The 144179-nt window shown below is 41.1% G+C and overlaps 1 protein-coding gene across 1 annotated transcript; it reads right to left on the reverse strand.

Annotated features, from left to right (window-relative positions):
• Nucleotides 1-49685: 49685 nt before the first annotated feature.
• On the reverse strand, nucleotides 49686-115884 carry Ell2 (elongation factor for RNA polymerase II 2). The gene is made up of 12 exons (XM_059276594.1): nucleotides 115462-115884; nucleotides 97485-97532; nucleotides 77094-77215; nucleotides 73035-73198; nucleotides 66421-66680; nucleotides 58857-58981; nucleotides 58600-58684; nucleotides 56526-57093; nucleotides 54386-54452; nucleotides 50845-51016; nucleotides 50034-50078; nucleotides 49686-49945 (listed from the first exon to the last, which is right to left on the reverse strand). The coding sequence occupies exons 1-12, from the start codon at nucleotides 115606-115608 to the stop codon at nucleotides 49829-49831; spliced, it is 1920 nt and encodes a 639-aa protein (XP_059132577.1). The 5' UTR covers nucleotides 115609-115884; the 3' UTR covers nucleotides 49686-49828.
• Between the last annotated feature and the right edge of the window lie 28295 nt (nucleotides 115885-144179).

Consider the following 144179-nt stretch of genomic DNA (forward strand, 5'->3'; position numbering starts at 1 on the left):
AGCCCTGGGCCTTCACCTGCCACTGAAGCTGCACCTTCACCCATGGCCTCTCCTGGCCTCTCACAGTGCCAAGCCTCAGCTGCCCTCCATGACCCCTTCATGTCTTCAAAATCAGCACTAGCTGGGTGACTCTTACACTACAAAGTTTAGCTGTCAGCACAAAGGACGTCCTCAGCTGCTTCTGGAACACAGCTTGTGTGTGATAACCCCGGGGAAGAACTTCTCAGAAGATTTTGCCTCTGTTTCTGGTCTCAATCACCGCTAATTTCTTAGCTCCAGTGAATCAGCATCAATTGTCCCAGTAACATGAAGGTTTTATGGTGCTGGTCTCTTGTTAATCACAACTGATTTTTCAGCCCCAGCTGACCAGAACCACCACATCATAATTCAAAATAACGAGTGACCCAGATAGAGCCTTTAAACATCCCTCTGAAACTTCACAAGCCAGGCCTCCATTGTCTGTACTACCCTCAAGGTTCTTATATTCCAAGCTCCTAAAGAACATACCACTGAGCTCTTAACACTCCATGACTCTTTTAGTCCAAAGTTCCAAAGTCCTTCCACAATCCTCCCCCAAACAGCATGGTCAGCATCTGTCACAGTAATACTCAACTATCCTGGTATTAACTTGTCTTAGTGTTTTTATATTGCTGTGACAAAACACCATAACCAAAGAAACTTGGGGCTTACTTACACTTCCAAAGCACCATTCATCATTGAAAAAAGTCAGGACAGGAATTCAAACAGGGCAGAAACCTGGAGGCAGGAGCTGAGGCAGAGGCCATGAAGGAGGGGTACTTACTAGCTTGCTCTCCATGGCTTGCTCAGCCTGCTTTCTTACAGAACCCAGGACCACTAGCCCAGGGATAGCACCACCCACCATGAGCTGCCCCCCCCCCCATTAAGCATGAATTAAGAACATGCCTTATAACTGGATCTTATGGTTCCCCACTCCCCTTAGATAACTCTAGCTTATGTCAAGTTGAGGTAAAATCAGCCAGGACACAAGGGGGGAAAAAGGCCAAAACTAAACAGCCCAACCTAAAACATTGGTAGAAACATTAGCATTAGGCAGGCAGGTTATAGAAAAGTGGGGGAATTTCTGCTGTAGGTTTAAGATGCTCACAATATCCTTAGCTTTTGGGTTGCTAGAAGCTAGTGATCTGTTTAGTTAACACATTCCAAAAGGTTTCAGGTGACAGTCAGTGGATGCTAGGTCAGATGCAGGGGTGGGCAGTGAATTGCTATTCAGGGACTAATGATTGCTCAAGATAATTGGGCTGGATCTGCAGCATTCCAATTCTCTATATTCACTGCATTCAAACGTGCCAGCCAGTGGACTCACTAACACAGACATGGCTTTTTTTTCCTGGAAATTTCAGCTCACTTACTCCCTGTGGACACACTGATCTCCCTCCTTCAGCACTTAATATGTTCTCTATCCTTAAGATTCAGTTTGAGGATGCATCCTGGGCTCCAAGGAGAAAGCATGGCCCTGCCCAGCACCATCAGGGACTGAGCGAGACAAGGAGACCCACACACATGCCCGGGACAGTACACCGGGCAGTCGGGCACTATTACAGTGAGAAGATGCATGGTGTGGTAAGGAAGGGAGAGAGAGAGAGAGAGAGAGAGAGAGAGAGAGAGAGAGAGAGAGAGTCAGATCTGAAGAGATGAAAGTGGTGAGGAGCAGGCTGAAGTAGGTGGCTTGATTGCCACCCAGGGCCATGGTGATACATAGGCCTGGGCTGCTGCCAGGGCCCACGTCTGGGTTCATGGCCTTATTGCAGCTGCAGTCTGTGTTGATGTCCACGACTCCTGATACCAACTCCTGCACAGAGTTGGCCCTGCCCCTCACTGGCTGCAATATTTGGGAGAGCAGGTCCTGCACCTCACCTGGGCAGCACAGTAGAGCTGATCGTGTTTGAGGTGGCATGGGTGAGCTGGCCCTGAGGGCATGAGAGTGGGAGAGTGGGTCCTGCCTCCCTAATCTGCCAGGTGGTGGCATGGGTGAGGGAAAGAGGCCCCCTCCCTTTGCCCTGAGGACCTGTGGCACCCTGCCCCAACCCCTCACCAGTGGCAGCACTGGGGGAATGGGCCCTTCGCCTCACCTGGGCAGCAGAGTAGAGGGATGTGTGGGTGTTGGTGAGCTGGCCCCAAGAATGTGAGTGTGGGAGATCTGGCCCTGCCCCTCATCTGATATGTGGTGGTGGTTGTGGGATGTCTGAGGTGTCTCCAAGCCATGCAACATGTGATGGATTTAGTTTTTTGCTAGTCCAAAAAAAAAAAAAAAAAAAAAAGAGGTTTTGGCTACGTGATGCCTGATGGAGGCACAGACCCACCACTTCCTAAGTCGGAAGTGAGCATGGCTCTCAAAGATGGCAGTAAATGTACCTCTGCCATGTTGGGAAGCGAAGGGGGCGGAGTCAGCAGTGTTGGTGCTAGCCACACAGTTTAACAGTTTAAAATCTCTCCTGGCCAAAAAAGGATTAGAGATTCACAATAAGGCAGATTCACATGAAATACAACTTTAAATGGTTTACAGTATGTGTAAAAATATATGTAGGCCTGGAAGAGAGAGGAAAATGAATATAGACAGTTATATAAAGAAATAAATAGTTTTTAAAAATAAAGTCTTTAAAGAGACAATAAGAATAATGTAAAAGTTAAGCCACGTAAGGATGGAAATTACACAAATGTGAGTGTGGGAGATCTGGCCCTGCCCCTCATCTGATATGTGGTGGAGTCTGAATACTGTATATCATTATATTGTTTTGGAGTTTTTTAACTGGAGAGAGACATTTGATTGTAAAGTCTGCTGAGTTAAACCAATATATATATTAAAGGTATCTTGACTTCAAAATTTGGTTCTAAGGATATATTGCTTTGGAAAGGAGGTTCTGCTTTTGTTTCCACAGGAAGCAAGAAGCTGTGGATTTGTTCCAGGTTAAGATGGATTAGATTTGATCAAGTGAGACCTCCTGAACCTTGACTATGGTGATATTTTATTTGTATTAAAATGTTATTTGTATGTTAATAAATAAAGTTGCCCGGGGGTCAGAGCTATTAGCAAGCCATAGGAAAGCAGAGCAGTGGTGGCGTATGCTTGTAATCCCAGCACTTGGTAGGCAGAGCTAGGTAAGTCTCTGTGTGTTCAGGGATACAGCCATTATTGGATACACATGCCTTTAATCTCAATACCAATCATGGAAAACCTGGAGGTCTATACAGACAGGCCTGACGAGGAGGTCATGTGGTTGGGTTTACAACCAATGAGAAGGCAGAACAGAAATTCTATAGAAGGACTTTAACACAGAAAGTAGCTCTGGTTCGGAGAGGTAGGACCACCACAGGAGGAAGGGTAAGGTTTTAGCTCTTAGCTCTGACCTCTTGGCTTTCTTCTTTGCATTGGTTCTGTGTTTCTTATTTAATAAGAAGGTTGGTTACATCTACACTTGACAGATGGTATCTATCAACAAAGGTTACAGCCAGTCTTCCCAGGACTTGACCATTATCTTGAATTTTCTCAGGATCACCATAAGACTACCAGTACCCACAATCAGCAGAAAGTAGCCTAGAGGACTACACCCACATCCCCCCACTAAAAAATAGATTATGGATGTTTGTCTTTGTTGAGGGGTTCGGTTACAAATTGGTTATTGGTTATAAATCTCTTTTTAAAGGAGGAAGAGGGATATAATATAGAAATATAGAATATAGATATGATAAGATAAAAGGGTAGATTATATGAATCTACTTTTAAAGAGCAACAACTTGTTTAAAATGTTTTACATTGCTATGGATTTTAGTTTGTTGATACAAATTTAAAGTTAATTTTGTTACACTGTATGTATATATTTACTCTTGTTTAAGGTATTATGTTTATGCCATTCATTTAAAATCATAATGTATAATTAAGAAATACAGATTAATAATTAGTCATCTATGATAATCAAACGTATAGTCATGTTAGTTAAGTTTTCTAGGTATACATAGACATTTCAATTAGGTAGGTAATCTTCAAACACTTCAAAGACCTACAGAATATGGCATTTAAAATGTTTTAAGAACTTAGACTTTCCTGGACAGTGAGACATGTCTGCTCCTGGCAGCACTAATTACTTTAAAAAGGATGATGGGCATCGAAGAAACTCATTATGGAGTTTGCTTTCTTTGTGGCAAAAGTTAGCCACTGGGCGAAAAAGTGCCCTTGCCTTGACTGCTTGAGAGGATGTTGTCTAAACTGGACATGAAGAACCCATAGGAAGGTGATCATTGAACTTTGCAAGGCTGTGATGGTCCTTCAGGTTCCTGCTTCACAGAGGAGACTGCCAGACATTCTACAGGATACAGGGGAAAAGTGACTGAGAGATTCTAGACCTATAGGCTGAAGATGGATGCCCCAATGTTGCAGAGGAAGTTTGGGTGACTGTCCAGGCAGCCAGATGTCTCTGTCATTTCTAGAATTTTGGAAGTTGTTTACCATTGTAAGCACTTCCTGTTTACTCAGGTAATATTAAATCCTTCTGGGGTCTTTAATGGAGTTGAAGGCTAGACAGTTATAATTATAGCTTTCCTTAGTTATTATAGAAGATAAATTAGATATAAAACTTTAGACTCACAAAATAGTATAGATGATAGATTATTTTCTTTAATTTTGCCAAATACAAATAGACTAGATATTGTAACTGTAATTCTTGCTAGATAACTGTTTTGTTGTATATAATTTTACTACGTTAAAGTTAAAAACCTTCCTTTTTGATTAGACAGAAAAGGGGAAGTGCTGTGGGATGTCTTTCTCTATGCTGTGAATATATGTGGTTCCCATTGGATAATGAGTAAAGTTGTTTTGGACTATGGCAAGAAAGCTTACAGCCAGGTGGGAAATCCAAGCAGAGACAGAGAGGGAAGAAAGGCAGAGTTGGGAGAGTCACGAACCTGCAGCCAAAGGAACAACAAGATATCGGCAGACCAGTAATGCCACAGCCACGTGACAACATACAGATTTGTAGAAATGGTTTAATTTAAGATAAAAAAGCTAGCTAGCAAGAAGCTGAAGCCATATAGTGTGTAATCAATACAAGCCTCTGTGTGATCATTTTATAACCAGCTACGAGAGCTCGGGTGGGAGAGTTTCATCGGACTGTGAGGCTCGGCAGGACAGAGAAACTTCTGGCTGCAGGTGGCAGGAGTGAGGGAGAGATGCCCTCCTCCCTCCCAGCCCTCACCTGCCTATGGAAGGTGGGAGAGCTGTCCCTGCCCCTCACCAGCTGCCGCACTCAGGAGAGTGCCTCCTGTGCCTTGCCTGGGCAGCACAATAGAGCTGGCTCTGATGGTGTAGGTGTGGGAAAGCCAACCGTGAGGGCATGAAAGTAGGAGAACAGGTCCTGCTCTTGCTCATGGCTATAAGGGGTGAACTAGCTGGGGCAGTGCTGGAGAGCTCACCCTGGTGGTGAGGACTGAGGAGAGCTTGTGGGCAGATCAACCCAGCAACTACCCAGGCCCAGAACCAGGGTTATGATTTGGCCCACCCCAACATCCGGTCCATCTATGATCTGCTAGAGCACGTGAAGGGGTCTGACCTGCAGACTCAAAGCTTCGGGATCTCCACGACACAGGGAAACAACAGTATAGCCAAGAGAAGTCCCAGTGTTGATTGTATAGCAGAAACCAAAGGCCTTGAACCAGACAAATGACTCTTTGCAATGAACACATAAAGATATATGGATAAAAGGGTTTACTGCATGACTCATTTTGTCACACTACAGCTACTATGATGAGATTCCTCTTTCTTTTTTTTTTTTTTTAATCTTTTCTCTTAAATTTTATTTTGTTTTATTTTGGGGGTGTGTTGCAAGGGCAGAAAGTGGATACAAAGTGATAGGGAGATGAATAGGATAGAGATGCATGATGTGAAAGCCACAAAGAATAAATAAAAAGAAAGTTAAAAAAAAAAAGATTCAATTTGAGGTGTAGGGCTCAATGGTTAAGAGCACTTGTTGCTCTTGCAGAGGACCTAGGTTTGGTTCCCTGCACCCATTTGGTGGCTAAACACAGTCTGTAATCCCAGGTGATGCCCTCTTCCAGTCTCCTTGGGCACAAGATTTTCACATGGTATATATATGCAGGCAGAATGCCCAAGACATACAAATAATTTCTAAAAAAGGACTCAATTCAAGCCATAGACAGCCTTGAGCAGTCCCCAGTGTGCTTTAGAGATCTCGTCTGTGATGTGAGCTTTTGGGCTAGATTAACTTTGGAAACAAAGCAAAGCAAACAAATGAAACACAAGAAGCAAAGAAATAAACACCCACAAGGAGTAGGATTTTATGTTCATGTCCAAAGAAAGTATCCATAGAACCCCAATAATTAATCAGTCTGGATTGGTTTAGTTGAGGTGGGTATGGTGAGCTAGGAGTCGACTTTGGATGGCTTTCAGGATGACGTCTGAGTACCGTCATGGACTTGTAGAACCTGCAGGAACTGCTTGAGAGCCCCAGACCAGACACTTGAAAGTCAACCATTGTGTTCCTTGGAGTACCTCCAGTAAGCCTTTCTTTTCCCCCTAAGATGTATTTCTTTTATTTTATGTTCATGAATGTTTTACTTGCATATGCATGCCTGGTGTCCAAGAAGATTAGAGAAGGACATCAGATTCTCTGGAATGGAGTTAAGGATGGTTATGAACTACTATGTGGTTGCTGGGAATCGAACCTGTGTCCTCTGCAAGAGCAACACATGCTCTTGACCAATGATCCGTCTTTCTTGGTCCCAGTGAAGCCTTTTAATCATGCTGGCTCTTTCTTTTTCTGCACTGCTTAGCATGCATGGATATATCACACACTCTGGCCTATATCTACACTGTGTGTGTGTGTGTGTGTGTGTGTGTGTGTGTGTGTGTACATGTGTGTACACATACACAAGTGGGCACGATTGATTGAAGCTTAAAACAGTCTGCAGTAGCTGGGCAGTGGTGGCACAGGCCTTTCAACCCAGCATTTGGGAGGCAGAGGCAGGTGGATTTCTGGGTTTGAGGCCAGCCTGGTCTACACAGGACAGCCAGGGCTACACAGAGAAATTCTGTCTTGAAAAACCCAAACCCAAACCAACCAACCAACCAACCAACCAACCAACCAACCAACCAACCAACCAGTCTTGTATTTCTTTGGGAATGTAACTCAGACTTGAAAACAGTCTTCCAGGGAATGGGAAACCAGCTTTGCCACGGGCCAGGAGCATCTACCTCTGCCTTCTGGGAAGTCATCTGGGCTGGCAAACGCTGACTGCTAGTGTGTGGTAAATGAAATCTGGTGGATGCTAAGCAAGGCACAGCAGAACTAGTGCAGAACTAAGACCTCGGATCTCACACCCCTTCCTGACATTCTCTAAGTGTCCATGTAGATCAGGTTCCAGTAGATAGAAGGTTGTGGAAGTTGTCTGCATGAGCTCACCATGGCCTCAACATTTGTTGTTTCGGACCAGCTCCTGCAATGCGGGATTAAGTTACTGTTGAAGAAACCCCCGGTGAGGACAGCCTGGTCTACAAACCCTGGGCTCACTGCCAACTCCCCACTTGTCTTAGTAATTTTCTTATCTCTTTGGGCAGAGCTTTACTTCCCTGATTGAAGTAACTTTTTACTATCATCTTCGCTTGGGGAGCTCTGTGAAAACTTTAGGGGTGGAGAGAAAAACCTACCTTATGCAGTACGTGATTTGTCCAAGGCTGGTCTTGTTCAAGGGTGCTTGCCCTAGCATTTACGGCCAAAATGTTTCTAAGGGTCATGTGGTTGGAGCGCCATCTAGTGGTGGAAAAGAAGAGTGCATGTGCCTGGAGAACGGTCTCTTGGCACTGGAAGGTAAGAACTCAGGTTAACAGCACTCAGGGACTGTCTATCAACAAGAGTGCCACGCAAAGAGCGCCAAACCTGTACTTAATTCTGCTAATTTTTTAAACTAATGATTTCAAAGGCATGTTAACATTAAAAAGAGTTCTCTATGTTGATTCTTTTTCTTTTTTTGGTTTTTCGAGACAGGATTTCTCTGTGTAACAGTCCTGGCTGATCTGGAACTCACTGAGGTCTACCTGCCTCTGCCTCCCGAGTGCTATGATTAAAGGCATGCACCACCACTACCCGGTTCTCTATGTTGATTCTTAAAAACATGCTCTTCCCACACATATAATGTGTGTTGTTGGGGAGGGGGTGCGGTATGCCTCCATGTCCGTGTGGGGAACTCATAGGACTTGAATCTTGCCTTCCCCTACATGGGTTTTTGGCATCAAACTCAGGTCCTCAGCTTGAAACAGATGCCTCTACCAGCTGAGCCTTCTCCTTGGCCTACTGATGTGGGTGGGAATCTATGGCAAGGTTTGGAGGGAGGAAGAGTAAGTGAGAAATGATGCAATTATATTAAATCTCAAAAATAAAAGAAAAATATTAAAATAATATAAACTTAATTCAATAACAAAATATATTCTATTTAGTCTTATAGATTTTTACTCCTTTTTCTTCCTTTTGTGTTATTGTATATTAACTGTACAAAATAATGAACACTACATTATATTTCATACGTGGGTGTTGCTTTGGGTAATAGAATTCCCAGCATTAGTCATTAAATGACTGCTCTGATTCACAAACCTAGGAGAAATAATGTGGCGAATTCAGTGACGATTACTACTGAGAAGTAAATCAGACTGCCAGGATGTCTTTTGATATGTTGAATTTTAATGTTGTAGAAAGTCGTAAAGACATTCCAGTCCAATGCTTAGCATTTCCTTCGCTAACTAATAACTCTTCTATTTATAAGATTTTATTTTTTTGGTGGAGGCAGATGGGTGAGACTGGGAGATATAATATGGAGACATGATGTAAAAGACACAGTAATTAAAAGGAAGTTAAAAAAAGATTTTATTTTGCCACTTATATTAGGATTGTAATTATTTCAGTGCCTATTTAGACTTGGGCAACAGAGGAAACCATGAAGCCATTTACATGTTTGAATTTAACGTAAACATGAGACACAATATACTATGGATATGCTGACTTTTTCAACAAGCATATGAATACATACAGATATATGTACACACACACATACACACACACACACACACACGCACGCACGCACGCACACATGCACACACGCACACATGCACACACACTGCCACAATGGAACTAAGCTGCATTGCGCAATGCAGCCAACATTCTTAGTCACAGATGATCACATACTATGTGTTCCCCTAATACATGGGAGGGTGATGATTATAGACCCTTCTGGTTGCTGCTGTTTTTCTAGGACTGTAGGAAATGTGTGGGTGTTTACCCGTACATGTCTGTGCATGCGGTGTCTTCAAAGGCCAGAAGAGGTGTCAGATCCCCTAGAAGTGGAGTTACACACAGTTGTGAGCTGCCATGTGGGTCCTGTGGAAGAGCAGCCACTGCTCTTAACTGCTGAGCCATCTCTCTGGCCCCAACTTCAGATATTTTGCAAATTATATGTCTGAACTCTTTAAGGAAACAGTTAAAAGGTAGATTGTTTACAGATGTTTATCTGCAAGCCTTGTTTCAAAAGTTCAACACACACACACACACACACACACACACACACACACACACACGTATGCCCAGGTACTAAGCCTTATACTTGCACTCTGAACTCCTAACACAACACAGTGCAGGGTTTTGTTGATGAGGAACTGGCCATTTCTCAGAGGAGGCATTGGGGACATTTCTTTTTTTTTTTTTTTCTTTCTTTTTTTTTTTTTTTTTCGGTTTTGCGAGACAGGGTTTCTCTGTGTAGCTTTGCGCCTTTCCTGGAACTCATTTGGTAGCCCAGGCTGGCCTCGAACTCACAGAGATCCGCCTGGCTCTGCCTCCCGAGTGCTGGGATTAAAGGCGTGTGCCACCACCACCCGGCTTGGGGGCATTTCTTAAAGGTACAGAACAAAACTGTAGTTTCCTAGACCCGTTGTTCTGTGTAACCTGGAGCTCTAGGTCCTGTTCCTGACTACATGACTAAACAATTACTCCTAAAGTGGCAGCAGCCAATCCAGGCTTTCCTTGTGGAGCCAAGCTTTTGCTAACACTCACTTCCGTCCATTGCTTAACCATGTGGCACTTGTTGAAACTGACTATTTAAGAGACTCTCAGTGTATTCTGAGCGAGGCTCCTAGTTCTGCAGAAACTTTAAGCATCACAATAGTGGGGTCACTGAGGTTAGTGAAAAACTCTAGATGTCCTTGCCTTGTGGTTCTGGAGGTAAAGTGAAGGATTCCTGGGATTCATGGTAGGGTCATCTCCAGCCCACAGTCCAGGTTATCATAAATAAGTCCCAACTCTGCTTTACCTGTTAGTCGTTCCTCTTATAATTGTCACTTTATTGGAAGTCAATGACTCATTTATTTAGAAGCTCCTCTTTCTACTAGTTGTCTGACATGGCTGCAGCACATTCTCTCAAAGCCATGCTGAAGGATCTATAGAAGCAAGAAAGAAACATGGATTCTCACAATTGATGGCATAGCACAGGCCTGTTTCTCTTCTCCTTAAGGCTGGAGGTAAATCCTGAAGGGAGAAGGATCGAGTGGTGGCATTACGGGAAGAAACATCAGCCATGATGTCTGGTCATCATCCCCATCTTAAATTTTGTTCCTGGTTCAGAATACCGATGAGTACCAAAGTCTCCCTTAGCTTACAAAGCAAATCCCTCCATCCTGGAGGAGTAAAATTATATTAAAAGAAAAACCACGTGTTACATATAATCCAAAGCCAGAGCAGAGAAGATAAGTGCTGTAGAACAATTGTTTTTTTACACTATAATATGTACTACTCTCATTAGTTAATAAAAACCTGACAGGCTATTAGTTGGGCCGGAAGTTATGTGGAAAAGCCAAACTAAGTATACCAGGAAGAGGAAGGGCAGAGTCAGGAGTCACCAGCCAGATACAGAGGAAGCAAGATGAGAATGTTGTTCCAAGAAAAGGTACCAAGGCATGTGGTTAAACATAGATAAGAATTGTGGGTTAATTTAAGTGTAAGAGCTAGTTAGTAATAAGCCTGAGCTACTGGCCAAGCATTTATAAATAATATTAAGCCTCTGAGTCAATTATTTGGGAAGCACCTGTTGGGTATTTGGGACTCACTGGTGGGACAGAAACTTCCACCTACAGATAAGAGAGAAGAACATGTTAGCAATTTAAGGCATAGGAGACTATAAAAAGCAGTATGTGGAAATATTGATGTCATTAAAACAGAGAATACAATATAGGAGAAAAATGTGATAGAGAACTTAAAGAATGAATCCATGAATTGGAAGACAAGATTAAGGGACTTTTTTTTCCCCTGGGAGAGAGATGTTCTAGAATATTATTTTAAGGTGTGTTACTTTTGTTTATGTTACATTTCTTTAATTCTGTGAAGCTGTGTTACTGTGCCTGTCTAAAACACCTGATAGTTTAATAAAGAACTGAATGGCCAACAGCAAGGCAGGAGAAAGGATAGGTGGGATTGGAAGGCAGAGAGAAGATATAGAAGGAGAAATTTGGGAGGAGGAAGAAGAAGGAAGAAGAGAGAAGGAGGAGGACTCCAGGGGCCAGCCACCCAACTACACAGCCAACCATGGAGTAAGAGTAAGATTTATAGAAGTGAGAGAATGGGAAAAGCCCAGAGGCAAAAGGTAGATGGGATAATTTAAGGAAAGCTGGTGAGAAGCCAAGCTAAGGCTGGGCATTTATAATTAAGAGTAAGCCTCTGTGTGATTTATTTGGGAGCTGGGTGGTGCCCCTCAAAAGAGCAAAAATAAACAGCAATAGAGAAAAGGAAAAGAAAAGATATAAAACACAAGAGAAACTATTTTTGTTGCTACTTCATGATTGTAATTTTGCTACTATTATCAATCATAATGTAAATAACTGTTTTCTGATGGTTTTCAGTAACCCCTGTGAAAAGGGCATTTGACCTTCAAGGGATCATGACCCACAGGTTGGGAACTGCTGTATTAGAGGGACGCAGAGAAGTACTTGGAGCTAGCATATCTGTTTGAAGGGCTTAGCATGGCATTTATGTGAACATCTCATTTTTTAACCCCATAATCCACAGTATGGATTAGTGTTTTACATGTGTAAGTGATAATCTCAAAACAGGATCGATGGTCAGAGTATTAAAGATGTGAAAGTAGGACTGTTTCGGCTAAAGTGGAGATAAGGGCCACTCTACTATCCTGCCTCCTAATTCTCCTGTGAAGACCCCTGCGAAGGCATCATGTAGAGCCTGTATTCCAGCACGTAAAACCCAAGATGTGACCACCTGACTGGGTTCCTAGCTTCAAGCAAAGAAGAAAAGGCTGTACCTAAAAGCATCACATAGCTCCCCACAGCTCTGGAGGTATGGAGGATCAAAATGGCTTTACCGGGGAAGGCTGCATGTCTCGACTGGGTTGGGCTCCTTTCTCTCTCACTTGGCTGCAGGCTCTTCGGCAAGGCTCTCTGGCAGGTTAGCTGGACTTGTTCAGGGTTTTAAGAGACCAAGTTCTTTTTTGTTGTTGTTGTCATTGTATTTTTATTCACATTGTGTGTTTTGGCATTTCTCCAGAGGATCAGAAAGAGACAGATTGGGAGGCTGGGGCACAAGGGCAAGGAGGGTGGGTCCCTAATTCCCCTGTAACCCATTCTGGCCCAACTGCAGGGGAGCAAACATATGGTGTTGGAGGGTCAGGGGAGGCACAATCATCCCTCCCCTGGAAGGATGTATAAAGCCGCACTCATACACACAGATAAGGTCCCTCCCCATTTCAGGGGTTGGGTCATTACAGAGAAGCAAAGCGTGTGGATTCAAGGGACAGGAGAAGGAAGCAACAATGTCCTGTTGTGGATAGGCAGTTGTCCCCTTCCTGTCCCATCCCTACTCTGTGCCCAAAGTCCATTGAGTACCCCTCCTCTTTGTGTGGCCATTCTCCCATGACCTCCAGCTCTTTCCTGCTGCCAGGGACAAAAAGACAAAGGGCACAAAGCAGAAGGCTAAAGTCCACCCCTTAGTCCTTGTCCCTCATGTTGGATTGTCTGTCCCCTGTGTGACGTGGTAAAGGGTAAGAGCAAGTAGAAGTAGATGTGGCCCAGGTCCTTGGTGGCTTTTGGAGGCACACACTTCTGGTTATTGTCGATCCCCCATCTGCCTTCCTTTTTGATGTGACAGTCATAGTGAGTACACATGGTAGAGGCACCCATGTGACTAATGAAGGCTAAGAGCTGATACTTTCCAGGACCATCCTGGACTTTGGGTCTCATAGCACAGACTCAGCTGAGTATCCCTCTGAGATGTCCATGGTGGCTTCTGTATCTAGGTCATCAATGTGACTGAAGATCCAGTCTACAGCCCATTCTAAACTATTGTTCATGTCCCACAGAGCTTTCAGGCCCTGATCTATTGAGAAGCCCGTAGAGACAATGGTGGTCACACAGTCCTCTGGTGGGGGATCGGTGGCTGCACTTGTATAGGCATCCATAGGGAAGTCTATTTCCACCAACTGTGTGATGACTGAGTCATCCAGCATGGGTGCTATTGGTTCAATTGAAGTGATCAGGGCTGGGGCAATGTCAGGCACTCCCTCTCTCTAGGTTTTTTCCATGTGTCCCTCAACTGGTAGATATCTAGTCCTCTGGGATGTCAACGGACACATGCAGTTTCTTGGACACACAGTCTAAGCCAAGAGGTAGACTTCTGGATGACTAGGGAGTCAGAGAAGGTGGCAAACCACGTGAGACACACTCTTTTTAAGACTAAGCTTGGAGCTAAAAGAATTCCACTTCTACCGTACTTTGGTGGTTAAATTGACAGGATCTAGGATCATCTATTAGAGAAACCTCTGGGTATGTCTATGACAGTGTTTGTAGATTGGGGAAATCGGGATGGGATGATTCACTCTAAAGGTGGGCAGTACCAGCCTAGGTGCGGGATTCTGCAATAAGTAAAAAGAAGAAAGTGTGTGGATTGCTGGCACGCATCTCTCTCTGCTTCCCAAGTACAAATGACCAGTTTCTGTTGCCATTCCTTCCCACCATGGTGGACTGCACCTTGAACGGTGTGCCCAAGGAAACCCTTCCTTCCTTAAGTTGCTTTTTTTTTTCAGGTATTTTGCCACCATAACAAGAAAAGTAGTGAGTAGAATACTCAATTGGCCAAAGCTGTCATATACCAGCCCAGGTTCAGAGGAAGAGAAACAGATTCCACTTCCTGGTGGAGGTGTCAAAAGTTTGTAGCTGCCATCAATCCTTGGTAACGACCACCTGTGTGTCAGGAACAGTGTTAGGATCCCTCAATGCAAAACCAAAACATTCGTAATTCCAGCACTTCAGAGGCTGATGCCGGAGGAGGCAGAGTTCCAGGCCACCCTGGCTATAGAATACAGCCACAGCTTATATGAACAAAAGAAGAATAAAAACCAAATAGGACACAACCCTGCCTTGAGGAGTTTACACAGGTTACAAAATGAGCGAAGGGGTCAGAGCAGAAGGAGGGTCAATGTGAAGCAGCACCACATGCTCAACAATCTCAACAGGCTGTAGCTAGAGTTGTCCTGCCTTGCCCACAGTTTGGACAAATCTTTGTCACCCACCAGTCCCACAGCTGCTCAGACCCAACCAAGTAAGCATAGAGACTTATATTGGTTACAAACTGTATGGCCGTGGCAGGCTTCTTGCTAACTGTTCTTACAGCTTAAATTAATCCATTTCCATAAATCTATACCTTGCCACATGGCTCATGGCTTACCGGGATCTTCATATGCGGTTTGTCATGGTGGCAGCTGGCAGTGTCTCCCCCACCCAGCTTCCTGTTCTCTCAATTCTCCTCTCTGTTAGTCCCGCCTATACTTCCTGCCTGGCCACTGGCCAATTAGTGTTTTATTTATTGACCAATCAGAGCAACAGATTTGACATACAGACCATCCCACAGCAACAGGCAGTTCTGAAAACAGGGGGCTGTAAAACCAGGGTCCCACCTCACCCCACCCCAAGTGTCCGCAGTTCTGAAAACGGGGGGCTGTAAATCCAGGGTCCCACCCCACCCCAAGTGTCCGCAGTTCTGAAAATGGGGGGCTATAAATCCAGGGTCCCACCCCACCCCACCCCAACAGTGTCTGCAGTTCTGAAAACGGGGGGCTGTAAATCTAGGGTCCCACCCCACCCTACCCCAACAGTGTCCACAGCTCTGAAAACAGGGAGCTGTAAAACCAGGGTCTCACCCCACCCCACCCCAACAGTGTCCACAGCTCTGAAACCAGGGAGATGTAAATCCAGGGTCCCATCCCACCCCACTCTACCCCAACAGTGTCCACAGCTATGAAACCAGGGAGATGTAAATCCAGGGTTTCATCCAACCCCACCCCACCCCACCAGTGTCCTGTGTCAGTTACTGTGAATTGCCAGGTTTCTTTTAGCCTCATTGCTGATTCTCACACCAGCTTCACTGCAGCAGCCTCCACACACTAGAATCTTCTCCATGCTTCTTATTTGATCACATAATTCCTTGGGGTCAGTCATGTCTCAACACCTGCCCCTATTTACTGATATAAGCCATTTCATAGATGCTTCACGAGAGGCCTTTGGTGGTGGACAGAGAGCACGTCAACCCAACATTAGATGCCCTGAACTGTTCCTCTTGACTCATTTCTTTAGTTAAATTTCTGGTGCCTTTTTTGGGCTATGAGGCAACTATAGGTTTGTAGGCTACAGGAGGATTGAATTGATGTGTTTAAAGCTGCCTTTGTTTTGTTTTTTATCAGAAGATGGAAAGATCTCCCATGTTTATGGATCAGTAGGATTAATACAGTAACAATGGCCATCTTACCAAAAGCAATCTATATATTTAATACAATCTCCATTAAAATCCCAACACAATTCTTTATAGACCTTGAAAGAACAACATTCAACTTTATATGGAAAAACAAAAAACCCAGAACAGCTAAAGCAATCCTGTACAATAAATGAACTTCCAGAGGTATTACCATCCCTGATTTCAAGATCTGTTATAGAGCTATAGTAATAAAAAAACAGCATGGTATTAGCATAAAAACAGACCTAGCAATAGTGATATGCAGCCTCAACTGGCCATCTCCTGTGACCAGGCAAGTCTTCTAGTGGAGGAATTAAGACACCAACCCACCCATATAACCTTTGACCTACAGTCTGTCCTGCCTATGGGATATGGTGAGGTAAGGGTGGCACAGAGACTGTGGGAGTGGTCAACCAATAACTGGTCCAGCCTGATACTCATGCCACAAGAGTGAGCTCACCCCTGACACTGCCTGGAGTACCAGGACTCAGAGGCTGGATGGCTCAGAGACATAGAATAGAAAGAAAAAAGTCAGAGTAATGATACCTAATGATATTCTGTTGTATTCATAGATCAGTGACTATCCCAATTGTCATCAGAGAGGCTTCATCTAGTAACTGATGGAAACAGATGCAGATACCCACAGCCAAACATTAGGCAGAGCTTGGGGAATCCTGCAGAAGAGAGGGAGAAAGCATTGTATGGAGCTGGAAGTTTTCCTGTGTCCTTCCTGGCCCTGCAGTCCCAGAGCCACTTATAAAATAACCACTCAGAGGCTTATATTAATTATCAACTATATGGCCTATGGCATACTTCTTGGTAGCTAGCTCTTCTCTCTTAAATTAACCCATTTCTATTAATCTATGTTTTGCCATGTGGCCATGGCATTACTGGTCTGCTGGCTGCATCTTGTTGCTTCTTGGGCAGTCGGCTCACGTCTCCTCTTACTCTCCTTTCTCCTTTCATTATCTCTCTTGGATTTTCCCACCTGGCTCCATCTTGCCCTGCCATACACCAATGCAGGTTTATTTATCAACCAATCAGAGCAACACATATTCACAGCATACAGAAAGACATCCCATAGCACTTCCCCTTTTCTGTCTAATCAAAAAGAAAAGTTTTAACTTTAACATAGTAAAATTACATATAACAAAACAGTTATCAAGCAAGAATTGCAGTTACAATATCTGGTCTATTTGTATTTGGCAAAATTAAAGAAAATATTCTACCATGTATGCTATTTTTGTAAGTCTAAAGTTTTGTATCTAATTTATCTTTTATCACGACCAAGGAAAGCTATAATTATAACTATCTAGTCTTCAACTCCATCAAAGACCCAGAAGGAACATAATAATATCTAAGTAAACAGGAAGTACATTTTAAACAACTTCCAAAGTTCTAGAAATGACAGAAACATCTGGCTGCCTTCACAGTCACCTAAAGTTTCTCAGCACCGTTGGGGCATCTATTTTCAGCCTACAAGCCTAGAGGCTCTGGCAGACTTTTTAGTGAAGCAGGAAATCTGAACAATTGTCTTGCCTATTGGCAAAGTCACTTCTCCCTGTGTCCTGCAGAATGTCTGGTAGTCTCCTCTGTGAGGCAGGAACCTGAAAGAGCATCTTGCCCTATTTAGGCAAAGTTAGTGGTCACTTTCCCAAGGGTCCTGCTTATCCAGTCCATACAACATATTGTCAAGCAGTCCAGGCAAGAGCAGTTTCTTGCCCAAATGACCAGTTTTGCCAAGAAGATAAACTCCATATAAAGTGTCTTCAATGCCCATCTTCCTCTTTGAAGTAAATCAGTGCTGCCAGGAGCAGACATGTCTCATTGTTCAGAAAAGTCTAAGTTTTTAAAACATTTTAAATGTCATATTCTGTAAGTCTTTGAAGATTACCTACCTAATTGAAATATATCTATGTAAAATATATCTAAAAAACTTAACTAACATGACTACAAGTTTGATTATCATAGATGACTCATTATTAATCTATATTTCTCAACTATACACTACAATTTCAAATGAGCTGCACAAACATAATACACCAAACAGAAGTAGAAATATATACAGTATAACAAAGTCAACTTCAAATTTGCATCAATAAACCAAAATTTTTAGCAATGTAAAACATTTTAAACAAGTTGTTGTTCTTTAAAAGTAGATTTAATAATCTACCCTTTAATCCTATCATATCTGTAATATCCCTTTTTCTTCTTTAGAAAGAAATTACATTTATAATCAACCTCCTTTAAATAAAAATAAACATTTATAAACAATATTTTGGGAATTTGGACATAGCATCTCATACTACTTCCTGCTGGTTGGGATTTTATGGGGATCCTGAGAAAATTAAGAACTATATAGTTAAATCTTGACTGTAGTAGTCTGTGAGGCTGTATCCATCTTTCAGGAGGTCTTGGTTGATCAAACCATATTGGCCTGGAAGCAACCCATAGGTTCTCAACTTCTGTGGAAACAAAAGCAGAACCTCTTTTCCAAAGCAATGTATCCTTAGACATAAATTTTGAAGTCAAGATACCTTTAAAATATACATATTGGTTTAACTGAGTAGCCTTTACAATCAAATGTCTCTCTGCAGTTAAAAATCTCCAAAATAATATAATAATATGTAGTATCCAGATTCTTTGTGTAATTTCTATCTTTACCTGGCTTAACTTTCATATTATTCTTATTGTCTTTAAAGACTTTATATTTTAAAACTACTTATTTCTTTATATAACTATCTATATTCCTTTTCCTCTCTTCCAAGCCTATGTACATTTTTACACACACAGTAAACTGTTTAGAATTTTATTCCATCTGAATCTGTCTTATTGTGAATCTGTAATCGTTTTCTGACCATTGATTTAAACTGCAGTGTGGCTAGGACTGAAGAGGCAGCCTTGGCTGCTGGCTCCACCCACCTCAGCTTCCCATGGCAGAGGTGTGTTTACTACCAGCTCTGGGAGCCAATCTCACTGCTGCTGACTCTGGGAAGCAGTGGGTCTATGACTCCATCCAGCAACGTGTAGCCCAGAAACTTTTTTTTTTGTCTGTACTAGCAAAAGCTAAATCCACTGTGCAGTGCACTGCACAGCTTGGAGACACCTCTGTGTACCACAGCAGGAATCTGCCATACTATAGCTCAAGCCTGCACACCACAGAATCTCTGTATCAGGGCTTGCCTGAGAGACACAACTAGGAAGCTGTTTTTAGCTCCATTTTAGAATATATTTTTTTAAAGCTTTCTTAGGTTTTGGGTGGAAATTCTTGCTACCGCATTGGGTGCCAAAATGTAGTCAGAAGTTCTCCTGTGTCCCACCCAGCCCTTATACTGGAGCTTCTTATAAAATAATCACTTAGAGGCTTATATTAATGACCAATGGTATGGCCTATGGCAGGCTTCTTGCTAGCTAGTTCTTTCATCTTAAATTAACCCATTTCTATTAATCTATGTTTTGCTGTGTGGCCGTGGCATTACCTGTCTGCTGGCTGCATCTTGCTGCTCCTTGGGCAGCCAGCTCCCCTTACTCTCCTTTCTCCTTTTACTATCTCTCTTGGATTACCCCCCCCACTCCATCCTGCCCTGCCATAGGCCAATACAGGTTTATTTATCAACCAATCAGAGCAATACATATTCACAGCATACAGAAAGACATCCCACAGCAATTGTAGGAGCCAGAGGGACCAAGGACATCACAAGAAAACCCACAGAAACAGCTAACTTGAGCTCACAGGGGCTCACAGAGTCTGAATGACAACCAGGGAGCCTGCCTGGGACCGACTAGGCCCTCTTCATAGATGAGACAGTTGTGTAGTTTGGTCTACTCGTGAGACTCCTAACACTGGGAGCAGGGGCTGTCTTTAATGCTTTGGCTGGCTCTTGGGAAAGTGCTTAGTACTACTGCAACTTGATAAGCCATGTTTTGTTGATATCCATGGGAGGCAATGTTAGGAGAGGAGGGAGGGGAAACTTCAGTGGGGATATAAAATAAATAAATAAATTCAATTAATATTAATAAAAAAAGACTGACCGAGTAAGTTCTTGCTGTGTTTAAGAAAGCAGATGATGAAACTTGACTCTGTTGCTGCCTCAGAGATTTGTCACCAAATAGGATTTTAAAACTAATTTTTTACCTGATTGATAAAGTGATACACAAATAAAAGTAGCATATAGAAAAACAGAATAACAAAGAAATGAATAAGAAAATCCCTACAATCAAAAAATTTGGTTACTTTTAGGTAAAAAAGTTTTAAAAACATCTTTGTAGAAAATCTTATATTTATAGTAAAATTGAATGGCTAAGAGTGGGGTATACTAGTTACCTTACAACCCAACATGAAGACACCATCATTGTGGGTAGGAGGCCGGGGATGGAGCCCCAACACTGAATAAACCAGGTGTGGCGGCACACAAAGCCCACTCGAGAGTTTATGTCAAGGTATGATAGTTTCAGCACTTCAGTACTGTGTACAGTAGCACTCACCTGCTTGCGATGGTTTTTGTTGTTTTATTTTTCATGAGCCTAAAAGAAGCCTGCTTTTGTTTCCTTGCCCTCTTTCCTATCTGTTTATAAACACCCACAAACTGGGTAGACCATTGCCCTAATGTTGGACATTCAGATTTTCACTTATCATGCAGGAATTTTTAAAATTAGTTCCTGGAAATAGCTTTCCAGGTTCTTGGTAGCACTGGGGGTTAGTTTGAATGGAAGTGATGTGGGATGGCCTCCTGGAAGCTATCTCCTGGACAAAAGGCTTTTGTCTGAAGGCTGCAGGCCTGTGCTGCCCAGAGAGAGAGCCAGTTTCTTGTTTCTGCATGGCCTTGGCGCCTGGAGGTGGCTAGGGCCAACTCTTCCTTGCTGGCCAGAGCATTCATTCCTCTCTCTCAGCCATCCAGGGACCGTCCCTCCATCCCTCAGTGCCCCATCCCCCACCAAACTCCCACCCCACAAAGCTTTTACAGCAGTGGTTCTCAACCTGTGGTTTGTGACCACCTTGGGGTCACATATTAGATATGCTGCCTATCAGATATTTATATTGTGAGTCATGATAGCAAAATTATGAAGTAGCAATGAAATAATTTTATGGTTGGGGGGTCACCACAACATGAGGAACTGTATTAAAGGGCCAAAGCGTTAGGAAGTTTGAGAACCACTGCTCTAGAGTCTAAAGTTTAGCCCCACACCTGGTGCCTGGCACCTGTTTGTTTTCCTGCTGTTAGGGACTGTTGGCTTCATGGGGAAACCAGACATAGTGTTGGCAGAAGTGAACTGGAGCTGTGAAGAAAGATTTTGACAAAATACATCACTGTGATTACCCAGCAAGTTCAAACTGCATCCTGGAATTTGCAAACGATGCCAGTCTGTCCAGAAGGTTCTACCAGAGGGCAAACGATTACAAGCATAATACCCCTTTGCCACTTCTCATGAACATGGTCCACAGACCGTGTGATGGTAACAACACCTGTGTGTTGTGGACTGATGGGGCAAAGCTGAGTGGCTGCAGAGCCCCAGAGGGCCCGTCTTTCCACAGCAGTGCCTGGTCTACATCGAAGAGACATTCCTGTGCTGTGGGATCATTGCTGCTACTTTAAAGTCAGAAGCCTGGGACTCAAGCTCTCAAGGCTGATGCAGCCTCACGTGGCTCATACAGGACATGCTTTCCTGACTTGCTCTGGCTGCCTAAGGATGAGCCAGGCAGCATTCCAAGTCTGTTCACTGAGGGCAGGTTTGTGAGCGCAGGCCTGCAAGCTACTGTGAGAGGCCTTGTTTGTTTTGCCCTAGAGTCCAGTCTGTCCCCTGACCTCTAACCCAGAACTATTTGTTCCAGCCATTTCTCAGTCTGACACTCTAGTTGAAAACAAAGTGAAGGAAAGCTCTATCTTCGATCACTTGGGGATCAGTGGGAGCCTGTTACCATTATGGTTACTACGGTTCCTACACTGTGGAGAGGGGATGAGTCAGTTAGCCTTGAAGCAAGTAGCAAAATATACTGAAGTACAGAGGCTGGCAGGTCACCAGGAGCAGGAAACTGCAATGAGCAAGAGACCAGAGAGCCGGCCAGAGCCCTTCCTTCCTTCTCGTAGGCTGCGTGTGCTCAGGCAGCTGACTCTCCCTCCCAGTTCCTTCTCTGAACTGGTCACAGTGCACGTCTCAGAACAGTTTCAAGGATTCCAGGGGAGAATCAGAGGAAAGCTCCAAACACCCCAGCCTCCAGCTCAGTTAGTAGCCAGGAGATTATAGCATAGCCCATTTGTGGGCTTGCCTGTAGCAGGAATCTTAGAAGGACTTATTAATAAAATCAAACCTGAGGCCAGTTATTGGGGTGAATGCTGGAAGATCAGAGAACCAGAACAAGCCACAGCCACCTCACCTTGCCAATTCCTCAGCTGATCCTGTTTCCTCAGACTGGAAGCCTCTGTGTCCTCATCCAGAATGAATCTCAGCTAAACTGCTGCTCGAAAGCCTGAAGCTTAACCAGCCAAAAGCTTCTAGTTCCTGGTCTTCATGCCTTATTGCCATCACTCCCTGGGATTAAAGGCTCACTTCTTGGGATTAAAGGCGTGTGTCACCATGCCTGGCTGTTTCCAATGTGGCCTTGAACTCACAGAGATTCAGAGGGATTTCTGCCTCTGGAATACTAGGATTAAAGGTGTGAGTGCCACCATTTTCTGGCCTCTGTATCTAGTGGCTGTTCTGTTCTTTGACCCCAGATGAGTTTATTAGGATGCACAATATTTTGGGGAACACAATACCACCACACTTGCCCGTGTTCACAGAACAGCCCCAGACCTCCACATGGCCAGAACAGCAGAGCCATGAATGCCTAGGCCTTTGCGGCCCCTCTCCAACAAATGTCAAGTCTCACCTTAGAAACCTTCTTAGTAGCGTAACTGTGCCTTGTGATCGTGACGTAAGTGCATCTCTGATCTGCTAGAGGACCTGGCAAAAACCCAAACCTGTTGCTGGCCAGAGTTTTCTGAGACCCATTTCCAGACCCAGAAATAATTGAGGTTTGAGTTCAGACTCCTCAGAGCCTCATCCTTAGTCAGCCTGCTTTTTTTTTTTTTTTTGGCAGGTGGGCGAAGAGTTTGGTAAAGAAAGAAGGAGCCTAGTTAGTTAGCTGCCATCTCAGATGTGGCTCCGCCATGAGTAACTCTCCTAGCAGAGCCAGTATCCGGTACCTCCCCCGAGCGCCTCCCAAGAGAAATTATATGGGATTACTTAAGCATGAGTTTCTGTCAGCTGTAAAATTTCATACAAATCCAGTAATGACAGGTGATGGTCACTTTTCCTACCTTTTGAAAGGTCATGTCCAGTCTTGCACCCTTTACACACACCACACACACACACACACACACACACACACACACACACACACACACACACACACACACACACACACACACACACACACACACATCACAACTGCCACATCACATTCTAGTGTTCCTTGCAGGCCTTGCAGCCAGGCCTGACTGCTAGCAATCTCAAAGCTCACAGAATTCAGAAACTGTTGGTCTATGCATCCAGGCTGCTGCTTATCCCAGAGTGTCCAGGAGATGGCGCTGCACTCGCACGGACGCACTGGACCGCATTGGCTGTCAGGAAGCCAAAGCGTTACTGTGGGTCGGGAAGTGGGTCCGCGCGTGCACCGGAGCAGCCCTCGCGTACGCAAACGATGACACACAGGCTTGATGAGGCCTTTGTCAGAAGCAATGGGATCTGGCGTCACCACCCAATGGAAAACAAAGTGCTTCTGCCTGGTTGGCCAGAGACCATGGTTGCTCACCGCTGATGTCTGGCTTTTACAGGCAGCATGAGTTCATGTGGAATTTCAGAACCTTGCTGTGACTCAGATTTACTTTCTGTAAACTAGGGTCAACATTCCACTTCCCCTCACTTGGGCCATTATTTGAACTTTTAGCTCACCAATTGTTCTGGTGCTTACTGAAGGCTTTTGAGTATTTTGTAAGTAACATTTCTTTCCTTCTCCTTTAAAAAAATTTATTTTGAGATAAGGTCTCAGTCTGTATGACTTGGAACTGGCTATGTAGACCAGCCTGACCTCCAGATCCACCTGCCTCTATCTCCCAGAGTGCTGAGATTAAAGGCGTGCCTCACCACCCCCACATTTTATCCCTCCCCCGACACCCCCAGCAACACTTGGCACAGATCTGTAGTATGAAATTTTTAGCACTCAGCCCTTCAAAAATGGGTTAGTCTCAAATATCACATTGCTCTGCCTTTACCTTGAGGGCAGGGGAGTGACCTCCATAGAATGCCTGATGGTATTAAACCCTATATTAATATACATGTATACCTTATCATGTATGTGGCTGTGTCTTTTGTAGTTTGAGAAGCCATAGAAAAGCTAGTGCAGGCTTTTTCTTCACAGTTTGATGGCTAGAAGATCTGCCGTCCTTACAGTAGATCTTAGCAGCCCCAGCATACATTTATTTCTTTCCTTATTAGTGGAGATTTTTATCCTGTCTTAGACATTTTATAGCTCTTCTTTGGTGTGTCTGAATTGTAGGCGTCATCCTCTTACACTTTGTGGACTGTAATTGAGTAAAGCTGAGTTGGACACAGTCAAGCACCGCAATACAGTAGTCATTCTGACTAATGGGTGGGTAGCATATACAGTGTCTATACAGGGGCTAGATGATTCAGACCAGAGGCTGGACTGTGTGAGACAGGATGAGATTTTATCACAATACTCAATGGTGTGGGTATGTATTTTAAAACTGAAGTGTATGTTTTTAGAATTTTCTATTTAAGACTTTTGGAATATTGTTGACTGTGAGACTAACTGAAACAATAAAAATGAAACACTGAATAAGAGGGAAATGAACATCTACTGTCTACATGTATATGTACTTGTAGAGAAATTCATGTGAATTTCTACAAAATATTCTTGTAGCAGGAAGCCCTAGAGGGGATTGCTCACGAGGACAGTGATGACTGGGCCAGGTGTGCTGCTGACTGGTGTCCATCTGCTCCAAAGAGTCTGGCGGGACTGGATAAATGTGGGAAAGACCCAGGACATGGCTAGACGTAGAGGAGCAGCAAAGCTAGCAGGGCTGGAAATGTTCACGACCCAGAAGAAGGCTGGGGGACAGGAGCACCCCAGGAGACTAGCTTTGGGGCTCTGAGGTGGGGGTTGGGCTCAGGAAGGAGTTGACAGCTTCCCAGGATCCTGTGGTCAGTGCTTCCCTCAGGTGCTTCCCTCTAGAGTTCTCTCTGTTCCTGAAGTTTCTCTACTCATATTTAAGGGGAAATACACCCCCAGCAAGTTCCCCAAATTCCAAGTCTAATTCTGTTTAACTTGTCCCTCAGTTTTCTGCTCATCTTAGAGCCATTTTTTTGGCTTGTGAAACCCCATCTCATTTACCTTCAAACATTCTCGTTACAGAAATCTTTATGTACATTGTCTATGTGGATAACATGCGCTTGTTATACAGGTTTTGGCTCTTTCAGGTTTTCACTTAGGAAAAGGATAATCTTTGGGACAGAATAAAGTGGGAACCTTCTTGCAGTCTCTCTTGGGCCTTCTCTTTTCTCTTCTTGGCCTCATTGGTGTGGGCTCTGCAGGTAACCTGTTTAACTTTGGCTTTAATGGAGGAGTTGGATAAGGGATGAGGGCAGGGGTGAGTGCACATGCTGGACACCTTACAGACACAACAATATGATATCTCATGTGAGCAACTAAACAAATAAACACATAAGCAAAAAAGAGAAAGCAAACACTTTGCAAAAACAAGTCCAATAGATTTCACTTTGTCCAACTAAACTCCTCTTTGCCCCACAGTACACAGGAAAAATAACGCCCACATGTACACTAGTTGCTGGGCATGAATGCAGGGCTGTGAAAAGGTAGGCTCCTCTACCCCTTTCTTTCTCACAAGAGAAACATTGGGGTTGAAGGAAATGAAAGATCTCTGGTTCTCTCTGAGTTTTGTGTTGGTATGTCCTCTGTGTGAGCGGGGACAAATGCAGACTAAAACTAACACTAAGTTATGACTGACCCAGACATGGGGCAGTGGAGAAAACAACCATGATCAGTACATACATACTTCCACATGTATGTCCATGGTTCATCTGTCACTTTTTAAAGTAGTGGTTGTGTCCCCAAAGGACCATCAGAAAACACAGACATTTACGATTCGTAACAGTAGCAAAATTATAGTTATACTTATGAAGTAGGAACAAAAATAATTTTATGATTGGGAGGTCACCATAATATGAGGAACTATAAAGGGTTGCAGCATTAGGAAGGTTGTGAACCACTTTGAAAGAGTTTTTGTTTGAAAAAATTATTTATTTTATTTATGTGTATGTGTCTGTGTGTGGGGATAGCACACATGACTGCAGTTGCTCTCAGAGGCCAGAAGAGGGCTTTGGATCCCTTAAAGACGGAACCATGGTCAGTTGTGAAAGGCCTGATGTGGGTGCTCAGAACTGAATTTAGCCTCGCTGGAAGAGTAGCAAGTGCTCTTAGCCACTGAGCCATCGCTCCAGCCCCATGTGTTGCTTTTTAATCTGACTTTGGTATGGAGGGCAAGGTGGATTTGAGTGACATCAGCAAGCTTGAGGGAATTTCCTGAGCGCTTGTGTGTGTATCAGCTGCTTGACTACGGTCACTTTGAAAAATGACTTCAAATCTCTGCCTCCCAAATCTTTGTGAACTAACAGAGAAAACTAGTTTCGAGGCTGAAAAGTGATTCATTGCCTTTTCTAGAGTCAACAAAGTCAGGTACCACTCATGATCAAGAAGGTCTTGCCAGAAGGGCTGTGACCACATTCCCCAGCTCTCAGGTGAAGGTTACACCCCTGAATGAGTCTGCCCAAAGAATCCCACTCTCCTGCAATACAGCCAAGAGAATGATTAGAAATTGCTCCATGTTCTCAGGCTGATTGGGTTTATGTAATTAGAGGATTGTAGAATGTCAGCCAGACTTTTTATTACGCACGCCCCTTCCCTTCCTGAGGACTGTTTGCATAATGGAGATTTCCTGTCTGCATCTTCAATGTCTAATTCTCTTGGTTGCTCAAGTATTTGTGGCCATGCTTTACTGACTCATGCCCAGATGCCAGTGGTAAAACTGATGACTGCAGAATGAAAAGAAGTCAGCAAGGAAACCCCAGGACTTGTCCCTCAGCCTGCCCCATGGGCTCCTGCTGAATCTTCAGAATAAGTTGCTAACAGTAAACTTTAGAATTGATAGTCCCACTGGCCATTCTTCCTCATGTGGAACAGAAAAAAAGATATGTCACAGGGTACAGCCAATGGAAGTGGTTGTGTCAAACCTTCCTAGAGCCAAGCTTTCAGCTTTGTGCCAGCTGGCTCCCTAAAGCCCTGTCACTGCAGAGGCTTCACAGGAAATAGCTGAGTCACAACTTTGCAGCTTCTCTACAATTATACGTGTTATCACCTCATCTGACACTGAGAGGGGGTGGGCGGGACATGAGACACACAGTAGAAATAAGCTCTTTGGTTCCAGGACAACTGCTTTCATGAGATGAGGGCTGCTTTGAAAAAGTCTGGGGCTGATTTTAAAGACAGGAGAGCCCCTTCCTGTGAGGAAAGGCAAAGAGTGGAGGGTCTCACATACGGCAGTCTCTCATGCCTTCTAGGTGCTGTGCTTTGTGTTGCTCTGGGCAGCTCAGCTCACTCCTGCCCTTCTTTTCTCACAGCTTCTTTGCTGGTCATCTCTGTGCCTTTTATTTTTAATTTTTAGAGACAGGCACTCATGTTGCCCAGGCTTACCTTGAATTCTTTATGTAAACAAGGATGACCTTGAATTTCTGGTCCTCCTGCCTCTACCTCCCAAGTGCTGGGGTTATGCGCTTGCATCACCAGTTTCTTTCTCCTTCAATTCTTGTCCTTCGGAGTATCTTACTTTCCTTCTGAATTGTACACACAGTGTCCTCAGGTCATTCTCTTGGTACATCATGTCTCTGACTGGAGGTTCTTTCAAGTAGAAGCAATGCCTTCAAATGTCTTATGTCCCTCACCTCCCATTTTCCTGCCCATGGGTGATCTGCAGTACAGGGAGTCTCTGATCTGAGAACGCACTCACTTCTTGCTTGTGGCAACCAAATGCTCTTTGAACGAGCTCAGAACAAAACCCCTTCCTCCGAAGCCTATGCCAATGGCCCCTAGAATAGCCAGGACATGCAAACTAATTAAATTTCACATTTGACCTCTACCGAAACATGACTTGCTGGTTCATCTCCTATTAGATGACAAATCCGGATGCTTCTATTGCATGGTTGCTATTTGCCACCTGCTTCCTGGCCAGGTTTCCAGGTAACCTTAATGGTTATGTGCTTCTGGGGAAGGAGGAGTAGAAGATAACTCACCTCTTTGGTAAGTGGCTTTAAAATATAACAGCAGTCACAAGCTATTAAAGAGCAGTCTCTCCCTGTTTGCTCTGTGACAGGAGCCCCTCTATGGCTTCGACAGAAGGCAGGCTGAAAGGGTAGAAGATTGATTTCTTCTTTGTGGGGCCTTCCATCTGGGGTGTGGGAGGGAGACTGCTTGGGGAAGTGGTGACCAAGGTTTATCTCTCCATATGCTCATCAGGCATGTGTGAAGCTAGACAAACTCCCTTTCCATAACTAATTCCCAAGCTGTGGGGTGGACAGTTTATCTTCTTGGGCCCTACAAAGTGTCAAAGACCTTGAGGACAAGGGGTTGAAATGCCTCCAGCCTTTCTGCCCACTCTCATTTTTATTTGAACATTGCCAGGGCAATGGGCCCAGATCATGTGCCTGTTCTGATTCGCTGGAGGCACCAGGTGACTAATCATCCAGGCCTGCTTTGGTGCAAGCGAGGCCAACTGAGACCTGCCTGTCCAATGGGAGGGAATCCTTTTTGTGGAGACATGGGGCTTTCCTTCCTGAGAGCAGTGAGCATGGACCTCATGTTTATAAAATCCAAGGTTCTATGGCATCTTCTTGTGAGTGTAGAGAAAGATGGGTATGTATAAGGTGCCCAGTAGATCTCATTTTTGTGATATATTTCTTTGTCATTAAGTGTTCACATAGTCATTAGCTGCTAATAGCTGATAAATTAATCTCCAATTTCTCTAGCATTTTCTAATCATGTGGCACTGCTTAGGGTGACAATGGTCCCGCCATTTATATACAGTCACCATGTCGCCACCCTGTCAACCCCGCTGCAGGTCTTGCCCATAAGCTCCTCCATCTTTTAGTGTATACTGCTTCTTATAGCTGATGGAGAATTCTGTTACATAGTAACTACTAGGTCTTAAACAAAAATGTCAGTGTTCATCTTATATACTACTTCTATGTAGGACCCAATTAGAATATGTACGTATGGCTTTTAGAAGACACAGAAGTGGGGTCATACAAGGTTTTACAAATGTGAACCATAACTACATATGTATTTGGTGTTCACTGATTCTATGAAAATCAGGATCCCAGGTTGTCCTCAAACTGAAGAAAGAACTTCATTAATTGGCTTTCAGGACTCTCAAAGTACTGACTCATAATTTTATTTTATTTTCTTCTTCTTCTTTTTTTTTTTTTTTTTGGTTTTTCAAGACAGGGTTTCTCTGTGTAGTTTTGGTGCCTGTCCTGGATCTCACTCTGTAGACCAGGCTGGCCTTGAACTCACAGAGATTCTCCTGGCTCTGCCTCCCAAGTGCGGGGATTAAAGGTGTGGGCCACCGCCGCCTGGCCATAATTTTCTTAATTATTTGGAGTCCTGCAAGGGTGGAATGATAGGAACCTAATGGTTTGTGTTGAGGCAGACTGAGGCTTGACAAGGCCCAGGTCTCCAGCAGGATTTAACTCAGTCCTATCGGTGTTAGTTAGTTTCCCCGGGGAACTCAGAGAGCAAAAGCCCACCAGACTCTAGAAGGATCTGAGAGTCCTCACAGATCAAAACTATTAAGGTTCATTTTCTACTTCCCTCCCAATCACAACTCAGAAACAAAGGCTATTCAAAGCCACAGATAAGTATTAAGTTCTTCAGTGGTGGTTACTCGGTTGATAAAATATTTCCAGCTTTGCTCCCATGTGCCGCCATCTTGAGCCTGCTCTTGGCTTGCGAGCTTAGCGTAGTAGGCAAGGCGGCTGCAGAGGTGACACTGGAGAGGATGTGTGCCCACAGCTGGGGACAGCTCAGGCTAGCCCGCTTAGCCAAGGGCCAAAGAGAAAAAAGGGACTGTTACAGCAAAAGCTCCCGTGTGGGTGGATTTCAAAGCATAGAGAAGAGTTCCTTTCAGTCTCTGAGTGCTGGTGCGCAGTTTATGGTTTTACACATTCGTCTTCTGGCTGGATGGCTGCAGGCAAACAGACAGCTCATTAGGAAAATAACCAAAGAGCTAAATATAATAGAGGAAGTAGGCTAGGCAGAACCTGGGCAGACAAGAATGGCTCACAGGAGATCAGAGCCCAAGCCAAACCAGTGTGTGTGTGTCTCTGAGACCAGCTATCCAGGGCTTTGTCAAACCAGGAAGGGAGGAAGTTTCAAAGGACCTTTTGTGGAACACACAGAGCTCTGGCCCCTGAGATTCAAATCAGGATCTGGAAACTTGTGTAGCAACCACCTGCATAATGCTTAGAAACAAGCCAGAGTTTGCCCGCTCTACCCCGCCCACCTCCGCCCCACTGATACTACCTTTCTCTTTACGAGCTCTATGGTTTCCCTATTGCTAGAAAAGATTGTTTAAAATAAAATGAAATCTCCCAATTGCAATAAAAAGTATAAAAGTTATTGGCTTATATACACAAAATGAAACATGGTAGATAATATTTTTTGTTAGGTGTTTTCAACAAACTATATAGAAAATATATTTTTAAACTAAGGCATTTTGTTTCTATTATAGATTATACTATGTGGAAGTAGTAAAAGGAGTGCATTAGAGTACAGAGTAATATATATAATAAATATTTATTCACGGGCTTCTAACAAAATTTCAAACTCTGTCTGTCTGCCTGCCTGTCTGCCTATCATCTCTAACCAAAACAGACACATGAATAGATCAGCAATAAACTTGGTAAAATTTGAAGTAAAACTTAACTTACAGAATCTTATTTATTTTGACCTCCAGTTTCTCTTGGTAGCTCATACCTTCCATGCATAGTATTGTTTTTTCTTTTCTAGAAAACGGACAGTGATGCTTTTGTGTTCTTTCCTATCTTCTGTATTATAAATGGTCTCAGAAAACCCAGGCACTATGTCGATGCTTACAGTTTTGCTCCTGGGTCTCACTGAATTGTCAATCAGTACACAGTTCTTGTTTTGCTCAAGCAACTTAGTTTTATTAGAGCACAGCACCAAGGGCTCTGGGATCTAGACTGGATGCTGTAAGGAGACCATACCAAAGAGTGGATGACCTCACGCCACCCTCGCTCCTGTCCCACTTTCTCTTCTGTGGATGGTCCTTTGGGTTCCCCGAGACTCAGCTTTTGCAGCTGCTTACCTTACAGAGTTGCCATGGACATCTAACAAAGGAATGGCTGTCAAAACACTGCTCAACCCTAAATTATGTGTTATTATTGGTAAAGTTTCTATTTTCTACCAGGACAAAGGACATTGGTAGTCACTCATTTGGTATGTTTTCTTCCTATTCTTGACATTTATTTAACATGCTTCCCCTTTCTATTTTTGTACATGGTTCTCTTAGAATTTTTATAAGTTTAAATGCTTCTGTCATTATTGAGTCAGAGCTGAGTCAGCCATTGAGAACAAGGATCAGCTGAAACTTGGGCCAGAATTGCCTCAAATCCCCTAGGACCAGACTCTATACAGTCAGTGCTTGGTGGAGACAAAGAGTCTTGCTTCATTGTAAAGTGCTAAATGAAACCCCGAGCTGAAGTTATAAGCACAAGATACTAGGGTATATAACTAGGTAACTACATGGACAGCCCCTTCAAAGTCAGAAACATCTAGAACAGATGCAGAGGGCAACTTTGAACCTTCAGGCCTGGTAACCTATAATCATCCTTGAAGACAAGAGGATCATCATCTCAGCTGAACAAAAGAAGCCAACCAGTGAATCAGACCTATGGTTACACAATGGCTAGCCTTGCAGTTTGGAAAGCTTGCTGACAATAGGTGCGCTCTCTCTCTCCACCCTTTCATTGAAGTTTCTTGGCCCAGGAGGGTTGAATCTCTGTTCAAGGCCCATTTCTAAACTGAATTCCTTAAGCATTGGTCATTATTACCTGTCTTGTTTCTATTGTGACTGATATATTTATAAACCAGCTGTTCAAATTCATCTGTGAAGTCTAACTGGTACTGAGACTCTCAATCTTTGGTTTGGAAACATGGACTCATTTTAAATATGATGTAGCCTTTGGCTCCCTTGCAGAATGATGATGTTGTATGCTTAAAAGCACAAGGCGAAACACACAAGACATCAAGAAAACCAAGTATGTGTATATACTGGTCTACTGGTATGTTTAATAAGTATTTCATATTCAAAATATCGAAGGAATTGTTTTACATAGTTACTTTAAGGTGTTGGTAGCAGCTGTTAGCACCAATAACTATGGTGGTTTGAGACTGAAAGTGGTTCTAAGCTTCATCTACAGCTGGTAAAGACATTTAGGTCCTTTCCATCTCCAGAGTTATGGACTTTCAGACGTCTTCCTCATAGTTCTCTTTCATAGCTATAGGTACTAGGGTAAGCACCCAACCACAGTGGCTTCCTTGCTGCCCGTCCAAAGCACAATCACACAGACAGCACTGCTTATGTCTTCTTGATATATCTACTTTTAAAACCGAGGTTTCAAGGTTGGGGGTAAGGGTCACTCAGTAATATTCTTGTTATGTAAGTGTGAGGACCCAGGTTTAACCCCTCAAACCCATGTAAGTCAGGCCTGGTGGTATACCCTGGTAATCCTATTTTAAGGGATATGGAGATAGGCGGGTTCCTGGAACACATACACACACCAGCTTTCACAGCTTATTCTCAACGGGCCGGCTTTTGTAATACAGTTTAATGGCAAGAACTGGCAAAGCTGGATTGGAATTTACAGAGAGTGCACATAGAACTTGGACCAGGGCTTTGCTAAGATGACCAGATATCCAACACCAATGAGCAAAGTTTGACATTATTTTCACAGCCTCTTGACTATGAGGGCATCCAGGCTTTTTAAAGGAAGCCGAGAAGGTTGGCACAAAAGTGGGCCAATAGCCAGCTGAATGTCAGCTGAGGCTCACATCCATAGGTGCTGTGAGAGTGGGAGAAGGAAGAGATGCGAAATATCTGGGCTCAGGCACGAACCCAGCTTGGATAGACTTTTGCATAACTTCAGGCCCACGTCCTTGACCTGGGCAGAGTGTGGGCTTGATGAAAAACTACCTTACCAGCAAGGAAATCTATCACGTGGTAGAAATGCAAATTTAAAAATGCAAGAGTGGTAGCTCATACCTGTGACCCCAGCACCTCTGAGGCTGAGGCAGCATGACTGACATGGGTGTCAGGGTGCTATGACCACAAGATTGAGACATCCTTAAAGTAAATAAACAAGTCTACAAGGAATGGCTTTATTAAGGACTCAAATGAGGCAAAGGAGAAACTGATTTTTACATTAGGCAACTCAACTCAAATAAAAGCAAAAGGACTTAATGGCTTCCAGAAATCACACGCTTTAACCTGTTTAGTGGCAGAGTTTTAATTTTGGCATAGTTCTTAGGAGAGATTGTTATCAATGTCTTTTTAAAATGTCTAACTTTGTCAGTAAATTATATTGTCATTACCTAACTTTAATGCACAAAGATAGGTATGTATGTAAAATATGTATCATACACATACTTTATGGTTCTTTCTGTGAGCATGTTCATAGGTCCATATAAAAATAAGCTAGATAAACATCACTTTAGAAAATGGATGAAAGGGTACTAAATGGAAGACATGATATCAGAGTGCTCATGCTTCCTTGTTTGTCTCTGAGTCATGAGCACGTTCTTTCTAGATAAATATCCGAGGGAGCTACAAGGCTCTGATAGAGGCCGAGTCAAAGCTACACAAGGGACCAAAAGGTTTAGGAAATGTGGAAAGGAAAGCATGTCTAGAGAACAACAAATCTACTTTGGAAAGAAGCCCTTCTCTGAACTGGAGAAGAACATGTGAAGGGTTGGCCACTGGCTCTGGGTAGTGGTCTCATGGACTACTGCAACTGTTAGCATGTTTCCTGGATGCCACGTGCTTCAAAGGCATGTACAGAGTGTGTCCTGTCACTTTCTTGTGATGTCTATCCTTCTGAGGAGCAGTATGTTCTCGTTTGTTCTGAGCTTGATGGTCACGGCATCTTGTGGAAACTCCCTAGCTCTGCTTAGTGCCATCCTGTCCATTCACATGTGCTGAGCCTGATCCTGGAGTTGCTGCTACCTCTTTCACAGAGGTTCATGATTAAAGCCCCAGCCATGGCTCTATACAGAGACACAATTTCCCATTTTGATCATGGGAAATACAGCATCATCAAATTTTGCTAGATCTCGTCTTTGTAACGTTGTCAATGGAACTGTAAAACATTTAGGATTTTTTGCTCTCATGAAGAACGTGTTCCCTGCTTTGCTTTATAGAAGTCATTTCCTTCCTGGAACATAAAAAACAAAACACTGCACACAGCGTTCTGGGAACTGTGGGAGGATTAAGAATGACCTTTAGCTGGCGAGTGAGGCAGCACAACTCCAGAAGATTCTGACCTATTTTCTTTTCATGTGTATCATGTTGCACCTCTATGGAAAACACGGGCAAAATCCCATGCTAGCCTTGGGCAGGTCCTTAGAATTCTCAGCAGACTGGTCTAGTTATGTAAAGTCCAGGGGAGAACCCAGCTAAAATCTGCGGACGGCGTCAACTATTCAGAGTGGGGCTTGATGTCCTTTAGAACGAGGGGACATAAACTAATGTGCTGACATGATGATAATACCTTTTTCTTACACTGGGGAGCACTTGATAGCTGGAAGAACACTTTCACAGTAGTGTCATTTGAGCTTTCAGACAGAAGCTTACAGAGCAATATGACACTTAGGTGCTACACAATTACATAACATAATTAACACAGGAGAACACTCCTTTTTCAAAAAACCATGTATATATCAAATAGTTAATAAAATAACCTGACAATTAAGGGATGGATCACGTTACACAAGTCAAAAGGAAATGAACATTTAAAAATATCCGCTGTGCTGTGAACTGGTATGAAACAGACACATAGACCAATGGAGTAGAGTATAGGACCCACAGAAGAGCACACCAAGTCACAGCCACCTAATCTTTGCCAAAGGTGCCAAGAACACAGATAGGAAGAAAGCCTCTTCTACAGATCATGTGGGGAAAGTGGGTGTCCACAGGCAAAATGGTGAAACCAGATCCACCCAAAATGGATCAAAAACCTTAATGGAAGACTTGTCTTCTAAACTAAATTCTAAAATTTATTGAGGAAAACACAAGCAACATACTTCAAGATATAGGCAGAGGCAAGGATGCTACAACAGCACTGGAAGGAATCACAAGGACGGACAGTGAAATCAAAAAGCTCTCATCAGCAGAAACCCACAGAATGGGAGAAAATCCTTTGCAGCTACTTCTGAGCTGGGATTAATATTCAGAGTTTAAAAATTAGAACTCTAAAAATTAGACTCAGAAAGATAAACATCGGCTACATTCTCTTATTTAGAGAATGCAGATTTAAATGATACACATGTACATGTCTGTATGTAGAACATGGAAGTACAGAGTAGACTACCAGAAGGGAGGGAGAAGGAAAGGGCCATAGAGTCCGTGTGACATGAAAGCAGAAGGGGCACTGTCTGGGGGAGCAAGTGGCTAAGCAAGGAGAAAGGGGGCTCTAAAGGGGGAGGGGAGCAGTGAATAAGAAGAAAGTCTAATGACACGTGTGTGTGTGTGTGTGTGTGTGTGTGTGTGTGTGTGTGTGTGTGCAAATGCTGCAATGAAACTGATTTTTTGTATGACAATCCAACATTAATAATAGTTAAAAAATACCTGGCTACTATGAGCCTGGCACTGCACAGGGATTTTGACATGCATTGTTTCCTTGATCTGTAAATCAGGTTGGCAGTGGTTTTACCTAGGGCCCATGATTAATGGCATGACCTGAGAGGCAAGTCCAGGGTTTATATAGCCTCCAAACCTGCCCTCTTGCCATCATATGACCTTATATCGGACTACATGATGAATAAATACTACTCATGATTTCTTCTGTCTTTTAAAATCCCTCAGCTTAATGGGGTCACCCTGTGTCTAACTTTCTGTAGATCCTTTTACCATGCCGTCATTATCTTCACAATCACTGTCCCAACAGTGGAGATTGATCCTTCACTGACCCACTTACTGTATCTTATTACGGTGACTTGTAAATTTTTCTCCTTACTGATGTTACCATATGTTCTTTGAAAGTAGGTCTTAAGTCTTTACTCATTTTTCATCTTTAGCATCATTCTCCCCTCTCCCCGCCCCGAAGTACTCTGTATCTATTTCTCTCTTCAATAAGTGTTTTGAAGAGAAGATAATTTCTCATAATTCAGGGATTTTATGAGCTGGAAAGCCTAGAAAAACAATTATTCTACCTAAGAGGAGGAGGAGGAGGCCTAGAGTATGTCTACTTTACTCACACAAAACCCATCACAGGGTCCTCTCTCTCTGTCTCTCCCTCCCTCCCTCCCTCCCTCCATATGTGTGTCTGTCTGTCTCTTTCTCTTTTTTGAGACAGAGTCTCATGTAGCTCAGGCTGGCCTCAAACTTGCTATGTAGTCAGGGACGTCCTTAAACTGCTAGTCCTCTTGCCTGTACTTTCTGAGTGCTAGGATTACAGGTGTGTTTCATTCTAGTTATGTGGTGCTCTGGATGAACCCAGGGTTTGACTAATGCGTGGCAGGGTCTCTTCCAACTGAGCTACATTCCCAGCACCCACAATGATTTCTAAAATATGAAATTTTGATTTAAAAAGTTCATCTACAAGAAAACTAGGAAATACCTAAATGTCTAATCACATAATCTGTCCAATATGGTGAACATGCATAAAGATGAGGGCGGTGTGAGAACTAAGACCTACCTACAAACTCATCTGAAGGGTGACAAGGGCCCCAGGATGCCCTTCTTTAATACAGGGACCAGGGACACAGATAGACACAGGAGGAATGCAGAGCCTCCCCTGGGACCTGGTTCTGTTTTGCACAGAAGGAAAGGATGGCCAGACAGATGGCAGGAAGTTATTGGGCAAGATATGTTTATTTTCTCTGAAAATAGACAGCCTATTTAGAAGGTTAACGGGAGTATAAAAAGCGGAACAGCAGACAGCTTTGCACTGGCTGAGCAGATTCAAACCACAAGCAAACTAAACAAAAACAACAAAGATGTACAGCTGGTGTGTCTGTCCATCACGATCCTTACTGACTGACAGCCTGCCTGGGTAGGCACTCCTCTGCAGGGTCAGAGAGTGCGGCACATAGGGCTAACCATTTTGTGAGCAGTAAGAGCCGATCTGCAGACTGCAGCCCAGTTTGCCCTGCTGACTCATCTCCACAGTGTTTCAACCTAGCAAGCCAGGAGGACCTCTCTCCTCTAGAACTCAGCAATGCTTCACATGTACTCACAGATGTCAGAAACGCCAACCTCAAATGAATGCAGAGTCCCCGAAAACTGATGCAGCCACTCTGTACTTCAAAGGATGAAGGATAAACTCTTAAACTTTTTTATTACATTTATTTATTGGGGAGGTGATACATGTGCCCCAGTGCTTGTGTGGCCATCAGAGGGCCTTGAACTTGGGTCATTAGGCTTAGCAGTAAATAGCCATGACTGAGCTATCTTGCAAGCCCAAATAAAATCTTAGGAAAGACTGTTCCAGAAAACCAGAGTTTCTTTCGCATATTTGTCTATGTTCTCAAAAGAAAGAAAAAAAAAAAAAAAGCCCTCTATGACTGACCCATATCCCCACCTTCAGGTAAGTGCTTAGGTAAATGTTTTCTACCAGCCTGAGGGCTGTTCACCTCTGGAGTGATTTTCATCTTATCTTACTCTGAATACACTAGGGATTCAAAAACAGTTTTTAATGAAAATACGATTACACCCGGGTTTGTACATTGTATTTTCCCTTAGTTTTTGAGTGCTTTTCTGTTGTATTAAGTTGGGCTTTAAATTGCTAATGGGTTAAATGAAATTAAATGAAACACAGAAGTAAAGAAATATGAGAAATACAGTGAAAGAAAAATAGAGAAAAGATAAGTAAGGTAAAAGAATGATGAAAGAAATTGAAGATAATGAAACCATCAATGTAATGAAATCACATTAGAACAGATTTTATGGAAAATGCACTCAATGGCTGGAGTGAGACTGCAGAGGATAAAATAGCTTTTAAGCAGGGGGCAAAAAAATGAAATTAAGTAAAAAGAAGATGACAGCTGTTACATATAATCACCTGCCAACCAGAAATAATGGTTGTCTTTGAAATAGAAAACAGGATAAGGAAGCAGGGAAGAATGGCTGAAGTAAAGTCAAAACTCCACTGAAGTCAAGTACGATGCAATTGTGCACATAAGGGATCTCAGGCGTTAAAGCCCCGACTGAGATAACCAACAGGGAGGCACATACTAACTAACACCAGTGAGCTCTGATGCACAGAAACAATATAAGGATGTTGTGAATAACTTGGAAAAAGCAAGCTTCATATAAGGGGAAGAAGAACAGGTTGATCTTGGGGTTTTCAACAGAAACAGTCAATTAGCAAAGTGAGGGAGAGGGATATAACAAAACTTTGGTAAATAATGAGTTAAAATACAGTCTCAGGGAGGGGGACCGCAAAGGCAGAGCCTTGGGTCATTTGAAACACAGGGCAAAACAAACGCATCCAGTGTCTTGGTTAAAGAACCAAACATATTACTGGAAACCCTAGACCCATAAACACCATGTAATATGGACATGCTATGTAGTACAGTATAGAGACCCAAAGCCTGGGTAGGGTAATGAAGCAACTTCCATTTTTTCCTCCCAATTCACTGTGTGGAGCCATAGCTGCCTCTGAAGTTGCCAAATTCAAGAAACAATCTTAATTTCTCACATCTAGAAATTAACAATGCTGTATTAAAAGTTTTTTTTTAAATTTGGAAGATTTCTGAGTATTCATTAAATAATCTTCATAATTTTAGATTTTTAAGAGATTTTATGAGGCAAAGTAGGGCAGAGACTGTACAAGGGGTCAGCTATTAAATGTAATACACTTAGGTACATTAGAATTCCTCTGGATATTGTTGCTGAGAATTCCAGATTTTCATAATTAGGACTAAATAGTCTAAATCTCAGGAATGATTATAATATTAAAATAGGCTATAAATCATAAAAAAATGCAGCTGTTAAAAGAATAAACCAGGTCATGAGGGAATATCACAGAATCATGTTCAGGCATTGTTAAGTAAAAGCTTCCATTTGATATCCTATTTGGACAATAGAAAGAAAACTTCATGGATATGTATTCTTTTAGTTACTTCTAGCATCTGACTCTGGTGCATTGGAGTGGGGAATTTCTACTTTTACTATTCCCAGTGTTTACTGTTTGGGATTTTGCACAGTGTCTTTCCTTTCCTTTTCTGTTTATTCTAATTCTTTCCTTTTGTTTGTTTGAGACAGGGTCTCTCAATATCTGGACGACCTGGAACTCACTATCCAGACTAGGCTGGGCTTGAATTATAGAGATCCACCTGCTTTTGCCTTCCAAGTGCTGGGATTAAAGGCATGCACCACGTCCCACCCAACCCCTCAATTCTTAAAGATTATGTTGGCTACTCTTTTTTCTTATCCAGATTTTTATTTCTTGCAATTTTTAAAAATTTTGAAGTATAATCACATAATTTTCCTTCTCCCTCTCCTCTCCCCAACCATATTCTTTGATCTTTTTCATGTTCATGGCCTTTTTTTATTGTTACATATATATGTGCACAAACCTAAAAATACTACCTGCTGGGTCTGTTTACTATTACATGTATGCATCTGATTTCAGGGTTAACCATTTAGTATTAGGGGCTCATCCTGGGATGACTTGTTCTCCCTCCCATTAGTTACCTGTAGTTCTCTGTTTAGGGGTGGACCCACCATGAGAGTTCCACCTTTCATGTTTAGCATGTGTTATTGTTCAGGTCTATTTAGGCATCCATATTGTTGAGGTATCATGGGTATACCTTCCATGTCATTTCTAGGAGACACAATTTTGAAGTAGACTTCTTAGTCCTCTGGCTCCTAAAATCTTTCCATTCAGTCTTTTGTGATGTTTCCCAAGCCTTAGGCATGGGGCTGTGTTATAGCGGTAGCAGCTGGGGCTGGGCACCCTAGGACCAGTTGCTCTCTGCATTTAAGCAGTTGTTGTTTTTAATCTGCAGCAAAGAGCAGCTTTTTTGATGAGGACTCTTTTGATAAGCTAGTTTTGATAAGCTAGACTCATCTGTGGGTGTAAGGATACATATTTAGGATACAGTTAGGAATTATACTAGTTTAGTGAAGTAGTGCTAGGCTCTTCTCTAAGATTCATGATCTCATTAGCCCTGGATAGTTGGCTAGGTTTCCAGTACCATAATGATTTCCCTCCTGTTGAGCATGGCTTACATCCAGTTAGCGGCTCTTGGTCACCTCCAAGATAGAAGTGCTACTACTGCGCTCAGGGATATCCCCATGCTGGCTACTGCTGTGCTTCACGGGCATCAACAGCTGGGAGAACCGATCCCCCGTCTCTAAGCAGATGCACAGCACTTTCCCATACTGTGAAAGCTAGTCCTAGGGAGGAAGTTTTGGGTCAGATCCAGTCCAGAGCGCACTTCTATCAACAGACTAAAGAAGGCAAAGGCTATGTTTTCATTTTATTCTAGATCACCATTAAGTCATGGGCTGGGAGTTAGAAAGGCAATCAGGTCAAACCACTTTGCTTAAGAGCTCTCTGTTAGCTCATTTCCTGTCCCCATCCTGACCGAGTTGCTGGGAGACACTCAGGACCTGTTGTCCAAACCTGACCCTTTTGCCCTGGCCTGCTTTTGTTGTCATGGGGTGCTCTGACCTGATAGGCCTCTAGCCTCATTATTTGGTTTCTAGCATATGCTTTATTTACTTCGGTATTCGGTTTTGATACCTGGTAGTTGTTTTTGCTTGGCACTGACTTTGGGATTGCAGGCCTTTTGAAGGCAGTGATTATGCTGTGTATGTCAGTGTGGCCATAGGGCAAATGTGTTATGTTTCAATGGACGAATGATTCTCTCCACTAAGGCAGGAGTCCTAGAGGCAAGCCGTCATACTTCTCAAAGCTGATTACTTGTCATGTTTCCTTCCTTTTGGCCTCGGGCAGGCAATCAGAGGCAGGACCCTGACTAGGCATATTATAGATTGCTGTAAGGTATTCAGTCCACAGCTTCATACTTTCTTCAGAAATAAGAGTTCTGAAGAAAATAGGAATTCTGAAGAAATAAGGAAAACTCTTCAGAAATAAGAGTTCAAGTCTACTATTTATTTTTTTAATTAAAAACAAAACATGTGGGCATAGGGCTGCCATCCCAGTCCTAAAGAGAGTGTAGCTGAAGGGCTACAGTGGATCCAGCAGAGAAATGTTCGGCATGTTATTCAACCTGAGTCTGTACCCCATGTATTGGGTTATAAACCACTGGCTTTCATCTTGGTCCTCTCTCTCTCTTATTTCAATATGAAGACAATTTCTCAGCCTAGGGACAGTGGCACATGGTTACAGCTGTGGAGTCAGTTGGGAAGCAGATTCTCTGGACAGGTGAAGGCCGGACACAACTGCAGCTTCAGCCAACAGCCTGACTCTCACCTTTCTAGGGACATTAAGCTGGAGCCACCCAGCTAAGCTGTTTCTCGAATCCGGACACTCAGAAACCGCACGGGACAATAGATGCGATCTATTTAAGCAGAGCCATGTGTTTGTAAGTAACTAGGCATTTGTGGAGAACACTCAATGATAATGAAGAGGCAATTTCAGAAATACCCTTGTAATCACCATCATACACAGCCATTGCAAATTGTAGGTCACCACCACGCCAGCCCTCATAGGACACACACAGGAAATGGTGCAACTGATCATTCTGGAGCTTCTCTGTGATTCAACTTTTCCTTTTTTCTTTTTAGAGAAAGGAAACCCAAAAAAGTACAAAAAAATTTTTTTTTTAAAATTACATGAAAGCTATATATCTTTAATCTCCTACCTAGGGTTTAGAATAGCTAACAAAGAATACTGCCAAGTAAAAAAGTTAACAAAATGAAGACCTCCTGGACTACAGTTGTGGGGTGAGAAGAGTATGCCACTTATTTGAGTATGACGGTCAGCTATGCTGTAAGTGAACGCAGAGCAACCATCAAGGCAAAGAAGCAGCAGTGTAGAGTTCTGCTTAGGGCAGAAGGGGTTCAATACATAACGCTACAAATGCCAGCAGCAGTGACCATACTTGGCACCAACAGGTAAAAACCTAGCCGGCCATGGAGGGTGGCATCTCACTTCCAGGCAGGGCACAACCAGGTGAGGTGAGGGAGGTGATGTAGTTATTCACTAGCAGGAGTCCTAGAGGGCTGTTAGTGACCTGTGGAATGGCCTCAAGGGAAGGGCTGGGAAGCTGAAGAGGGCTGCAGTTCCAGAAGAGGTGGTGTTCATCCTCTGAGAGGGGACAGAGCAGTGGGGAGGACGTGCCCCAGAAAGTTTACCTCCTGCCAAAATGGTTTACTTCAGTGTGCCTCGGGAAAAACTAAACTTCATAGAGGAAGAATGTTGGTGGCCTGTGAGGTGTTAGTGGGTCCCACCTTGGGGACTGGCACCAAGGCAGAGGACAAACCCTGAAAGCAGGCTTACAGGAATTGGGGTCTAGTAGAGACACTTGGCCTGTATTCTTGCCTGTCTCATCCAATATGACCCTTTTGGGCCCATTTCTTCTTCGTAGGTCATTCCACCTCACACTAAAGATGGTTTAAAGCAAGAATCAATTGATGCCCGGGGAGCACTGTCAAAGTGGTAAATGAATACTGCCGTTCCCCTCCTCCAAGCCTTTGGCATTTTCTTCTTGCTTGGTTACTGGTATCCTATATTCCCACCAATAACATAATCACACAGATGGCCCGGCTGACAGTAGAGAGAACCGGTGACAGTTTTAATAATACAGGCGTTCTCTTTTTCTGTGTGGCCTAGATTTCTTGCTCTAACTCCAGAAGCATCTACCTAGAGAAGGCAGCAGCAGAGCTGGCTGTTGTGTGCTCATTATGCACCAGGCTCTCACCTCGTGGAAGACAGGCATCACGACCATTCCTGGGAAAGGAAGTCACCAGCCTTCCCCTGCCCACATCTTTCTATGTGAAGCCTCTTGGGCCAGCTGAGGTTCACTGGCCCATTAAAATGATATCAGTCCATTTTGGAAGCTTTCCTCTGCAGGAATTAGCAACACAAGAAGGCCACCTGATAAGAAGCTGAAGTACCCAAACGCCTCTGATCAGGCCAGAAAATGAAGTGTCTGGCCCTCAGGAGAGCAGCACTCATGTCTCTGGCTTTACCTCTCCAGAAATGCTGAACAGAGGTGAAGCAGCACTAGAGGAACAAACGCAACAGCAAGAGGGAAAGCCTGCCATGGCTTGTAAACAGACACTGGGTGCTAACGTTTTTCCAAGTGCTCTCTTTCTTCCTGGTTCTCCCTTTTCAAGCTCCTGCCATTAGCTTCATGGTGCTTCCTTTGCAAGGTATGCATGTTCCTTCATTGCTAAGCCCCCTTATTTCTCATTCTCAAAGCCAAACCCTATCATGTCACATTTACTACAGTTAGAATCATTTTGCATAATTCACATTTATCTTGTTCAGTGATGTTTTCCTGTTCCCAAACACAAAACTGAGGACCACATAAATATTTGAAACACAGACTAAACTAAAAAATTATGCAACAAGGCTTATCAGAGGACTTCCTGACAGTTTTTGTTGATGTCCCAAGATAGGTGACAGCATCTATCTCTGTCTAACTCCATAATAGAAGCTAGACCCTGCACATTTAGAGGACTTTGCAGAGGGTGTATCCCTCCCTTTCGCTTCTGGTTCCTCTCATTGGTCTAAGGAACAGAGCTGAAAAGTCAGTGAATACTAAAGACTTCCTAAAGGTTTCCACAGACAGTGGAAGGCATGCTCTTCCTTACGAATGGAAAAGCTTCATGATGGCCTCTAAGAATGATTGGTGACTCCTCAAGTTGGGTGAGGGACTCTGAAGTTTGGTGTGCGACTCATGCTTGACGTAAGTCTATAATAGCACAGTAGTGATGCATCTGGGAAGTTACTGCATCCTTAGTGAGGGCCAAAGTGCTTAAGGGTGAGAACCTAGATATCATTTCTCTAGTTTACACGATGGTCTAGTTATTTAAAAAGAGGTCTTAGATGTCTAGTTTCCTGACCCCCAAAGCCAAAGATAGCCTATGAGAGGAAGATGCAGGGGGTTGGGGGAGGAGGGAATGGGGACTGCCAAGGATGGCCAAAGGAGGGGCTTGGCCAGCAGCCAGAGGCAACAGAAAGGTCTGAGATGCCCAAGAACTTGACAGTATTTGGATGAAACCAAGGGCAATTTCATAGCTGCCATCCAAGACCTCTCTTGCCACATGGCCTCCATCTGCCCCTTCCTTTCACCCTGCTGCAAGCTGAATGGTAAGAGGAGAGGGCATGGCAAGTAGTGCTTGGCTGTTAGCCTAAAGCAAGCTGGAGCTGGAAGAGAGGAGAGGCTCTAATTGTAAACACACTGTAAAAGTTCTCGCTACTATACAAGACTGGACTTATAAGGTACTGAAATGAGACCCATACTACAAGAGACTAGGTAGCTGCTCTGGAGAAATTATGGGACCTGCCACAATTTCCTCTCTGAAGGCAGCTTACAGCGGGGCACGTGAGAACAAGCAATGTTGCTTTAGGATTACAGTATTCAGTCACTCTAGTTCAGTGCAACAATGTTTGCTAATCCACACCAAATCATCATATCCTATGTTGCCAGGAAGGCCAGAGTTGAGGCAAATTGCCCTGGGTCACTTGTTGACAATTCCAGAATTAAGGTTCACGGCAGGATGTAGGCCTACAAAGCATTTCAACTGCTACCTAAGCTTTTGGTGTATTGCTTTGCAGTCCCTGTTTCTGAGCTGGTGGCCTTCTTACTATCTGTAAGCCTTTATCTTTAGTCAAAGACAAATAAATAATGTTAAGATATGCATATGGACAGAGTGGAGGAGCAGAGTTGTTCATTCAAGCGAGAGAAGGGAGGAGCAGGTGGGAGGTGGTAATTGGCTCCTACAGCAATAGAGGCTTGTCAACAGCACAGAAGGGAAGGATGAGGGTGGATGCTGCAGTGGCATGCCAGCAGTCCCTAGTGTCCCTCACAGCTGTTCTCAGATGCAGAGTCTATAGTCTAGGTGTCCATAGACCCCTGGAGACCCTCTCAATTCTCCTAGGCAAGTCTGATGTAAATGAACTCCTTTTGTGAGAGGAGAAGACTATAGATACAAGGAGTCCTTTTCCCAGCAGCCTTGCCCCAAGGCAGCTCACCTGCCATGAATCCTCTTAAGGACCCTCTACAAGGAGGTGGTAAGAAGCACTGTGCTTATAAATAAAAAGGCTTTTTAAACTCTGTCCTTTTTGTGCAAGTTGGGAATTCTTTTTGACCATTAGTACAACGAGAATCACACGCAACAAGTCACGTAGAAAAAAAATGACTTTAAAAAAAGATTTATGTGTACCTGTGAGTGCCTGTATACATGTCTGTGTGCCACATATGTACTCATGGAGACCAGAAAAGGACACTGGATTCCCTGGAACCAGAGTTTTATGTAGTTGTGAGCCTCCTGACCTGGGTTCCTCTGCAAGAACAGCAAGTGCTCTTAATCTGCTTGAGCCATCTTTCCAGCCCTGAAAAAGTGGTTGAAAAATTCTACTTAAGCTGGGCAGTGGTAGTAGATGCCTTTAATTCCAGCTCTACGAGAGGTAGAGGCAGGAGGATCTCTGAGTTCAAGGCTAGCCTGGTTTAAGAAATCTACTTAAATAAAAACATTTCACTTACAGTTATTTAATATATAAATTGGATTGCTACACATTCAAGTATGGATTTAAATTAGAAAAACCCTGTCCTTTATAAAGATAACCGGAAGAGAGAATGGACAATATTCACAGTTTAGCTCAAGTTTGGAACAAATCTACATCAACACCATGTGTAGGTTACTGGTAGCCATGGTGCTAAGCTAATGTGGTACTTAAAAACTAGGACCTTTAAAACACTCTGTGCTGTGTGCGTCTACCACAGGGGTTCAGGTGCCATCATGTCATTCTCTGAATGAACTCAATGCGGTTGTTCATTGAAACTACATACAAATAAAAGATGGAAAGGAATAATTCTCAACTACTCAATAAAACACAGAGAGGAAATTTACTAGGTTCCAGGTACACCTCTGTATTACCATAATCCCCCGAGGTATCTTATCCCACTCCCAGGCTGAGGACGGGGCCTTTTCCACTCGATCACAATCTGTAGTTTGTGAGTAGCAGAGCCTGGACGCTCAGCCACCCCGTCTAACTTAACTCCATGCTCTGCACCACTGTAGCCAAATGCCTGTGAAGGAGAAACAGAGAATCAAGAGAGCATATATCAGTGTGGAAGGTCAAGCAGAGAGAGTCAGGATAAGGATTCAGCAGAGTGAGGAAGTGGTGCGTAGAGCTAGTGGTCTAATGGTTGTTTTTAGTACGGAAGGCCTTGGGATGGGAAAAACAATTAGTACTGGACAGCAGGAAGTGAGAGTGGTGAGGCAGAGTAGGGCGACCATGTAACAAACACAATTAGCTGTACGCCCATTGGGAAAATACCAAGTCCTAGGCCGGCTAATGCAAGCAAGCCAGCTAATCATGTGGGCTCATTTTCAGGAAGCTCTCTCCTGCATTTCAGGGACCTAGACAGGGAGTACTTATTGTCCACTTACAAGCCCCATGTTGTAATAATAATCTAATCATAGTAGGAAAAAGTAGCCTGGTGGGTCAGTTGAATCAGGCAGGCAGAAGTTGAAAATGACATATCTTGGATTCCCAACCTGAGAATTACGCAATCATAAAATGTCAGAGCCAACTGCTATCCTCCCAGTACAACCTCTGAGAAGTGAAACCAGAAGCACAGGTATGGATAGGCCTAGCATTTGATAAACCCCAACACTCCACCTCCCAACTTCAAGTCTATCTGCCTTGCTCCCTCTGCAGTCAGTCAAAATGGATTGACTCTTGTGTGAAAAGCAATGTTTCCACAAACATTCTCTGTATTGGGCAGATATTCAATGACCTAATTTAATTTAGGTGGTTACTTTTCACTGAATTCTCAAAAGTTTTATGTAATGAAACTTCCACCACAGCTTTACTTTAGGACTGAGGACACACAGATGTCTGATGGTGAAGGGTTGATGACAAAAGGATGACTTCAGGACCCTCATTTCTCCTTGAGGACCCTTGTAAACTCAGAGTCACTGCTGACCCAACAGCTGCAGGATTTTAATGTCAGTGCTCAACTGAGGAGACCTTTCCTTTCTTCTCTATTATTTCCTCAGAAACCGTTTAGAAACTAGAGTATAGATTAAACTGGGGTAGTCTTATACCTAATCCAAACTGGACATCTGTTAAAGCTGGAGTCTATACATTCAAGATTTCATGATTAAGGGACTTAAAGTTTAGAGCTACACACCCAAGGCAACGGAATTGTTATACATCAGCTTGCAAATGTCACTGCAGGAACCTTGTGAAAATGCAGATATCTGGGCCCTCCCAAGGGACTCTAGTGTGGGTAACGTAAGCCATCTAAGAAGCCCCCTTTTGAGAAACATTGCTCATAGCAAATAGCAGCAGCAATCTCTGGTTAAAAGGCAAACATGTCACTAGAGTATCCCATTGAAGTCATTACCTATAGACTCTGTATGTCCCTCAGGAGACTGCTGTGGTAACATGAGGCCCTAATTTAGCCACAACTAAGCTTTTCTTTGTAAACTCAAAAGTTCGAGATAAATGTCCATTTAATAATGGTGTACCAATATTGAGGTCAAAGAGCACCAGGGATCTCAATGGAATTCTCTAGAAGGACCATGCTACACAGAGATGAGTTTGTGTAGTGGCGTCTTGAGTTGCAGAGTGAACGTGATCTTGTCTTAGGAGTTAGAAGGCCTCTGCACTTCTAATACATCAGCCAATTTTTAAAAAAATTTACTTTATGTAAAAGATAATTTTGCCTGTGTGTATGTCTGTACACCACTTGTTTGCTCCTGGACTGAAGTCAGACAGTTGTGAGCTGTCATGTGGGTGCTAGGAATTGAACCCGGGTCCTCTGGAAGAGCAACCTCAACCTCTGAGCTTTCTCTCTAGTCCCGGTTAATGTTTCAGAAAAACTCCAGAGAAGAAAGTTAATCAACATATTCTGTCACATGACCTCAATACTAACATAACATTTTTTAGTTTACAGTGATACACAACAAAATTACTTTTTTTTGGATGCTGGAGACAAACATCTTTATTAAAGATACTACCAAAATTTTGGCAAACATTTCAAAACAGATTTGTAAACATAATGCTTCCCTTTTCAACCGGCAGCACTTTGAAAAGACAATACAAGACAACACAACCTGAATCAACATTAGTTCAAAATCCTTATATTTTGACCACATAACTTATGTTCCCACATGATAAGACAAGATAGTTTAAATCAACGTTAACAGATAAACTCCATGAAATGAAAGTTTGTGCTGTTTGATGAATCACAGTATGTTATGGTTAAATATATCTACTCTTTTTTTTATAGTCCTGGTATCCAGGATGAAAAAAAATCTCTTAAATATACATCTGATGTAGGTAATAGCTTCTTTGCATATCTCTCTTCAAAAAATACTTTATAGCAGTATATAAATAGGTTACCTACACATTTAATTTTATCATTTTGCCCCAAAACTATAGATCTGTTTCATTTTTATAACATATCAATTTTTTTGCCCAACATTAATAAAGCTGACAAACTGTTGAAATGGAAATGCTTTGTCTTCTACAATAGAAGTAGCAATTTGACAGAAACAAACAAACAAACAAACAAATAAACACCAACAACCTACTGTAACACTCATCAGTTGTTTAACCTGAGCGTCCGGCCTACTGAAGAGCAGCTTTTTACCTTCATGCAGCTCACATCCACATCGGTTCTGCAGACATACAAGCTGAACACAACACGCATTCTGACGCTGGTAGGCCACAGTGTGCTTCCTGTGGCTGTTAGCACAGGGAAGCAGTGTAGCTATTGATTAACCACACGATGTACACACTAGCAAACACCTTAAGGCAGTCATTGCAATGGGGGGTTTTACTTGCAGGGCAGATTTAACACTCTAGAGCCAGTCAGCCCATACGTATGTATGTATGTTTGTATGTATGTATGTATGTATGTGCATAGAAAACTACACACATATTCACACAACTTTCTATTTTTCAACCCTCCAAAACAATGTTTTGATTTTTTTGAATTTTGTGCATATGTCTAAATATTCTACCATTTAAGGCAAAGAGTTTGCATTAAGAAAGGTCAGAAAATAGGCTTATGAAAAGCATTTTACCTTGCACATTACTGTTTTGTTTTGTTTTGTTTTGTTTTAAACACAAGCAACTCTTAAGTGTGGACATTGCATCCCTGATACCTAAAAAATCATATCTAATGACAAACACAAGTTTTCAAGGAAAAATTGATTTGAAGTATAGACACTGGATCCCCAATATCTAAAAAAATTGCTTCTATTAAAACAAGTTTGGGGGTGGGGGAGAGGCCCAGAAAAAGAAAGCAGCTTCAAAATTCAAGGAAGCAAACTAGAATGAAGAGACAAAAAGTAACTCAAGTTTACTAATACTGAAACTTCCCATAAGCAAAGTTTCATCTTTTAGATCTAGAGCAACTCATCTGGAATTTTAAATAAATAAGTTTAAGTTTATTCACATCTTCTGGTCCAAACAGAGTTCTAGTGCCATGACTCTGCTTGCTGTTGGTCAAATTCACCTATTAGTCTTTTGATGTGAGCCAGCTTGTTATGAAGATACTCGCATCTGTATTTTTCTTCATGGTAATTGGGACTGGACTGCAGACAAAGAAAACAGTGAGGAATTAGGTCACAGAATCTATAGTGCTTCTCACTGAAGGCCAGGTGGCACAGTGGTGATACCCACCTGTTTGATCTTCTGATACTCTTGTAAGACTTCTTCATGAACATTCTGCAAAATTAAAAATTAGAAATGAGAAGAGAAGACCTTTGAGGGGCAGTACAGTATCTAACCGGCATCTGGCAAGGTATGGGAAATATTGATGAGGAGATGTAACTTGGGACATTTTTATGGAAGGCAATTTGGCAGAAGCTATCAAAATAGCAAATGTAAAATTGACTCAGCAGTTCTACAAGTTCTGCAGGTCTATCTGCCTGAGCTTATGATGCAGACAGACACAAGGCTAGCAGCTCTGCCCAGCAAAGGACAATACACACTGTGGGAATGCCACTCTGGCTATACAAGGGATATCAAGAGGACAGTGAAAACAAACAAACAAGCAAGCAAACAAAAAGTGCTTTCTGGGCTGATGTAAAAATTCTCTATGAAGCACTGTACCAGTAGAAAGAAAAATCAAAGTACACAGTAATATGGGTAGTTAGATACTATCATTAAAAGCAAGACACAGTACTATATTTTAATTATTCAATAACTTAAGATCTCTTCTAAATTTAATGAGAGCAGGAAACACAATAATGATTTAAGTTACTAGAATGTAACACATTGGTGTCTCTTACAATTGCAGAAAACATACTCTACTTAGTTGTGTTTTGTATGCTTCCCAATACATTATATATTATAATGGAATACATTTTCCCCCTTACTGTGCTTACTTAAGAACTGTTTCAAGTACATTTGTTTCCTAAAGCAAGACAGCTTGCTCTAAGGCTAATGGGATGGTGAGAAATGAAAACCAGTCTAAGAACACTCCACCTACCTGGTACTCTTTTGAACCCGGAGAAAGGCGTTTTCGCTGTGCATCCAGTTTAATAAACCTCCTGGCTACAGTCTCCATCCTGGCATGCAAAGCTCTGTACTCGTCATACTCCGCATTGAAGTCATCCTTGTAGTTCTGGCGTTGCTCATAGGAGACAATAGCAATGTATTTTCTAATAAAAGAGAGAGAGAAACAGGATAAATGGAAAGAACAGGCATGGAGGCGCGGATCTGGGACGCCGCCTTCTTGCATGTGTCTCCAGTGACTGAATGCCACTCTGCTCTGGTTTGTCGCCAGGTCACTCAGAAAGCAGCCCTCAAGAGTGTCCATGGAGAAGGAATGTGGAAAAGATTCTAGCGGCAATGGAGTTCAAAGGGAACCACAGAAAACGAAAAGTGTTCTTTCAGACAATTTACTACCACAGCGGAGGAGACCGAGCCATCTGTCAGCCGTCACGGAAGTGCAACAGGAGAATGCCACACTGCCACTGAGCACTCAAGTCAAGGCTGGACCAGGATCCCCTGCTTTGCTCTCTCCATTCCTTTCTTGACATTTCTAACTAGGCAAATTAAAGAAAACATTTTTGACAGAGAGTGGAGCCCTCTACCAAAGAAAGTTTCTCTAGTTTTATATATCTTTATCAGATAAAGAAAGATTTATTTAATCTGGGTGCCTGCATGTATGTGTGTGTACCACATGTGTGCCTGACATCGCATGGAATCTAGAACAGGGCACTGGATCCTCTTCAACTGGACTCATAGACAGCTATAAGCCACTGAATATGAATGCTGGGAACTGAACCTTAGTTCTTGAAGAGCAGTAAATGCTCTCTTAACCATGGACTCATCTCTCTAGACCTCCCTGTTGGGTTTTTGGAGAGATAGCCTCATATTGTCCAGGTTGGCCTCCATTTTACCATGTAGTTGAGGCTGGCCTTGAAATCCCCATCCTCCTACCTCTATTTTCTGAGTGCTAAGATTACAAGTGTGCACTGCCACAAGCAGAGGATTCCTCCAGCACTTTCTAGCACTAAGTTACACTTACACAACAGAAGGCCAGCACTGTGCTGCTGGGTCTAATTCACTGTCTTACTAGGATGCCGCAAAGCTGCGACTAGTTCTTAGAATCCAGTAAGTAAAGGCCATCTTCACCATATGCCGGGTGATTCAGCAGGAAATCAGTTACAAGATCATTTTAACAGTAAAACAAGCACTATCATTAGTGCACATTCTGCCTTCTTTTTTGCCCTCTGTTTTCCTGCCAGGGAAGGCCCAATTTCCTTTATTATTCTGGGTAAAAACTGAGATCGGGCAGCTGGTGAGCGCTGTAGGATGCATCCTGAGGTGCACACTTGGGCCTTCTGGTGGTACATCTTGGAACTGGGGCCTTTCCAGATGGTTTATATAATCCTACCAGTTTTATTTAAGTTGCTGTATCACAGATGCCTTGCTGGGAAAGTGAGAAAAGTGACGCAGTGTGCAAACTGAGCGTCCTCATTAATATTTTTATTTCTGCTGAGTTAAGACAGTGTGGAGGTTGGGTCTTCTAAGTGTAACTGAGACAGTGGTAGTGTGCTGATTTAAGCTGCCCAGCTGGGCTCAGCTGAAAAGGAATGCTGCCAGCCACACGGGGAGTGGTCCTCCCCAGACATGCTGTCTTATAACACAACGGAGGAAGCCCTGAGGGTGAACGAGGATCCTGGGAATAAGCATGAACAAATAAAGACTAAGCCAATCTTGAAACTCAGGTTTAAGTCATTGTGTAACACATTTATTTCACCTTTAGTATTTTATTTAAATCTAAACTTTAGTTAAAATCTGACCTTTAGTATTTTATTTAACAACTTTGTTAAGGAAAAATACCAACTAGGCCAACAATTGTGTTGCTGTTTGATACTGGCATTTTAACAACCAATATTTTTAACAAATTCTTAGGATTTTGCAGTTGGTTTTCAATGAGGTGACAGAGTAAAAACGCACAAATACAAGCAACAAAAGCACTATTGGTATATAAAAGTTAGTAATATTGCAGTTACATATGAATTATTCAAAGACTGACCATGGATGGAGGTTCTATTGAGTCTCCTTTTGGTTTTCTTATGAGTTCTGTGTTCTGGAAATGTTCCTGCTATTTTAGAAAATAGCTGTATTGGTTGGTATAAAACTTAAGCTTTTAGTTTGGGTAGAAGATAGTGCTTTTATTTAAGCAAATCAAGCACACAAGAAAAGCCTTAGAAATGGGACAAATATACAAGGCTTCACTCAGGCGGAGGACCAACACTTCTTAGTGATTATACTTTCCTGCTGAAAGCCTACATAAACACATCAGGACTAACCTAAAACACTTCTTAAATACAGTCAGCCAGTTAGGCTGGCAAACATGGCAAGAGCTTTGAATCCATGGCAGAAGTTTTAGGATACACTATTTTATATATATCACTACTAATAAAAGGATTTAAAATCTATCACAGGAGAATGCTGTGCTACTCCAGGGCTCAACTTTCACAAGCCTAAGGAGAAGCAGGTGGGTGAGAGGGTGAAAGCCCTCAGCAGTGGGGCTGTGGGTCTGGGATGGCAGGCTGGCTGCTCGCCTAAGGCAGAGTACTGAGGAAGGTTCCTCAGGCCCCGGTTAGCTGAGGGGTGATAATTAGCACCATGTTTTCTCATTCTCCAGCAACTGTAGCTTTCTACTGGTGGTAAGTAGAAGTGACAGCTTTGTCCATCTACAATGTTCTCTCCTCTGCAAGAAGCAAGGTTCAAAGTATCTCCTAACTTTGCCTACTGTGAGATGGCACTAACAGAAAAAAAGTGCAGATAGCTCGATTATATCTTCATGCTCTATGCTGTACCTAGTTTGCAAATTCGTTCCATTTTGAAAGCTATCTGCTATCAGAGATTTTTGCTTTTCCATGCCTCCCTTTCCAGGCACTAGCAACTTAATTATTTTCTTCTTACACAAGTCTTTTATTGTATGAAAAAGCTAGAATTATATGTCCAAGTTATAATTTCTGTGATAAGCACTTACAAAAACATTCCCAGCTCAGCATTTAGCAACTTGTTGTCACAAGAAAAACTTATACCTGGTACTAGAGTGAAATGAGCTAACTTACTATTCTTTCCCCTTAAAATTAATTTGAGAAAAAGACTTTTATTTACATAAAAATGAACCTATGCCTGCTCTGTATTGTTCAGCACACAAGTTCAAGCACTCTACAGCACTCTGGGCCCCTCTAGGGGCTGCGCATTGATGGACTAACTGTCGGCTTTGAAGGTTATGATGCTCAGCCTGGCCCTGGAACAAAGACAAGCTTCCCTGTACTTACAAACCAACGGACACTGCTCTGAGCAAGAGGCACAACCTGCCCCTGAAGTCAGCGGTGCCCTGGAGTCAGCAGGCTTAGTGGCAGTCTTCCATTGCAGAGGTGGCTTCAGGACTCATATTTCTGGAATTTCTTACTTTTTTGATTTGCAAATTATGGGAAAAGAATTTGCAAACTTTCTAAAATTAAACAGCTCTGTCCATTGGCAGATGGAAAACTTACATCAAATAATCTGGGAGTTCAATTGTTGAAGAAGGCTCCATGGAGGCAGTGCAACCTTCTTTAACTCCTATGAAGGGGAAAAAAATCAGAGCGTTCATCAACCAGAATGGTTATCAAATGCCTCTAACTTTCAAATAGATTAGAAACATCTGGAACACTTTTCCTCAAATTCTTTTCTTCCACCTCAATAGGCAAGAGCAACAAGGAACACAATGGAATACAACAATGGAGGCCTGTGAGCAGAGGCAGCAGAGCTGATGCCAGGCTTTGCACGCACCCCGGCTACTGCAGTCTCTGCACAGCAAAGGAATTCCATCTTAACCCAAGGTCAAGCTGCTATTCTTTCATCAACAGTTGTGGCATCTGCCTGGCAATTCAAAGACTGTGGTGGCAGATGCAGCCAGACAATGAGAGATACAAATTTTACAGCAACATCTACTCTTCATGAGATTCAAACAGGGCAGGAGAAATAATAAGTCAGGTAGCAGCCTGTTTGAGTCACTGTATTTTTAGGTAGTGGGACCAGATAGGACATTTTCCTATCAATTCACAACAAGGCATTAATGAATGTGGATTCATACTTCTCTTACCTTTGGCTCTCACAGTACTAGACAGAGTTTAGGGAAAACAATAAAAAATGTTTAGTTACTCATGGCAATGCTGTTAAAAGTGGGTAAATTCTCAGTATTACATTGCTTAACATACAACTTCCAGGGGCTATGTTTAAATATTTTTATTAATGTAATTTTTTTAATTCAAAGCACACTTAATAACTCAAACTCTAGTTTGCTGGCAAAACATATGTCCACTATAAAACAAATGCGAATATCTGACAATTTCTCAGTCTTTTGAAAGATAAAATACACTAAATAAATTACATAGCCTCAGTGGGCTTATTGTTCACTTATACAAATTTGACTCAGGTGGGCCACAAGAGCCTGAGTCTTCAAGGCAGAGCATCAAGTACAGAATCCTTCTTTTCCATAGATGGCCAACCCGTTCTAACGGATACAAAGGACGTGGGTCTGGACCTGTCTTCCACTTGTGATGATCATACTGAAAAGTTTCCTACATACACAAAAGAAGGATCTAAAGACAGTAGGTCTGTTTATCCAGATCTCTAACCCTGAGGACACACAACTTTCTGTGGTAGTCTCAGCGCACTGGATCCAGTTCTCTTGGTACTAGAATGACTCAGATCACCCTATAAGGATGTAAGTGTGGGATGGAGAGGTACTCTGGAATCTGGCTTATTAAATGTAAACATGAAATTTTACTTCAGGGTTTATCCTGACTTGACAACTCAAGTACAAAGAGTGGTGTAGGTGGGGGGAAACAACTTATACTTGGGCCATTATCTATTATTATACTGATCTACACACTTCAAGAGATATGCTTTGCTATGTAATACACCCAATCCAGGTCAACTGTATCTTACTGTAAGTCCTCTGCAAATTTCACTAAGAGAAAATAATGACAGCTCTTTCCATTCAGCAGAGATGGTCAGTTAAACCTCAGGATTTCAGGTCTTCAGTGTTATGAGCAGGATATGGAGTAACAAGTGAAGTTAGTTTACTAACAAAAATACTCTTAATCTCTATCAAGCTAATAATAGCCAGGAACCTTGTGAAGTAAATTACTTTCATTGCAAATGATGATGATGTGAGCTTGCCTGTTTTACAAAGAATTTGACAGTCTTTCTGTGCTAATATTAACTACAGCAGGGGTACCTCTGGCTTTTCAAAAAGGAGGAAATGGATAATTCTATTGCCTATTGTGTATCTGTTTAAATTAGTTCAAGAATGGCATGTACCTGTTACACTGAGGTTACACAATATGATGGAGAAGGAAAAAGCGCCAAAGGGGAGTCTTTGGAGAATGGTAAAGTCATTTTAAAATGCCATTATAAATCTACATAAAGAAATCATGTTTAATACTTGGCTAAAGAGAGATTGACAAGAAAGCTACAAGGTGGAGGAAAACAATGTGCTACAAAAGCACAATATTAAGATTAATTCAATAGAAGGTCATTTGCTTAAAAAGCACTGTTCTACAGAGCACCACCTACAGCTCATGCTCCTCCAGTTCATGTAACACAGAAAGCATTTTTTGTTGTTTCTTTTAAACAAATGTAAAATACCTTCAGTGGGATTCGGACTGGAGTTCCTCAACTTGGCAGTTTCTTCTCTCTGAAGGTCTTCCTCCTTTTCCTCCACTGTCTCAATGTCATGCTTTTTTATTTGGTCCTTTTCCTTGTGTTTTTTAGACTTCTTTTTGGACTTCTTGTGAGACACTGGGTGGTTTTCTTCCATAGGCTTTGGACACTTTAGCAGAACTGAGCCAGGGGGTAATGTTTCCAGACAAGTCCTAGAGGTATATTTGTCTTGCTGGTCCTCAAAGATGCTACCATTTTGACTAAAACTGTCAACAGGTAGGTCTTGAGTCCCCCGGCCTTCTGGAGTGCTAGGGGAATTGGAGTTGGAATTTACAGTCTGAGGAGGATTTGAGACAGGCAGGTGGGTTGAAGGCAGCGGTGAGGGCGTGGGGATGGCAGCAGCTGCAGGGGGCGGTAGGAGGCCTGCAGAAGATTTTTCACTGGTGGGGTTCAAATGGCCATTTAATGTTGGTGGGACTCTGTTTGTCAGGTGAGATATTCGAGCTTTTTTGTTCATCAAAGGATCAATGAAATCTGAATCCAAAGGTCGTTTCTGTGGGTGGGGGGAGAAAAGGGAGAGATCTGACTGCTGAGCAGACTTATTCATCATACTATTACTCTAAGCTTACTCAAAAATGAACCTCTCTCTCTCTCCTCTCTCTCTCTCTCTCTCTCTCTCTCTCTCTCACACACACACACACACACACACACACACACACACACACACACACTCCCTCTAAGAACTCCCAACCAAACAAAAAATCCAATTTTAGTTCTGTCAAAAGCAGAATGGGGAACAGTGCCAAATGGTGCTTTCAGGTCTTGCAGGCAGGCTACCCTAAATGCCAGAGACTATTCTGATTTATGTGCATTAGACCACTTGGACAGTACTAAATAGAAGTACCATCCTCAACGCTAGCTGCAGCTGGCCTAGTTCTAGCAAGTGAATGGAGAAAGCAGTTTGCCCCATCTGACTCTGTACTAGTAAGGTTGGTAAAGGGCAATGTGCCCACATCACAATGTGAACTAGTTCTCTCTAAGTACAGCTATGTATTGATATGCCATTTTACATTTTCACAGTACATATATGTTCACAATGTTGTAAACTAAGTCTATGAAGACTGGCTCATTAAAATGGGGTAGATATACTTTAAAAATCTTGTTGTATTAGCTCAATCCAGTACTCACAATAACACTATATAAGTTACAAAAGAAAATGAACAATTGAAAAGTATAAAATTGCAAACCAGTTAAAATATTTTTGTATTGTGGCTTATAAGAAAATAATAGTTAATCAACCCATTAATTCATTTCTGTTTTCACTTTAGCATCCTGTATGTGATTTAGTCAGAGTAGAAATAGCTACACAGTAGTTGGCATTAAAACTAAGTCTCCACAGACAACTGACACCTGAAGATGGACCTACTTATCTGTCCTCTGGCTGCGTTCCTCTGAGTGGACACACAGCTGGCCTTTTGCTTGTGTTCCCTACACATCTGTCTGCTTTCCCCTAGTTCTTCAGGAGGATACAGAGAGAGGAGGTACTGTGTTAGTAATCTTGGGGTGGGGAGGGAGGGGTCTGACAACATTGGCCCAGAACACTCAGGATAGGGGAACTCTCTGAAATGTCCTATTGAGATGATTCTAAACTAGAAAAGTCTGATTAGGAGTCTTCTGATTATGATCAAATTGAAAAAAAAATTAAGAAAATACATTTAAAAAGTGCCACCATTTTTTAATTTGCCCCAAACATATTTTCCACAAGAATGTTCTTTCAGACACATTTCAGATAAAATCAAATATCTTCAATTCTCCATATAACTTGAGAAAATTTTACAATAAATTTTGAAAGTGACAAGCAAGGTTCGCTTTAAGCCCTCAAGCAGTGCAGCACTGTCTTTACACTCTATTCTAGACTGAGGTCAAAACTGAAAGCCTGGCCATGAACGAGTTCTGGGCTTTGGGCAGGTCATATGTAGTTTCCTTCACTTACAAATTACAGAGTGACTGAGTGTTGAGCTGCAGGGCAGGCCTAGGATTCTGTAACTTCCTGACATACCTGCGGAGATGAGGCAGCATCTTTGCTGGAACACATGGGAGACTCTGATCGGCTAGTGCCAGCATTCTGAGATGGATTTAGTTTTCTGTAAAGGAAACACATTTTCCAGGTAATAAAGAGGACTCTGAAATACACAGAACAGAAAGAAAACTATCCCTGCTTCTCTTTCCCACCTCAACACTAAAATAACACTGACCAGAATATAGTAATATCTATACTAATTTTAAAGACAAAAGGGGAAGAAAAAAGGAGCTTACCTAGAGAGTACTAACTCCAATGACCGTCTGTCTGTCTCACTGTAACCCGGCCAGTCTCGCTGGAGCTCCTTAAACACATAATCCTTTAAGGTATAAGAGAGGTCCTTAGGATTCAGATTGGCCACCTGGAACACAGGATGCAAACAGAGCATTAGCTATATAAATCTTTTTATGATCCTCCTGGGAATATATCCAAAGGACCCTACATCCTACCACAGAGACACTTGTGCATAATGTTCATTACTACTGTACTCATATAAGAAAGGAAATGAAGCCAGCCTAGCTGTCCGCCTTCTGTTGAAGAATGGATAATGAAAATGTGGTACACACACACACACACACACACACACACACACACACACACACAGAGTGGAATTTTATTCAGCTGTTAAGAAAAATGAAATTTGCAGGAAAATAGATGGAACTGGAAAACACTATATGGAGTGAAGGAATCTAGTCTCAGAGGACAAAAATCCTCATGTTCTTTCTTATCTGTCTACTTGAACATTTGATGTTTGTATGTACATAATGTTGTAAGCTAACACATGCATGGCACCCATAGGAGGACGGCTTTGTGGAGTCAGTTCTCTTGTACAGCTCTGTGTGGGCTCTGAGGATCAACTCTAATAACCAGGCTTGCAGAGACGCACTTTGACCCACTAAGCCATTTTCAATGCCGCTGAGTCACAATAAAATCCTTAGCCACTTCTATTTAAGCAGAAAATGAACAGGACCCTAATGGCGAGTTATAGCTTCTCAGCCAGCAGCACAAAGTGTCTCTACAAATACTACCAATTTTGATAATCCTGCTCTTTATTTCTTTTGTGATAATCAAGTTTATTTCTTTTATCTGCCAACTTTCCTGAAGAACTATTTATTCAAGGTCCTTGAAGTCCCCTCAAACCAATAAAGTAAATCACAAACTAAAGGCTCCTCAGATATCTGTTAGAGGGCTTATTCCCAAGTGAAATCTTTTCCTACCCCTTCCTTAACTACAATTTCTAGACTGTCCAGGTCAATAATCTACTCGCTACACAAATCTATGGGCTTAGGCCAAACTAAAAGTACTTAAAAATTTTTTTATTGATAGTTTCATATTTTATATAATGAATTTTAGTCATTTTGATCCCATATTCTCCTTTCTTATCCCTCTCAACAAGTATCCCTCCTAAACACCAAAAATACTTCTTAAGGCTAGAAAATCCCATAAATTTGGGAATGGTCTTTTCAGTAATTTGACTTCCTGTTGTGCCTTTAAAAAGTACTATCAGATTTAATAGTTTGTCTCATATGAGCACTAATTTAGTATTAACGTTGTCATAAAGTAGCCTTTCAATCTTGTAAATAAATGAATACAAGATGCAAACCAGACTTCCTTTGAAGTGGAATATACACAACAATGGTTTTCTTTTTCTGTTATCTCTGACAATGTACACAACTAACACCACATCCCCACCACAACCACCTCTTGAGGTTTGTGTATGGACAGTCTCCTGGTCATTACCCTTCCCTCAGGACCTTTCTTAAGTCTCCAGTGCTCATGCCTTATATGGGGATGTGTTCAGTAACTGCCTTCTGCCCTATTTTCTTCATTCTTCTCCTTCCTGAGTTCACCCAACTGTAAAGTTTACAATGGCCAATCTATACACTAATCCCTAGATGAATGGCTCCAGCTCCAACTGTCCTCTGAATACTCATGTGCGATTAACTACAGACATCTATTGGATATGTCTAACCAACATTTCCAAACCCACCACAACCTTACACCTGTCCCTTTCCTGCACTTCTCTAATCAGTAGCTCAACATCCACTGAACTGCTCTGCTCAGAGCCTATTCATAACAAATGGCGCCCAACGGCTCGAGTTTCCACCTTAAACCTGAGAATATTTAATAAGCAATTCTAAACAGAGTCAAAAACAGGTTCCTGCTTCATGTCTCATATGGGCAGCTAGACGCTGCAAAACGTGGGTTTGAGCTACTGGCGGGTTCCTGGCGTTTGTGCTTGACCTGCAGTATGGTGGGAATGAGGCATCTGCCAGCGGCACATTACGCTGTGTGGTAAATTTAGTCTTTACTAATACATACATACACACACACACACACACACACACACACACACACACACACACACATATGAGGTTTCTGGGCTACACGCTTTGATAGAAGCATAGACCCACTATTTCTGAGAGTTGATGGCTCCCAGAGCTGGTGGAAAATGTACCACCGCCATGTTGGGAAGTTGAAGTGGGTGGAGCCAGCAGCCATAACACTGTTTCAGTCTTAGAATGCTGCAGTTTAAAGCAATAGGTTCACAATAAGACTGATTCAGATGGAATAGTTTATAATGTATGTAAAAATGTACGTAGGCTTGAAAGAGAGAGAAAAAGGAATATATAGTTATATAAACAAATAGTTTTAAAAAATAAAGTCTTTAAAGAAACAGTAAAGGTAATAAGCCACATAGAGATGGCTATCACACAGAGAATCTGGATTATGTTGTCTTTGATATTCGTAACTGAAGAAAAACATTGGATTGTAAAAGCTGTTGAGTTATGCCAAAATGTATACTTTAAAGATACCTTAACTTCAAAATTTGGATGTAAGGATATGTTGATTTGGAAAGGAGGCTCTGCTTTTGTTTCCACAGAAAGCCAGAGGCTATGGATTTGTTCCAGATTAAGATACATCAGGTTTGACCAGCCAAGACCCCCTGAGAGGTCTCCAATGACACCATGGCCCAGATGATCCAACATCCAAAATGGTTTCAAGGCAACTGGCTCAGACAATACAGCCTCAAGGACTACCCCATAAGCCTAAAATTTTCTTTGTGTCCCCATAAGATACAGTGACCCCTTCCAGCAGGAAGTGGTAAGAGATGCTATGCCCAAATTCCCAAATATACCAAGCTGGCTTTGGAGATGGAATTGGCTCACTCCCCCTCTAAACCCAGACATATTGCTAAAAAAAAAAAAAAAAACAAACAAACAAACAAAAAAAAACAAAAAAACGGTTAAGAGATTCTTATGTCCCAAATCAGAAGAGCCCTCTGGTGTGGGACAGAGAAAAACCAGTATTTTATTTAAATCAGGTTGATTATAAATGCGATCTCTTTCTAAAGAAGAAAAGGGGATATGATATAGATATGATAGGATGAAAGGATAGATTAATGAACCTACTTTTAAAGAGCAACTTGTTTAAAATGTTTTACATTGGTATAGATTTTAGTTTATTGATACCAACTTAAAGTTAATTTTGTTATACTGTGTGTATATTTCTACTCTTGTTTAAGGTGTTATGTTTGTTCAGCTCATTTAAAATTGTAATGGATAATTAAAAAAATAGATTAATAATTAGTCATCTATGATAATCATACTCGTAGCCATGTTAGTCTTCTAGGTATACATAGATATATTTCAGATAGATAGGTAATCTTCAAATACTTCAAAGACCTACAGAATATGGCATTTACAATATTTTAAAAATTTAGACTTTCTGGACAGTGAAACATGTCTGCTTCTGACAGCATTGATTTACTTCAGAGAGGAGGATGGGCATCGAAGACACTCCGTATGGAGTTTATCTTCACCTTGGCAAAAATAGCCATTTGGGCAAGAAACTGTTCTTACCAAGACTGCTTGATCGACTAGACATACAAGACCCATAAAAAGGTGACCACTGAACTTTGCTAGATAAAATGGTCCTTCAGGTTCCTGCTTCACAGAGGAAACTGCCAGACATTCTACAGGACAATAAAAAAAGTGACTGAGAGACTCTAGGCCTGTGGGCTGAAGACAGATGCCCCAACTTTACAAGAGAACTTTGGATGACTGTCCAGGCTGCCAGCTGTCTCTTTCTACCCTGCAAGACTCCCGAAAGTTGCTTGCATCCTTCTCCCATTTCTCAGGTAATAGTATATCCTTCTGAGGTCTTTGATGTAGTTGAAGCTAGATAGTTACAATTTTCCTTAGTTATGATAAAAGATAAGTTAGATATAAAACCTTAGACTTACAAATATAAGATAGATAGGATATCTTCTTTAATTTTGCCAAATAAACTAGTTATTATAAATACACTAGATATTATAACTGTAACTCTTGCTTGGTAATTGTTTTGTTATCTGTAATTTTACTATGTAAAAGTTAAAACCTTCCTTTTTGAAAAAAAAAAGAAAAGAATAGGGGAAATGCTATGGATATCGTTCTGTATAAATAAAACACTGATTGGCCAGTGGCCAGGCAAGAAGTAGGTGGGACAAGGAGAGAGGAGAATTCTGGGAAGTGGAAGGCTGAGTGAGGGAGACACTATCAGCCGCCTCCATGACAAGCAGCATGTGAAGATGCCGGTAAGCCATGAGCCACGTGGAAAGGTATAGATTTATAGAAATGGGTTAATTTAAGATATAAGAACAGTTAGCAAGAAGCCTGCCACAGCCATACAGTTTGTAAATAATATAAGTGTCTGTGTGTTTATTTTATAAGTGGGCTGTCGGACTGCCGGGGCTCAGTGGGACCCGGAGAGAAAACTCTAAGCTACAACTGCAGGCCCCTTTCTTTTCTTCATCTCTGTTAGAAGGTTTTCTCAAAAACGTATCTCTAATCTATGAAACCAATTCCACCAGACCAAGTCACCAACACATCATACCTTGACTTCTGCAGTAGATTTATTTAAGTAGTTGTTCTCTTCCATTCTCAACCCCCAAAGCCATTCTTGACACAAAGTGAGTGGTCTTATTGAAAGTATAAATCAGATTATAGTATATTGTTGCTTAAACTCCACTGCTACTTACCATCTCACTCAACATAATCTCCTTATCTGATCTGCAATGCCTTCTGAAATTTAGTCTCCATCCCTTCTACCAGGCTTCCAGAAATGATGACTCTTCTTGTCTTTTGCTTTTTATTTCAACTAAGAGATAGAGGTTCCCTAAACTTCCCCTTTATGAGTAAATCTCTTGAGACTCCATGAGAACCACGAGACTCCACACCTAAGGGATGACCCCATAGTCCTCCATGTAAAATTATGTAGATTTAATGTATCTTTCCATATACTATAAATAACCTCAAGGTTACTTACAACAACCAATAAAATGTAGGTATTATCTACAGGGTTCTTATATGTTGTTGTTTGAGGAATAATGACAAAGAATAAAGTCTATGTATGGTCAGAATAGATGAAATTAAAAAACTGTGGTCTTCAACTAGTTGAGTTCATAGGTGTACAGCCTGTTGATACAGAGAATCAGCTGTACTAAATGAACAGAATGAATGAGCAATGAATGTGAGCTTGACTCAAACATCCTAAGGTTAAGATTCACGTTTACTGAGTTGTTTTGATTTTTCTAAAAAGGTTTTCCAGGAAAAGTCATTCTAAGGAAAAGGAAGCTATACATTTGTATACTAACTTAATGGTAACAGTTTTAAATCACATCTAGTACATTACTAAGTATATTCTAATTAATAACACTCACAAGGTGCTCAAAGAAAAGTACAATGTAAGTAACAAATCAGCAAAAACATCTAGTGGCATGGGCAAAACAGAACTGATCATTTTATCTAGTATGTTTGTTAACTAGCTGGTGACAAAATAACCAATTTTTTGATCATCTGCTTATTCTGTTACTCTACTCCTTTTAATGTCAGTTCTGGTCAGTTTCATGAAGCAGAAGTTGTATTAGCTGCTAGGAATGTTCAGATAAGGAATGTATGGGTAACTGGCTTAAGTCCAAGTTCTTAGTATTTGTCTGTTTTCTTCCTTCTAAAGATGAAATGATATGTGCACGAAATGCCTAGCCATACTGTGCCTGGCACATAGTATAAGCTTCCAAAATGGTAGGTGTTACTGGCTTCTCTATCTGTTTTCACTAGGCTAGTGGTTCAGCTCATATCAAACACCCAAATTACTCAAGGACTTTATACAATTTGGTGCTCACATCCTTCTTTCAGATGCTTCACTGATTTGTGTGGAGTCGATTCTGGCATAAGCACTTCTCAAAAAGATATTTGAATATTTGGGATATTCAAATATACAGCTAGGAAAACTATACTCAATGATTCTTCAAAACAACCCAATCACTAACTCTCATATCCAATTGTTCAGGGTCAAGTTTATTCATTTTAAGATACAGCTATCTATACTCACAACACCACAGAACTACTGCCAGGTACAGTAGTAGCTTCTATGAGGCTACTCTCCATCTCTTTTCCCTATTTCTCTTCTATCTTAGAAGGTAATTCATAGACTTTCTGTAGATGCATTTACCATGTATTTTGTGATATGCAACCTGACTCTCTTTCCCCAACAGAATACTGAACCAACACACACTCTGTCTCACTTTCATATTAATTTCCCTTTTATCCTTTCTCTTTAGTTTTAATAAGGGCTATGTGCCATGACAATGGTTTTATTCTCTTATAACATCATAGTACTATGTTTTGAATGTAAGATATGAATGAAAATAAACTTAAAATGATTATTTCTTTAGTATCAGATAAAATATGTAATTTTAAAAAATGATGAAATTTAAGAACAACTTTGAAAATGTCATTACTTTTTTAGAAAAAATAATAGACAGAATTCTGTTTATGATGGATCTGAATGTTAATTTACATTTATTACCTGAAGTAAGTATGAAAAATATAGGAAATCACCATCTGATATTTCTTTAATGAAAAACAAAAAGCCTACAAGCCTACTTCACACTATAACTTGTGATTATAAAGTAACTGATCACAGTTACTCTTGAAATAATCATATCCCTTAATAAAAACAAGTGACCGATCTTAGCATACACAATGGCCAAAAAATACTAAGTAATAAGAGCTTCAAAGAATATGGGAAGTAACAACACATTCTAAACGATTCACTAGGCAAAAGTATTATGCCTTACACCACCTGAAGACCAACATATGACATTATGCCACTTTGCCTCTATAAACAGTGAAACATAGGTGATAGTTTAGGTGACTTAAGATGAAAACAAATAAAGACTTCCCCACTTAATGAAATTTTGGGCAAAATTGGTTTTAGCCAAAAGAGGACAATGCTCACATTTCAACCAGTTTTTAATGAAATGCTCTAAAGAAAAGATGACTTAAGCTAGGCATAGTGGTGCATACCAGTACCATCAGCATTCAGGAGGCTGAGGCAGGATGATCACTGAGTTCAAAGCAAGCCTGAGAAACTTAGCAATCCTCCATCTTAAAAAAAAAAAAAAAAAAACCCAAAAAACAGCCCAAGATGTCCTGTAATATCAAAGAGTTACATAAATTTTCCCTATCTCAAAAATAGTGACAATATTAATGAGAGCAAGCAGAGGTTTTATTTGCTGTTTTTCAGACAGGATCCTACACAGTCCAGAACTCACTCTATAGCTCAGGATTATTCTAAACTTGTAATGATTTTCCTGCCTCTGCCTCCTGAGTGCTGTCATAGGCATGTCCTGCTTTTGAGGTCCGAGGGATCGAGCACACTCTATCAACTAAGCTACCCCACAGCCCATCACGTGCTCTTAAGTGAGCCAGCCCCCCAGAAGGCACACAGATGCCTCTTTCTAGTTGTCCTCACCTGTTGCAGAATTGCTCCCAAGGAGTTCTTGTCTTTTTGATTGACACCATCTTTCTGCAGACGGGCAAGCAGCTCAGGTTTCTTGTAGGCTTTTAGTGCCAGTAAGTGAATAACCCTGTCCCGGTACGGCCTCTGAGAAACACTGCTGCCACCATGTGTCTTTCGAATTGTATTTGCAGGGTTCATGGGGGTTGACCTTTTCCTCTCAGGCACTGCATCTGAGATGGCTTGAGGCGCTTTCCGAATTTGCACTCTTTTCCCTACAGTCCAGCGAAAAAGACATGGTTACAAATCTGGGCGTTATAATATAATGAGCCCTTTAGCTTCCATAACCCAATTTAGCTAACTTTTTATTTCTAGAAGAAATAAGGGTCACTTTATTTCAATTTTTACTTTAAAGGAAGATGAGAAAGCATTCTAATGAAGTTGCCTATAATATGGAGTAGGAATTTTTAATAAGATTATTTCTTAAAATAAGTACATATTATAGATGTACTTTTGCCATTTAGCTACATGTGGACAATAATTAGTGATACAAACAACAGAACAGGAAATTCTAGATTGTTGACTATTTGATGACAGGTAGAAATAAAGTAATTTCCTGCGTTACTTCACTTAAATCTGTGTGTAATACATCACTTATGAAAAAGTGAGAAGGAACAGGAACTCATACTAAGGAGACATTGTATCACAATAACATGGAGAAATACACGTCAGACTTCATAAGAAAACACACTTGACTAACCCAGACTGTGATAAATCCATAGACACAGACATCACAAGAAGTAGAGAACATCTACCAGACTCAAGATGGTCTTTTTTGATAGGCAATAACACATTTGGTAGGCAATAACTCCAACCAAACACACACTCTCAGAAGACAAGACAAATAGATCTGTCTTTATAAACTATACAGGCGGACCAGACGGTGGTATGGAAAATGGTACAAGAAGACACACCACTCCCTCATGGCCAGTGTCATTTGTGTCACTAACACTTTCTGCTTGGACAGAAGGCTGACAGTTGCCAAGTGTGTGTCACAAGTGACCTTAGAACTCTCTATATTCAAATCTATCCAGATAGAGCACCCCAATCAGCCTCTAGTAACTGTTCTTTAGCAAGGGACAGAAAGTAGTATATAATCCCTTTTCACTGTTTCGGAAGTAGAATCTCTTAGCTCACTTACTACACATTATGTCCAACTCCGTTCCCTCTGTTAAGGAGAGGGGAGAACTGGAAACGATGCATCAAACGGGGACTGCACTAGGAAGAAGACTAACAAGAAAAGCAATTTTCACGAGCTGGGTCTAGAGATAAACTGGCTTCGGGGACTCTGCTTATTAGTGTTTCTGTTCAGCTGGGCCCAGACAAAACTTAGATACCATCCTACTTCATTTCTGGGAAACTTCAGTCAGTCGGTACACTTCTTTGCAATTTGGACATAAGTGATGGTAAGTATCAGATTAAATTACTGTACAGTTAAGGAACACAACACTAAAGGGATACTGCCTCATGATAAAAAAAAACAACAACTAGTTATATAAAGTTTTAAGAGATAGACTTAAAGCTGTTTTCTATATATTTTATAATTTAGAAAAAGCTGGATCAGATGGAAAAGGACTAATGCTTATCATGTACCAATTATGGTGTAGTGAAGGGAAGGCTATGTATGCTAAGAGATTCATGCCAGTAATTTCTTCAAGGTGAGCCTTATTTCCATTTCACAGTTGAGAAATCTGAGTTTTTCAGTGGGAGATGCTCAAAATAGTAAAGTGCTTACTTAGCAAGGTGGGAAGGTCTGTGGTTACACCCAAATCTCCTCACTTGTACCTCTTCGTGGGAAAGGATTTATGAACAAATGCCTAATGCCTTCCTGTTGTTTCATGTTGGGCTGTAAGCTCTGTGAGGGCAAGGCCATGGCTGCTTTCCACCAGCAGAATGAGTCAGTACTAAGGACTGCAAACGACAGCAAGCCAGCAAGCAGAGAGGCAGGAGTCAACACAGTCTGTACTTTCCCACATTGCCAGACTGCAGTCCAAAGACACCCAGAAATCTACAATGCAAACCCTCTAGTCTATCACTTCTCAGCTGTGACAGTATTAATGTCACATTCTTTGACCATTCAACAGAAATGTCTGGGGAAAAAATAGGGTTAGTGTCATGAAAATTTAGGAACTACCCTAAATTCCACACTTCCATCAATTCCTGTAGAAAAGAACCTGCTTAACTCAACCAAGCTGTCACTCAGAAGTCACTCAGCCTGTCACTCTGTTTCTATCTGATCTATCTCAGACCCTTGCTCTCAAAATGGCTCCCAGGGATTGCTCGGTTTGATCTCACCCTCCCAGAAGGAAGCTCAAAGAAAACCAAGGAGGCTACCTTTGCCCGGAAGAGGGAAACGAGTATGATGTTGGAGAGGAAAATGGCTTCTGATGAGGGCAAGGTCTTAACTGAGGCCTGGTGCTGGGCCCCCTGATAACTGCTCTCAATGTTCCACCGTCACCATTCCTGCAGTCGTCTGGTCGTTGGGTGACCATTCCTTCCAAATGATTGAAAGAATAACCCAACAACACTGGCACTGAATTACATTTAAACATCACTTGCTTCAGTCTCTCCAAGCCTTTTGTGCCTATTCAATCAGGAAGGAGACCCAAGACTAAGGAAAGAGAGGCAACAGATGAAGAAAACCTGGTCATGTAAACAGTAATAGGATTGTGATGCTAAAGAAAAAGAAAGTAAAGAGGAAAGACATTAGGTTCAAAGGAGGCAGGTGTATTTTTATTTTTAATATTTGCCTCAGAAAGGCCCTTTTTAATAAAGCCTGTGGGAAAACCTAATTCTCTTCCCAGACTCAACTGCTAATCAATTCCCCAGGCTCTTTTATATACAGCAGCAGTGGTACCAACAGAGTTGGCTAATCTGGGACTGTATCTGAGTCACTGTTACATTTATAAGTCCATCTCTGGTTCCTCCATTTAATACTAGATGGTAAAATTATCCTTCAGCCAATGGCTCTGAGTCAGCAATGTGAAAGAAAAATGTTAACACAGGCTATCAGAAAGAAATTAGCAACTATAGCCATCTTCTGTAATTGTTTTTCTGCTTGACTTCTGGAAACTGGCCAGCACCTTTAGCAACAAAGACCCAAGGCTGCAGATACTATCGCAGGGTAGGAAGGATGGCTTGGACTCTGGTTCATTATATAATCTATACAATGGTCTCTGCTAGTACCATTGGGCACCTGTGGTACTTTTTCAAAGTTTCAGTACATGCACACACACAGGTCTCCAACAGGCACAAAAATATCAGAACTACAACAGATCTCAGATGATCTCTCATTCAGATATTCCTCATCTAATATCTGAGAAAATTAAGGTAGTCAGTGACTAGTTCCATCACTCAGATATATGCTAACTCATCAAAAATAAGGAAGATGGAAAAAATAAGGAGAGAATCATAGATATTAGAGCTGCTGGGTTATTTTATACACCTGCATAAGTATCAATATATACAAAGACTGGTAGTTTAATGAAATTCCAGATTTTAGATAGGAGTCAAGAGGTAGATTTAGCATATTAGGGAACAAAGTGGTGGGGATTAGGGACTTTTCCTTATGAAAAATATGATAATGTTCACTACTGATATAAACATCAAGAGCAGAAGTGGAAGTGTTACAAAACAAGTTGCCATCATGCTGTCTAAGTAAACGCATCCCTAGTTCCTCTCCAGATAAACAGGGTTTGCTCTGTTCCCCACAGGAAAGTTTCAGAAGCTCACAGCCCAGAAAACTAGGCAGGTGACCCGTAGTGCAGACTTCATCCCTTAAGCTTGGCTTGTGGCCTAGCTCAGCTGGCAGAGGCCCAGCCTGGCACTATGCCACACCACACCACAGCAAGACCAGCAGGACTCTAGTCTGCCTCCACCCAGGCTCACACCACTGAAAGGAACCTTGTTCTGCAGGTACCTTAGGCTGGCATAGGTGAGCGTCTGGTGTCATTTTACATGGTACAGTCAATTATAAGCTAAGTATTTAAGAATGAGAACACAACTTGTTTATGAGTTCATGCCTATATCATTATTATTTTTTTCTGAGCCCGACAACTTGATGTGTAAAATGGGGAGATAGTCATAACCTACTTCATAGAATAATCATGAGATTAAGATGAGGAACTACATACAAAGTACTCACATATACATTGTATATAATGAACACCCAATAAGTACTGGGTAATATTAGTACTACAGGTTGATTGACTAACATTTTAAAGAACTGAATGAGCTAGGCATTACAAAAAGTAGGAAAATACAAATTGAACTGCTCAGCAGGGAAGGATCATGTTGTATAGAACAGATGATAAAAAGCTCAAATGCAACTTATCCAGGTAGAGTAAAACTCAAAGTAAACAAAAGAAAGTCCAATGGGACCCTAGCGTCTTTAGAGTTGATCTGGCTTTGACTAACAGTACTATTTGGTTCTCAACTTTGAGGTGAGGAACTGGAGGCAGTCCAGATATTACAATACAAATAACTAAAAGGTTGTGACACAGGCCATATTAAGGAGAGTTAAAAGGAGCCTGGGTTATGTGACTCAGAGAAAACGCCTGAGGAGGTTAATGAACGAGACTTAAGATCAGAGAAGAGCACTGTGATAGCTGAGTGGTCAAGAACTGAGGACAAAACTGGGAGGAAAAGGAAAAAGAGGACACACAGGATGGCAGAGATACCTGCAGGGTTCTGATGAGATGAGGGAGACAACATTTTGTTCAGATTTATACTTTGATAAGTTTAGTAGGTTTTTAGGTTTGATAAGATAGGTTACTCCTAAAGTACATGTAAATTATAATCCCTATAAGAAAACTTGCAAACTCTAAAATTTCTGGAACCACTAGTGGAGGGATTCCAGATGCTGAAATGTTTGTCATACGAACTGGATATGGGGGCTCATGCCTGTAATCCTAGCTCTTGAGAGGTCATGAGGCAGGAGGTTTGCAAATTTGAAGCCAGCCTGTTTGACACAGTAAAGTCCAGAGTACCCTGGACCATGGTGTGAGATTCTTGCAAGAAAGCAAGCAAGCAAACAAGCAAGCCAGCCAGCCAGCCTACCCACCTTATAAGCTAGATGTATAAACTATAAATGAACTGACTCAGTACCCACATTATCGAAACATACAAAATTCATCACCAACACAAGGGACATTTAAGTACCAATCATAGGAAAAGTATATTAGTCTTTGCTGATTTTCAAACTTTAGAATAAATCTAGGTAAGAGTTCTCAGCTAGTTATAGTAGGGGAAAAAAATCATTCTGATGATTCGAGTCCCTACAGTAACTGCTTTATTGTTTATAAAATGATAGTATTAGATTAAAACACTTTTAAAACTAGTGACAGATAATTCACATTTTATAGTTAAAATGTTAAGTGGAAGAATATCTTATGGATTGAAAAATAATTTAGCCAATTAAGTTATTTAATAAGAAGAAAGGAGAAGAAAGAAGGCTGAGAATTGTTACTTCACTCCACAGGAAAGGGAAGGTGAGAAATCTCATTGTTGGTAACGTACAAGTCAGTGTACTGGGTCCTGTGGGTACAGATGCCTGGGGAAGCCAGGAATTGTTGTTAAACCAAACTAAATGTATCTAAGCTGAGCACCAAGTCCCAGGAGCATTGGCTTTGTTCCAAAGACACTTATTAAAGGCACTGGTGGAGGCTTTCAACGTTGAATGTAACATAGCTGGGTCAGCAATACAAAACCAGAGCAGAGTTACACCAAACCTGGAAAGGTGCTGATAAGGGATTTGGGTCTATTAAGAAACTGTTTTTGGAAACATTTACTTTTCCAAATTAATATCTATTCATCATTCACACTTCGGTGATTTGAGTTACAAAACCGACCAGGGACTTGAACAGTTCATCTTTACTCTATCATTCTGTCCATGCTAATCACTATGAACTGATCTATTAATGCTGTTCAGGACACTGCTCACAAAAGAGACACTCACCTTGCTGATCTGGTCTTACTTCCCTTCCATCTGATGCATATTTGAGTGAGTTGATGATAAAGACAATGGGCGTGGGTTAGGGTCTTAATTAAGGGATACATGAGGATGGGGATCATAATTGTAACTAGAGAATCATCATCCTGCTGCTTGTCTGTGAAGCACACTTTATACTTCTACAATAAAAATTGTGTAAAAGTCTTCTGAAAACACAAGCAAAATCTGTAATAAGGAGGTTATATCAACTTACTTTTGTCTAATAGATTTTGATTATAAGAATAGCTCTGTAAAAGTACAAACAGGAACCATACTGTCCATCACTGAACTCATATCATCCAATGACAAAGAAAACACAAAAGACCACTGTTACAACCTCATGTAGTATGAGTATTGTGAAGTAATAATAAGTAGCCAACAGAAGGTTCAAGAATTGTAAAAGTCATAAAACTTTAAAATATGTTCAACTTACCAGCAACCTGAAGAAAAAAGAAATGACTTTTTTATGTCCTGAAAATTAATTTCTGTGTTTTCATTCTTAGTATTACCAGTATTTACCTACACCCATCCTGAATTAGTCCAATCAAGCAGTGTGAAGGAGAAATATGTCCATACAAACCTACATATGGTCCACCGGGTTTGATAACTTTGGTGCTTCGATTACGGGATTCCTCCTCTGCCTGGGTCATTCTTTCTCGGGTCATCTGATAGGAGTCATTTGTTGCACACACTGTAATTTTATCTTGTATAAATCCCAGGCAATTGAGCTGGGAGGCTCCAGAGCTGTCAGGTGAGATTGTGGCTTTGTTAGAGATGACTATCGTTTTCACAATAAAGGCAAACAAGAATTTTATTATCCTAAAATCGGTAGCTTAAATAAGTTAGCAATCCTAAAATAACTGATGCTAATTTTAAAATATGATTATTTAAAATGTTTATGACCTTAATTTTTTTTTTAAAACATCCTGAACAGAATGAGTAAAATGAGCTCCTGGAGACCAAATTGAACTTTTAAACACAGTGCAGGAGCGGAGAGCAGGACCCCAGCAAGCCCTGTAGTTCCACTTTCACTTACTAGTCAACTGTTTTTAAACTTTCTTGCCTGAGAAATGCTTAAAACCTTACTTTTTTTAGAGAAAACAATGTACATATTTTAGAAAGAACAATGTAAGACCTTGCCCATGATTCTTTTTATTTCTAATAATGTATTAGTAGTACAGCTAAAATTTGTAGAATCTGTATTTACCATTTCCTTAAATCTCTACGTAGCAAATACTGAAAAATTTGGGGCAAGTGGTTCTTCCTGAAACACTTAAAAACAAAACAAAACAAAACAAAAAAAACCCAAAAAACAAAAAAAACACTGAAGTACCCTGGATATTAACATAAGACTTTGAAATGGCCTTGCTTTAAAGTATCATGTAAGTTTGAATAACTTTGCAATCCTAAAATCACTATTAATTTTTAAATGTAGTGATTATTAAAAATGTTTATGTCATTATTTGTTTAGAGATCATGGTAAAGTCACAACTAATATTTAAAAGAAAATACTACATAGCCTTAAAGCAAATGGGAAAATATGTAATGAGAATTGGCACTCCTGCTCCTCTATTTCCAAACTGAATTGGAAACTAAAAAGTTGATTAAAATTTTGTAAATTTTGCTAATAACTCTCTTTACAAATATTATTCTTTAAAAACAGTTAATTCATCTCATAAATATTGGGCAGAACAAAACCCAGGACAAAGACAAGGCAGAAGTGGTCCCTCCTTCAAGGAGCTGCTTCACAAAGCAGGGAATGGTACGCGTCGTCAAGTGGCCCAGAGCAGAGAACTATAAAGCATCTACAAGTATGCACTGGCTTTAGGGACAAGGAGAGGCACTGCCCACTCAAGGGAGCAGTTATAGTGAAATGGTGGGGACAGAAGCCAGACTCTGGGTGAAGAAGTGCATGAAAGGAAAGTTGTTTTTGTTTCTTGCTTACTTTTTTTTTTAAAAAAAAAAACAAAGACTTGAGTATCTCTGAATACTGATAAACCAATCAAAGAGGACCAGGAAGGAAGTTTAACTTCTGGAAGAGAGGGGAAAAAAAATGACTTAATGAAGTAAAAGTCTGGTGTGAGGGAGTCTGAGTTTTAGCATCTCTCCCTCCCTATTTCTTAAAAAGGAACACACACAGGGTGAGAATAAGCTGAACTCAATATCAGTCATGATGAACTACAGATCTTAAACAGTGCTCATCTGGGGAGGTCGGAAACTTTGCTCCACAGAATTCTTTACTTGTGTTTTTCAGCTTAGTTACGGGAAGACTTCAGTTCACCCGTACAGGTGTTCCTTTTGTTTCTCTTGGGCCTGGATCATTGTTCTCCACACTTGAGAGGGCATCACTATATCTTTGCACATTTTTAATAAGCTTGTGCATAAGTACATTCTTTAAGGAATCTCTGAAAGGTAATTTTGACTTGAGATTTCCTCCATTTTATATGTGAGAAAGTTTTGAAGGCGTAGAGAGAAATCAAAGGAGACCAGTTAATATTTGCTAAATATCCATTTATTGAGTTTCTATGTAGAGCTCAGCCTGTACTGAGAAAGACTGGGCCTTTGAAGACGTGGCACTACTAGAGTCCAGACTAGAAAAGATGGAGCTAGATGACAGATAACTTACTTATCAGACTGAGAATTAAAAGGTTTTTGTTTGTTTGTTTTTTGAGACAGGGTTTCTCTACATAGCCCTGGCTGTTCTGGAACTCACAAAGATCAGCCTGCCTCTACTTCCAAGTGATGGGATTAAAGGTGTGTACCATCACACCCAGCTGAGAACTAAAATTTTTTAGTGCTTTTGTTTTCTGGTGGAAAAAAAACACTAATGTATTTGAATGTTCTCACAAAATTTTCTGTTTTTCTTCTCTTGCTGCATCATGGACAGTTCTGCATATAATCAACCTTAAATCTTTCTCTAAGTAAGTACAATACAAACAAATACACAGGGCATATGTCATGTAACAATAACCCACATTACTTATTTAAATATGTTTTACATTAAAATTTTCATTTTGTGTGTGCACATGTGGGTGCATGCGTGCCACAGTGTGTGTAAGTCAGAGAAGAACTTGTAGGAGTCAGCTCTCTCCTTAACCAGGCTCCTGGAGATGAAGCTCAGGTGGTCAGGCTTGCTGACAGCACTTTTACCCACTGAGCCAAATGTATATTACTTTTATGATAGAACATAGGATTATGATGTGCTATGGTTTTGAAGGAAGAACAAATTTTTCATAAGATTTCTCAGGGGATAAAGTTCAATTCAAGTCCTTCAGTATAATCCAGGGTACTTTATAAAACAATGTGGTATAGGTATAAACTGAAATTTATCGCCATGAAAACAAAATCATATCATCATATAGTCAAGCACCATAGTCAGACACTGGTATGCCTCTGCTGCATAGGGAACCCTGGGCTAGACGTCTGGAGAACTCCTCATCTTGCTCAGCCACAAGCTAATAGTTACATAACTACAGATAGGTCACCTGTTAAATGAAGACCCTGAGAGTTGGTGATTCCACAGTCTATTGCAATGCTATCCAGGAACTTCCTGCAATGGTAGAAATATCCTGTATCTTTGATGTAACTGTGGTAACCACATGTGCGTTTTGAGATTGTGAAATGTTCGTGTGAGTAAACAATGAAATTTTAAGTTTTATGTAATTTTGAACAACTGAATATCACAACCACATGTAGCCAGTAGATACTAAAGTGAAGGGAATGTAAAAGGCTATCTAATCTATAACGTATACAGTTCATACCCAAGTTTTAGGGGAGGTTGTTTTAAAGCAACACCAATATGGACTCAGGCAGTTTAAACCACATGGAAAGAGTAACTTGGAACTTTCAGGAAGGTGTCTTTGTCTCCTGTTTCAGCTTTCTTTCTCATGGCAGTTCTTACAGATTCAAGTACTATGTGGATGAGCCACAGACACGGACCAGTGTTCATACTGTGCTCCAGTGTCAAAGCCTTACACTGGGGGACTGATACTCACAACCTTCCATCTTCATCGGGGCAGAACACAAACTCCTGCTCACAGGTTCCCACTTTACCACAGACAACCACAGCAAAACAAGCAAATGGTTCATAGCTTCCTGAGTCAAAGCCGGTAAGGGGGTCATGGCACCCGGGGAGGTATCTAGTCTTTTGCCCTTTTTTTTATTTTACCTTAAATTTTTTCTTACATTTTTTTTTTTTTTTGTTGGAGTTAAATGTCTAGTGTCCAGCAGGCTGTTCAATAAAACTAAAAGAAGTCCCCCTAGGCAAGAAGACTTGATAGAGCAGAGGTGTAGGAAGAAGGCATGCAGGATACATATTTTTCCTCCTTATCTTTACAGAAAGCCTTGGGTACAATGTAAGACAACCTTACTTAAATACAACAAACATTTTAAAAAAAATCTTCAAAATTTATTTTAATTTAAAAACTCATTTTATAGTATTTTTGAATTTTATAACTTTTGTGATTATACTCCAGCGACACACACAATTACTAGTATATGATAGGTGGTTAATATGTTTAAATAAATGAGCTGTGTAATTAAATCAATAAACATCGAGGGACTAGTTAATTTTGTTAATTAAAAGCAAGTACTCTGAACTGGGAGACATCCCCTTTAGCACGTCCTGGGAAGTACTCACCTGGAGAGTGTTTGCTGGATGCAGTCAAAGCTGCCCTGAGGGTTATCTTTCCCCACGTTTGACAGGTAGAAGTTAAAGTTGTGGACTTCACTGAGGGGATCATTCTTGGGAATTTTGACAAGCTAAAAGGTGTGAGAGAGAAAGAAACACTTCAGTGCTTATGAAGTTCTGCCTCACTGGTCGTCCAAGTCAATCATCCATCTTCATAGCATTTAAATGACCAAATAGTTCAAGCAACCTGACATGCTTACAACTCATCACAGTCTTTCTTCATTTCTACCCTTAAGTGTGGGTATCACTCCTGTTCAGACATGAGCGCTGCTGAACAGCTTCTAGATGATATAATGGTCTCTGAGGTATATTCCACAATCCAATCTTTTGCTGTCTTAATACACATTTCATATCATTATTTCTTACTTTTTTGAATAGTACTTTTGAAGAATAATAACTAGCAACACAAAGCATAAGTGCAGTTTGGGATGTGTCTTGATGTCCCATGGTTCCCTCATCCACTCTCATGTTTATGCAACAGGGTCAACAGCCCCCAGAAGACATACTGCAAGTCCTGCCCCAGCTGAGCTCTGAGCAACAGTCGGAAATGGGCAGGCATGGTTTTCTTTCTAGTTGTTTTTGAGACAGAGTCTCATGTAGCAAGGCTGGTCTTCAACTCATAGAAGTCGAGGCAGGCCTTGTACTCCTGTCTTCCTGCTTTTACCCTCCCAAGTGCTGGAATTAGAGACATCTGGCCAGGTTTTTTTTTTTTTTTTTTTTTTTTTTCCTGAGGCCTTGCTCAGTAGTTTCCCTACTAGGTGAGACTAGAATGCCTATCAGCAAGGATTCCTTTTGATGCTCTGGGTCTGAATCAGATATACTTCCTGTGCTCAGTAAACTTGTGTCAAGGAATTAGAATCTTCTATCAATTGCTCCTCCTTTCTCAGCACCTGAAGCTTTTCTTATCTTTGGTTTACAGGGCTGCCACCATGTTTAGTGATGGTTATAAAAAGGATATGTAGGTATGTAAAACATACTGGATCTTAGTAACATAGCAGGCAAGTAGGAAGGGACATCACGTTCTGCAACAGCCATTCTGCTCAAAAATACATCCTCTCTTTGTGAATGATCACAAAGAGAGTTAACTGGCTCTACACACGTGTCACAACCACAGATGTGCTAGTGAGTGCATTCCTGTGTCATCCCTGTCTGAGCCGAGGACACCCCTGACTCAGGCCATATAGGGAAGTTCAAGCTAAGATGGTCTTGCAGCCACCATCTCCAGATGAAAGGAAGGAAAGCTAAGAATGGACTAACGTCTGTTGTCTGGCAATGGTAATCATGTAGTAATTAACTGCTCAAGGAATGAGAACTTGAAGAGACGCATTTTTTCCACAGAGGTTCAAAAGATTGTGTAGAGCTAGAAAGATTGTTGAATATCAGATAATCCATACAGCTTCTATTAGCCATCAGTTTCAATGATCTTTGTCTCTTTATTTTGAATTAGTCCCAATTCCTGAAGAACCAAGTGTCCACTTATTATTTACTCTATAAATATCTGGGTGGCGGGGGGAGGGGGGGAAAGGTTGCTATAGTTACTCTCTATTTCCCTTATATTTCTACCAGTTCTAAAATGCATTACCTTTGTGAACATGTCTTAATTTACTATGTTTATAGGTACTTATCAAGCTTACTTAGCAGGTGTACAAATGCCATCCCTACTTGGTATATATGCAACATCTCAATCCTTTATTTCTGAGGAATGCAAGAGTCAAAAGGATGCTATTACTGAACAAAGGAGTACATAAATTCCACCTTTGTGCTAGTGCATGCACATACTCATACAGTGTTCATTTGTTTCTTTTCCCTGAGAGGAGCAGGGTCCTGCTGACAAAGAAGTACCACAGCCTAATGCCTTCCTAAGGCCTGGGAGAGGAAGTGAAAAGGTTGGAAAGGTACAGACTTCTGAAGGAAATCCTCCTCGACCATGATTCTTAACTTATATCCACTCTCAAGCCTAACCCTCCATTTCAGTTTGCAGAAACTGACTGTTGGGGAGATTTTTCCATAGTGGTTGAGGTCTCATTGTCAGGCTGTGGCCTAAAGTTTTCCTTTTATGAATCTCAGACTTGGAAATACAATACCACTTTTTTGCTGAGAGTATAGAAGATTTATCCTACTTATTAGATTTTAGCCTACATTTAAAAAACTAGAATCATATTTATATTTTTCATTTTTTAAAGAGAGTAGACATACATAAATTTTATAAATGTATATTACTCTTTCACCAAAAAGTTTTAGCTAACTCCCATCTTTAGCTCAGATGTCTAATAAACAGAGCTTCACAGAATAGCTCTATGTCTTTTAAAAACCATTAACTTTTGCGTGGCCTGAGGTTGATGATGGTGGCTTCTTTGACTGCTCCCCACTTTATATATTGAGGAAGGGCCTCTCAATGGACTTGGAGCTGGCTGTTTCAGCCAGTTTGCTTTGGGGCTTCCCTGTTTCTACCTTGCACGTGCTGGGATTACATGTGCAGCCAAGTCCACCCAGCTTTTTATGTAAGTTTTGGGTATCCAAACTCCTGTCCTCATGCTTCTCTGCAAGCACTTTACCCACTGAGCCATTTCCCCAAATACCCTGCAATCTTTTATATGAAGTATATATTTTTCCTTTCTTATCTTCCAAATTTCTAAAGTAACACTGAGAGTCTTAAAGATGAGACAATTATCTTCTTAAACATTTACTTATTTAACATGCATGCACGTAATTAGGCTATTATCTCAAATTGGAGAATTCCATCACAAAAATATTTTGCTTGAAGTAATCACTGTGTACACTACTCACCATGTTCAGATCTGGCCTAAGGTAGATAAAGGAGACTTTCATATTCTCATTCTTTAAAAGTCTCTTTGAGTGGTGGAAAAAGCTATGCTCATTTGAAAAATATGATCATTACCAGAATAGGAGAGAATCACAATGAAAAATATGTTTGTATAACTGGCTCAATGCCCTCACTGAAGGGTTTGAAATTTATTAAACACAGGTTCAAACAGAACAAGGGGTGATTTGGCCACCCCTCTAAGAGGTCTGGGAAGATATTTCTGGCACCTAGTGGGAAATCAGAGATACTGATGAAATACAGAGCACAGCCTCCGAATTGCCCAGACTGAAAAGCCAAAGATCATACGGAAACTTTGGGTTAGAATCAGGTTTAAGTTGATGCCTTTAAAAAGAAGTTGGAATTCATAGTCCATTGACTTTTATATAAGAGAAAACTATGTTTTTAAAGAAATAAAGTATCTATTTCAAACAAAAGGAGCCATTTTACTTTGAGTCCTTAGTTCAGTCTTACAACTTCCAATGAGAAAATTGAAGAGCAGAAAAGATTAGTAAGAACATATGAGCCACGGAATAGCTAACTATTCTTTGAATATGGCTTATGCACATTTATTTCCTTTTCTTTCTCTAATTGGAAGTCACAAAACTTAAGGTATTTAGCTAAAAGTTTCAAATAAATCATGAGTCCTTAAAGACATTCCCCTGACTAGAGGAGAAGCTTAAAATACTCAAAATTAAAATGGAGAACTTCCTCTCTCACCAAGGGATGTTCTTGCAAGACTGCTTCTAAATCAGGCCCCAGAGCTGATTTCCCACGGTAGTTAGCCCAGTCCTCAAGGCTGAGCCCAGGTCCATGCAGAACAGTACGTGTCCTCCCACACCCCGCTGCTTCCTGTGCACCATACATCTGAAGGCTGGTACTTAAATGAAAATAAGGTGCTATCTGGATAGATGATAGGACAAGATCCCTACGTCACAGCAGAATGGTGCATACTGTCAGTTCTACTGAAACTCTAGCTCTCTAATGGCTCTGAATTAAGGTCTCAGACCCACCCAGACGTGGCCTCCACTGGATTCTCCTAGTTTAAGTCTTTTGTCCCCCACCTGCTCTAATTGACATATACAACCTGTCTTTTCCAGTATGTCAGTGTTTCTGCTCAGGGGCTAAGGTGCTACACAGAGATGCCAGCTGGAGACCTAAGTGCTACTTTGTACAGCCATTTCATTCTTGAAGGCCTACTTAAATACCTAACAAATAAACTGCATCCAATTTCTATCTTGAGAATGAAATATTATTTAGAAAGTATTAAAGATTGCTGGTTTCAGTTTCTTATTTAGGATTAAGGGTATAGAAATGTATCATCATATCCAGATAATTGGAAAAGTCGTTATTAATTTTCATTCCAAAAATGAGACTAAACATCAAAGGCTTAGGTCCACAATCCACAACTTTCCTCGCCAACAGCAGTCTGTCCTCGATAAAAAGCTATGAAGAAAAAGTTCCAGGAAACGTTCAGACATTTATAATTAACATAGGCACTGTATACCATGGTGTGTAAGTCAAGGCTTCTAATTATTCAGATACAGGCTCAGGCATGTGGCAATGGAGTACTGTCGAAAGGTCATTTCAACATCAGTCACAGACCTGCTACCTCAAGGTTCTAGGGCAGAAGTGCATGCACACACTGCTGAAACTTTCACATGCATGCACACTGATATCTGCTTAACAGTGGTTGGTACCTGTGCTGCAGAGGTCCCCCACTGTTAAGTAAAATACTTTCCACTCCATATTGGATCAAAGTATATGCTACATTAAAAACAAAACCAGTAAGGCCTTTTCATTTAATTAAATGTTTTATATTGTGGATATTACAAAAGACTTAAATGGCAGTGCTCTTCTTTGGCAGTAATTATATGAGCGTTAATACCTAACCTTTTCTGCTACATTGACTGTAAATGCTCAATAAGACATTTATGAACCAGCAGTGCTACAGTTTGATATGGCAGCTCTTGGGGTTGAAGCTGAACCACAGGACAAGGGGAGTCCAGGTCATTTTTTCACACTTCTTCATTTTATAAATTAGAGACAAAGAGGCTCAGTGAGCTGTTTGAGGTTATATTCACACTTGAAATTGCCACCCCTATACTCTCAGACCACTTTCTCTGTTCCATGGCTGTCTGAAACACTCATTACCTTGTAATACTAAGATATTATGTTTATGGCATTTCTTCCCCCACTAGAATATAAGCTGTTCAAAGACAGACGCCTTTGTGTGCTTGTGAATGTACTGCCAGCATCTTAAATGGTGTAGAGCACAAAGTAGTCACTCGCTATGTATTTGCTGAATGAGTAAAAATGTTGATTAATGTCTCAGGCAGAACTAGAATTGATGTCTGCTTTCTTTCCCCCAGTATTTCCAAAATATGTTGAAAAGTTTTATTTAAAAGGGTATTCTATCCTCAAATAAGTTTGGGAATGCCCAGTTAAACAAAATGACTGTAGATTTGAACCAAAGAGTCGCTTCCCAATTAGTGTGACCTAGAAGTCTACCTCTCCATCCCTCCAGTATCTCAGAAAGCCAGCATGTATCTTAGTATCATCTGACTGATATACTTACCACACAACTCTACAGCATGTAGACTGTACACTAAGCTTAGATATAGGTGAAACTTGCTGTAAGCATGAAAGCATTTTAATTCTCTATGGCTTTCAAATTCTTCACAGACTTTAATGATTCTGATTTCCTAACAACCTAGAAAATGGTTTAGAGATGTCTATTTGCATGCACTATACAGGTCCCACAGTACTGGGGCAGAATAGATAACCCAGAATCAGGACAGAAAATAGAAACCTCAACCTGAAAGCCAGAACAATGAGAGCTGCTTTAGGCCCAACATGATAGGTTTAGGGAAGTAAAAAAATGGCCTCAGAACAACCCAGATGTACAAACCAATGTGGGGGCAGAGAAGCAGGAAGTAGAGGTACCCACTGATGACAGTAGAAAAAAATTAAGTACAGAAACACAAGAAAAAACTAAGGGCAGAGGCTGGAGAGATTCTAATACATGCTAGAAATATCTGGAAGTTCATGACAGGTACTTTGTTGATGAGAGTAGTGTAAAATGTCAAATGCAACTAGCACAAAGAGAAATCCTGGAAATTCTCCAAAAAGTCATGTCATGTAGCAATTTACATAAATAATTCAGGATAATATGAATTCATTTGTTTCTTTGATTTCTTCCTTAGCAAGATGCATGCTAAGGAAGGAAAATAGGGCAGAGAATAGCTTTCTTTCCTAGTCTCCATAGACCTCACCTGGACCCAGCATAGCCTTTCTGAAGTAGTTTGGGGTTAAAAAGTGCAGCAGCCCCAAACTGAGCTATACCTTTGCTGCTGTTGCTATTTTGGTGGGGTAGAGATTGACTAGAAAAATGATTGCCTAGTTTAACACTCTCACCCCTTTAATGTGTTCTTTTCAATTCATCACCACTTTAGAGGAAACACTGATGGTAGTATTTACAACTGGCATTATTTGTAAAACTACAGTTTCACTCATCTATTCCACAAATATTCAGTTAATGCTATTATGCTGGGCACTGTTTGAATTTCTATGGTATACTATTGAATAAAACTGACTAAGGTCTCTGCCACTGTGTATATGTACAGACATCTAGCAGTGTGATAGTGTGGCTAGGAGTAAGAGATAGGGAGCAACAACAGGCAGCAGGACTCCTAGACTAATAAATGTGAGGGAGAGGAGGAACGAAATGATGACATGGTGTTCTGTCTGAAAGAACGGAATTGCCTGAATGTGTGCATACATAGGAATATCCTACCACCTCCTTCTTTTCTCTCCTTCCAGCCATCTTTCATCTTGAAAGTGATGATCAATACCTTAATGTAACTGAACCCACTAACAAGCTGGGCACATATCTTAAATACAATTGACCAAGTTGGTTTCACCAGCTAAAAAGGGCTTCAATATGAGTTCTGCTATGACTCACTTTGCAGCTTCATGGCTAAAATTACTTAGAAGACACCAGGTGGCTAGGAGTAAGTTGGTTAGTAGATGGGTGTTTCCAGGAAAAACTGGGGGTGGGGTAGGGTGGGCAGTTATTGTCAGAGGAAAGATGCAAATAATAGATATTAGAGATACACTACAGAAAAGCTATATGCCCTAAGGAGCATGAGAGAATAAAAATTTATATTTAAAAATGAATGGAAAATTGAACTGAATGCTAAAGGAGCTTTTGAAAGTAAAGTGAGAGAGCCATGGGGGGGGGGGGGGAGAAATCTAAGTAGTATGTTCAAAACGCAGTCATGGCTAGACTAAAGTCTTTGAGAGCAAAAACTCAAACCTCCCAGTGAGTTCAGCAACTCTCAACATTCTTATTTTAGAAATCATTTAAAAAATCTAAATACATCACACAGAATTGATGCTGACATAGAAAAGAACTAAATTATCTTCACATCCCTGAATAATCTCCTACTACAGTACCTGGTTTAGATACCGAGGCCACTGTTATCCTGGCGACACAGCCTCCACCCCTCTCCTCCTCAAACACCCTTGATGTCCCAACTCGAAACATTCACACATGCTGCTTCTCCTCCCCAATTATTTCTTAAATGTGTGTTCTCATCTATCTCCCTTGCTTTGGTTCAAATCCTCTTGTGCCTTTGGCAATGTCTTTCAGCTTCCATTCTGATCCCTTCCCAATCCCATCCTTAAATTATTCAGCTCTTATCCCCTAAATAACTCAATTTTTAAATTAAAACTGCTCTCACATGTCAGTCTGAACACATCAGTCCATATACTACTGATTTTTTTCATCCAGCTCCCTCCTATCCAAGAGTGGTAGATCAGAGCTGCTTTATAGACACACACAGTTCTCTTCCACTAAACCAGCTCAACTGGACCTCACTCTCATTGTGTCCTTTGTCCCGGAGGCAGCACCATGTCACCAGAAAGCACTGGGCTATGTTCCTACTTCTTGTTTACCTTGTGGTAACATTTTTTTTTTTTTTTTTTTACTAATGACTCAGTGCAGGTCCTTTTCTCCTTGAGGGAGCCTTGCCTTCCATGGCGAGGTGGGCTTAGTTTCTCCTTTTGTAGATCCCCACAGTCTCCTCACCCTTTACTGATGTCTTCGCTAACTTGAACACTGAGTACTGACTTATGTCTTTCTCTCTCACCAGACTGAGTTGTTTAGAATCAAGGGCCACGGTCTTATTAACTTTTATTTATGTTTGGGACACTGTAGATGCCTCATAAATACTTGCAGGATTTATCTGAAAAATAAAAATTAAAAAAAAAACATGCCAGTGATTTAAAAAAAAAATCACAAATGAATTTGAAATAGCTCACTTAAGGGTCTTTGGAAAACCAGGATGCCCCAGAGAAGACACAGAGGGAGGAGGGTAAAGTTGCCTGCTGTGAGGCACAGATGTCAGGATGAGGAAGTTTCTAACCTCTTGTGCTATGTTTAGCCCAAAAAATCTGGTTGAAGTGGCTGCTTGGGTTTGTGGTACTTAGATTTATATTGCACCCTGTCTTTTTATTAAAAAAAAAAGTGTAGTTCATCTTTACATAAATGCAGAAACTCTTGTCCTCACCAAATTCCGTTTGAAAACACTCCCCAACCTCTTAAAAAAACACTGCATCTTAAAGAACTCTGGGAGAGACTAAAAACTTCTCAAATGAAGCATTCTCCTGGTCAATCATAAAGCAGAAATTTGTCTTTTGAAAAGATGGTTTGTTTCTCTGAAACAAAGCTCAAATCTGAGTTCTACAAGGAAAAAAAATGTTACATGTGATCGACAAGTTCCAAATCCCTGCAGGTCTCCTCTCTTCCTGCTCCCCTGCAGCTCTGAGGAAAGCACACCATGCCAAGAGGAACTGTAGGCAAATGCTGGCAGACCTGGGGTTTGTGCCTGGCAGTCACCAGCAGTGGTGTAAATCTAGTGGAGAGACCGAGACCTGACAGGTGGGAGCTGCCCTCAAGATCAACAGAAAGGCTGGCCTAGGCCCGAGGTTTTGCAAAATGCGTGGTTTTAGTCCAATTCAATCAACATCACCATGAAAACTTGTATGCTCACTAACATAAACAACTCAGGTTTGAGGAAGGATATTTCCAAATTGAAACAGAGGGGTGGCAAGCTCTTAATTCTGTGTTCTACTTTCAATCTCAAGACTTTTCTCTTGGACTTTTTTCTTTTTAAAGCTATCTAGATATTTTTTTTTTAATTAATTTTCAGCGAGCTGTGTGCGTGAGGTGGCACATGTCTTTGACTCCAGCATGCATCCTCCCTGGTTGTGTAATGGAGTTAGTTGGTTGTCCCTACTCTCCTGTCATTATTCTCTCCTTTCTTCCGACTTGACTCCTAGAAGCAGGTCGACCAGCTGGCCTTTTAAATTAAAATAAGTGTAAAAGAATGAGGTCAGTTAGTTGTTTAATTATTATTACTATTTTAATAAATATTTTAAAGGAGGTTGACTACTTGGGCTTCCTTTTTTGTTTTTCACACTTCTTGTATCAAAACACAGTCCTAAAGATGAATGAGCCGCTAGTACTTGAATTTTTATAGACCTTTCTCCAAATACCTGCTCTGAAAATAATTCCTGTGGTAGAATATACATACATAATTCTACAAAATGTATTTCTATTTAATTTTCATAAGTCAAAAATCACATGCTAAACCTACAAAGGAATAAAAACTATTTCTGATTTCACAGCTACTGATACAGAACATCAAGTGCTAAATGAGAGACCGTAGTTTTGATTCCTAAAGAGACAAGGCAGCTTGATGTCATATAGGAGATGTAAAGAGGAGAACTTGTCAAACCTCCAGATAAATTGATTTATGACTGTAAGAACAAAGGGTTAAAAGATGTCTAGGGTTGGTATGGCTGGCCTATTGGGAGAATCATTAAGCCAATGTCTCCACACACAAGAAGAGATGCTGTTAAAGGGCGAATACTTACACATCAACAAAAGAGCAATATTGCATGTGGACAATGCATACGATGAAACATGTAGGTGATTATCCTCTGGACAGTCACATACTTCTAGCAGGGCATAGCAGCACCACTCACCATGCAAGCACTCCAGGACAACAGTGCTGTGTGAAGTAGTAAATCGTTTTTACCTCTTCATCAACAGCCAATAACTCACTGAATTCCTACAGTGTGCAGACATGTGAGGAGGTAAGCTTTGTAAGTTTGTAATGTTCCTTTTACAGGAGACAGCCATCAAAAGGAGAGTGCAGAAAACCAAGCATGTTAAATTATTAGGACTATAAACAATGGTGTGCAGAAATGTCAAAACAGTAAACTATGTAAAAGGGTACGTAAGTACTATAATTATCGCATAGGTAATTATCTCAAAGAGTCGCTTACATTATGAACATAAAGACTATCTCCACTATGTTGGGAGAAACATGCATAATATAAAAAGAAAAGAAAAGAAATCAAATACACTCCTTCTGGCATTATCAGATAGAGACAGGCAAACATCTGGTGATACTTCACGGCATCTAAAAACATTGTGCAGTACTTAGCATATGTCAGATATTATTACACAGGTCACACTGTCAGTTTTTAAAAAAGACATCTTTTATTTGTATTTATATGTATGTGTGTATCTCTGTGTTGTGCCTACAGAAGCTAGAAGAGGATGTTGGATCCCCTAGAGTTATAGGCAGTCAGGAGCCATCTGACATGGGTGCTGGGAACTAAACTCAGGTTCTCTGAAAGAGCAGCATGTACCCTAACCACTGAGTTGTCTCTCCAGCCCACTTGGTAGTTTTTAAACATTATCAAATGATTACTTTGAAAACAAAACAAACAAACAAACATGCATTCAATATTGGCCAGGGGAAACATCTCCTGAGAGCACTTAGAAAAGCTGTGGGAACAGAAAACAGCATCCTTTCTGATCTAGTGTGTTCCACATCTCTGAATCTATCCTAAGGAAACAGAGATGAAAACAAAATGAATGCCCAAGGATGTTCCATATACTGTTATTTTATAAGTAATCAAAGAATAGCTGAATGGGTGATAGTATATTCATACAATAAAATGTTGGGCAGTTATTTCAATGTAACCTTTACTACAGAAAAATGTTCCTAACATATCTTTAAAAGTAGAACATTTAAAAAGTAATCAATAAATACACTACCTATGTAATTTTAAAACTTCATTTATTTAGGTTTTTTGTTTGTTTTGTTTTTTAAGATGAGGTTTCATGCAGCTCTGTCTAGTCCCAAACTCACTATGTAGCTGAGGCTGGTCTTGAACTCCTGATCTTCCTGCTATCAACCCCAAATTCTGGGATTACAGACTACCACAGCTGTATCCAGGTGGCTCTGCAACTTTTAAAAATTGTGTAAGAATGGAAAAAAAAAAACTGGAAGAAATCCAACAGAATTGCTTTTGACTGGTCGAGACATGCTTGTCTCATCTTGTCTATGCTTTACACAGTCCTAAAACGTCCATTCACTTTGTTTCTCAAACAGAAACAATAAAGGATAAATAAAAATGAATTAGATTCTAGGCTATCACTATGAAACTTACTGTTCATGACTCATTCAGCTTAAATAGTTTGAAAGCTGCATTAAAAAAAAAGTGTCTTCAACTGTAAAATGTTTCTCCAACATCAACCTTGGACTTGTAAGTTCTTCAAGTTCCCCAAGGAAGACACAGAACACTACCTTCCCCGAAAAACAAGAAACAAAACTGCAAGTATCCCTAGAACTGTTTTTCTTTATAGCCAAATACAGAACTTTCAGACAGCTGTGGCAAGACAAGTCAGTACTTGCTCACTGTCCAATGGAAACGGGACCTCCCTTCCTAATCTTTGAAGACAGACTTTAGTGAATTACCAACACTTGATTGAGAAAACCAAAAGCATCCACCTGAGCTGTACAAAAGTGCTCAGTATTGGTTAGTCGAGTATTACTATGTTCATAATGTGGCTATGATTTCTGTTTCTATTCTGATATATCCTCAACACAACACAGGACTATCAGCTTTTGAAATATTTCAGATTGCTCTTCTTCTAGGGGGGCTGAACTGTTAGCCTACTGGCCCAGACCCAATTTAACTTTTAATCACTTTCTACTGAATTGAGTTTTGTTAGCCTAATTCTGCTAGCACATCATCTCTACAAATCCAACCAACTGCTGCAGTTTATTCCCTAATCTGTCTTTTCCAGACTGAATACCCCACCCCTCAGCAGCCTTCACAATACCACTGCCCTGAAGCCTTAACTCAGAAGGCACACACCTCTCCTCCCATACCTTTGATAATGCTAGCAACTTCGCCTGGGGTGAGAGCAGAAAGGAGGCTTTCTCCACTGATAGATGACATGGCAGCTCTATCGAGTAGCTGAGTAGCACAATAGTCAGCTGTGTCCGACTACAGATAAGTTCTCAAGACCTGCCTTCTCCATCCTCCTTCTCAGCTTCTTTTTTTTTTTTAAACCTTTAATATTCAGCCTTTTACCTGTATTTTCTGACATCTTAGAAAATTTCTTTTGTGTTTGTTTATGTACATTTAGAAAATACACTTAACAAATTGCCTTTTCGAGACGTCTATTGAAATACGTTCTAGATTTCTTTTACATTTTACCCATGAAGACAAGTAATTATATTTAAAATTAGTAATAGCAAGGGCAAACTTTAATTTACATATTTAATTCTATAAATAAAAGTTGTCTTTACAAAGCTTGACACCTGTCCCAGCATCATGGCAGCAACCGGGTGTCCTCCTCTGAGGCTCTGCTGCCTTTCCCTCCCAAAGGCGAGCAGTACTGGAGCTTCTGCAGTTACCACAGTGTTTGCTTTTTAATAATTTTATCATATGAAAACCACACCATATACCTTTTGCCTGAATGGCTACTCAAGACTATACTCATTTGATAAAATGACATTACCCTATGTGGTCTTCTGCTCACCTGACAATTTCACCGCCATGTTGCAGAGCTATAATGATGTGCATAGCTGTTGTGTTTTCTACCACGGAGTTAGGACACAGCCCTCTCTAATCTGTTGCTGTTCTTAGTAGCAATGCTCATTTAAGTATTCATAAGTAAAGGAGTATTCTCCATAGCTGAAAAACAGTCTGTAAGTGCAGTTTCACTTCAGAATCTTCTCTATAAAGCTGCCTCCTCCTTTTACTAGAAAAAAACTACTTTGAAGTTGCTTTTTGAAAACGCTTTTGGTACAAATTTCTGGTGCTGATGGCAACGAGACAGCTCCATTTTGACAAAAGAAGACTGGTAGAGCTATGGAAGAGCTAACTGAAACAGCTCCTACACAGCATGACCCAAACAATCACCCTCTTGTTTCATCCACTTCAATCTTGAGTAAGGTATCTCCATCCAACCAAATACTCAAGCAATACACGCAGAGCTATTCTTGACTTTCCCATTTCAACTTCCCCATTCACCTCTTCTCTCATCACCCAAACAAAGCCTGGTAATCTTGTCAGGCAGCTACTGGCAAAGCATGTTCAAATGCAATCTGACCACAGGACTCTTAGACTAAAACTTGGATGATGGTCTCCTGCAGTGTTTGAAAGACACTGGTTGTAGCCTACTGGGAGATAACGACTGTAGTTCAGTGGACTGTGATTGGGATTCTTTCCACTTTTATTTATTTAGGTGTGTACTGTGTGTATGCCTGATGCCTGCAGAAGTACAAATTTTAGTTTTTAATGGGAAATAACTAACAAAAACCCCAAACCTATCAATGACAAATTTGATCATAAACAATGTATTACATGTCAGCTAGGAGTAAGAGCTAGCATCTGAAGGTCCCGATTGCCTTTGTCACCTGCACTGTCGACCCTGGTGCCTGGATGTTGCTGAGTGAAGACTGGAATTAGCAATTTATAGTATCTGTGACCCTTCCAATCAGTCAAAAGTTTCAGTCACTTCTCAAAGTGAAGAGTAGAGTGGGGTGAGCACTCCTCTCCACACTCAGCTTTGGGGACCTATCTTACTGTACCCCTTATTGGGGTCTCTGCAAAGTTATAGTCAGAAACTACTGTCAGACAGTTCCCTGAGGCCCTGCAAACAGATAGCCATCTTCCCACTTTCCGCCATTCTCAACTCCTGAGAGGCAAGGGCTCGGCTCTGTTCTCTGTGTCTCAGAGCCTGCAATGATACCCACTAAAGCCGTGAAGATACTGAAGTTAGCTCATTGCCTCTGCTCATTTAGAAAGCCCAGAGGCTAGTCCTTATCCAGAAAGAAAAGAAGGGCAGACATGAGTGACAATATAAACTTAGAGAAGCTGGTTAATTTACAGTAGCTTCAGAGTATGATTTCATTCGTTGGAGATAATGAGTGTCTGCGGGCAGCTCATATCCTTAGCTAAATGAGATTAAAAAAAATATTTGTGTGCATATAAAAGTTAAATAATTAACTAGCACCTTAGACTAATTAAGATGCAAAGAATTGTAATTCAATATAAATATTAAAATGAATGTCTCTATTAACCACTATAACATTCAAAATGTTAAAACAAAATATCATTATAGGAGAATATAACTTTAACAGTCTTTTAGTATTAGTCACATTCAGAGAAAAGAGTATCAACCCCTAATCAGCCACTTTTGAGCAGACAGACTAGACACAATTGTTGGCAAAACTAGTGGGCTAGCCAAACCAGAAACAGCAGGGGAAAGAAGCCAGAGGAAGGCATATCATCTAAGAGGAAAGGCAGTGCTGGGGATTTATTTTTGTCTTTGCTGCTTGTTCCAAGCTGATAGTTATCGTTGCTTTCCAGGTACCAAGTCGGGAAGGGAAGGGCAGTCTGCGGGAAGCATATTCAGGGTGGGTTGAAATTGCCTACTAATTTCAAATGCTGTATAATTTAGTCTTTTAGATCCAATCTTCTCCCCAGTCCCTACAAAGTAAAATAAATAATTAGCAAAGTATTTCTGAATGATATGCTAAATTCAGAGCTTAAACAAAAAAATTTAAAGCAAAATCTAAACTCTGTGCTTTGGAGTTAATGACTCTACTGCAAGAATTTATAGCACTATTCAAGCTGTTAAAGCTACCAGTTAAATGGATTCAGGAGGTCACACTATGCCTTTTTGGAAGGCATACATTTAGAACTTGTTTGGCTGGCTTGTTCTGTCTTGAAAAAGCGATGTGTGACTGTGTTTCATTCTGTATACAAAATACATAGTATATAGAATTTTTTTATTTTTATTTTCAACAGCCTTAAGATAGTTTCTAAAAATTGTATATGCAAAACTACTATTAGTTATAGCCTTTGGAATTGCTCAGTCTGAAAGTAAGCAACTAAAAAGGCCTTTTAGCAATCTCATGATAAATACTGAGTTAATATGGGTTCCACAATCTTTTTTTTTTTTTTTTTTTCCCGGTTTTTCGAGACAGGGTTTCTCTGTGTAGTTTTGCGCCTTTCCTGGAACTCACTTGGTAGCACAGGCTAGCCTCTAACTCACAGAGATCCGCCTGGCTCTGCCTCCCGAGTGCTGGGATTAAAGGCGTGCGCCACCACCGCCCGGCGGGTTCCACAATCTTTTACAGTGACAATGTTAACACTATTTCTCATTTTCTTGGGGCAATCACTCTCTGGGCATTAGTCCTTGGGGACACAAGCAAATCAATTGCAAGGGCACCACTTGCCAGCAAATGTGGCCATTATTTGCTATTGAAAATCTTGCTATTTCAGATTTTACCCCAATTATCACATTTCTCACATCTATTTGTGTGTGTAAAATGTTGTGTGCGTACACAGTTCTTAATTAGGCATTTAGAATTTTATACATTTATTGCCAAAGTAGAACTTTCCTTTTTCTTTTTTTGTTTTTTTGAGACAGGGTTTCTCTGTGTAGTTTTAGTGTCTGTCCTGGATCTCGCACTGTAGACCATGCTGGCCTCGAACTCACAGAGATTTCGAGGCTGCCTAGCTCTGCCTCCTGAGTGTTGGGATTAAAGGCATGCGCCACTGCCACCTGGCTCCTTTTTCTTTTTAAATACAATACCATGCTGACCCTGAACTCTAAATTTTCCTGCCTCAGCATCCCAAATGCTGGCATTACAGGTATACAGCATCATGCATAGCTAATATATACCATTTTGAAGTCACAAAAACTTTTGATTAAAATGTTGATTCACAGCAGTCAGAAATACACACAAAGCCTTGTTATTGATAGTCCCTACAGAACAGTTCTATAGAAGTGCTGTGTGAGGGTTCTAGCTAAATTCTTTATTATTAATTCTTTCCGAAATGTTAGTCTGCCATGTATTTGTCAGCTAGAAATTCTGTAAGAGTGAAGACCATGTCTTGTCTAGTTCTTTCATAGTAATGCAAAGCTTGGGCATGCTAGCACATGCCTGTAATCTTAGTGTTTGGGAAGCCAAAACAAAGGATCTCAAGGTCCATGCGAGCCTAGGAAATATGGGGAGAGCTCACAAAATAAAAGTGTCAGTTGAGCAGGTAACTGAATGCCTATAATTCCAGCACCGGCAGGGAGAGGTCAGAGCTTTGACTCTTTCAAGTTTAAGGTCAGTCTGGCCCACACTGAAAGTTCCAGGCTAGCCTGAGCAACACAGACAGGCCACATCTGAGAAAGCCAAACCCAAACAAACAAACCAACAAAACTAAAAAATACCATAAAACCAAGAAGCAAGCAGAGTAATTAATAACTTACCCTATTAACTATGTCAACTAGGTCCTAGTTTGTGAAATAACTGTTAGTTGTCAATTTTATCAACAGCTGACTTCATTAAACTCTGAGCTGAGTGAACTTCCCAGATATACTCTTTTGGAACTCTCCAAAACAGTGGGAAGAGTGGTCCCGTCCGTCTGTGTCATGTCCCATCCCCGTCCCATCACCACCACCCCCTCCCCCGGGGCAGTATAGCTGGCCTCTACCAACTGTGTGCTCTTAGAAACACCTAGTCCCCACAAACCTATACAGATTGGTTTTTTCAAACTTCACTGGAATAGACATCCTTGGAAAGTCACCTGCCTCACTTTCACTGTTTAACAGGAAGAAAGAACAGTGCTATTCTTCATAAAGTTTGCTTGACTTTGAAGATGCAGCTTTTGGAAACTGGTATACTGTGTTGTCATTTTCCTCTGAATATTCTAACTTAAAGATCTCAAGTAACCCTGAAGTTAGAAGATAACCGGCTGACCCACACTCGAGAATAAAGAAGGATGTTTTTAGTTGACATACTCAGTTTCTAGCATTCATGAGGTCAGCAATCAGAACCAACTGCTTCCCTACAGAAAACACCTTCAGTGAGCATCCAGTTTCCTATGTGCCCTTTTCTATTATGGGAAAAGGCTGAGATGACTCTGAAAGACATAGTTTTCATTTTCTGCTAAGAAAACTCCTGCCCAGCTATAGAGGTGAAACTCAAATAATCAATGACTCTCAGAATTCCACTCTTACAGTATACTGCCATACTTTCATGTTTCAGTCTGTATTTATGTAGAAGTTAACATCAACCTAACAGAACATGTTCAAACGGAAAAGCAAATAGGCTTAAAAGCTAATCTGCCAAGCCCTAAATTCTGACCTATAGACATTACCCAAGTGGGGTAAAATCCTATAATTAGCAATGAGGAATAGCATAACCATGCAAACTTAGCATGAATCTCATCAGGCAAACAGGAAATATCTGTAACATAATATGTTCACTTTTAAAAGGATACTTAACAATGCTTCAGTTACACTTCAAATTTGCTTACATATGGCACTATCATGGCGTTAAGGTACATTTCCAATTACATTTGATATAAAAAGACAATATCTCTCACTAAGGAACAGTATCTTTTGGGGGAATTCTAAATTTAAACCTTCCAATTTTAAACGCTAAACATTTTCCAAACAGGAAAACTCTGTAAGCATACTTCTGAAGGGTTTTTAAAGCAATCAGCACAGGCAATGTTAACTTATCATGGCTCTAAAGAAAAACAGAGGAGCACTGTATAGAAGACCCTCACAGTTATGGCTCTGCGTATTCCCTGTAGGCTGTGCCAACCCACTCTCTCCCCTGTAATGAGTCTTTGTTTTTACTAAGTCCCAACGGGCTAGGGAGAGCTCTGCAAAGGGAAGGGGGAAGGGCAGATGGAATGCAGCTGCAGGCTCTAAAACAATGCTGAGTCCATAATTTTGTTCCCAGGAGAATAATAAAAGGGCCAGGGCATTGATGAGATAGACAGAGAGCAAGCAAGGTAGAGCCAAGCATTCCACTCTTTCAGTCTACAGTGTATCCAAGCCTCCTTTACTACACAAAGAATTCCAATTTATTTGGGCTCAAAGCTTACCTGTTAATCTGTCATTTTATAACTAAATTACCTTTGGTGGCAAACTATATTCGGGCAAGAGATACAGTGGTACAAAGCAAAGGTAAGTACTGGGGAGAGGGCTGGACACATGGGCTCAAGGATAGCTGTGCAGAGAGGCAAGGTATTCAGAAAAGAAAGCCCAATGTCTCAACTGTGAGTTGCTTTGTTGTACCCAGGACCTAGGCAAGTAAGGAGTAGACTGCAGAAACCCATGCCTCTGTGGAGACTGCATGTCAGAATCAGAATCAGAGTTTGGTAACCCCAAGTATTTATTCCCTATCATTTGGCCATGGAGTCTAACTTGGTGCCTCCTAAGAAAATGTCCTTTATTTGCAGTTTCTTAGCCTGAGATCTTAACCAAGTTAAAGAGAAAATTAGGAGATGTGGCAGTTCCAGAACAGCAGTGGACCTGCTAGCTCTGAGAAGCACAGCTCAGACCTTACGTTTCTTGCCTGATGTGTTGCTCCCCCGTTTCCTGAGAGCCCAGAGCTCTCCAGGACTCTAGGACTCAGGCCTGCCGTTGGAGCTTTCCTCCAAATATTACTGATGCCATTAAAATGTGCAGAAAAGTCCAGAAGCCTTAAAAACAGCAACTGAATCCCTCAAGTATAGAATCAGCATGCAGTAAGTAATCACCACCTAGAAGGCTATACAACAGATTCAGAAGAATGCTTGTTTCAATAGGATCCTATCCATGAACACTTAGTTACTAAGAGGAAAAAAAGGACTTCATTGTAAAGCTGACATCCACACAAACATCTCCTTCAAGTTAGCATTACACAAAAGAATCAGAAATACTGGACTCTTAGTCCACTGAATGATATAATTAATCGGGCTCCAAAGATTTTCAAATTCTAATGTTTGGAAAGACTCCATTTATTCATACAGGCACATTTTCATATTCCTGATGTTACAAAACATCACAATTAAGTAGACTTACAGTGATCAAGCTCATGACCCTCCTCCTTGAGCTAGTCTTTTCTCTAGAAGCCCTAAAGTCCACTTATAGGTAATCCAAATGGCCATGCTATAGCTAGCATATAGGAATAAAAATACTTATTAATTCAAGCAAGGAAGCAAACTAAACATTTATTTAGTTTGTTAATGTTAAATATCAATAGCAATAATTAAAAAATAATACTAGGACTGAAGAGATGGCTTGCTGCTTCTGAAGAGAACCCAGGTTCCATTCCAGGCACTTACTTACATGGTATCTCACAACCATCCATAACTCCAGCCACCCTCTTCTCACCTCCAAGTGCACCAAGCATGCATGTGATGCACATATATACACACAAGTAAAAAATTTATACACGTAAAATAAAAGTAATAAATCTAAAAAAAAAGCAACACCAATGCTATACCTATTAAAAACACAAAATTCACAGGTCCACTTAATTAAAAGTTATATATTATGCTAATTGGCTTTGGTACATACCACCTCCAAGTTACTACACCCTGGGTGTAGAATAAAACAGACATACAAAACTGCCTTATTAGCAAAGCTCATTCTCTACTTATACATTTAATTCCCTACCGTGTAAAATTAAGAGATTAAGCACACAGCTACGTTTTATTAATATGAACAACTGTAGTGTGGGAGTCCAGCTCCAACCTGCTCCCGCCTATTGAAGGGTTCTTAGGTGGAGGAGAGAGTGAGGAAATATCAGATTGAATAAGAGACCTAGATGGCGAGAGGAAAGACAGAAACACAGGATAGCTTTGGGAGAGCCTGGGTCAATTCCACCAGCCCAGAACTTTATTCAAAAGGGCTTTTTATAACAATGCCAAGGGGCGAGGCAAAGGACCTCCCCCTTGCTAGGTACAGCCAAGTATAGACCCTACCAAACACGTGGTACCCAGGCCCATGGTCCAATCATTCTCTTATGTAGTCCTGCTGGGTAAAGCAAGCTCAGATCTCACTAGGAAACCTCTGTGGGCTCCCACACTGTAGTACTAACTTGCATGAAATTCTTTGTTTAGTTGTAGTAAATACAATATATTTCCATAAAATCGTGATATTTAATTCTCAATGAAAAGGTTCAAATGCAAGAAACTCTGTAACTGGCCCTGAATTGTTTTCTACCACGACAGAACTCATTTAGTCATGAAGCTCACAAAATGTGTGATTGATTATATTGACAGTAAAAGTGAAAGCAAAATTTTAAAGCTTTATGGAAATACGACAATTAGATTGTTTTTCCTAAATTGATAGTACTCACCCCTTGGAGTCCCTGGAACTGAATTGAAGGTCGAAAAGGAATTAAATTCTATAAAAAAAGAAAGTAAACTTTAGTTACTATGACACAGAACTAAATAATTAAACCTCAAATCTATGTGTTTTCTTCATCTCACAATATGAAAGAAATCCGTTTTATTACATGCTGACTTCAGCATGTAATCACATTAAGAAGTTTTGATGAGCTGCTTACATTTCTACAGTTATACAACCAAAAAGTAGATTTTGGCAGTATAGCAATCATGATTGCAAACTGATTGACATGATTTGCAAGAAAAAAAATACTATTCAATCTTTCATAAAAAAATTCTTAGTTTCCCATTTTTAATAGGAGAGGGAAAAGGGAAAGGATAATTGGAGGAACTTTGAAAAGAACACAACAGAACGTCATAACATAGACACAACATAACAACATAAATGTAAAATTTTAAATATCCAGGAATCACCTGTAGTTCTCCATCCCTCTCTCCATTTTGTCAGAAACTAGTTTTTACTTAAGAGTCAAAAAGGCTGCCAATTCGCTCACAGAATCCTTACTAGGAGAGTATAATTTCTTGAGAACTGCTTTGGCAATTTTAAAAAAAATTTTATTAATTTATTTATTTTGGTAACTAACATTTTATCACAGAGTTGTACATTTGGAGGAACAGCTGTATTGGCAAATACTCGCCACCATTTCCAGGGATCCCCAGTCTATGTTCCAAGGGAAGGCTTTCCAAATTATTAAGAGAGTCACAGGGAAATTATAGACTTGAATATTATTAACAGGAACACATCAGCTTGTTAAGTACCTTTCATTCCCTGATATTTAAACCCAATGAACAAAAATAAAAAGTGCTGTCTGTCTCATTTCTGCCTGAAATAAAAGAGAAGCATCTATGTGTCCCTTCGCCCCACCCCTCCCACCTCTGCATCCCCACTCAGCAACACAGCACACACCACTCTGTTATTTCCCAAAGCCTTTGCAGATTGGAGTTTATCAGGCTTTTAACAAAGTAAAGAGGGTAGAAAGAATGGGTTTTCTGTAATGATGGGAATATCAGAATATAAAATAAAGTGGTGTTATTATTTATAAAAATGGATAATGCCCTAGGGAAACATTAAACTAGAATGGTATTTCAGTTCTACCCCATAAGGTGATATTTAATTTCAGACTTAGAGAAAGAATCATAAAGCTTCCAGGTGACAAATTTACTTCTTGGTGTAGGAAAAGTAAGGTTCTTTAAAAAAAGAAAGATTAGCCGGGCGGTGGTGGCACACGCCTTTAATCCCAGCACTCGGGAGGCAGAGCCAGGCGGATCTCTGTGAGTTCGAGGCCAGCCTGGACTACCAAGTGAGTCCCAGGAAAGGCGCAAAGCTACACAGAGAAACCCTGTCTCGAAAAACCAAAAAAAATAAAAAATAAAAAAAAAAAAATAAAAAAAGAAAGATTAAAAGATAATTGTTGATTTGGAAAAAAAAGTCAATGATGACTTATTCTAATTCACAGGCTCTCATGAAAACAGAAAAGTATGGACTACTTTTCTTTCATGGGATAATCTCACCCCAAACTATCTTCCATGGCTAAACTTAACTTCCTGAAGTAAATAAACCATGAGCGCAGAGCCTGTGGAGCCCCTCTGTGTGGAATTGGGGTGGCCCTCCACAGTTTTCCCGTCGTCACTCCCGCCTTCTGGACTCCCCTAGTTACAGCACTCAACATTCCCTTGGAGGCGGATCAGGGTCGGCTTGCACTCCTGACTCACTTGCTGCAGCTGAAATTCTCCATCAAGTTCATCAACTGCTCTGTGCCATTTAAATGCAAACTACTTTCAAATTGCTGACTTCTCCACTGCATATTCCCTCTTCTTGTGCTAAGAGATACCAGCCCTTATTTCAAAAGCTAGAACCTGCCATTTCCTCATTCTAGATCAGCCCCACCCTGCAGGCCTGCGACACTTGTACTATGACAACTGGATCTCTTTTCCATTCCTCAGCTGTCTTCCAGAAGATGGCTGCTTATTACTGCCTACAGGACAGTCATTAGAGACCCAGTGGCAGCAAGCGTTCACTACTGACAAGCACTAACATAACTCTGTGACCAATCTGGCAACCCTCCTACTTTTCTGGCAATGGCATCTTGGCTCTCGAGGCTCACAACCCCAGAATTAACTTACAAGTTCTTCTCACTTTCCCACATCATATTCTGTTAGTCAATTACCTGCAATCAGAATCCCAGAGTTCCAAATACAGAAGACCCAGAAATCACAGTTGATGTCCTCCATTCCTGGTCCTGTGTTCCATTAATAACTCAGCTGGTAACAGAACCTAGGACTTAGTGTCTTACTTCATCCTACTTTTCTATCCACACACATCTGCTGTGGGAGATAGGAGAGCACAGGGGCCTAACTGCCTAACTCTCCATGCCAGAGTTCACGTTTTTGGAGGGGAAACCTGAGAATGACCAAGCACTAGGTTTTAAGTTTACTAGGCAACAGAGTCAGAATTCTAAGGAAGGAAGTAGAGCGTATGACTTAGAACAGATACTAGAAAAGCCAAAGGGACTATGGGAAAGGTAGATCTTGAGTAGCTGATTAGAAAAACATGCTCAAGGGAAAGTGTTTTTTTTTTTTTTTTTTAAGGAAAAAAAGCAATGGCCACTCTGGGCAGTTGGTAGGTCTTCAGCACAGAACAGAAGGAAGGACAGAAACCAGAGACGTGACTCCTGCCTGTGCTCTCCTGTCCTTGATATGTCTTTATGTTTAGTTCCTGTCTGCCACAGAGTAGGTAAAACAACCTAAATTTCAGACTTCAAGGTCTCTGCTCAAAAAATGTATCACCCTGTTGAATAACCTTATTCCAACCCCTCCTTACTCCCTCTCTGATGCCGCCTGAGCCTGTCTTCAAGGAGATAACAATTAAAGCCTAGCACTTTCCTGAGTAAGAAAGTGATCTGAAAAAAAGGAAGGAAGAAAGGAAGTTGTTGACAGAAGTATTTTTTTTTGTTTTTTTAAGGAAGGCAGCTTTTAAAACATGGGAAGGGAGATGGATTAGGGTAGGGGAAGGCTGGGAAAATGGCTTTGAAAACAGCTCCAAGGGGATGCTTTAGAATACTCTGGAAGGGATGATAAATGACTCAGTTAGTATGACTTGCATTTGAAGCCAACAGGAACTGGTGAACCCGAAGACATTCCCAAGGTGGAATTACAAGGTGTGTTGATAGTTGGAGTATCAGTCACCAGAGAAAAATGATATAAGGTGGCTCCACTCCAGTCAGTCTGCCCCAGAATTCCTCAAATTCAACTTTTAGTCTCTGTTGGAGGTTCATGGCCCATTTCAGGCATTTATTACCTGGCAACCAAATAAAGGCCTTCCTCTGTACCTCTAACTAGATGGCTAGCCAGCCCTGTTAGCACTCTCAGAACATGTCCCATAGCCTCACTGTCTGCTAAAGCAAAGTGAATTTTACAGACATACACATACTTATTAACATGACCATTCCAAACTAGGCTTGCTATTAGGAATTGAAGTTCTAAAAGTAAATGCTGCTTGGCTGGGTGGTGGTGGCACAGGTCTTTAATCCCTGCAGAGGCAGACAGATCTCCTAGAGTTCGAGGCCAGCCTAGTCTACAAAGGGAGTTCCAGGACAACCAGAGCTACTACACACAGAGAAACCCCGTCACATAAAACAAAAAACAAACAAAAAAATCTAAACAAAAACAAAAAAGGTACTCTAAGCAGATATTTCAAACATATTAGTTTTTTGTCCCAGTGGGATTTTTTTGTTTGCTTGTTTGGTTTTTTGCCTAGTTACTGTTAAAAGAGCTATGTTCAGGGCTGGGGAGATGGCTCAGTGGGTAAAGTGTTTACTGTGCACACATGTGGGCCTGAATTCAGATACCCAACACCCACAAAAAAGCCAGGCACGGTTGTACATGCCTGTAACCCCAGCACTGGAGACAGAGATAGCTGATCTCAGGGCCTGACTGGCTAGCCTGATGAACTGCAACCTTGAGCTCCAGGTTTGGCAAGCACTTCTGCCTCCAAATAAATAAATAAAATAGAAAAGCGACTAAGGAAGACATTTGATGTCAAACTCTGGTTTTCTTACATGCCTGCATGGGAGAGTTGTGTGGGTGTCTGCACACACACACACACACACACACACACACACACACACACACACACGAAAAGGAGTAATGCTCAAATCATTGCATATTTAAAATAAAATATAAAGCCAGGTGGTGGTGGTGGTGGTGGTGCAGCCACATGCCTTTAATCACAGCCCTTAGGAGGCAGAGGCAGGTGGATCTCCAAGTTTGAGGCCAGCCTGGTCTACACAGCAAGTTCCAGGACAGCCAGATCTATACAGAGAACACTGTCTTAAAATAATAATCAAATAAATAAAATATAAAGTGTAAGTCAATTTCAAAAGATAATTCTAGGTGGCCCAATATGATACAGCATGCTTTACAATAATGCTTAATTCACTAAACACATTCCTGTTAAGTTTCAAACCCAGGACAAAGGGCCCAGGTGCCTATTTAACATATCAAAGCAGACTCTGGTTGCCATGTTCTCCCAGCATCCGTCAGACTCTGCCTGTTAACAGGGCCCTCCGAGCTAACATGCCCCTGCCCCACTGCTCCTACCCTGAACTACTCTCTAGCCCAGGGCTGGGCTGTCCTTCCTCATATAACACAAACATTTTGGTTGCCCTTTCTTGTATCTTTGGGCGTCCAGGCTGCTGCACCTGGTTCCTCTCCCCCTCTCCCTATATGGCTCAGGGTCATGTCCACTCTGGACTCTCTCAGATGTCCCTGCCTCTAGCTATGCTCTCCCATATATCCCTTCCACCACACCTAGTTGCAGTCACGTTCGTTTCCTTTTCCTTTTTACTTCTTTTTTCATTCAGTTCCCATTTAGGAATGGGTTTTGATGGAGCTTCATTCTTTGCTCTTTAGCTTTAATTAAATATTTGCAGCATGTGGCTCTTTTAAAAAATCAAGTAACTCTAGGGCAGTGATTCTCAACTTTCCTAATGCTGTGACCCTTTAATACAGTTTCCTCATGTTGTTGTGATCCCCCCAACCATAAATTTTAGTTGCTACTTCGTAAGTGTAATTTTGCTGTTATGAATTGTAATGTAAATATTTTTGTAGACAGAGGTGTGCAAAGGAGTTGAGACCCACACGTTGAAAACCACTGCTCTAGGGTTTAACTGAGCATCATCTGAGCGATAAGCAAGATAGCGATTTGATGTCTACATCCAGCCAAGAAGCACAAGGGCAGATTGGAAACAGCAAGGAAAATGACTTTTGATGTTACTAGTGGAAAGAGTCTCTTAATCTCTTAGTAGTTTCACTGAATTTATCCCTTAATCTAAGCCTGTACACAACTTACAAAAGAGACTCTTAAATACAGAACAGAAATAGACCCTGGCTTCTTAAAACCTGGGTCATGATCTCTTATACGGGGTTGTGTAATTGGATGCAGGGGAGGGGTGCAAAAATCTTCAATAGTAAAAGGTTTCTGATCATTCAATGATAAAAATTATTTTCATTTATGAAAATCAAACTCACTGTGTTGGAATACATGACTGCATGGCAGCTTTGGCTCTGAACACATGACAGATACATTTATGCATTGTGCATGCTGTCACTTTACACAATGTCAATGGATACTACTTGAAATATCTCAGCTCATATTCAAAAGTGCTGTATGCCAGGAACTGTAGTGCTTTTTTGGTGTATATACTACAGCAAAAAAAGTTTTCTGCTCTTACTGAAATGGAAACGTTTAGTTACAGAAAGCAAAGACTCTTGACTTGGGATTAGGTCAGGATTTCCAACAATTTCTAAAATGGCTGTAACATACTGCTATCATTTTATACTATGTGCTCTTAGCACTGACAATTTTAAACTAAAAATACTGACCAACTCTGAAAAACTTTGAAGATGTTTACATCCTGCAGTATCAAAGATTCTGTTAAAATTTTAATTCTTTGTGTAAAAACAAGCATCCAACCATACATTAATAAATACAAATGATTTTGTTTTAATAAATTTAATTATATGTACACAAAAGAACTGTCTTAAAACAAGTTTAGCCGGGCGGTGGTGGCGCACGCCTTTAATCCCAGCACTCGGGAGGCAGAGCCAGGCGGATCTCTGTGAGTTCGAGGCCAGCCTGGGCTACCAAGTGAGTTCCAGGAAAGGCGCAAAGCTACACAGAGAAACCTTGTCTCGAAAAACCAAAAAAAAAAAAAAACAAGTTTAATTTATCATCAATGTTCAATTTATATATCTAATTTAATATTTATAAACTAGGGGCATGTAAAAAGGTTTTTGGACAAAAAGGGGTCATGAGTGAAGAAGGTTTAAGAAACGCTGGTGTAGACAACACTGAAACACTAGAAGTCCGGTAACTCTTCCTGTTACCATTTCAAGCTGAAGCTACAACAAGATTTATGACCAAAGACATGTATGTCCATATAGTTCCAAGTACTCAAAAATACATCAGAGCCATAAAAGAACTCTATCATTTACTACAAAAATTATACTAAGTGACAATAGTCTTTCTGTGTAACTCTGGGTTCTGACATGACCTGCAGGGGACAGACAGAAGCAAAGCTCAGGTTTCTTGGGAGCTGAATAAAAAAGTCACACACACCCTTCTTTGCCTCAAATCCTCAAGAGATGATAGAGTCACTAAGCTTCACAAATCCAGTCTACTGTTCTGTCTAGTGAGTCAATCCAACCTCAGATGGGAAGGAAGAAAAACCCTCTTTTTACAGATTTGGGAGAACCAAGATTACACAATATTTTAAGTAGTAATTTCTTTAGCTATTATAGCTAAATTACAAAAAAAAAAGAGTGAAATAACTAAAACTCAAGTAAGAAGAGGACAACGGCCACCTCCCCCCCAAATCTACATAATGCAGTCCTTGTTTTGAAATAGAGCTTTTGAAAAACTGTATTTAATGCAGGCCAAATTTAAAAAATACATTGTCTTAAATCTTAGGATTTGAAACAGCTCTTAAGTGAACATGGGAGAGAAGAGTCTAACCTAAAAAACTAGCCAAAAAGTTACTGTGACCCAGACTTCTCCAACACTTGAAGCATAATCCCATCATTTCCCCCTAGGAACCGAATGTTGGCTTTATAACTGTATAATAAGCTTAATGCCAAATATAACTTGTAAATAAAGGCAAATAGAGCCTGTCCCCAGGAATCATGATTGTTGGAATAGAAGTAGTGAAATAGAACAAGGTTAAAATATCTGTAGCAGCTAAGTCACAAAGGGAGCCATTATAGGAGCTGACACCGGGACAGTTTGTGATCATATTCTATGTTTTTAAAGACCACTCTGGAGGGGAGGTCTAACAGACCATGGGGAGAATAGTGGAAACCCAGAAGCCAGCTGCTAGTCCAGGGATATGGTCCTGAAGAGCGATGATGGGGTTAGCACTGGAACGGTGATAATGGCTTGGGTCAGATTCCAGATATTTTAAGACTGACAGAACTTGATAGATCAAACATACCAAAAGAAGAGACAAATCAAGGGCTATGAGTTAAGTTCTAGACAACTGGAAAATGTGGTCATTAACTGAAACAGGGCTCATTCAGGTGGCACCAGATCAAAAAGTGAAATCAAGTCAGAAGGAAGATGGTGAGTGGTAAAATCACTAAAATCAATTACATGAATGATCGAACTGTCAAGCAGCAGAAGAGCTGTATTTGATTACAAATTTTAAGTGCCTATTAAATGTTGATGATTAAAATGCCTAAAAGCTGAATAGAGCATTGTTTTTTGGGTTTTTTCTTTGTTATTGTTTGTTTGCTTTTGAAGAGAGATTCTCACAATGTAGCCCTGGCAGTCCCGGTACTATGTTGTAGACCAGGCTGACCTCAAACTCAGAGATCCACCTGCCTCTGCCTCCTGAGTGCTGGAGTTAAAGGCGTGTAACACCGTTCATGGCCAACAAAGTTTTTTTGTTGTTGTTTTGTTGTTATAGTTAGTTTTGAGCTAGGCAACTTGCAATGTAGACAAGGTTGGAGTCAAGTTTGTGTTGATCCTTTTGCCTCTCTTCTTGTGTGCTGGGATTATAGCCATATACCACCACATCTACCTTAAAAATGTGTGATCTGGAGATTTGCAATTTATTAGTATATAGCTGCTATTTAAATCCTCAGACCTAGATGGACTCACCTTAGTGAGAGTGAATAGGCAGGAGAGCTGGGACCTGCAAAGACATGCAGGGACGATCTAAGCAGAGAATGGACAGCAGAAAAAAGAGAAGAGAGGGAGGAAAATCCTACGAATGTTTTTAATATAGAGATATGGTCAGCTGGACAGAGAGCCTATCTTCCCAGACTGCCTTGATTGTGGGAAGATAGGGATGGAGATGTTTGGAAATAGGACACCTGGCCAGGTACACTTTCAAGGGTGTGGTAAAGACAGTAGGCTCAGCAGATGACAAGTGAAGACACCACTCATCTCCATACTTTCTCCCTTTTCATAGTTTCCCTTTAACACAGGAGAGAGAGAGAGAGAGAGAGAGAGAGAGAGAGAGAGAGAGAGAGAGAGAGAGAGTGTGTGTGTGTGTGTGTGTGTGTGTGTGTGTGTGTTTCCACATGTTTACTTACTTCTATACATGATAACCACTTTAGTGATGGCAAGGGCTATCCATGTCCTACTTAGTTTCATATCTTCAGTAACTCATTCTATGTCTAGATAGGTCAGAAGATGAATAAAAATGTTTGCAGAATAAAAAAAAATCTGTATTTGGTAGTTGTACCTGTTGTTCCTCTCTCTTAATCTTTCATTACAGGAAAAAAAATACAACTGCATTTTTATGACATGGGTACCTCTCCCGATCCCTTCAGGCAGCATGGTTTCTCACAAGGAACCAGAAGCAATGATACTGTTACCTAAAGATACACACAGGCTACTGAGATGGCCCATTGAGTAAAGGTACTTGCCACCAAGTCTGACAACCTAGATTTGATCCCTAGCACCCTTATGGTGGAAGGAGAGAACTGACTCACACAATGTCCCCTGATCTCTGCAAGTGTGCCCTGCCCACTCATATGCACACATAAATACACAGGCAAACATACAATAAATAAATAGATATAATAAAAACTTTAAAGATACACTAACAGTTAGGTACCCAGTTAAGAATATTAAAATATCTAGGCCAGTAGTTCTCAACCTGTGGGTTGATATCCCTTTGGGGTCACCTAAGACCATCAGAAAACACAGATATTTACATTATGATTCATAACAGTAGCAAAGTTACAGTTATATAGCAGCAATGAAATAATTTTATGGTTGGGGGGGGGTCACCACAACATGAGAAATTATATTAAAGGGTCACATCATTAGGAAGGTTGAAAACCCCTGCTCAAGGCAAATCTTATAAGAAAAAGTTCAAGTGTGGTGTTACACCCTTCAATAAGCTTGCTATTGACCAATAGTCCCCAAGCCAAGGTTACCTCCATTAATCAAGAACACTGAATCTGTTCATCACAGTGTTTAATGCTCAGAGACAAGCAATTAAGGAATCAACACATATTCTCTCACGTCTCCTCTCCTCTCCCCTCCACTCCCCTCTCCCCTCTCTTTTCCCTGTGTGTAAGTGTTTCCATGGGGTACAGCTCAATGGTACAGTAAGTAAGTACTTAATTCTACTCCCAGAGCCAAAACCAAAAGAACCCACCAAAACAGTGACAGGTAATCTGGAAGTAGTGCTGGCATATTCAGGGCCTTCAGCCTTCAGAAATTAGGGTATTTAAGAATGACACTTAAAATGTTAACCCAGGTATGTTATACAGAATTACTTAACTTCAGTAGTCACTAATGACAGAAACAACGGAAGTTCTGAATTTCATGCTAAAGTCAAATTTGATTTTCATATTATCTATGTCCTATGATAGCCATATTAAGGGCAATTTATAGAGGTTATTGAATAAAAGAAGTCTATAAAATACAAGCAAAAGTGTAAGAACTCTATTCAAATCAATTTTTTTTTCTAACTTCAATTTTCCTTAAAACATCAACAACATCCATAATTTCCATCCTATAAAGGAACAGGCATGGTATATTAAACAAACCTATCTGCCTCAGACTCATATTTTCTCTCTCTCTCCTCTCTCTCTCTCTCTCTCTCTCTCTCTCTCTCTCTCTCCCCCCCCCCCCCCCTCTCCTCCAGGGTCTCTAATTCCTGTAGCCCTGCCTGTCCTGGAACTCACTTGGTAGCCCAGGCTGGCCTCAAACTCACAGAGATCCTCCTGGCTCTGCCTCCCGAGTGCTGGGATTAAAGGCGTGCGCCACCACCGCCCGGCTTTTTTTGGTTTTTCAAGACAGGGTTTCTCTGTGTAGTTTTGGTGCCTGTCCTGGATCTCGCTCTGTAGACTAGGCTGGCCTTGAACTCACAAAGATCCACCTGGCTCTGCCATCCGAGTCCTGGAATTAAAGGCGGGTGCCACGGCCGCCCAGCTCTCATTTTTATTTTTAAATATAGACTATCTAATCAACCGATGTCTTTTGATTACCAGACAAGATGGAATGTATTTTCACCAAAAATGATACTTATTGCCTTAGCTCCCCTACTTCCCACCCACTTCCATCTCAAGCTCCTAACTGTTTTTGACTTTCCTTTTTTTTTTTTTAAAGACTAAGGTACCCTGATTATTATCAATGCCAAGAAATCCCAACATGCTCTTCCTCCTTTAAAATCTTGTTAAGGTTTAGTGACTCTGTTCATCTCTAATAAACACCAACAGACCTAGCATAGACTGCACAATCATCTCTGGCTTGGACCACCACACTCCTTCCTAACTCATCTCCTTCCAGATTCACATTATAGTCCTGAACACCAAACCCAGCATGTTAAAGCAGCACTCAGGGCACCTTAAATTTCCACTCAGTCTCCCCACAGTAATGAAGAACAAAGTCCAAACTACTCAGTAAGATAATCAGCCTGCTCCAACCTGCTGGTGTGCCCTTAAACCCAGCTGTTTTTTCCTCCCTCACTCGGGCTTAAGAGAAACAGGTTCTTTCTGGCAATTAGCAGAAACTGCCCCAGGTTTTCTACCACTGTTCTTTACTTACCTATGACACTTGGTATGATGGAGATGTGGTCCCCCAGACCAGTTTCTAGTCACCACAAATCTTAATGCTCAAGTCCTTAATACCCAAGGCTTATTTCTAAACTAATAATACAAAAGACTGAAGGAAGCAAGGAAGTCCATGCTAGCCTAATGATGTAATTACTCTGAAACCAGTAGCCAAATGTCCGCAGAACAGAGGTCAATGCAAGGTGCTGATCTGACTCATGAGTTTTTAAGTAGCATGTAGATTAATACGATCTTCCCATGTCTTCTGTTACACAGCAATTTGAGAGAGGTTTGGACTATGACAGCAAAGTACTAGTAGAAACTCTTAAACCAGTGCTTTCTGAAGTTTTAACTTATTCACAAGACCCCGAACACCACAGCAGGAATTACAGATGGTAGAAATTTAGGCAAGATGAAAGGACAGTTTTTTAAAAGATGAAAAACCATTAATAAAACAAAGACAGAGAAAGGAGTTCTATCTGGTGAACCTGACCTGAATTATGCCATGTCTTTTAGCTTTAATCTGGCAGTAGAAACACAACCATTATATTATACTATCTTCCAGACTGGCTTTTCTATATTTCTGCTTAGGTCGTAAGAAATGTTCTATACAGCTGTGTGGTGTGGTGTGTAAGGGAGTCAAATGTGGGGCTCTATTATATGCTTTTTCCCCCCTTTATTGTAAAAGCAGAAATGCCCATCATATCATATTTTAGAGCTATCTTCTCAAACATTCCACATTTATCCCCAAATGGCTGGATGATGGTGCCAGCTCCAGAGCATCCTTATGGCAAAAAAAAGGTTCACTGCAAATTACTAAAAATGACCCAGCACTGACTTCATCTGGCCCTATCACCAACTGTCTGTCAAGTGCTACAGCATAGCCTCTGTAGTCTTCCCTGTGAAAGGAGCAAACGGAAAGGCTGAACCTAAGGACTGTCCTTGGTAAGCCTCCCTGGAAGCCATTCCAAGAATGCTATACTTCTTTTAAATTCTTTTCTTGAACATGTTCCAAGCCTTCACATATGATCCTTTTCTCTCTTCCCAATCTGGGTGCCAAGGTCCCCTGGCTATCTTTTTAGGCAATCTGGCTATTATTTTTCTTCAGGAAGGAGCACTCTCCTTTGCACTGAGAACTGAGCATTTGGATAAACTTTTCAAGTAATACAGAATTGGGGCATGAAGTTATCTTTCCTTGCTTAAAAAATAACAGCATGTGAAGCTCAAGGGCTGACTGAAAATGGGTCTAGAAGTAGGAACATTTGAATTAAATGAAATCTAGCTACACTTTTGAAGCCAAATAAATGGAATCTACAGCAAACCTCACGGTATTACTCAGTAACACCCGACAACACTGGCACTGCTGTGGCACAAGTCTAGACCCCAAGGTGGCAGCTGGATTTACACAGCAGACTGCTGAAAAGTAATAGACATAATTATTTGAGAGCAAAAAGGAAGCATCACGGGATGATTATTTTCTGTGTCTTTAAAAAAATGATTTATTTCTTTTTTTTTTTGTGCACATTGGTGTTTTGTTTGCAGGCATATCTATGTGATGCTGTCCAATCCCCTAACAACTGGAGTCACACAGCTATGAGCTGTCATGTGGGTGCTGGGAATGGAACCTGGGTCCTCTGGAAGAGCAGCCAGTGCTTTTAACTGCTGAGCCATATCTCCAGCCTCCTATTTTCTGCGTCTTAACCCACAGTGAATCAATTGCTGAAAAATTTATCTGGAACAAAGCCTCAGGGTGGAAGCTTGTCCTACCACCTGCTGAAGCAAGGGCTAAAGAAAAAAAAGATCAAGTGACACACAATCTGGAGCTTCCATGAAGGACAATGACATAGCAGGCTAACTAGAAATAATACATGATTTTAAAAATACAGATAATGAACTCCACTCAAAATTAAGTACACTTGTAAAAGTTTCAAACTAACATTTTTCTAAATGACAATAATCAAAGCATAATAATAATAATAATAATAATAATAATAATAATAATAATAATAATTTCAAGCCAATAGAGCTGACAAAAGAATTAAATGATTCCTACACAAAGGCAGCTGCTATTTGATCTTCAGGGACACAAAACGAATATCTATGCTCCCGAAGGCAGCCATGTTAGACATTTATGCTATAGTTAGGAAAGCATAATAGTATTTGAGCCAACTACTTCTGAAGGCTTTTGTTTCTTGTTTTTTGAGACAGGGTTCTCTGTGTAGCCCTGGCTGTCTTGGGATTCACTCTATAGACGAGGCTGTCTTGGAACTCACAGAGATCCACCTGCCCTTGCCTCCTGAGTGCTGGGATTAAAGGCATGGGCTGCCATCACCACCTGGCTTCCTTTTGAAGCTTCAAGGAAGCATTTTTATAAAAGGCTGAGGGAAGGGAGTTACAAGTTCAAGATGTACCTGAACTACTGAGTAAATTCAAGGCCAGTTCTAGTACCTCACTGGGATTTGCCTGAGCTATAGAGAAGTTCAAGGCCAGCCCCAGCAACTCAGTAAGGCCCTGTCTCAAAACAAGGAAAGAAACAGGAGAATATAGCTCAGTTCAGAGTAGAGGATTTGGCCTAGCACACAGGAAGCCCCATGTTTGCAGACCAACACTACTTCAAACAGTGGAAGGCGGAGGCAAGAGGATCAGAAGTTCAAGGCCATCCTTAACTATACAGCATTTTCTAGGCCAGCCTGGAATGCATGAGATTCTTTTTCCAAAAGGGGTTGGGGCTACAGTTCAGTGGTAGAGAGAGTGCTTGCCTAGCACATGTGAGGCCCTACATTCAATGTGAGGCCCCGGGAATCTAAAAAAAGACCAAATTGATGGGCTCAGCAATAACAAAACTCTAAAAACAGCGTTTTGAGATCTTTTTTTATTATATAAGTATATTACTAAAATGTCAAAAGAAAGAAGGCTGTATTAGTAAGAAAGTCAGCTAAAATGTATTTTAATTTTATATATAGTTTGACATTTGGGGGAAATATAAAATAGTAATATAAGCTCTTCTCACATATGCTGAGCACAGGCAGACCACACAATCACAGACCATAAAGCTGTAATTTATGATAATTTTGTTCTTTGTCCTTTTAATTCAAAGTCATCTAAGTTTAGACAAAGCTTGACATCCTAGATACCTGTATTAAAATATCTGATTTCTTTCTGTAAATCATGAAAGTAACCTTCCAGTTATTATTTTACATATAAGCACTTTTGAAACTGGTTCCATATTCCAGCAGCCATTCATTCCACCTGCAACTCCCAGCATGCCCATTCACATTCTCCAAATTTCTCTGAAAATAGAAAACTTGAATAATGAAGGCAAATGAAGTTTTGTGTTATGAAACAATGAAGAATTGTGATCTGTGAAAACCAAGATTTCAGCATCTCTATCAGATTCTGCTTCCATGAGCCCCGAGAACCCAGAATTTGTGCTTGATTATATCTATAGAATTATATACCTTGCCTAAATCATAGCTTCTGAATTCCTAACTCTACTTCTGTGAAGCCCCATGCCAAGTGGATTATTTAGAAGAGCAAATCAAACAGATAAAATAATATGGACAAAAAGAACTCTTGACGCTTAATTTAGCAAATAAAGTTGTTAACACTGTTGGCCCTTAGAAAGTCATTAAAAAATTCATCATCCCTTTTATTAAGTCAAAGCTTCTTGGTAACTATTTGTCATCAAGTACCCTCCTCTACTAGTACAGGAGCAAGTTTATGTAAGAAATAAAAATCACCCCCCCAGCCCAGAGAGATGATAAGCTTAACTACCCTCAAACTTTTCCATTATCTACCACAAGCCAACAGTCTCAAACAGCAGTTACTTCTTAGGATGGGAAGTGAAAAAGACCAAATAAATACCCTTGCGCTGCCAGCAACTGTTTCTGTGCCATGTGGGGAGCCCTGGTCTGGCTGAACCAAGAAAGACACCCAGGCAAGCCCACGGGCGGCTCAAGCTCTGTATTTCAGAGAAGCCTGCAGTAAGTGGTGGTGAGAAGAAGCCTTCAGTGCTGCATCTTCTCCCCATTTCCCTACAACAGTCTGTCATCTTCACCCTAGGTTAGACTCCATTTTCCCAGCCTCTTAACAAGCGTTCCTTAAAAAAAAAAAAAGTATCCCTTAAGTGACACAACTAAGGACAGGGGCTAGTCAACCCAGGAACAAGGCGGCATCCAAAACAAAGTGCTAAATGAGCTTATTCAACCCTCCCACCCACAGCATACCACTGTTTCCATCACCAGTTTTTCCGGAGAATGGGAATTCTAAGGCTAATTTAACCGACCAGGCTTCACATTTAGAAAAGTAGAGACACGTGACTGATCCGATCCATTAATTTAAATGCCAGAATGGAAAAACGAGTGATGACAGAAATAGGCATTAAGGACAGTTAAGAACAAAGCCACTGACTTTTAGTATTTAATTAAAATAAGTAACATTAAAAAACAAAAATAATCAACTAAGTAGAGGGTTGACAGTGAAGTCATTTTAGATCTGGAAAGATACTGACATGTAAACAGAGGTGAGCTGACCACTCTAAACACCCCGCAAAACTAAACTTCCTGTGGAAACACCAGGCAGAAGGCAAGGCCACACAAACACAAGAAAACAAACTCCCTTCTAGGGCTTCAGGGGACATGCAGACCACTTCAGTTACCCTGGGCACTCCCTTCTCTTTTCTTCAACTCCCGACAGTGTGTGGTGTAATATCACTGTTTAACTGTACGGTTTGCCTGTGGTCTCTCAAAGTGCCTGCCAGACGTCCAGTTCCCGGAGGAGACTCCCCAACCCACTGTCCTGCAGCCTTTCCTATCCCCAGGTCTGTTTTGTTTTTCAGCTGGGGCCTAAGCTCCTCTTCTTACACCCCTGACCTACCTTCTTCCCACTCCGTTCCTTCCTATGCCCTTTCCTTAGAACCCACAACCTTATCGCTCCATCTTGCAGGGCTGAATTTCTCTTCACTGTCAGCCTTGGCCCCGTGCTTGCCTGTACATCTGGCTTTCCCCAGATGGGCCTCCCACTCCATGCTGGTGCTGGCCTCTTTCTTGCCTGTGAACCTGTCTGGAGTGCAGTTCCTGGCACATTCAGTTTGAAATTTCTTTCTGGGTCTTTACTGGTGGCTGTATTACTGGCCTCCTGGCCACATCTGAGGTACTCTCCCAGGGCATTAAGAAGGTTTATTTCTCTCTGTGCTCGCTCTCCTCCCTGTTGCCCTCCTCTCAATCCCCCACAAAACCTGTGACTACTTTCCACCATATGCTTCTCTGTGCATAACATGTGTCCAACCAACTCTTTGGGAGCCTCCCGAGAGTATGCTCTGAATTTCCCTTTTCTGCTTATAAATACCCTGTCATGTGGACTCACATACTCCCAAAATGTACACAACTGTTTGTGCCCTCCTCCTCCGGGTATATGCATGTGTGTGGGAGCCTCTGCTGGCCCAGGTTTCTGCCTCTCTGGTGGCTTTGCTTAAGACTATTTTTCTCTGTATGCATTTAAAGTGCCCGGCACTAGTGGGAGCTCAACAGATGTTAATTCTTTTCTCCACTTTTATCTAAGTATGGGAGGTCTAAGTCGGGTGTCCCTCTGCCGAACTGTGCCTGTTTTATGAGACGAACTGGAATATATTCTTGAGTAGGCACTGAGCTATTTCAGAAAGCCCGGCGGGGTGTAGCTCTTTCTGTCTCTCTGAAGAAAATGTCACTGGTCCCACATATGGTATAGCTTTCCCTTCGACAATATATCAACTTTCGTCTCCCTACTCCACATCCCCCTACTGCACGTCCATAATCGGCTTCCTTGTACCCCCAGCTAGTTAAGTGTCTTTTTGGTGCCCCACTCTTTCAGTGTGAAAGTGCTGCTGGGTTTGGACTCCAACTGCGGGTTTTGTGCCTCTGAGCCTCTTCCTGTAGAAGTGGAGAGGGGCGCTCGGAGTATGGTATGAGAGGGGCAAGCAGGTTTCTCCCCGGGGCCCGGGAAGAGATCAGAGTCTCTGTTCAGGATGCCCTGTGTCGTCGTCGTCCCCCCCCCCCCCCCCAACCTTCGGGCTGGCTCCTCATCTACAGATGGCGAGTCAGCACAGGACGCGGGGCGCCTCTCGGCTACGCCGAGCTTCCGAGAATTCCTTTCCCCAGAACCTGCCGTCCTGTTCCTGGCTATACTTATGTTTTGAGTCTTCTGGTGTCTCTCCCCGGGATGTGGTGTAGGCTCGCTGCCACGCGGGACGCGGTGCGTCTCCGGGAACCCAACGCAGAGCGCCGGAGTCCCCGGGAGTGCAAGGTGTGTCCCCCTCCCCCTCCCCGCAGTGCCTGTGTCCCGGCCTTCCCGAGTACACGGTGTACGCTCCCGCCTACACGCGGGGTGCCAGTGTCTCCAAGTCCCCGAGAGTACGAGCTGTGTCCTCACCCCCACGGAGCGCCGCTGCCCCTCGCTCTGCGGCTTCACCGCCCCTCGGCGCTCCCCCGAAAACTCGGACCGCCGGCCGGCCCTCGTCCTTTACTGGTGGCTGCGCGCGCCCCCTCCGTGGGTAGGGCGGTCGCCCGCCGTACGCCTCTCCTCGGGACCGAACAGGTCAGGAACCCCGCCGCGGGCGCCGTCGGAAAGTCCCGCAGCGGCGGCGCAGCCCAGACCGGGCCGACCCCGCCGCCAGGGGCCGCCCGCCCGCCCGCGCCCCCGTCCCCGCCGCCTCGGACCGCGGCGTCGGCGGCCCCGGCCGGCCCCGCTCCGCTCCCCTCCGCCGGCGCCGAGGCAGCCGCGGGAGCCAGCGCCCCACCCGCGCCGCGCCAGGGCCCGGGCAGAAAGCGCAGCGGCCGCGCCTCCCCGCGCGCTGCCCGGCCGGCCGGCCGGCCGGCCGCTCACCTTGTGGCTCTGGTAAGTCTCCAGCGCCCGGATCGCCGTCTCGGTGAGCTTCACATGCAGCACGGTGATGTGGTCCTGCCCCAGCCGCCCGCACGCCAGCCCGTAGCGCTGCTCCTCCCGCAGCCCCGCCGCCCCCCCCGCCGCCATCTTAAACTCCCCGGGGTGCCACCGCGGACGCCGCTCGGGCTCCAGCCTCCACTGCGGCCGCGGCTGCTCGGGCTCCTGCAGCCGCCGCCACAGCTACGGCCATCCCGCTGCTGACGTACTGTCATAGACTGCGCGCAGCCAGACCTCGGGCTTCCACGGCCGCCGGCCGCCCCACCCTCGAGCTCGCGCCCCGCCCTGGCCTCTGCTCATTGGCCTGGGTCCCCACAGAGCCGCCCTCATTGGCCGCCCTTCACCGCGAGGGGGCGGGGCCCAAAGTCGCCGGAGTTTTGCTCCGGACGGGACGTCCGACGGAGGAGAGGCTGACGTCGGGGTGACGCGCCGAGTTAATCGCCTCTGACGTCACGTCTCGTCTTGGCTCGCCTGCGGCGATTGGCCGAACCGTTTTGGGGACCCCCCTGCTAATTGGGCGTCAAGGTTACCAGATGTGGTCGTCTCAGTTAAAGCCCCGCCCCTTGGCGGGTAATAGTGGACCGAACGCAGGAGTAGTCGGTGGTGAAGATCCCCGTCCCGTCCCGGTGAAGGCAGGACAGGTGACCAAGTACGGATTTTGCCTTCCGACAGCTGCGGAAGCTTTGGACCTGGAGGTCCCTCTGTGGGGCGGACGCAGTAGGCTGTCTCCAGAGCTTTTCCTTAAAAGGAAGTTCGGTAGAGGAGTGGAACAGAGGCTACTTCATTCCAGACTTGAAATTACGTAGTCGGCTGTAGTCTTCCGTAGTTGTGTGGAGCAACTTCAGTACAAAGTTATGCCAGAAGATTAAATGTGTTTCGTGCCGTAGGCATGGTACAATAAATAGGGTTGAACATCAAAGCTTTTCAAACCAACTCACACATGCGTGTGGTCTTATAGGAACAGAATATGGTCTGGCATTCCGGATTATGCCTTTTATGAGGCATGGGAAAGCCATGCCGTTTGGGGTTTCTTCTTTCAGAGGACCCTAGAAGAGTAGAACTGACCTTGACCTCGGTGAAAAGAAACATGGACACCCCTTCTCTGAGTCTGTTTGAGATCTCTGCGTTTCATTGGACAGGGCTGGGAGAAAACCGGGCTAGGCTTTAGGCTAGTAAAAGGTCTTATTGAGGTTAAATGGAGGAGGTGGAGGCCAAAGTGTAAGGAGGCTTGGCTTACTTTCCGGTCCGGCTTATGCTCTGTGTGGGCATGGCTAGAGGAGAGCGCCTAAGTTCTTCAAGCTGTGTGTGGATAGACGAGATAGGTTTTTCTCTGAAGAGGCCAATAATTGGGTGACCAGAAACACAAGACAAAGTCGAGATGTAATATATGAGAGAATAATAATAATAATTTTAAAAATACCACACACAAGACAATTGCTGAGCTGAGGCTGGGGGATTGACTATGGAGGGTTCTAGGCCAGCTGCACTACAAACCAAGCCTGTCTCAAAAAACAACAGCAACAAAATAGAAACACAACAACAAAAAAGAATCAAGTGAAAGATTTGAAAGCTGGGATAGGCATTCTGTAAAAACACCCCCTTTTCGTTTTTATTTTAAAATTTGAGACGTTCATTCTCAGATTGTAAAACCTTACTAGGTCTTTGTTGGGATTCTTTTTTTGTTTGTTGGTTTGTTTGTTTTTTTGAGACAGGGTTTCTCTGTGTAGCTTTGCGCCTTTCCTGGAACTCTCTCTGTAGTCTAGACTGGCCTCGAACTTACAAGAGATCCGCCTGCCTCTGCCTCCTGAGTGCTGGGATTAAAGGCGTGTGCCACCACCGCCCGGCAGGGATTCTTTTTATAGGCATTTAATCAGTATTTCTCTAGCTTTTTAATACAGTTGGGGCTATGATCTCTTTTGATTTCTTAACCACTCCACACTGAGTAAATGCCCCCCACGCCCTTTTTCCAGACCCTCAAGCCTTCTATGTTTATACTGCAAGTCTCAGAAGGAATTATCTTTCTGTAGTGTAGGGATTAGATAAAAGCATGGGTATCTAGTGTAGTTTCATCAAGAGAGATCACTTTATAAATTGTCCTAATTTCAGCCCACTAGTATTAGTTCTATTAACATTTGCAGCTGTTAACTTGTGTCAGTTCCTTTAAGTTCATTGAATAGGGAAATTAAGGAATAACAAAGAATGAATTACAAAATTTACAGGGGAAAATAAAAACTTCATATTTCCTCCTAAAATATCTTACTCAAATACTTCATATCTAAGTGAAATATAGTCTGGAAAGGAATTGTATGTGAATTCTTTATTTTTGTCTTCTTTACTTCTATAGGGAAGAACTTACCACACATCTAAAGCCTTAGTTATTTGGGGGTGGAGTGAACATGGAGATGGGGGAGGTTTGACTAGAACAAGTTAAGCCTGTACCAACTGCTTTTCCGGTGAGGGTGGGTAAATCCCCGCCCACAGGAGATCCTAACTTAGTCTCCTCTTACTAAGAATTCTGATGACATCCAAAGGGTGGGGGGAGTTTTCACTGTAGTTTTCAAACATCTAATGTCTGCCCCCTTTTCTAGTAGCTGATTATTTTCTTAATTTTAGGTAACTTTTTCTCACTCCTTATTTTAATGGGAATCAAACATTTTAATGGGTAATATGGTGTTGTAGTGAGTTAATGTTTATTTGCACATTCTTTTTCCCTTTTGAGCTTTCCAATTGGGGGTGGAAGCAATCATCATGAGCAATGTCTAATAGACTTCTTGATTGATTATGCCAACCCAAATCAGATGGTCAAGTTGTGCTGCCCGTAAAGATAATTAATTTGAAGAAGGCTGATGAAAATCACCCTTTGGGATGGTTACCACTGTATACATGTTTTCTGTATCTTTGTTCAGCTTAAATAATTAGTCACTAAATGCCAGCTAAGTGTAACATGCTGTGGAAAAAAATTTAAAAATTAAAAGTTATGGTTTCCAGGGGAGTTTTCTTCGTAAATGTGAATGAACCAACACACAGCAAAGCAATTAGAGAATTAGTAAATGCTAATTTGGATATGCTGGTGATGACCTTAAATCATGCAAAGAAAGAAGTCTGGGGAGGATTTGTGGAGGTGGTAAAACTTTTAAGGTCTCTTGACTGCTAAGTAGATTCTTGATAAGTAGAGGTGGTACAGACAGAGAGAGGCCAATAAAAATTACTGTAATAATCACTCTAGATAAACCCATTCATTTTGTGAATGAGAAAACACAGACCCCATTAATTTAAAAGCAATGCGCCTAACCTATTATAATTGGAAGCGATGGTTCTGAGTCAGCCTTTTAATCTAATGCCTATGTACGCCAAAGAGATACTGTTGTGTTTCACTGAAGAAACCCACCTTAATGCCACAAAAGGACAACGGGAAGTAATCTGAGCCAGGGCTTACCATGGCTTTGATGTGTACATGTGTAGTTCAAGCAGAAGCTGCCTGACCATTAAACATTCCCTGGCCTTCAGATGTAGGAGCACCCTCATCTGTAGTTGCTGCATATTTAAGGACCATTTCCAATGTTTCTGATATCTTCAGGACCCATTTGGTACCCAAATAAGTGAAATGGGACCAAACAAAATGTCATAGGGATGGTGGTACTAGATTATGGTAAGCTGGGATTATTTAAAGGCCTGATAGTTTCTTGGTCCAGCAGATTATTTTAAATGATCTTGAAGGGGTTCAGTATTGACAGATTTAATTTTTAGGCAAAGCTGGAAGACAATAATTTTTACTCAAACCTTTTGATTTTTATTAGCATCTAACCAAACATTTTAATGTAAATTCTCTGTGCACTAAAGTCTTTGAGGTGGGCACAGTGACAAGCCTGCTATCCCAGCACTTGAGAAGCTAATGTAGGAGAATTAAGAGTTCCAGGCAGGTTGGACAACAGAGTGGGGGCTTGTTTAATAATTCCTTGTTAGAAAGGGTTAGAGGTGGACTGGAGTGCTGTGTAGATAAAAAGAACCAGAGGACTTGGACTGAGTTGGGTTTCAGCAAACATCTTGTATTTCTGTCGAAGGTATGTTTATCTAGGCTTGGGTTAAGAGTAGTATGTATATGGATGTTGGGAAGGGAAGTTGAGTCTTTCTGTAGCCATATATACAGAGAAGGCCCAAGACAAATGGTTTTTTAAAAGGGACTGCCCATCATGGCAGTTCTTCAGGTACCCACTTCCATGATCATTCTTGGATACTAGAAGGACACTGGGATTGGTGTGTGCATACCCTGGCACAGGCAACCCCTGCTTTCTCCCACAGGTTATCCTCTGAGCATCCTCCTCTATACTTAGTTTCCTTTTAGGACAGTGTGACACTTTTAAGTGTTTGATCTGGATATAGGGAAAGTTGGTTAATGTACCCTATTAGCTATGCAGCATCCTGCATCCTCTTCTGTTCTATTCCCTCCTTGACACTGGGAGCTGAGTTGTGATAGTGTAGGTGCACAGGGTTATCTTTATTCTTTTTAGATCTATTGAACATAACAGGTTCTTTTCCAGACATATAACACTTCGTTTTTTACTAATACCATTGTAAGCTGTTTACTGCTCTAAAGGTGGTGGCACCTGGGAGGATGGAGTGAATAAATGAGGCAGGCTAAAGTCTCATCAATAGCCAACTTTATTCAAAGCACCAGGCAATGTATACTCTGAGGGTTAAGAAGAGTCACATGAGTAAAGTGTGCAATCACAACAGCAAACTGAACATGGCGGGCAAGCCTCAAACAGCACAAACATGTTTTTTCATAGAAGCATATAAACAAATAACAATAGCCAGTTGTAATGAATAATCCGAAGTAAACTCACTCCTATCCACTATGCCTGGGAGGGCCACGAAAGAATAATGAAGAGCAATTCTGTGTTTTTGAAGAAACTGAGGTCACAAGAGTCTTTTGTTTCTTGCAGTTTTTCACAAGCACCCTGAAATCTCCCCACATGACATAAGCTTCTTTCTCCCTAATTTTGTTGTTGTTCTTTTTTTTTTTTTCTTTCTTTTTGCCTTTTCTCATTTGAAGAGACATCTTTAAGAGGTTGTGTGTCCTTTGGAAATAAAAGTCATATTTTATTATCTTGCTTACCAAAACAATTACAGCAAAACTAACTCCTGTCTTGATGAAGGGAACCCTTGATAACACAATGACCCACAATCTCTTTTTCATACATGACAATTGCTTTATGGCTTTTCAGCACAGTGCGAAGCCCCAGAGGATGTCAAATAGACTCTAAGAAGAGTGCTGCAAAGAAGCTCAAATGTTTCCAAATAAATTCCAGATTTAGGTAGCAGGGGAACGTGCTGCTTGTCTGCCCAACTTTGCACCTCTAAACGCGTTAACAGTGAAATATTACCATCAACACTAAGAAATGGTCAGGATGTAGAGCTCAGCCTTGCCTCAAACTCACTGCCTTCAGTCTCTTGAGTGCTGAGATTACAGTCGCTTCCCACAGTACCAGGCTTACTAGCTTATTCCTGATAACGCTTTATAGTTTAAAAGCAATTAAGTTATATTATCTCTGAATGTCTTTCTCCTAGAACTTTGTGAGGTAGCTATTGTTCTAGACTCTCTGTACTTTTGAGATAAACAAGGCTCAGAGAGGTTGTGTATGATTCACAATATGAGTAACAGAGCCAGGCCAGATCTCTGGCTTTGTTTTCCAAATCTATCAAACTACTTTTGGACATGGCTCAGAGGTCTGAAGATTTAAACTGAACATGAGACGCTGGACCCTCGTAGGCACGTTGGGAACTGATTTTGTCGATGCTGTTGAAAGAACACTGAATCATCTGAACCATCCCCTTTCACGATAAACACTAAACATATTTCTAAATAGCAAGAAAGAAAAAAAAAGTGATCCATTCAGTTTTGGTGACTTATTAAGATTCATGAAAACTAATTCTAGTGTTTGTGTAAGTCATGTATGATTTGTGTTGCACTGCAACCTTTTGTGTAATAAGTATGCAGAGTACATACATGCCCACTTGAAAAAACCTCACAGGATATTTCAAATTATTAGATTTATAGTTCTCATATCTTTGCTTATATTGCATGCCATTCATACCCATGATTTATTTGACAATGTGTCTTTGGTCAAAAGTACTCCAATGATATTACCTGTTCCCATGGGAAAATGCCAGTTACTTTATGACATAATTTCTAGTACTTACTATGCAGAAAGTGTACAATAAATATAGCTCACTTATAAACTTGGAAGATCTTTGTGGTTCAATTTAGAGGGCTAGAATCACAGCTGTGGTGGGTCACATTTTATATTCATCATTCAAATACTGATTCAAGTATTTGGTCCTGTGTCCTTTATAGTGTACTGTTTGGGGACCTTTTGCTATTGCTTGGGATTTGGGAAATTAAGCAACATGATACTTTCAGGTTAGAATATTTACAGAGCTAGAACTAGGCAGTGCAGTCTAACAGGAAATAAGCTACAAGGATAAGGCATGTTATGCAAGAAGCATTGTATAGACATCAATTAGTGACATGACAGCAGTTCTAGATTGCTAGAAATCATTCAGCTCAGCATGCAGGAAAAGCGTCATGGAAGATTTAGCATTGGGGTGTAAAGCTTGTATTTGGAACTAAAGTCTCCCCGACAGGCTCATAGGATTCAGTGCTGTCCCCAGCTGCTGATGCTGTTTTGGAGGGTAGTGGAACCTTTGGGATGTAAGGCCTAGCTAGCCTGCAGATGTAACTACTAGGGGTGACCCTCAAGGGTGATGTCCAGGTTTCCAGTTTGCTTCTTGACCTTCTGAAATGTGAGTCAGCTCCTTCTAAAGATATTACACTGTGAACAGAGCCAAGCCAGCCATCATGCCTTCCCACCACGAAGACTAGTTGATAGTCCCACAAACTGTGAGTTAATATAAACTTCTTCCTTAGGATGCTTCTGTCTGCTGACTGTCACAGTTATGAGAAGAGGAACCATTGTGTGTGTGTGTGTGTGTGTGTGTGTGTGTGTGTGTGTGTGTGTGTTTTCTTTTTTTTTTTTTTTTGAGACAGGGTTTCTCTGTGTAGCTTTGAACCTTTCCTGGAACTCGCTTTGGAGACCAGGCTGGCCTCGAACTCACAGAGATCTGCCTGCCTCTGCCTCCCGAGTGCTGGGATTAAAGGCGTGCACCACCACGCCCGGCCCATTGTGTTTTTTACCTGCGATATAGTATTAAAACATTTTAAATATAAGGATGCTATATTTATATAGGAGCAGGTAGGAAATGAGTGGGGAAGAGACAGCACTTTGGTTTAGCTGTCATATGAGACACATAAAGGTGCTTTCAAGAGACGATGGAGTTTTTCCTGTTGGTTTAAGGAACACAAATTTGCTAGGCAGTGGCAGCACACACCTTTAATCCCAGTACTCGGGAGGCAGAGGCAGGGGAATTTCTGAGTTGAGGCTAGCCTGGTCTACAGAGTGATATCTACGACAGCCAGGGCTACACACAGAAACCCGGTTTTGAGAAACAAAACAAACAAAACAGGAGCACAGATTTGTGAGCATTGGGGAGCTAGTGGAGGCTCTTTAATTGGAGCTCTCTAATCCAAGGTGGAGCTATTCAGGGGAATGAAGAATAAGTAATGGATGATAATGGGAGATACTTGAAGAAAGAAGCCAAGTTAGAAAGCAAAACAAAATGAACCCCATAGTCAAGTACTGATTGGGAACAGAACGGAAGAGGAGGACATTAAAGACTCTAAGACAGTAGGAATGGCTGGTTTGGCAAGGCTGTTTAGGTATGAGAGGTGAGTACATACCAGAAATTACTATCTTCGTGTTTGGTTTCCTAGGAAATGTGATAGGAAAAATAAGGAAATCAGGAGAAGAGCTGGCTATATTAGAGATGCCGTCAGACTCAGTGCCTGGCAAATATTTAAAAATGTGGGTCTAAGACCTCAGAATCTACACCTTGGAGTAATAATAAGAGGTGGAATTGAACAAGTTTTCTAAGGGAGATGATGGGAAAGAGGATGAGAAAGGAAAGAACTTGGAAGTCTTCCCAAATTCCAAGCCCACCCTAAGGGCTACACACCTCTCTTCTATTTAGAATTATGGCAACATGGACTACTCATACTGGCACTGATATTTGTTGTCTTGGTGTGTGTGTGTGTGTGTGTGTGTGTGTGTGTGTGTGTGTGTGTGTGTGTTCCTGTGTATATTTCCATGATCTTCCTAGCTTGATATTACTTGCAGTCACTTGCATGCAGACATGTTATATTTTTGGAATGGAGGAAAGAGGAGTTGGCTTCATATTGCTCTTTAGGCATTATGATTATTTATTATGATACACACCCATAGAAAGTTGTCTTGGCTTTGCACACCTCACAGGAAGTATGTGCGAGTAATAGTTTGGGAGCTTGATGGCACTTTGATCTGGAAAGTACAGAGAACAAGAGATTACCAGGGAGAGTAAGCAGACAGACCAATTACCAGGTGACGTTGTACTAGAAGTTTGAAATAGGATTTTCTAGTGAGATGATGAACAATTTGAGTTTTAAATAATTTGAAAATATATTTAGTAAAAGCTCATTGCTATTAATCATTATCATAACTTACTAAATAAAGTTTGCTGAGTGTACACTAAATTCTATCTGTCCTAACTGGACCAAAATTTCACTTCAGTCCAACTAAATTGTATTCAACTGGGAAAGGAAAGGAATCCATGTAGCTCCAGGGTCTAGTATTGATGCACAGTACTAAAAGTGATGTCACTTTCAAATTGTTTTAGCAAATTAATTTTAATAATGTCTAATTAACAGAAATGTATCTGGGACTCTATAATTTGGTCCCAGAAGCATGACCATTGACTGAGAATAAGGGGAACTTTTGTTTCTGATTCTGTTCCTCTAATTCTTGCCCTGGACAAATGACTTCTGTTATGTAAGAAAATGATTCTAGATAATTTAAAAGCTCATGCTGTTTGAACTGCAATGTTTCCCCCCCAATATCTCTCAACTAAACCAATGTAAAACACACAAAAAGTATAAGGTGTGATTTGATTTACCTGCACAGGAGTATTAAGTTCTACCAGAGGTACTCACATTTCTTAAAAACATCAATCTAGAATGTTGATTTCTCATGACTGTGACTGAGGGTGAAGCTCTGAGACTGAAGTCAGCAGACTATATTGAATTTCAATAGTATAGACAGCCAGGCAGCATGATTTTACTTCATTGAAAAGTGTGCCTTACATAAAGATGTCCGAGTTAAGTGGATTTTGATTTGCTAAGTATCTTTGCCTCACTTTTAAGTTCTTTTTCTAAAAACAATCCTCTCCCATAGTTTAAGAAATTAATGTATTTTATGCACCCACTCTGATATATAGCTTTGAGCAGATTGATTGCATACTCATTTTGAATCTTTGACAAAAAAATGTATTGGACATTTAACTTAACTATATTAACTGTGAAGGAATTTTGGGGGGTTTTGAATGGTAACTATCCCAAAAGTTTATTATAAAATATTCAAGTACTAGAACAAACTTTTCAAATTCAATCATAATTTTTATATGGCATGTAATTGAAAACAATGTTAATTTTTTCCCCATGCCGTTGCTTTAGTTAGGGTTACTATTGCTGTGATGAAACAGCTTGTCTTGTATAGCCTAAATTACAGTCCACTGAGGGAAGCCAAGACAGGAACTCAAACTGGTCAGGAACTTAGAGCAGCTGATGCAGAGGCCATGGAGGAGTGCTGTTTAATGTCTCAGTCTTCATGACTTGCTCAGATTGCTTTCTTACAGTATTCAGGACCACCAGCCCATGGGTAGCACCATTCACTATGGGCTGGATCCCCCCCCACATCAATCATTAAGAAAAGTCCCTACAGGCCTGCCTGTAGCCTAATCTTATGCAGGCAATTTCTCAATTGAAGTTTCCTCCTCTGAGATGACTCCAGCTTGTGTCAAGTTGGCATAAAATTAGCTAACATGGCCACTAAAATTTTCCTTGAAAACATGCTATCCATTTGAGTTTAGACCATCCAGTATGGCTTTTTCACTAAGCACAATGCTCTTGAGATTCACCTGTGTTGCTGTATGTACTTGTAGTTTATCCCTTCTTGTTGCTTAGAAATATTTGTGTATGTGTGTGTGGATACAGTGTATATAATGGTTAAAGGATATTGACATTGTGTCCAGGCTGGGGACATTATGTATAAAGCTACTATATACATTCATTAATGTCTTTTGCTTGAACACAAATATTATTTCTCTTGGGCAAATACCTATAAGTGAGCTAAGTATGTATTACAAGCATGTACTTGGCCTTGTAATAAACTGTAATTTTCCAGAATGTTTGTACCATTTTATGTTTGATGGTTTAAGTTTTTCTGCAACTTTAGCATTTGTTAACTTAATATTGTTAGGTTTTTATTTATTTTAGTTGTCTTAGAGCAGTGGTACTCAACCTTTCTAATGCTGTGATCTTTTAATACAGTTCCTCATATTGTGGTGACCTCTAATCATAAAATTATTTCATTGCTACTTCATAACTGTAATTTTGCTACTGTTATGAATCATAATGTAAATATCTGATATGCAAGATATCTGATGGGGTCGTGACCCACAAGTTGAGAACCATTGTCTTAGAGGATACTGAAATAATTTCAATTTAAACCTGGATTGGTACGTGGCCCCAACAGCTCCTGTAGATAGTAAACTATATCCTAGCTTGGAATGGAAGTAAGTTATAACCTAAACTAAGAATGTACCGTTGTCAATGTTTTTTGGGTTAGGGGTGTGGTGCTGGCTAGTTTTATGTCAGTATCTTAGATAGCTGTGAAGAGACACCATGACCACAGGAACTCTTATATAGGAAAACATCTACTTGAGGCTGGTTTACAACTCAGAGGTTTAACCCATTATCATCATGGTGTGAAACAGCAGCATGTAGGCAGACATGGTGCTGGAGAAGGAGATAAAGTTCTGCATTTTGATGTGTAGGCAACAGAAGGAGACTGCGTACCACACTGGGCATAGCTTGAGCATATGGGACCTCAAATCCTGCCTCAGCAGCAATGACTTCCTTTATCAAGGTCATACCTACTCAAACAAGACCATACCTCCTAATAGTGTTACTCCCTATGGGCCAAGCACTCAAATACATGTGTCATTAGGAGCCATACCTATTCAAACTACCACATTCAGCTTGACACAAGCTAGAGTTATCTGAAAGGAGGGAACCTCAATTGAGACAATGCCTCCATAAGATCTGGCTGTAGGGCATTTTCTTAATTAGTGATTGATGAAGGAGGGCCCAACTCACTGTGGGTGGTGCCATCCTTGGATTGGTAGTCCTGGGCTCTATAAGAAAGCAGGCTGAGCAAGTCATGAAGAGCAAGCCAGTAAACAGCATTCCTCTGTGAACTCTGCATCAGCTCTTGCCTTCAGGTGTTGTAGAATATTATTTCAAGGTGTGTTACTTTTGTTTATGCTCTGAAATGTTTGTCTAATGGTACAAAGATGTGTTTGATTAAATCAAATTCACCTGCAGTCAGGAGGCTGCAGCAGCTACTAGCTGACAGGAAGTGGTAGGGAGGAGCCAGGTGAGAAAGGGTTTATAAGAAGGGGCGAGGAGTCCCCACGAGGGCTTTTTGAAGGATGCAAGCAAGGAGAGGAGTTGAGCTGCTTGCTATTCAGCCTCTCTGAAGAGCAGAATTCCACCTTAACCTTTGAATCTTGAGTTCTTTAGAGGGAGAGAGGTTTAGTTAAGTTCCTTTCATAGCTTTGCGAGAGTTGGAGTGGAGGGAACAGATTTCCCTCCGGCTACGGCCCTTGCAGCCTAACCAATGCTGGTAGCATTGGAGTTGCAGTTGCTGGTTCAGACAGCTGTGGCTTAAAAGGCGGAAACCATTAAAAAAGGACAACATTCAGGTTCTTGTCCTGACTTCCTGTGGTGGTGAACAGTGTGGAAGTGTAAGCCAAATGAACCCTTTCCTCACCAAGTTGCTTTGGTTGCTGCTTTTCCTCACAGCAATAGTAACTCTAAGTAAGACAGGTTGTTTAATTTGAGACAGTCTTCCTATGTAGCCCAGGCTTGCCTCAAGTTCCTGTTCTTCCTTCCTCAGCTTCCTTAACAATGCCATTATGGTTCTGTATCCTTAAAGCCAGAATTAGAGACTATCAAGCTGCTAAATCTCAGGCAATCACAACCTTGGAATTTCAGCCAATTGCAGGCTGCAAAAGTTACTTTGATCAATCAGGTGGTTCTCCCTCCTCCTCCTTCTTTTCTTACAAACACTTAATAGTAATTTTGAAAAGCATTCCCATATCCTAGTATCCCATGGGTTTTTAACAGTAAAGACTGTTACTTGTGCAAACCAGAATCTTGCCAATAAGCAAGAGAGTTTTTCCATGAGGTGGTTTCTTATGCATAATATTACTTTGGCTATGAATGTCACCTGCACCTGTGGTGTGTGGGGCTTAACCGTCTTTGGAATAATGTGTGTTTCTACAACTCCTTTTCTTGGTCAAGTATACTTTGTTAGATTTAACTGGTCTCAGTTTTTCTTTTAAGAATAGTAATGTCTCAATTGTGGCCTTAATTTGCATTTCCCCAGGGACTAATGCTACAGAGCTGGTTTCATGTGCTAACTTACCATGTGTTTCTCATTTGTAAAAGTCTTCATGTCTTTTGTACTTTTGAAAAATTGGGTATTGAGATATTTTCATCTTAAGTTTTGTTACACACACACACACACACACACACACACACACACGCGCGCGCGCGCATGAACACATGCATGCACTTTTTTTGTCAGTAGATTTCAGTATTTGCCCTGGGCCTCTGCCTTTATTTTGTTACCCTCTTAAAACTCTCTTTGGCAAAGCAAACTTGTTTTTAACTTTGATGAAGTACAATTTATCATTTTTTTTTCCTGTTAAAGATAATACATTGATGGTATGTTTAAGAACTCTGCCTAGATCAAGGTCACAAAGATTTTCTCATGCATTCATTTCCCTCCCAGTCTTAGAACTCCCATTGGTATTTAACTCTGTTGCTCATTTTGAGTTAATTTCTGTCAGAGATAGTGTCTGGCTTCATTTTCTGGCATTTGGCATTGCACTGTTTGTTAAAAAGACAGTTCTCCACCGAATTACCTTTGTACCTGTGGCAAAAATCAATCGACTCGTGTCTGTGGGGCCTGTTTTTGGCCCCAGGGCCCTGTATCGACCTGTGTGTCAGTCCTGCATCAACACTGCAGTCGTGTTTATTGTAACTGTATAGGAGAGTCAGCTTTGGAATATCACTGCTGGAAGACCGTCTGGGAAGTCCCTTAGCCAATTTTCCTTTCAATAGTCTTAAGCAAACGAATTATTTCTCAACAATTTTACTGTCTCTTAAGTTCAACTTAGATACTGATTATAAACCTAAAATAAATGGTAGCCATTCCTCTTTACCCCTTATTGGATATTGTGAGATCTCAGCCACTGTGGCATTTATATTGTATTTTTCCAAATCAATGTCAAAACAAAAAAAATTACAAGAAAACCATCTACTAAACTCTCACCTCCAAAACCTCCCTTGAGGGGCTTCCCAAGAAGTCGCCACCTCTGACAGGCCCTTGCATCTGCCTGAGCAGCCAGACCGTGGTAATATCTTACCAGTCATTAATAGGCAGGCTCCTGTCTGGAGGAGTGGCTGTTGGTGGGGCCCAGCTGTTATGACTCACCCTATTTAAGACAGCCTTTGAGGAGTGATATTTATAAGGGAAATTGAATGATGTCTGATTGGGAGAATTTTCTCTATAAAAGTAGTTTGATTTCTAGTGCCTGGGAAATTGAACTTTTTGTCTTCTTAGAAGCCATGCTCCAATTTCCATTCTGTGTGTGAGCTTAGTGAATAGATAAATGTTATTTTCATCAAGTATTTGTACCAGCTATTATTTTCTCCCTGAAAAACAAACACGCATTTCAATTTCTTAAGAAAATAGAAAAAGACAAGAAAAATACTTTTGCATTACTTTTTTTAGTAGTTTCTAAGCTTTGTGTCTTTTGATATTCTCCCAAAGTCAGGCTGTGATCTGTTTGTTACACCTGGAGATGGTGGGAGAATTCTTGGGCTCCCCAGGCAATAGGTCTTCAGGCCTTGAGAGTATGCATGCCTTTCTCCTGGGTTACTGAGTGCAGCTCCTGTTTTATTTTGTATTTGTCATTTTCTTACCTCTGACAGGCTTAGGAATATTATTTTAAAAGACAGACTATTTGTTTGGGAGTGGAAATCTTTATAGTCAGAGGATAAACTGTTATAAATACACTGAAAAGGACAATATTGGAACAGTATGCCTTAAAATGTTGGTCAGGAAAGATGTAAAAATTAGTTACAAAAATAATATTTTTCTGACTTTAGAAAAACGAAAGCGCATGCAAAGAAAAGAGCGTGTGGTTAAGCTTGAGACAGGGCACGTGTTGAGCTCACCTGTTACTAGCAGCCTTACATGGGACAAGACCAATTTCCTCAGCATCTTTGGTCATAAATAACTATATCCCCAGATAAAAGGAAATAAAATTGCAACTGCTTCTAATACCAAGAAGTACTGTTTTCCTGTGACCAATCAAAGTTCTGCTGGAAATACAATATTTTCTAACACTTGGTGATAACAAACGATTTTTAGCTGTGGATTGGTGACACCCTAGAGCAGAAGTTCTTAGACCTTACTATACATGAGTATCACCTGGGAGCTTGTTAAAATTTAGACCACTGGGTCTCAGTGCTAAGAGAGTTAGCAGGTCTGGGAAGTAGTCAATAATCTGCATTTTAATAGCCTTGCTTTCAGCACTATTGGTCATTTTTCACAAGGTTGCCACATTTTCCAAACAAATTCTTTTGCTCCTACTAAACTTTAAAAATTTTATTTCATTTAGCATAAGTATTATGAGATTTAATGACTGAACTTTAGGCTTAGTGGTAACTAATTTACAATTCCTAGGTGTAAGCTAAGGCATAGTATTCAATAAACAGACTTAAGCTAGACTTCTTTCAATTAGAAGTTATTAGTTACACAATTTCCACTGTCAGGTTATCTGTGCACCTGCAGATAAGGGTATAGCCTGGGTATAGCCCAGGCACAGATACCTAGGGAATTTCACAAGGTTCTTTTATAATCATTTATTGCCTACTGTGCCCTTAATGATGTTACTCAGTATCCCATTAGTTTAGTTGTGAGTTTAGTAATTGGTCCCCTGATAATAGCCAGGGTGGCGGGGCAAACTGTGTTGCTCCATCCCATAATGGTCACGCTGGAGACAAGACAGAAGTTGCTGCTTTCTACCCTGTTTCCTTTCTAAGAATAAGGCACACTGCTCATAGGACATTTTCCATAATACAACAGGAGTCTCTAGGGAGTGATAGGTCTCTAACTTAGGAATGTACCCATGACCTACTTTTAAAAGTAATTTGAAGATGCTGCCAAACATGACCAAAACCTGGACTACCCACTAGCTATTCTGAAGAACTAGAATAACATTGATATTATCTGCCACATCAACAGCTTTAGTCCATTTTGAATAAGGTTTTCTCCTAACTCTGTTGATACTTAGACGAGATGAAACATGTCTAGCGTCTGGATTCAAAGCAGTTGCACAAACAAACTCATGTAAGTTGTTTCTATACATATACAACAAATGCTTGTTTGGATATGGAGTATCTCCTAGAGAGACACTGGCTTGCAGCCTTGGTCTCTAGCTGGTAGGTCCAATAACTGAGAAGTGATTGGATCATGAGAGCTCTGACTTTGTCAATGGATTAACCGATGGATTTATAAATTGATGGCCAATGTTGAGAAGTAGTAGAAATATTAGGAAATGACTACGGGGGTCATGCACTGGGAATATAGGCTTTGTTCCAGCCCTCTCTGCATCTGCCTCTTTTCTATGGTGTTGCTCCAGGAGAGTGAGCATCCTCTCCCACATGTGCCCATTGCCACAATGTTCTTTGTCTCCCAGGCACAAGGCTATGGAGCCACTAGACCAAAACTCCTGAGACCATGAGCCAAACTCAGTCTTTCCTTTGTCAAATTGTTTCTGCCAGCTGTTTTGCCTCAATGAAAATAGCTGACAACCTGGGGCTGAAGATTTGGCTGGGTTGTTAAGAGCACTTGATGCTCTTGCAGAATATCCAGGTTCTATATACCCACATAGATGGTATCTCACAAACATTGGTAGCTGTATTTACAGGGATTCCACACCTTCTTCTGACCTCCATCATCACTGTATGAATGTGGTACACATACATACATGGATACAGAGCACTCATACACATTCAATTTTAAAAGATATTTTTAAAAATAGCTGATAAACCTAAAAGAATAATCAGATTTGCTGACCTGGTATTTATATTCAGAATTCCTCAGTTGGCAGATAAGAATCCTAAGAATCTTTCCCTGTTGAAATGAATCCAGTGCTTGTGGTTCATTTATAAATACTTGGCCTAATAAAACATTTCTGGATTTTTGGAATCCCCAGTTTGCATCATTTAACAGTCTTTTGGATTGTGAACTGAAGGAGTTCTACTCTTGCCAAGGACTCATTCCTAATCACTACCAGCAACACGGTGCTGACTCAACTTTAATTGGTTCAAGGTGTTTCTAAATGATTGATCTCATCTATCCTATTTGTGCTGGCATCTTTAATAAAATCAGTCTATTTTCTAAAGTTATTCACCTAAAGCTACATTTTTGTTCAGCAGAAACTCTATAGCAGCAGCAGCAGCAATTGTGTGGAGTTCTGTGGCTCTGGGAACACAGGCTGAAGGACCCTGGGAACACGGGCTGAAGGACTTTGGGAACACAGGCTGAAGGACCTGGGAACACAGGCTGAAGGACTTTGGGAACACAGGCTGAAGGACCTGGGAACACAGGCTGAAGGACCCTGGCAACATAGGCTGAAGGATCCTGGGAACATAGGCTGAAGGGCTTTGGGAAGACGGGCTGAAGGTCCATGAGAATGGACACCCTAATCTAGGTACCATAGAGCCTGTGTGTGATATTCAATCTGTTGCTTCATTGTCTGAATGGGCTAAGTAAATTTACTTTGATAAGACTCAATTCATCACAAATAAGTGAAGGTGACAATAGTCCTTATGTCATGGGGTGAAGGATTAAATGATTAACATACGCAAAAGCACTCAGAACCATTGACTAATATTGGTGAAATATCTACTGAAGCAGACGCCTGCACAGCAGGGGCTCCCTTCCAGACCCGGGGTTAGGCACAAACCACACTGAAACACCTGTTTTCACAGAGAGAGCCTTTACTAAGTGGGGAAGAAAAGTTAGTGAGGGTTTTCTTTCTTGGACAAAAAAAAAAAAAAAAAAAAAAGCAGCAAATGACCTGGCAGGTGTCATTAAGAAGAGAAAAAAGGGAGGTCTGTGGTAGAATGGTCTAGGGTGCAGTGGTAAAGGAGAGAAGGGGAAGGGGAGAAGGGAAAGGGGCAGGGATATTTGTCCCAAAGGGACAAAGGACTGCCTCTGGATAGAGAGGAGACAGATGTGGCACGTAGGCAAATGGCCGTCTATAAAAGTAATGGGGGAAGTCCCATGTTAGGATGAGGTGTTTAATTTTAACTGGGCATGTTAGTTAGATGAACCCGAGGGGGCTTCTGATTGGTGGACTTTGGTAGTCAGACTCAGGAGGAAGAAGTGGCCAAACAAGGGAATAGACCTTGGTGGCAAGCTTTAGGAATGTAATCTAACAATTTTTATCAAGGCAGAGGGAATTGGGGAGAAGGGCAAGGCCTGCCAGAGTCACATGTTCAAGTGGACCAGTGTCCCTTCAGATACCATATCCAAAACTTGTCCTAAGATTTTGAGCAAATTAAATTTGGGGTAGGGCTTAGGCATTGGTATATTGTACAAATTCTTACATGGCTTTATTGTGCAGTTAGGTTGAGAGTCATTGGACTAGGGTCTCAAAGTCGAGGCTAATAGATGCTGTTATGGTGTATATACTTACGCTTTTGTTATTTCATTTTTTACTGTTTAGAGCTGTTTGTGTTATTAAGTTCTGTTTAGAAGGCATGACACATTAACAACAAATGCTCACTAGCTATACTTTATAATGGAAGATTCTTCATTACTCTTTTTTACACACACATGCTTGTGTGTGGGTGAGCACACATGTGTATGTGTATATAAGCTAGAGGGCAACTTTGAGTATCATACTCAGATAATTCATCCATGTGCTTTGTGACAGGGTCTCCTATTAGCCAGTTTTCAAAAATTAGGCTAGCGTTGTATCCTTAAACTTTACCTGGGGAGGTGCTACATACTGTTCACCCCAGATAGGGATTCCATGACAGACAAAGTACTTATACCACTAAAGCCCAAAATGATGAACCAATGAGTTTTATTGGGGTTACTTACAGGAGAGAATGACTCAAAGACAAAAGCATCACTGGAGCCCACCCCAGCACGGGTGCCAGCTAATAAAAGCTGGGAACCAGGAGCACACTGCACAGTCTGCAGGCAGTTCAACAGGTTGGAGAGTGCCCTTTCCAGGTGCCTCACTTGGGCTAAACCTCTTCCAGGCATCTCAGCTGGCTGGTTTCTGCTTCTCCGACATGACTGGTCTGGTCTCAGAGTCTTCTTTGTAGCTCAGTTTCCTTCGGTCTTAGAGGGACTCTAAGCTTTTGTTGTTCACTCTGGCAGAAAGTGGTCTAGTGAATCTGGTCAGGTTCAGGGACTTTTCAAAGCTTTTCTGGGTTGTTTGCCTTTCTGTTTAAAGAGCTTCCCTGTGGGATGGAATGTTTCAGTCTTAGAGGAAACTATTACACAACAGCTAGACTGGCTGGCCAATGAAGCCCAGGGATACGTATGTCTCTGTCTCCCAAGCATTGATATTATAGGAGTCATTTAAGTGAGATCTGGTGGAACTCAGGTCCATGTGCTTGCATGGTAAGAAGAGATCTATCTGCTTGCCTCTACCTCCTGAGTGCTGTCTATAAAGGTGTCCATCGCCACACCTGGCCCCAGCTCAGATTCTTGATGATTTTAAGTCAAGCAGTTTTTCTAGCTCAAAGCGTGGCAAGTTTTGCACTTTAGCAACTTAAACTCCCTGTCCAATAACATCGTATGGAAATTCATAGCCTCATAATAAATATGATTTTGTTACTAAATCTATGCTACTAAATTCAGGCATGCTCATATTGACTGAATATTTGCAGTCTGATGAGTAGTAATGAGTTGAGTTACTAGGTGGCTACTTAATTATGCTATTGAATGAATTAACACTTCTCAAATGTGGGGAATTCACACCTAGCTTTACTTCCTCTTCCAGGGCAATAAATGCAGAGAAGTAGAGAAAAAACAGCCACCATCTAATTACCTGAAACTCTATAACCTAAAACATTATCACTAAGAACATTACATACCAGTTCTTTCTAGCATGCATATATATGGTGAGATTATACACACATAGGCAAAAGATTAGTCTTCAGGTCATACCACAGTTGAAAATTTGTAAGTATACTATTTTAAGATATTTTAAGATATTTTCTGATAGTGTCATTTATAAGGCAACATAATTTTTAAGTTTTATCTTTAGTATAGTATGCTAGATAACATCAACTCAAGATAAAGAATGTAAGTAAATGGAATAGTGATATTGCTTGGGGCAGATAAACAGGATTATGAAGAATGATGTATGTTATTTCAGAGCATCATTTTACCAATAAATTATTTGTGTTATGGTTAAAAATGTGGGGTTAAAATTATGGAAAAAATATAGGATCTTGAAAGTGCTTCCAAGAGAACTAGTTTATGTTCACTGTTGGTTTTTTGGGAGTGTCCGAATGCATAACTTAATTATATGAATGGATTTAAGAAATGTTAAATATATAAGAATATAGGTATAGGCTCTGATATGGCTTGAATGTATTTCTCAAAGTTAATTTATTGGAAGCTTGTTCCTCAGTTTAAAGGAATGAGAAATGTAAGATGATGAGGTCATGAATGGAATAATGTTATTGCGGGAGTGGCCTTTCTATGAAGGTAGTTCATCCTTCTCCTGTTCTTTCTTGTCACATGAAGCTTGTTAATGAATAGCCAGAAGAACATCACCAGGTGTGGCCCCTAAATTTTGGACTTCCTGTCCTTCAAATGTAATGTAAATGAGCATATACATTCTTACTCTTTATAAATTAGCCTGTCTATACCTGGGCATGGTGGTACACACCTGTAATCTCAGCATTTGGGAGATGGAAGCAGAAGGATTACAAGTTTAATGTGTCAGTCTTGAATACATAGTGAGGACAGCCTGGGCTATGTGGCTATGGTAGATACAATTCCCCTTACTAATTATCCATCCTCAGATATTCTGATACAGCAACACAAAAGGATTAGTAAGACAGTGCCTATAACCTTGGACCTTGGGATCCCTTCCAGGTGCATATAGATTCTCTCAAGCCCTTATCCTGAAACTGAGCACTCATACTGTTGTAGGAATTTAGCAGAGTCACTGTATGGGGTAGAGATTAGAATGAATAGCTGTTTTTATTTTTATTTTTTAGAAGTACTTTGACCTTGAAGAATCCTATGGATTCCCATGATGTGTAGAATTGTTTTGCTGAAAGGGCATTGCAGCCATCCCCTGACTTTGGTCACAAATATTATTGTGTATTGTGCACGATACATAGTAAAGGACTAGAGTCATAGAGGCATGTGATGGTCTCCTTCAGTAAGACATTTAAATTAAGACTAGGGACCTTGGTATGAGGAGATACTTTGTGTAACTTTCAATAAATACGTCTTTGTACAGCTGTTTGTGGTACAAAGTCCATCAGAGAGGCTGGACCTTCCTGCTGCCACATAAACCTTAAAATTTCATCTTGGAGTGCCATCTTTCTTCAACTAACCTGTGATACATAGTGCATGCACCCTGACATCAAACAACATATTGGCCACTTTGTTCCCTCTTTCTGTTCAGTAGCCTGAATCATGCCTGTGTTTTAGGTATTTTTCTTATTGCTGTGACGAAAGCCTTGACAAAAAGCAACGTAAAGGAGGAAGGGTTAATGTAGGCCTACTGTTTGAAGGGTACAATCCGTCATAGCCGAAAAAGCATGGCAGGAGTGTGAGGAAGCTGGTTACACATGTCAACAGTCAAGAAACCAAACGCAGATGTGCTTCTAAAACAGAATGAGTGAGTCTGAGGGAAAGACATGGCAGTGGGAGCATGAAATACACAGTCACGTGGTATTGACAATCAGGAAGCAAGAAGGTGACAGGAAGTGGGGCCTGGCTATAAATCTCAAGATCTACGTACAGTGTCCCACCTCTAACAAAGCTCCGTACATTCCACAACCTTCTAAAACAGTGCCATCAGCTGGGGACCAAGTATTCTAATACATGAGCTTACAGGAGACATTTCACTTTCAAACCACAATAACCTGGGAGACAGTAGAGAAGAGGTATTGGGCATCTTTACTTCGTGCCATCCAATGCCTTTAGTAATCTCCAGTGGCCAAAGATGTTCAAGAATAGGACAATCGCTATGCTGAATATGCCATATATCTAGTTTGGAAGGTGAGTAAGAGACTGTCCTCTCTCTACCAATGGCCATGAGGATCCCATAGTATTGCCATGGGAGAGAAATTGCTGCTCCTGTGTATCTCCCTGAGATGTCTAAGACAGCTGCTTAACCTACTAAGTCTTGATGTCAGCAGACATTTATGGGTAAGGACAGGGACAAAGAAGTTAGAGTTGCAAAGTGCTGGAATACAAGGAAACAAGTAGCTAGAAACTCATTCTAGCAGGCTGACATGTCTGTGGTGCTGCTTGCCAGGACATGGGATGGCAACTAATATCATTAAAATTTGGATTTGGCCTATCTCAGATATCTTCTACTAACAATTGTACCATTTTAAATTGTTATATCCAAACATTGATCTCAGCAAATTTTGTATTGAACATGTATAAAGGATAGTATCTTTAAAAGGTAAGACCTTGTTGTACAGACAAGGTTAAGCATAGACTTGTTCAAGTCTTTAGCCAGTAGTAATTAAAGACTAATTTTGAAACATAGGCAAGGACCTCTCCTTAATTGTTTCTTCATCTGTAGTCAGAGGCATAATAGTACGTGCCCTCATAATTTTTTAAAGAGTTAATAAATAATCTATTTAAGATTCTTGACTTGAACTGTACAGTTTTAGTTATTCTGTTCATTGATTCTTGGTTATCCTAGTAAATTCAGATAGATTATGAGATTCTAAGGGTATTTGGTACCACTAATTTTAAATTAAATAGAAAATAATGTCTTTCTAGCTCAATGGCTGATGACATTTAGAGAACATCGGGAAATCCCATCTGCAAATTTCCAGCTGTGACCTTGACTATCACTACTTCCAGCATCCATCTTCTTTCTGGCAATTGACCCCAACTTGAAGAAGGCATGTGGGCCTAGAGCTAGAAACCACCCATTCTCGACTATCTCATAACTGGCTGTGGTCATTTTTTCTTGGTTTTGCATATGTGTTTGTAGGTGCATGTGTGTGGGTACGTACATGTGTTCACATCTGTGTGGATACCAGAGGTCGATTTGGCCGTTGTTCCTCAGATGTTGTCCATTTTGTTTTTTGAGACTATATCCTGGAACTCACTGGTTATGCTAGTCTGTAATGAGCCCCAGAGCTCCACCTAGCTCACCCACCCCGGGTGTATGTACCACTACACCCAGATTTTTACATGAATGCTGTGGATCAAACTCACGTCCTCGTATTTGTACAGCATGTACTTTACTGACTCTGCAATCATCCCAGCCTAGGGACGATACTGTCTGGCAATGGAATGTGCAAACCTCTGTTCTTCCTCATGAGAAATTATTTATTCTCAATTTCCTATTGTATCTTCATCCCTTCTGAACATATGGACATTGTGAAAGAATAGACTCTACACACAAAAAATAACATGTCCCGAGAAATCTTGGAATCTAAGACAGCATTGATTTGACTGCACAGACAACTTTTTGGACTAGAGCTGTGTTCTCCATCCTGGCTACTGTACATAGCACTAGACTGTTATATAAGTGAGAAATAACCTGTTTTGTTACCATGACTGTAATTTGGAGTGTCTTGGATCAAGAGTTGGGGATGAGGGACTTCAAGAAGGCTGGCAATGTTTCACAGTTTATAGTCTGTGTGGTGGTGTTTGGGAACTTACCTTATTGGTCTGTTTATTACATGTGTGTATGTTAGATTTCATAATGATAACTATTTGAAAACATATTTCATAGTTCTGCATATATATTTATGTGAAATTTCACAAGACCACATACACAGAAAGAACTATGGATTTTCATTACTATTTTTAGGCTGTAAAAATGTGGAGTAGGGAAAACTTTACTTTTTTTTTCATGTAGAGGAGCCATGGATTATATTCTATATGTTCCTTTGGTTGTAGTTACGAGCCATAACAAACTTCAAATAAGCAGATGAAATGCATTTGCAAGATGTAGAACGCAGTGATACCGGTAGTGATGGTAGCACAGCGGATATATTAAATGTCACTGAGCTGTTCACATAAGGATGGTGATGTGATGGGATGTGGATTTTCCCTACATTTTTAAAAATATTTTTATTTTATACTTAACTTAATTTCACATATCAGCCACGGATTCCCCAGTCCTCCCTCCTCCCATCCCCCAGCCCTCCCCCCTAGTCCACCCCCCCCATTCCCACCTCCTCCAAGGCAAGGTCTCACCTGGGGAGTCAGCCCAGCCTGGTAGATTCAGCCAAGGCAGGTCCAGTCCCTTCCTCCCTACACCAAGGCTGAGCAAAGTGTCCCAGCATAGACCCCAGGCTCCAAAAAGCCAACCCATGCACCAATGACAGGTCCTGGCTCCACTGCCTGGGGGCCTCCCAAACAGTTCAAGCTAATCAACTGTCTCACTTATCCAGAGGGCCTGGTCCAGTTCCATGGGGGCTCCTCAGCCATTGGTTCACAGTTCATGCATTTTCACTAGTTTGGCTATTTGTCCTTGTGCTTTTTCCATTCACAGTCTCAGTATCTCTTGCTCATACAATACCTCCTCTGTCTCACCAATTGGGCTCCCAGAGCTCCACCTGGAGATCGGCCATGGATCTTTGCATCTGCTTCCATCAGACACTGGATGAGAGTTCTATCATGACAGCCAGGGTGTTCGGCCATCTGATCACCAGAGTAGGTCAGCTCAGGCACTCTCTTGACCATTGCCAGTAGTCTACAGTGGAGGTATCTTTGTGGATTTCTGGGGACCTCTCTAGCACTCTGCTTCTTCCTATTCCCCTGGGGTCTTCATTCATCATGGTATCTCCCTCCCCATTCTCCCACTCTGCTCCTGATACAGCTGGTACCTCCTGTTCCCCTAAGCTCTCTTTCCCCCTACCCTTGTTCTCCATTACCGGCCCTCCCACCCCCAGTTTGCTCATGTAGATCTCATCCATTTCTCTGTTGTTGAGTGATCCCTGTGTCTTTCTCAGGGTCCTCTTTACTAGGTAGCCTCCCTGGAGTTGTGAGTTACAGTCTGGTTATTCTTTGCTTTACATCTAGTATCCACTTATGAGTGAGTACATACCATGTTTGTCTTTCTGAGTCTGGGTTACCCCACATAGGATGATTTTTTCTAGTTCCATCCATTTTCCTGCAAGCCTCATGATGTCATTGTTTTTCTCTGCTGAGTAGTACTCCGTTGTGTATATGTACCACATTTTATTTATTCATTCTTCAGTTGAAGGGCATCTAGGTTGTTTCCAGGTTCTGGCTATTACAAATGATGCTGCTATGAACATAGCTGAGCATGCATCCTTATGGTATGATTGAGCATTCCTTGGGTATATGCCCAAGAGTGGTATAGCTGGGTCTTGAGGGAGGTTGATTCCCAATTTTCTAAGAAAGCGTCATATTGATTTCCAAAGTGGCTGTACAAGTTTGCATTCCCACCAACAGTGGAGGAGTTGCTCCACATCCCTTGCTCCACATCCTCTCCAACATAAGCTGTCTTCAGTGTTTTTGATCTTAGCCATTCTGAGGGGTGTAAGATGGTATCTCAGATTTGTTTTGATTTGCATTTCCCTGATGACTAAGGATGTTGAGCAATTCCTTGAATGTCTTTCAGCCATTTGAGATTCTTCTGTTGAGAATTCTCTGTTTAGCTCTATAGCTCATTTTTTTAATTGGACTGTTGGGTGTTTTGATGCCTAATTTCTTGAGTTCTTTATGTGTTCTGGATACCAGCCCTCTGTCAGATGTGGTGTTGGTGAAGACCTTTTCCCATTCTGTAGGCTGTCGCTTTGCCTTGTTGACCATATCCTTTGCTCTACAAAAGCTTCTCAGTTTCAAGAGGTCCCATTGATTGATTGTTTCTCTCAGTGTCTGTGCTACTGGTGTTATATTTAGGAAGTGATCTCCAGTGCCAATGCATTCAAGACTACTTCCTACTTTCTCCTTCTATCAGGTTCAGAGTAACTGGATTTATGTTGAGGTCTTTGATTCATTTGGACTTAAGTTTTGTGCACAGTGACAGATATGGATCTATTTGCAGTCTTTTACATGTTGACATCCAGTTATGCCAGCACCATTTGTTGAAGATGCTTTCTTTTTTCCATTGTATAGTTTTGGCTAATGTTTTGTCAAAGATCGTATGTTCATAGGTGTGCGGATTAATGTCAGGGTCTTCATTTCGGTTTCATTGGTCCACATGTTGGTTTTTATGCCAGTACCAAGCTGTTTTTATTACTGTAGCTCTATAGTAGAGCTTGAAGTCAGGGATTGTGATGCCTCCAGAGGTTGTTTTATTGTGCAGGATTCTTTGGCTATCCTGGGTTTTTTGTTTTTCCATATGAAATTGAGTATTGTTTTTTCCAGGTCTGTGAAAATTTGTGTTGGGATTTTGATGGGGATTGCATTGAATCTGTAGATTGCTTTTGGTAAGATTGCCATTTTTACTATGTTAATCCTACCTATCCGCGAGCATGGGAGATCTTTCCATTTTCTGACATCTTCTTCAATTTCTTTATTCAGGGACTTAAAGTTCTTGTCATACAGGTCCTTTGCTTGTTTAGTTAGAGTTGCCCCAAGGTATTTTATATCATTTGTGGCTATTGTAAAGGGTGATGTATCTCTAATTTCTTTCTCAGCCCGTTTGTCATTTGTATATAGGAGGGCTACTGATTTTTTTGAGTTAATCTTGTATCCTGCTACATTGCTGAAGGTGTTTATAAGCTATATGAGTTCCTTGGTCAAATTTTTGGGGTCACTTATGTATACTATCTTGTCATCTGCAAATAGTGAAAGCTTGACTTCTTCCTTTCTAATTTGTATCCCTTGATCTCCTTATGTTGTCTTATTACTCTGGCTAGAACTTCAAGTACTATATTGAAACTTTACTTTTATAATTTGCATTTTCTTTAATAACCATATGTTACTTTACTTAAAATGTCTCTTAAAATATTGCATGTGACTATAGACTACTATATTTTGATCTACTTTTATATTATTTACATTTATTCACAATCATGTTACTATAAAAACATGTTCTCAAAACTTGCATATATGTTTATATATGAACACATATGTGTATACTATTCATATACAGTTATGTTTTTGGAGAGTTCTGGGATATCACTTCCAACAGTGGTCACTGCTAACAGAAGCACATGGGGATAATGCTTTGAGAGAGGAGAACTTTTACTTTTTATTATAGAGAATTCTGATTTGTCTAAATATTTTCTTTAACAGTGTGTATTACTTTTAAATTTATAGCATTTGCTGAATGCAGTACATTTTGTTTTCTAAGAAGAATTGTTTTGAAGGAATAAGAAAGAGTGGTGGAGCACACCTTTAAGTCCCAGCACTTGGGAGGCAGAGGCAGGTGGATCTTTGTGAGTTCAAGGCCAGCCTGGTCTACAGAGCGAGATCCAGGAAAGGTACAAAGCTACACAGAGAAACCCTGTCTCGAAAAACCAAATATATATATATATATATATATATATATATATATATATATACATATATATGTATATATACACTACATATCAACTTTTTTGGGGAAGGCTCGTCTATAGAAAAAGATATTGTAGAGTAAAACCCTCATCTCCTCTGCTCACCCCTCACATGGCAGAGCCTCTGACAATGGCCTATTTAAACCTTTGGAATTAAGCCACAAAGACAGACACTCTTGAACACAAAACATAATTCCTGGCCAGTAGAAGGTATTCAAGAGCATTTGTTGAGTTCACTGGAAAACAGTACAGTGGTTAAATGATATGTGACCTATTAAAATTTGGCTGCTTGCTATAGTTCAGATTTTTTATTTTTTATGAGAAGGTTGACGTATAGAACATAATTTATAGAAGGCAAGTGATTGGTTTCTGCAAAATTAGTTTCTGTAAAAATAAAAAATAAAAACATTAGCCTTTTGGGCCAGCTAGCATTTTAATACTATTCAAAAATACACTAGATATTTTTAAACTATTAATTAATAATTATATTATTTCCCATTTTTTCTGTGAAGTTCAGAGTCAAGACCTAACAACCAATCAAGAAAACTTAATTTGAAAACCAAATGTATTTTAGGGAGATGAGCTGCTATTAACCAAAGGTCTGATATAGAAACTGAGTAATCTAGGTAGTTTACCATTTAATGCTGATGATTGGATATTATTGGTAAGTAGTAATCTTTTGTAACAGAAACAGTAATACAGATACAAAATTGAACTTCTTACCAAAGTAGAAAGTCCTTGGAACAATGTCTAGTACTGGTCTAAAAATGCCTTGCCCCAAACACTATCCAACAGACATATGTGCTTGTTGAGGACTTGAACTGTGGCTGTGAATTAAGAATATTTTTATCAATTACATAGCATAATGAAAGCTTATAAGATTATAAACTGTTAGTAATATTATCAAAGTAGTAGTATTTTTATAGAGATTATTTGTTGAGTTGTTAATTTGAATATGCTAGGATGAACAAAATCATTATTACAATTCATTTTTCTTGTTCTAAAAACATTTTTAAGTATCTACTGAAAAATTTAAGATAACATATTGTGCTTAAATATTTATTTCTAGTGCCAGAAGAGGATTGAATTAGAAGCAGACCAAGAGTAAATAATCTGTCCTCTATTAATTCCTAGAAAGGGAAGGGACCTTCAAAGAGAAGAAATTTTTTGTTCAAAGGCATAAAACCAGTGGGAAGAGCTGAGATGCTGGGCATCTGTCCTCTGACTCTGTCTCAGTTCTTCAGCAATTCCTTTCTCTTCATGATACAAGCAGTAGTTTAAAATTTGGGAGATCCTTAACAAGGATTGGAAGTAGAAACTGGTGGGGGCTTGGTATTCTATTTTATACACCTCTGTAAACTCTGTGGGTTTGTGTGAATTTCAGAAAGAAAAGGGAAGCCTAAGGGATAAGAAAACAAAAGAATTTAAAAAGTAGTCATAGCTTGACATTCAAGTCTGTTGGTTCCTTAAGCAGCCTTTTCTACTACCTTCTTTCACATCTCTGTTTATTCTCCCTGCACCCTTGGAGTTATTTTATTTTTACATTACTAAAGCAAAGCCAACTGGAACAAACTACTTTTTCTTCAATCTGCAGCTGTAGATGGAAGAAACATAAATCTGTTCTTGCTTTTGTAAGCAGAAGGCTGATGAG

The sequence above is a fragment of the Peromyscus eremicus genome, chromosome 11, assembly GCF_949786415.1.
Source record: "Peromyscus eremicus chromosome 11, PerEre_H2_v1, whole genome shotgun sequence".
NCBI lineage: Eukaryota > Metazoa > Chordata > Mammalia > Rodentia > Cricetidae > Peromyscus > Peromyscus eremicus.

Excerpts from the sequence above, each read along its gene's own strand:
- Ell2 (XM_059276594.1), bottom strand. The coding sequence starts at position 115,608 with ATGGCGGCGGGGGGGGCGGCGGGGCTGCGGGAGGAGCAGCGCTACGGG. Across the intron at positions 77,216-97,484 it reads AGTTCCAGGGACTCCAAGGG|CTTGTCAAAATTCCCAAGAA; the intron begins GTGAGTACTATC and ends CACACCTTTTAG. Across the intron at positions 57,094-58,599 it reads ATGCTGCCTCATCTCCGCAG|AAACGACCTTTGGATTCAGA; the intron begins GTATGTCAGGAA and ends CCCCACCCACAG.